The 126,094-nt window shown below is 48.4% G+C and overlaps 6 protein-coding genes and 9 non-coding genes across 23 annotated transcripts; 12 read left to right on the plus strand and 3 right to left on the minus strand.

Moving 5' to 3' along the window:
* Nucleotides 1-8,005: 8,005 nt before the first annotated feature.
* On the plus strand, nt 8,006-17,900 carry TRIM52 (tripartite motif containing 52). 2 transcript variants are annotated; one of them, XM_008158683.3, is made up of 2 exons: nt 8,006-8,873; nt 17,725-17,900. In XM_008158683.3, the coding sequence occupies exons 1-2, from the start codon at nt 8,073-8,075 to the stop codon at nt 17,770-17,772; spliced, it is 849 nt and encodes a 282-aa protein (XP_008156905.2). In that variant the 5' UTR covers nt 8,006-8,072; the 3' UTR covers nt 17,773-17,900. The 2 variants fall into 2 exon arrangements, with proteins under 2 accessions (XP_008156905.2, XP_054573067.1); XM_054717092.1 differs by lacking the exon at nt 17,725-17,900 and adding an exon at nt 12,251-12,283 and having other exon boundaries at nt 8,048-8,873.
* A 4,867-nt stretch (nt 17,901-22,767) lies between these two features.
* On the plus strand, nt 22,768-27,174 carry RACK1 (receptor for activated C kinase 1). Its single transcript, XM_008158657.3, has 8 exons — nt 22,768-22,995; nt 23,961-24,132; nt 24,584-24,731; nt 24,938-25,033; nt 25,403-25,513; nt 25,941-26,081; nt 26,646-26,756; nt 27,059-27,174. Exons 1-8 carry the CDS (start codon nt 22,887-22,889, stop codon nt 27,122-27,124), a joined length of 954 nt encoding a protein of 317 aa, XP_008156879.2. The 5' UTR covers nt 22,768-22,886; the 3' UTR covers nt 27,125-27,174.
* Nucleotides 23,256-23,323, plus strand: LOC114228742 (small nucleolar RNA SNORD95). Its single transcript, XR_003614871.1, has one exon. It is a non-coding gene; the product is annotated as a small nucleolar RNA SNORD95 (small nucleolar RNA).
* Nucleotides 27,175-28,575: 1,401 nt separating the features above from the next.
* On the minus strand, nt 28,576-38,238 carry TRIM41 (tripartite motif containing 41). Of its 5 annotated transcripts, none has more exons than XM_054717088.1 (7): nt 37,262-38,238; nt 36,394-36,450; nt 33,268-33,363; nt 31,312-31,542; nt 30,763-30,785; nt 30,493-30,620; nt 28,576-30,088 (listed from the first exon to the last, which is right to left on the minus strand). In XM_054717088.1, the coding sequence occupies exons 1-7, from the start codon at nt 38,108-38,110 to the stop codon at nt 29,484-29,486; spliced, it is 1,989 nt and encodes a 662-aa protein (XP_054573063.1). In that variant the 5' UTR covers nt 38,111-38,238; the 3' UTR covers nt 28,576-29,483. The 5 variants fall into 5 exon arrangements, with proteins under 5 accessions (XP_054573063.1, XP_054573062.1, XP_008156881.1 ...); XM_054717087.1 differs by having other exon boundaries at nt 31,312-31,575; XM_008158659.3 differs by lacking the exon at nt 36,394-36,450.
* Nucleotides 38,239-40,467: 2,229 nt separating this feature from the next.
* Nucleotides 40,468-40,540, plus strand: TRNAV-CAC (transfer RNA valine (anticodon CAC)). Its single transcript has one exon. It is a non-coding gene; the product is annotated as a tRNA-Val (tRNA).
* A 4,487-nt stretch (nt 40,541-45,027) lies between these two features.
* TRNAV-AAC (transfer RNA valine (anticodon AAC)) lies at nt 45,028-45,100 on the plus strand. The gene has a single exon. It is a non-coding gene; the product is annotated as a tRNA-Val (tRNA).
* Nucleotides 45,101-47,802: 2,702 nt separating this feature from the next.
* LOC103299473 (40S ribosomal protein SA-like) lies at nt 47,803-48,825 on the plus strand. Its single transcript, XM_054717091.1, has one exon. The coding sequence runs from the start codon at nt 47,870-47,872 to the stop codon at nt 48,755-48,757; it is 888 nt and encodes a 295-aa protein (XP_054573066.1). The 5' UTR covers nt 47,803-47,869; the 3' UTR covers nt 48,758-48,825.
* A 5,386-nt stretch (nt 48,826-54,211) lies between these two features.
* Nucleotides 54,212-54,284, minus strand: TRNAK-CUU (transfer RNA lysine (anticodon CUU)). Its single transcript has one exon. It is a non-coding gene; the product is annotated as a tRNA-Lys (tRNA).
* A 670-nt stretch (nt 54,285-54,954) lies between these two features.
* Nucleotides 54,955-55,026, minus strand: TRNAA-UGC (transfer RNA alanine (anticodon UGC)). Its single transcript has one exon. It is a non-coding gene; the product is annotated as a tRNA-Ala (tRNA).
* A 2,125-nt stretch (nt 55,027-57,151) lies between these two features.
* Nucleotides 57,152-69,975, plus strand: TRIM7 (tripartite motif containing 7). 4 transcript variants are annotated; one of them, XM_028135439.2, is made up of 8 exons: nt 57,158-57,855; nt 58,652-58,747; nt 63,881-64,111; nt 65,632-65,654; nt 65,914-66,029; nt 66,439-66,474; nt 66,774-66,848; nt 68,439-69,473. In XM_028135439.2, exons 1-8 carry the CDS (start codon nt 57,364-57,366, stop codon nt 68,948-68,950), a joined length of 1,581 nt encoding a protein of 526 aa, XP_027991240.2. In that variant the 5' UTR covers nt 57,158-57,363; the 3' UTR covers nt 68,951-69,473. The 4 variants fall into 4 exon arrangements, 3 of the variants coding, with proteins under 3 accessions (XP_054573064.1, XP_027991240.2, XP_008156882.2); XM_054717089.1 differs by lacking the exon at nt 66,774-66,848 and having other exon boundaries at nt 57,156-57,855; nt 69,385-69,975; XM_008158660.3 differs by lacking the exon at nt 66,774-66,848 and having other exon boundaries at nt 57,160-57,855.
* On the plus strand, nt 61,695-62,225 carry LOC103301652 (thioredoxin-like). Its single transcript, XM_054717093.1, has one exon. The coding sequence runs from the start codon at nt 61,762-61,764 to the stop codon at nt 62,077-62,079; it is 318 nt and encodes a 105-aa protein (XP_054573068.1). The 5' UTR covers nt 61,695-61,761; the 3' UTR covers nt 62,080-62,225.
* LOC114228741 (U1 spliceosomal RNA) lies at nt 64,446-64,611 on the plus strand. Its single transcript, XR_003614870.2, has one exon. It is a non-coding gene; the product is annotated as a U1 spliceosomal RNA (small nuclear RNA).
* A 2,072-nt stretch (nt 69,976-72,047) lies between the features above and the next one.
* Nucleotides 72,048-72,120, plus strand: TRNAT-UGU (transfer RNA threonine (anticodon UGU)). Its single transcript has one exon. It is a non-coding gene; the product is annotated as a tRNA-Thr (tRNA).
* Nucleotides 72,121-74,429: 2,309 nt separating this feature from the next.
* On the plus strand, nt 74,430-74,501 carry TRNAP-UGG (transfer RNA proline (anticodon UGG)). Its single transcript has one exon. It is a non-coding gene; the product is annotated as a tRNA-Pro (tRNA).
* A 297-nt stretch (nt 74,502-74,798) lies between these two features.
* Nucleotides 74,799-74,871, plus strand: TRNAV-AAC (transfer RNA valine (anticodon AAC)). The gene has a single exon. It is a non-coding gene; the product is annotated as a tRNA-Val (tRNA).
* Nucleotides 74,872-126,094: the final 51,223 nt, after the last annotated feature.

A 126,094-nucleotide genomic window follows, 5' to 3' on the forward strand; every position in this document is an offset into this window, starting at 1 on the left:
GGTCACGCTCCAGAATTCAAGTCGCCCCAGGGAAGCCCCCTGGACATCTCTGCTCTGAGGTCTCAAAGCGCCCACACCCGGTCTGCAGGATGGCCCGGTGACTATCGCAGGGCGTGCCCAGGCGGCCAGGGGCTGGCCTCGGGGTCAGCGACAACGCTGGCAGGAAGGCCCTTCCCTGGGCTCATCTTTTTGTCACTTCTAACTTCTTGGAGAAGCTCACAGGGTGGAAGCAGAAGAGTGACTGAGGGCACAGGCTGCTGTGCGGGTATCTTTTTAGCCTCTCCTTGCCCCGGAACTGCCCCATAATGGAATAGGAAGATCAGAATGCAGACACACAGCCTCACCTCAAGGCAAACAGCGGGAGGAGGGAGCCAGCCTGCCAGTGCTCATGGCAAAGGCTGACCCTCACTCAGGCCCCTCCAGGCTTCCTTGCTGCAGTGACCAGGGAGCCAGAGCCGTCTCGTTACTGCTGGGCTGAGTTAAGGGAGTGAGGCTGTGCTGAAATCCCTCTTCCCCTAGCAGTGGCTGGGGGCAGGGACGCAGGGGTGACCTGCAGGCGCCCAGGTGGGTAGCCTGGCCCCTGTCTGACCCTGAGTCCGATGAGGCTGAGGAGGGGCTCTCTAGGGGCTCTCCAGTAGTTCTTAAGCACGCGGCCTCCCTGCTCTTCCCTGCTATGCACCGGGGGAGAGGATGCAGGAGGAACGTCCTGGCTCCCTGGTGCTCCATCCAGCCCCCATCCCGATCAAGAGATGAGGTGCCTGGCACTCAGCATCTTCAACAGCTAGGCAGGTGACTGAAGAGAAAGCCCATTGAGACAATGGGTCAGGGCATAGGCAGAGCTGAGGTCTCCCTAAAATCCCTGATGGCCAGAATACCCCACTTCTGAGCTCTCTAAGTTTATGTGCTTCTGAGGACTGGTGGGATGTGCCAGGCTGGCCTGGCCTGGACTGCTCTGGGGAGGTATCTGGCAAGGAGAGACCTGAGGGTGTACTCCAGCATTTCTTTTTTTCTTTTAATATATTTTTAAAATATATTTTATTGATTTTTTTACAGAGAGGAAGGGAGAGGGATAGAGAGTTAGAAACATCGGAGAGAGAAACATCGATCAGCTGCCTCCTGGGAAACTGGGTAAAAGGAGTGAAAAGATGAAGAAGTACAGATTGGCAGTTACAAAATAGTCACAAGGATATAAAGTACAGCATAGAGAATACAGACAATAATCTATACTTATAATAGGGTAATATGCAAATTAGTCAGGACCTCATCACGTAACAACCAATCAGCAGGAGGGTGGGGCAGCGAGCTATGAGCAGAGGAGAGGTACAGGAGGGCGGGGCAGTGAGCTACGAGCAGCAGTGGGCGGGACAGCTGCAAGATATCCACCTCAAAATGAAAGATACAGATAGACTACAAGTAAAGGGCTGGGAAAAGATATTTCATACAAACAGATATGAAAAAAAAATCTGGGGTAGCAATACTTATATCTGATGAAATAGACTTTATATATTTTATTGATTTTTCACAGAGAGGAAGGTAAGGAATAGAGAGCCAGAAACATCGATGAGAGAGAGACATCGACCAGCTGCCTCCTGCACATCCCCCACCAGGAGATGTGCCCGCAACCAATGTACATGCCCTTGACCGGAATCAAACCTGGGACCTTCCAGTCCGCAGACCGACGCTCTATCCACCGAGCCAAACCGGTTTCGGCTGATGAAATAGACTTTAAAACAAAGGCTATATATAGTAAGAGACAAAAACACAACATACTGATAAAGGGAGCAATTCAACAAGAGAATGTAATTTTTGTAAACATTTATGCACCTAACATAGCACCTAAATATGTAAAGCAAATCTTGATGGACATAAAGGGAGAGACTGCAGTAATACAGTCACAGTAGGGGATTTTAACACCCCATTGTAATAAATGGATAGATTTTTCAGACAGAAAATTGACAAGGAAATGGTGGCCTTAAATGATACACTACAGCCCTGACTGGTTTGGCTCAGTGGATAGAGTGTCGGCCTGTGGACTGAAAGGTCCCAGGTTCGATTCCAGTCAAGAGCATGTACCTTGGTTGTGGGCACATCCCCAGTAGGGGGTGTACAGGAGGCAGCTGATCAATGTTTCTCTCTCATCGATGTTTCTAACTCTCTATCCCTCTCCCTTCTTCTCTGTAAAAATTAATAATATATATTTTTTTTAAATGACACACTATATCAAATGGATATCTTCAGAGCATTTCACCCCGAAGCAGCAGAATATATGTATTCAAGTGCCCATGTAATATTTTCTAGTGTTAACATAAAAACATTCAAACCTATAAAGATTTTTTGTGAGTTTATTTGAGCCAAACTGTCAACAATTGCCAGGAAGCAGAACCTCAATGGATTGAGATAATGCTCTGGAGAATGCCAGTTACTTCTATATTTATACATTGCAATCAAAGGAAGGGAGTAGGTGGGTTACATGAAATCCATTGGTGATAGACTAGAGAGGCATGAGAAAGCAAATCAGGGAAACCCCTGGGATTGGATAAAAAGTAAAATGATGGACACATACTTAGGTGGGTGCAGGAACAATAAACATGATAACATTGAAGGAATTTGTGGTCTCTGTCCTGGCGCCCAGGCACATTATGTTGTGCCCCAGGGGTCCAGAAAAAGGGAAGTTACAAGTTACCCAGACATTTCAAGGGTATGTTAGCATAGATGCGAAAAGACAGATGGGCTCAGTTAAGGTAAAGGTTGACCTTGTCAGTGAAGATACCAGGCCCACCACAACTGCTTTTAGTTAAAGTTTAATTTCAGACCATCTTTTGTGGTGACTTTAGGTCTCTGAGTTTGCAAGACCACCATGCAGGCCTCCCCTGAGCTTGTCAGGTTAGCATGTAGCCCCTTTCATCTACACTAGGATAGACCATGTGTTACAACACAAGTTTCAATAAATTTAAAAAGAATGAAATAATGTCAAGCATCTTCTCTGACTATATGCCATGAAACTAGAAATCAATCACAAAAAGGAAGCTGAAAATCAAAGACATGGAGGCTAAATAACATTACTAAACAATGAATGGGTCAACAATGACATCAAGGAAGAAATTAAAAGATACCTTGAAACAAAAGAAAATGAGAACAGAGATTTCAAGATGGCTGCAGAGTAGGTGAAGGCTGCTCCCACCTGCTCAGCCCCAAACCAGATTTACAGCTAAATTATAGAGCCATCAATCTGACCAAGTGAAGGCTACCTAAACCAAAACATTATAACCAAGGACTACATAGTGCTGGAAGTCCTAGCCACAACAATCAGACAAGAAGAAATAAAAGGCATCCAAATTGGAAAGCAGGAAGTAAACTGTCATTATTTGCAGAGGACATGATATTGTACATAGAAAATCCTAATACTCCAACAAGAAACTACTAGATCTAATAAATGAATTTGGCAAAGAAAGAAAAAAAGTTAATATTCAGAAATCAGTGGCTTTTTGTACAATAACTAGAGGCCCGGTGCACGAATTCGTGCATGGGTGAGGTTTAGCCGATCTGCCCCTGATCAGGGTGGAGGTGCCAATCAGGGGTGGAAGCACTTTTACACAGCAAAGGAAACCATCATCAAAATAAAGACAACCTACTGAATGGGAGAACATATTCGCCAATGATACATCTGATAAGGGGTTAATATTCAAAATGTATAAAGAACTTATAAAACTCAACACCAAAAAACAAATAATCCAATTTAAAAATGGACAAAGGACATAAAGATAGCCAATAGACATATGAAATTGTTCAATGTCACTAGTCATCAGAGAAATGCAAATTTTAACCACAGTAAGATATAACCTCACACCTGTCAAAATAGCTACTATCAATATATCAACAAACAAGTGTTGTCAAGGATGTGGAGAAAAATGGAATCCTCGTGTTGGTGGGAATCCAAATTGGTACAGCCACTGTAAAAAGCAGTATGGAGTTGCCTCAAAAAATTAAAAATGGAACATGACCCAGCAATTCTACTTCTGGGAATATATCCAAAGAAACCCAAAACACTAATCTGAAAGAATATATGCACCCCTATGTTCATTGCAGCATTATTTACAACTAGAGGCCCAATGCACGAAACTCGTGCAAAAGTAGGCCTTCGCAGCTGCAGCTGCCTTGATCCTCCCTCACAGCTGCGGTGGCTACAGCCCCGGCTTCATCCTGGAAGGACGTCCGGGAGGACAGCTGGTCTAATTAGCATATTACACTTTTATTATTATAGATAGCCAAAATTTAGAGGCAACCCAAGTGCCCATCAGATGATTGGATAAAAAAGCTGTGGTACATTAAACAATGAAATACTATGCAGCCTTAAAAAAGGGGGGATCTTACCTTTTGCTACAATATGGATGAACCTGGAGAGTATTGTGCTCAGCGAAAGAAGTCAGTCAGAGAAAGGCAAGTACCATAATATTTCACTTGTATGTGGAATCTAATGAATAAAATAAACTAACAAACGAAGTGGAGACAAAGTCATGGATACAGAGAACAGACTGACAGCTGTCAGAGGGGGTTGGGGGCTAGGAGAGAAGGGCAAAGCAATTAACCCTTTGCACTCGCTTGCTTTTTTCTCGAGCTGCTACCGATGCTAACCGTGTGGAGTCACACTCGACATCCGAGTGCAAAAGGTTAAAAAAAAAAAAAAAAGACTCATGAACACAGACAACTGTATGGTGATTGCTAGAGTAAGGAGGGTGGGGGGAGAGAGAAAAAGTGGAGATAAATGGTGATGGAAGGAGACTTGACTTGGGGTGGTAAACCCACAATACAATATAGAGATGATATATTGTAGAATTACATACTTGAAACCTGTATAAATTTATTAACCAATGTTACCCCAATAAATTTAATAAAAAAGTAAAGTAAAATAAAACAGAAGTCAGGATAGTGGTTACCTGAGGGTGGGAAATGAGTGGAGGTAGACCCAGGATTTCTGGGGGTGCTCAGATTTCCCCACCTACCCACAGCCCCCTTGCCCCCATGGTTCCTTGGGTTCTACCATGACCTCCAAGAAGGCTCCCAGATTGCATACTGAGAATCTACTTGTTAGTTCCCTAACAAATAACACCAAGGATAGGTGTCCTGGCTTAGACAGCTCAGGCCTGGCTTTCAACTCCCACCCTCTCCAGACATAAGGCTCTCAGAACCATTAGGATGACACGTGATGGGCTATTTTTCACCACAGGGTCCCAATTACTTGACTCTATTCAAAGTGGAAGAAAATAGAAGATGGGGGAAGAGTTTCTTCCAAGGCACATCTAGTAGTACATGACAGGAATATAGTCGAAGGTGATGAGAATCCTATATAATAAAAGGCTAATATGCAAATTGCCTGTGGAATGACAAGTTGCTATGACACGCACTGACCACAAGGGGGCAGATGCTCAACGCAGGAGCTGCCCCCTGGTGGTCAGTGCGCTCCCACAGGGGGAGTGCTGCTTAGCCAGAAACCCGGCTCATGGCTGGCGAGCGAAGCAGAGGTGGCAGGAGCCTTTCCTGCCTCCGAAGCAGCGCTAAGGACCACTCGGGGGTCCCGGCCTGCAAGAGGGCACAGGCTGGGCTGAGGGACCCGCCACCCCTCCCCCCCCGCCAGTGCACAAATGTCATGTACCAGGCCTCTAGTATAAAGATAACTTCAATGGGCACTGTTCCAATCACTTTACAGATGTCAACTAATCCAACTTCACAACAACCCATGACTTGTGTGCTACTATCATCTTTATTTTGCAGATAGGAAACTGCTGCACAAAGATGTTGAGAAACTAATCCAAGTGGGTGCTTGAATTATCAGGGGATCACTTTGTAAATTATATAATTGTCTAACCACTATGTTGTATGCCTGAAACTAATATAAAGTAATATTGAATATCAACTGTAATAAAATTAAAAAATACTAATCCAAGGCCACACAAAGTAAGTGGCAGAGCTGGATCCTAACACAGCCTGGTGCCAGCCTTGGGGAAGAATCTCCCTCAGGAGAGCATGCCTGGCAGAGACCTGGAGGATAATGAGGAATTATAGCAGATAAAGCCCTGAGACAAGAACTCTAGGTGAGCCGAAACCGGTTTGGCTCAGTGGTTTCGGTCTGCGGACTGAAAGGTCCCAGGTTCGATTCCAGTTGAGGGCATGTACATTGGTTGCGGGCACATCCCCAGTGGGGGGTGTGCAGGAGGCAGCTGGAGGCAGCTGGTCGATGTATCTCTCTCATTGATGTTTCTAGCTCTCTATCCCTCTCCCTTCCTCTCTGTGAAAAATCAATAAAATATATTTTAAAAAAAGAACTCTAGGTGAGAGAGAGAACAACATGTCCACAGACATAGAGGCAACAGCCTGGTGTGAGTATATCAGACTCCCATTCCTGAATGGTTCTGGCGGTTGCAGGATGGACTGAATTGAGGGCAAGGGATCCTTTAGGAAACTTTGATCATCGGAAGATGATGGGGTCAGATCTAGAATGGCAGAAACAGGGAAGAAGAAAGCCTAAGTCTGAGAAGATAAAAATCAGCGGGACTTGATTCATTTATGTACTCAGCATATATGTAGGGAGCACTGGGTGTATGTTCCCCACTAGGATAGAAAACTATGTGTGTGTGTGTGGGGGGGGGGGGGGGGGGGATTCCAGGGTGTGTTGAAGGTTCCAGGTTCCATTAGGGCAGGTGATGTTCCTCAAACCAAACAGTGACCAAGTACTGAGGGGTGGAATCACTTCGGTGGATCTTGAACAGCATTTACTGACGCAAAATAGAACACATCAAGCTGCCTTGAATGCCATAAGAATAATTTCCAGAAACTTTGTTTCTGTTACAGATGTGCAAGTGTGTACTGGATCAATATATGCAATACACTTTTTACTGAGGGTCAAGTAAAAATAGTTTTAAAAAAACAAACACGTTAGAGAACCTTCAGTGAACGGTAACCACGCGCCTAAACTCTGTACTCCTTGAGGAGGCTAATTATGTCTTACTCGTTTTTTGTTATTGTTGTTCCTATAACGTGGATAGATCAAAGTGGATGGATACATGAATGGATTATGCAGGCATGAGATGACTGGGTGGCTAGATGGAAGAATGAAAAATGCATGGATGGGCGAGTGGATGGTGAATGGAAGGATGAAGAATGGAAGGAGGGAAAGGGTATACAGAAGCTGGTGAGGGCACGCTGAGTCTGAGGTACCCGAGTGGAGCTGAACACAGAAGTGAAGGTCGTGGGAGAAGTCAGGGTGGGGAAGCAGAGGCTCTGCAGACAGCAAGAAGGGTGCACTGGTTTGAAAAGTTAAGGTGGAGGCACACAAATCCCAAAGACAGATACTTTGACCTTGCGGCCCCTCCACGCTACCGCCAGCTCCATCCCACGTGGCTCCTCCGCCCCGCACCCCGAGCGCGGCCGCTGCGAAGCGGGAGTCCTCCGGCCACGAAGGACCGCGGGCTGGGAGCGCCGAGGCGCCGGGCACTTGAGCTGGTTGCGCACGCAGCGTCCTCTAGGTCGGTCTGGGTGCCGGCTCCCGAGCGGCTGCGGGACCCTGTGTCTGCGTCCTCACCCGCTCAACAGCTCAGCTTGCTCCTCGGCCTCCACGCGCTCCCCGCAGGCAGTGCCCTCCCGCCGCCAACCCGGCTCCCGGCGGCGCGGCCCCGCGCACCATAGAGACGAGGTCCGCCGTCGGCCCAGACCGCCCTCCTGCGGGTTAGAGCGCCCTCCTCGCCGTCACTTTTGGTCGCCGGGAGCCGTTAGGTGAGGAAGCCGGCGGCTGAGGCGGACGCCGATTGGGCAAACTCCGAGGGAGGGAAAAGCGTGCCGGGACCAGCGTTTGCTCGCTGAGCCTCGAAGGGGAGTGGGCCCGCGGCCCGGTCAACCCCGCTGCCCGCGGAGCGCGGCCGTGAACCTGGGCCGGGGCCTTCGGCCTCGGGCTGGGAAGAGCCCGAGAGGGAGCCAGGCTTCTCTGCGGCCTGAGGTGGAGGAGGCGGGGGAGGAGGGGGAGTGCGGAGTCGGTCTCATCCCCGCTCCTCGACGCCAACACCTGCCGACAGCGCGTTGAGATGGCCGACCATCCCACTACTCCCAACCCCGTGCAGACCCTGCAGGAGGAGGCGGTGTGCGCCATCTGCCTCGATTACTTCACGGACCCCGTGTCCATCGGCTGCGGCCACAACTTCTGCCGAGGGTGTGTGACCCAGCTGTGGGGCAAGGAAGACGAGGACAGGGACGAAGAGGAAGGTGAATGGGAGGAGGACGACGGCGGCCAGGCCGTGGGGGCCGTCGGTGGATGGGACAGCTCCATTCGAGAGGTCTTGTACCAGGAGAGTGCTGACGAGTTGTTCCAGGACCCAGAGGAGGACGAACCCTGGGTCGGAGACAGTGGCATAAGGAACTGGGACCACGTGGACTACGTGTGGGACCCGGAAGAAGAGGAGGAAGACGGGGGCTATTACCTGGAGGACCTGGGAATTGACATCTACGAAGAGGAGGAGGTACTGGAAGAATATGAGGAGGAAGAAGAGCTGTATCCTGACACCCACCAGCCTCCTCCCCCGGCCCCTCCGGCCCCTCCGGCCCCTCCGCGGCAGTTCACCTGCCCCCAGTGCCGAAAGAGCTTTACAAGTCGCAGCTTTCGCCCCAACTTGCAGCTGGCCAACATGGTCCAGGTGATTCGCCATATGTGCCCCACTCCGTACTCAGCGAGCCTGGGGAATGATGAGGGTATCTGCTCCAAACACCAAAAAGCCCTGAAGCTCTTCTGTGAGGTGGACAACGAGGCCATCTGTGTGGTGTGCCTGGAGTCCAAGAGCCACCAGCAGCACAGCGTGGTGCCATTGGAGGAGGTGGCGCAGGAGTACGCGGTGAGAGGCTTAAATTAGGGAATATGGAAGTTCGGACAGGAGTTGGGAGGGATGGGTGCTTGTTTAATTTTTTTGTTTGTTTGTTAGAGATTGAGGGTGGGGGTTACAGAGGAGAAAGATGAAAACATGTGGACAAAGGAAGCTGAGCAAAAACATGACAGAAGCTGACCATTGTTGTCATTCCCTTTCAGTAAACCTACCCCAGTGGTCGGCAAACTCATTAGTCAACAGAGCCAAATATCAATAGTACAACGATTGAAATTTCCTTTGAGAGCCAAATTTTTTAAACTGAAACTTCTTCTAACGCCACTTCTTCAAAATAGACTCGCCCAGGCCGTGGTATTTTGTGGAAGAGCCACACTCAAGGGGCCAAAGAGCCGCATGTGGCTCACGAGCCGCGGTTTGCCGACCACTGACCTAGGTATAAGGGATAGAGGTAACAGATCCCTAGTACTTAATTTCTGTCTGATGTGAGTTGAGTTTATCCCTAACCAAGATTCCAGGACTCTTAACACATAGGAATGGAAAGCTGTAGTACTTGAAGATAATAGACTTCTAAGCACAAGCAGTATCAAAACATAACTGGACTACTAAGAGCAGCTGGCCATGCCCCATTACCAACTGGCCATGTCCTGGTCACTGTTTCCCTAGTATGATGTAGAGTGAAGGACTTAGGATCAGATGACCTGTCTCATCTTAGGCAGGTTTCAACCTGTTAGCATTACTTTTTCCCTAGGCTTGTCACAATTAAGAGATCACGTGTGCCCTGGCCAGTGTGGTTCAGTTGGTCGAGTGTCGTCCTGTGCACAGAAAGGTCGCCAGTTCAATTACCGGTCAGGGCATATGCCAAGGTTGTGGGCTCAATCCCCAGTCAGGGTGCATGCAGGAGGCAGGCGATTGATGTTTCTCTCTCCCCCATCCCTTCTTCTCTCTAATATATAGATAGATAGATAGATAGATAGATAGATAGATATAGAGATATAGATATATATAGATATAGATATATAGAGAGAGATCATGTGTTAAAATATTTTATAAACCATAAGGCACTGTTTACTTTTATATTTTACTTTCTTCTTTGTCTTCCCTTCTTTGGATTTTGACTTGGTTAATGCCTTGCTTTCTAGTTCTCATCTGAGTATTAGAAAGTTGACGCAATGACAAGTCAGTGTGAATACTATCTTCCTTACCAGAACCTAGGTGATGTGGCCCCTTGCAGTACCCAAGGAAGAAGAGGTTGTCTTCAGGCCCATAAAAGCCTTAACCTGGAGGATATTTAGTAGCAGCTGCTCACATCTCAGTAGTGCTTTACAATTTATAAAATGTATTTCCTCATGTTCTCCTACAGCAGTGATTTTCAAACTGTGGGTTTTCACCAGTTAGTGGGTCTTAAAATAAATGAGTCATGCCCAGCATTATTTAAAAACTAAATAGAAAAAAAAAAAACTAAATAGAAAATATCAGAGTGCATGGAGCAAAGGAAGGGTATCTATAAAAACTGTTTCAACCGGTCGCTATGACATGCACTGACCACCAGGGGGCAGACACTCAACACAGGAGCTGCCCCCCCTAGTGGTCAGTGTGCTCCCACACCCAACCTCCCTCAGTCCCTCTCCCAGACCCCTCCCACTCCCAGCTGGCCAGCCTGGGACTGGGCTCCAATCCCCAGCCAGGCCGAGGACCCCACCCGTGCATGAATTCGTGCACCAGACCTCTAGTTGTTTTATAAAACTTGTAAATTATATATACACATGTGTATACTTGGTCCAGAGTAAAAGGTATTGCCTACTCTGAGTTGCAGTCAAAACACAAGCAGAACATCATATATTAGACATTATCCCCACACACACACTCATTTTACAGTAGCTATTGGTAACTACACAGTTAAGATAAATCTTTACAAATCACTGCTAATTCCATATTAAGGTGACTTTAAGGACAAACCCAAGCACCCACTTTCCACCAGGGTAATAATTAAATTTGCCTACAAACGGAACTATGTTCTGTACACATCGGGATTTTAGTACACTGAAGCTGAGGAAAAGTAACCTTACATTCCTCTGTTAGAATTTTTCTGGAAAGGATTTGAAACTGGAATTTTAAAAGCCAGTTTAAACAAGAGAAAAGAGGTGGTCTCTTCAACTGGGAAGGTGAGATAACACTCATTTGAAACCTGAAAATTACTTATAAACAAATTCAGTTAAAGAAATTGGGGATAATCCCTTTTGAAATATAGAATATTTAAAATAAAACCTTTACTCTTTTTTTTAAATGTTTTTATTGATTTTTAGAGATAGAGGAAAGACAAAGGATAGATAGAAACATCAATGATGAGAGAAAAATCATCAATCGGCTGCCTCCTGCATGCCCCCTACTGGGGATCAAGCCCACAACCCGGGAATATGCCCTGACTAGGAATTGAAACAGCAACTTCTTGGTTCCGGGTTTGACGATCAACTGCTGAGCCACACTGGCCGGGCTTACTTTGAAATACACACCAGAACTTAGATATCACTGCCAAACATAGGAATTACAATGAAAAGGTAAAAATCTTTTGTTTTATGTAAGTTATGTGTAAATTGATAGTAATTGGCATATTCTTTCATTCTTTATACAGTTCAGTTTTGTAACTTGCTTTCAATGGTGAATGCACATTATTTAGAATTTTACTAAACAAAAGTCTTATAATAGTTAACATTGTATAAAGAACTATTTTTGTACAATAGCTTATTTAACATACATTATCCATCTCACAGTTCTGGTTACATGAATTCTCTCGTCAGCTACTAATTCAATACAAGTTTTTTATCTACTTTGGAGTGGTCAGGCTTTTTAGATTTAGGCGTTATGAATAGAGTTGTTACTTATCAATGATTTTCAGGAATAGGAGAGAAAGGCATTCCCCGCCCCACCCCTCCACAACTTATATCAGCATTGCAGGGTATGGGGAGTTATAGTGGGTAGAGCAAGCAGCATTCAGATGAGGCCTATACTACTTAATGAGGTATTTAACAGGCTAGGTAGCCACAGAGTTCATTTATACTATTGCATATCCAGGATAGTTATATTGTTTTGAGTTATAATGTTCTTTTTTTTTAATTTTTTTATCCTATTGTTCAAAGTATTACAGATATCACCTACCCCCTCCCCATGATCCCCCTTCTCCCCTGCATGTGCCTCCTCCACCTTCACCCCACTATTGTCTATGTCCATGGGTTATGCATATATGCATATAAGTTCTTTGGTTAATCTCTTCCCACCCCCACCCCCCAAAGTCAATGTTCTTTTAAAGTTTAAGGTTTAATTTTGTATAAAAAGAGGCTTTTTAGCTCTGAAAACTTATTTACATCTTCCTTTTTGTCCATCCCATGAGTTAGAGTTCATCTTGACTCTTCAAGCTAGAATCAGAGGATTATGAAGTAAGATCATTTAGATTTGACCAAGGGCACCGTTAAATGGTGTCAGGTTTTAGGCGGCAGATGGGTGTATAAAAAGAAAATGAACAAAGAATTTCACCTACGGGGGCTCGGGCATAGCTGGATGCCTGTATCGCCCTGCCACCCAGCTGCCGCCTATAGTCATTCATCGCTCTGCAAGAGGGACCAGATGCTTCCATCATCAATACTCCTAGTTTATGTTTTTTCCTTTGACATAGCTAAAGATGACAGCCAATTTTTTTTGAGGTTTTTATCAAGCATATATTCACGTTATGATGTAGAAGATAGGGTCTACTTCTCCAGTTGAGTTATTTGAGTGTTGGGCAGTGACACCATGACAAACACTGTTAAATTTATGCCATTAAAAACAGTGTTCTGCAAAGCACAATTCTCTTCAGCTTTAAGATTGGACTGTATTGGAATATTAACAGGAATCTTCAAAGGCCATGAAAACTTAATGTTAAATAGCCCTTTTAATTGCAAAGGAGAAACTTGTGAAACCTTACATTCCAAGTACTGTCACAACTTTAAGAGGAAATTGAGGAATCCCAGAATTTCTTCATTTACTTCTGCAATTTTAACAACAAATTGATGACTGAGCATATCACTCTTCAGGTTTTAAAAAACATCAGCTCATCTTTCTTTGCTATTAGTTGAGATGAATCTACTGACAAAGGAAATTGTGCTTTGCTTATTATCACAGTTAGGCTTAAAAAACCATGGATGTGCTGTTTTCATAAGCCTCGTACTTGACCCCTAAAGACAACTTATTTTTGAAACTGTATCAAGTAAACTGAGTTTGTTGAAACGTTATAGTATTTATTGATGGTGCTACAGCAATGGCATGTTTTAGATCTGTTTGTTTCGTTTTGGGGGGCAAAAATTGAAGAAAATCAGTATTCAAGATGTTCTGCAATAGTCAATGCCAACCATAGACTTCCATCTATCTGCCCACAATCTACTGGAAATCTTCAGCCTTGCTGTCAGCATCATTGTTTGAAAAACGTTACATTTGATCCCAGTTTGCCTTGGGTTTTGAAGATCTGAATGCTGTTCAGAGTGTTTTCTGTTGTATACTGAGGTTCCTTGGTCATTAAAGAACTGAATTCAGCTGAATTTATGGTCAGAACAACAGAATTTGGAATACCAATGACAGAACAACCCTGATTTTAGAACACCAACAACAAGAACCTGTACTTTAAAAATTAAAACTTTCAGAATGTAACACATTGAAGTTTAAAATACATTGACCCTGAAATGTCCAGGAGCAAACACCAGCACTGCTCATTATTAAATACTTTAAGCAAAATTTGCCAAAAATCCAGCTACAGACAGCAAACTCATGCTAACAATGTCTAATTTTCTTGGTCAGTCTTTTGAGGACCAGATTCATGAATGTTATTTCAAGAAAAAAAGTGAAATATACAGAACTATTTTGGGGTGATGTATTCTTTGGTAGCTTTTGGGAAGAATGTGTTTCACACTGATATTTAGTTTTCACTGGAAGAACTTCAGAAGGATTTTATGGAACTCAAAAGTCCGACTGTTTATACCAGACAACTTCCAGATACTCTAGAGAAATTTAGATGTCAAACGACTAAACAGAATACTTCATTCCATTTTTTCCTTGTATCGTAAAAGCTTTTTTTCTTTCTTTTTTTTTTTTTTTTTTTGCTATATCTAGCTGTGGGGAGAAAACAGTGAAAGAATGTTGTTAAACGGGGTAGGTTTTGTTGCATCTTCTACACTGCCCAGGAAAAAAAGTTAAGGTATAACTGTTACATGGTTATCACATCATCTGAATAAAGTTTTGCCTTCCAAGATTACCATTTTTTTAATTGATTTTAGTTGTGATACTTAATTTTGAAAATTTAAATATCACTGGAAGGAAAATGTAAGATTTTTAGGTATATGAGTAGAGGTGTGCGTTACAAAAATGTTGAGCAAAACTGATGTATCCATATCCACCAGATGCTCATCTGTTTATTGCATGTCTTCCCTACTAGGTTTAGCTACTGACCACTGTATCAAAGTCAGACTGTTTAAACTTGCTCCTCTCTACTCCTGTGGCTGTTCCCGGGACCTCATTTTCACACAGACTTGCTACATACCTGAAATCCTCAACTCCAATTGCACTATGATCTTAGCTCTTAGCTTTCTGGTGCAGTTAAAAACACTCATTACACTAGCTAACGTTCCACCAACTTCTAATTGTTTTCCTTCCCAATTTATTAGATACTTGGCCAGCCTTACTTACTATCCTACTGAGCCTGGACCTTGTGATTGGTCTTAGCATGAAGAACTGGTTCATGTTATGGTCTAGACCAGGGCTTCTCAACCTTGGCACTGTTGACACATTTTGAGTGAGCTAATTTTTTGGTGATGGGGAGAGGGTTGTGCATTGTAGGATACTTAAGAATCTCTGGACTCTACCTACTAGATGTAAGTAGCACCACTCCACCAGTTGTGACAACAGACGTCTCCAGACATTGCAGGATGAGATGTCAGGGAAGTAAGGGTACACAATCATCCCTAGCTGATAACTACTGTTGTAGATGCAAGGAAACTGGTCATATCCACAGACTAGCCTCACTTAGGCCCTATAGCCAGTGCCTGGCATAGTTGTTCAAGTGTTCAGTGGAAGAATAGCCTTACCTAGCTGGACCCTTACTAAATGTAGTCTTAACATCAGTAGGTTAATTGATAGGACCCAGACTTCTCCCAGCTCTTGGCTTGCAGATGGCAGGGTCAGCAAGCCTTTTATAAACATTACGCTGCCTGTGTCACTGACATTTGGGAGAACAGGACAGTGACAGAGCAGTATATGAAATCAAGATCTAGAAATTATTAGTAAAAAGCAATCACTTTAGTTACTGTTTCAGCAAGGCCACAGGGCAGTCTTTTGTTTTTTAAGTATTACGCAAAACTAATACAGGAAACCAGAGCCTATCTACTCTTGTCAGAGTGTGGGTTGCCCTGCATTGGTACATATGAATATCAGCCCCTAAAGTACTTCCTTAAAAGCTAAGACTCCCCTGCCATTGGTCATCAACCTCTGGCCACTATGCCATGCCTCCTGAAACTTTTATAGGACCTATAATTTCCTTGCTATTTCCCACCCCAATCCCTGAGCCCCTCTGAAAGTTATCCTGTAACAGTGAAGTTATTACAAATATGTATTGACTAATAAAATAAGACTAGAGGCCCAGTGACCAAATTCGTGCGTGGGGCGGCGGGGGGGTTGGGAGGGGGTCCCTCAGCCCGGCCTGCACCGTCTCCAATCCAGGACCCCTCCAGGGATGTCTGATTGCCTCTCGAAATCCAGAACCGCTGGCTCCTAACCACTCACCTGCCTGCCCGATTGCCCCTAACTGCCTCTGCCTCGCCCCGTACCCAGGACCCAGGACCCCCTCCCTCTGGCCAGCCGCAGGCACACAGGACCCAAGCTGGCTTCACCCGGGCAGGCCGCTTCACCTGGGACCACAGAACGGGCAGCTTGTCCCTCTCCTGGGCCACAGCCACAGGTGCTGGCGCCCAGGATTGCGGGGCAGGCGACTTGTCCCTCTCCCGGACCGCAGTCTGGTTGGTCCATTCCTCTCTTGCGAGCTCATTTGTGCCTGGCTGGTCCCCATTCCTCTCTCCCCAGTGTTGAGTGTCTGAGCTATGATGGCATGACAACCATTTGCATATTAGCTCTTTATTATATAGAATTACAAAGAGGGCGAGGCAGGCTTACTAGTCCTATACTAGATCTAATAGGACTTTCTACACTGATGGATGTGTTCTAAATCTATGCTGTCCAATACAGCAGGTACCACTGGCTATGTATGACTTTTGAGCTCTTGAAATGTGGCTAGTGCAACTCAGGAACTGAATTTTCAATTGTGTTTAATTTTAATTGATTTTAAATAGTTATACTTGGCTGATGGCTAAAGTACGTTGAATTCTCCTTCCTAGGGCCCTAAAGAGTAATAGCAAGTCCAAAGGAAAGATGAAAATAAGCCAAAAAACAAGTGCAATTTCTTTACCCAATCAGGAGAGAAAAGCTGTAAAGTGATTATTTTTAGGCATATAAGGAGAACATATTTAAAAGGCTTTCTTGTATTTTTTAAAAAATATATTTTATTGATTTTTTACAGAGAGGAAAGGAGAGGGATAGAGAGGTAGAAACATTGATGAGAGAGAAACAACAATCAGCTGCCTCCTACACACCCCCTACTGGAGATGTGCCCACAACCAAGGTACATGCCCTTGACCGGACTCGAACCTGGGACCTTTCAGTCCGCAGGCCGACACTCTATCCACTGAGCCAAACCGGTTAGGGCTTTCTTGTATTTTTTAAAAATGTAACCAAAACGGCCTTGAGCCAGTTTCACTTATAGGGGATTTGACAGGGTTTTAATAGAAATTTAGCTTTTTAAAAAAAAATTGTATTAACCCCTTCACAAAAAAAGCTGGGAGACTGGGTCCTCAAAACAGGAAAAGTATAAATGAGGTTTTATTTGGTACATGATGTAGGGCAAAACCTAGTATTAAGCAGGTAAGTGAATTCTTCCCTTTATCATTTCACAGCAAATCCTGACAGGATGGTGAGGAGGACTTGGAGTCCTAGAAGGGAAAGCAGTTTGTGTTGACAGTATTAATGAGGAAATTGAGAGATGTAGGAAGAACAGGGCTAAAAAGGAGACCATGAGAGGTAATGGTGGTGATATATTACATTTTTAATGACAGTTTTGGCCCACAAACCAGAGAGTCCTCAGAGGTACAGTATGAGAATTCTGTGCTTGGGGAAATGGCTCATTTCTGCATGTGAGAAATACAGGAGAAGCAACAAGGCTCCTGTTATCAGGAGACCTGCAAAGAGGAAGTAAATGGCCTCTAAGTTAGTACTTTTCTCCCCCTTCCAAAGGGGGGAATGGACATCTCAGAGATTTGTATTAAAGAATAGGAAGGCTTGCACAGCCTGCATGGCTCAGCAGTTGAGCATCCACCTATGAACCAGGAGGTCACAGTTCGATTCCCGGTCAGGGCACATGCCCAGGTTGTGGGCTTAATCCCAAGTTGGGGGCATGCAGGAGGCAGCCGATCAATGATTTTCTCTCATCACTGATGTTTCTCTCTCGCCCTCTCCCTTCCTCTCTGAAATCAATAAAAATATATTAAACATACACCGGAACTCTCATTCCTCCATAGCTATTTGATGTTCAAACTTAGGCCTTCCTGACTTCTTCATCCTAATGTACTTGGATCCAGAGTTGGTCTGAGGCTTCTGGTTGACAATTCCATTTGGCACCAAGATGGGCCCAGAAATACAAAGGGGGATCCATGTGGCCTAGAAGAGGCTCCCTGAAGGTCACATAACCCTTTTTCGTCTGCCATTTCCTAGGCACCCATAATCCCCTCTTCCCCTACAGCAAAGGATGGAATTTCTCAGCAGACCTGGCTTCATAACCCAAGTGTGAGCAGGAAATACTGTCTCCTCTTCAGCCCTCTTATCTTGTGGTAAGCTAACCAGCTTCAAGGTTCCATCTCAATACATTCTCCTGACCCTGGTTCATATGAAATCCTCTTCCTGGTAATAAACTCAGAAAAGGCACCTTGGGTCACAACTTTTATTTCTCCCCTACCACCTAATGCTGCTTTAAATCCTTTAATAAAGCCAAAAGCTTGCCTTCTCCCTTCATTTCTTATAGTCCTGCCTGGACCAGGCCTACTTCCCCAGCTTCTGACTCTGCACATCAGGTAAAGCACCCAAGGCCTAGGGGGTCCCACAGTCCCTCTCCCAGGGAAGACCCAACAGAATGCCTTAGGACCTGCTTCCTGGGGGACTGTTAGATCTCAGATTTCTGCCTAAGATGAACACCGAGTCTTTATCAAGAGGGGAAAAAAGGCATGTGATTTCTTGTAAGTACTGTTCCCAGTATTGATGTAATGCCACATCCCCACTTCTTACTAGGAGGAATGGACAGAACCTATCATTATACCCCCATGTTTCCTTGTCAGCAATCTTTTTAAGCTAATTCTATAGGCCTCAGTCATTAAATATTTTTTATACACATTCCAATACTAAACTCTGGGGTGAAGGTAGCGTAGGGAGAAGAGAGATGAGTTGGAAGAGAGATTCAACTCCTCACAAGGCCTTTGGGAAGTCATCAGTCCCTCCCTTCATAGGTCTCATGATCCTCCTAGAGACTCTCCCGTCCAGCTTCAGAACTCCTTGTTTCTAGTCTTACTTCAACCTAGCCTACAATGTGGTAACCAATACCTTCTAGCAAACTCAAGTCTAGGCAGGAGAGGGATGAGAATCCTAAAAAGAAGTCCTTTGATTTCAGGACAAATTCCAATTTCCTTAGCACCACCTCTGGTTTCATCCTCTTCTCCCTTTCCTCTTGAAACCATCTCTCCCAAGCTTGCATGCATACCACTTGTACGCCTCTTCCCTGTGCAGATCCTGTTTCCTGAACATCCTCCCTCGCATTAGTCACTTGCCCTTTAAGTCTGAGGCTGGCCACCAAGATTAGACTCTTCCACATGCCAAACTCTCTAGCTTGTGCTGGGAATGCAACATGTGAGCAGAAACAGACCAGTCCCTGTCCTCAGAGTACTCAGAAGAGAGCCCCAAGGGGTTCAACAGCAAATTGAGCTAAGTGTTATGAAGGCCCAGCACACTATGAGGGCATGAAACAAAGGAGCCTGGCTGAGAACTGAAGTCACAGAGCACTTTCCTGACGTGGCAACCTGAGCTGAGACCTTAAAGAAGCTTAGATTTAACTAAGAAATGTGAGGTGGGATATGGTGGGCCTTCGTTTCCCTCAGCTTCGCAACTACCACCTACAACAGCACTCACCTGAGCCTTCAAGGGAAAACCTATTTCACCTGAGTGCTGGCAGAAAGGGAATGAAGGTCTCTGCTCCTTGGAGAAGGAATCATGGGCCTCTGGCAAGAAGTCCAAGGGGCTCTTTCCAGTTATGCAGGTCTTGTGGGCCCTCCAGAAAAGGAATGTTGAGACAGAGTTCCTTAGAAGAACCTCTCCAGTCTCCTCTTGGGATCCTTACCTTGTGTGGAATGGAGAAGATGCCTATAGGGACATGAGAGAGGGGGAAGCCCAGGGGTTCTAACAAGAAGTGGGTGAGTTGCCGAAACCGGTTTGGCTCAGTGGATAGAGCGTCGGCCTGCGGACTCAAAGGTCCCGGGTTCGATTCCGGTCAAGGGCATGTACCTTGGTTGCGGGCACATCCCCAGTAGGGGGTGTGCAGGAGGCAGCTGGTCGATGTTTCTCTCTCATCGATGTTTCTAACTCTCTATCCCTCTCTCTTCCTCTCTGTAAAAAATCAATAAAATATATTTTTTTAAAAAAAAGAAGTGGGTGAGACCCAGTTGAATTCCCAGCTAGGATTGGTGGGGCTGAGCCCAGCCCAAAAGAGTTCTGCCTAAAAGAGCGTTTAGGGGTGGGGGAGGCTCTGAATACAGTTGGAATTTTCCCCAAAGGCCAGGTAGGTCCTCCAGCGGGCTTCCACCTCTTAAGAGGCTAGAGAAAAGATGTTCTGGATAAGACTCGCTGGAGGCACAGCTGATTTTCAGATACATCCCACAGCTGAGGGACGTCACCCCAATGGAAGGAGCTCAGCTCTCGGCTCTCTTTGAGGACGACCAGTGAATCTAGATTCCTGGTTGAGAGGAGTGAGAAGTCCAGGTGAGCCCTTGAGCTGGGCCAGATGGGGGCCCTGTATACCTAGCAGTGAGCCACAGAGCCCCTGAGGGAAGCAGGTGTGGATGGGGTTTAACTCCAGCTGATCTGAGTTGGAAAGGATGCCCCACCCCTGTCTCCACTCCTAGCTTTACCCAGAGTGGTCTCCAGGGTTGGGGAGACACCTCCCTTGGTTCAAGATTGTCCCTCAGGGGCATGGTGGCCTGCATCTCCTCCAAGGGAGGAGAGGCTGGGCAGTGGTTGGAGGAAAACACCAAAGTGGGAAGCCCAAACCCTGCAGGCTCTAGTTGTCTGCAAAGTCCACTATATTCCATTTCTCCCTCTCCTCCACTGGCATCGCCAGCTTGGACTGTGTGCTCCAGGGCAAAGTCCAAATCCCCTCTGAGACCCACAAGAGGGGACACTGCCAGAATCATCTCACAGAGTAAGGGACCCATGCGGGAAGAGGCCCGTAGACCTGCGGGAGGTGAAAGGCTTCTATTGTGGTCACAGTCTAGCTCTGGGAAGCAATGCGGGAAAGACTTCCTGTAGGGACTAGCCTGAGAACTGCCTGCCTCGGAAAGGGGCCTGGCGGTGCAGAAAGGTCCCGCCCTTGAGCATGAGTGGGGGACTTGGGAGGCTCGTTTCAAACCTGGGCTCCGGGCCCTACCTCAGGGATGCTGATTCCCAGGGGCTCCCTGGGCTAAGTTCAAAAACCAAATGAGTTTTCTCAAGGGGGAAAATATCATGTGACTATTGATGTCTTTGGGAAGTGGAGGTAGGAGGTGGAGGAGCAAAGAGGAAATCCTCTGCGTATAAAGACCAACAGCCAGGGAAGCCCTTGCGCAGCGAGCATCTACTCACCCAGATACATGGAGTCCCTGGCCTGACCAGTCATAAGCGGCGAGCTGATATTGGGGTGGGTAAAGGCAGGGGTTTGGGGTGTAGTGCAGTGTTAGAAAAGTTAAAGGTTGGGGTGCAGGTGGCTACCTGGATGAATCATCAAGCTGTGGAAGTGCAGTCAGGACAGAGCCCTGAGGAAGGAGGGGAGTCTGCAGGCCACCAGAGGGTCAGGCGCTCTCAAGGGAGGGATCATGGCCCTTCTCCGCACGCCTGAGCAGCCACAGCCCATGGCAGCTTTGTCACTGCCCCTCACCTAACTTCTGCCCTCCTTCCCCAAGGCCATCCGGCAGTTGCCAAGGTCCTTCCCTGAGGCTGTGTGGCCCCCACACCTCCATTTCATTTTCAGTCTCAGCTTCTCCAACATTCCAGCTCTTTCCAACAGACACATTTCCTCCCATATACTTTCCCTCCAAGTGGAACATTAATTTCCCCCTATATCCACTGGGATCTGTCCCACATCTCGTCTTTGCTCCCTGCCCACAATATCCCTTCCCCCAGCTCCATCTAGCCCCCCAAAATGGGTCCCGCCTCCCCAAGACCTAAAACAGGGCCTGGTCCCCAAGAGGTGCTCACTAAGTAAGGGGTGCATTACTCTGCCAGGCATTCCTCCGGGCGCTTTACCTGTCTGAGTTCACTTACCCTCCACACCACCATGTGAGGTGGGTACTGTAACTTCCCATCTCATTCCACAGGCCTGAAACTAAAGTCAATACACAGAAAAGTAGGTACTTGTGCACAATTCTCTCTTTATTTTGCCTAGATGATATAGCTGCCATCATCCTGATCTGTGCCCCGCCCTTTAAAAAAGCATTTGAGCCCCGGCCGGGCGATTCACCGAAAGGCCGAGTTCAATTCCCGGTCAGCCCACCAGGTCCCCGGTCGGCCGTGTAAAGGGAGGCAACCATGGATATAGATATCTCGATCTCTCTCTCTCTCCTTTCCTCCCTCTCTCCCTGCCTGCCTGTCTTGCTCCCCCTCCCCCCTTCCTCTCTAAAAACCAATAAACATATCCTCAGGTGAGGATTTAAAAAATAAGCATTTGAGGGGGCGCTGCCAGCATTCTCTCATCAGGGATGTGCAGCAGTGGGAGGCACCCGCGCCCGCAAGCCGAGCGGCTCAAAGGGAGGCCGGCAGGCAGCCAGGAGATCCTATTAAACTGCTTACCTGTCCAGGCCTGTCCCTCCGGGCCTTTCTGTGAGGTCGTTAGGCCCGGAGCCGGCTTTCGACCGAGTCCCCGGAGATGGGAACCCGGAGGCCTTCCTCTCTGACCCGCTCCGTTTCTGCCCCCGCGATCCGCGCTCGCACCCCGGCTTCCCGCTCTGGAACTCGTCCTTGCCTTAGTCCGGGGGGCACTGAATCCTTCCGGACACGGCATGTCTCACCCAAAACCATCAGGACGTAAACCTCTTGAGGGAAGAGCCGCCACTGCGCGTGGAAATCGTTTAGGGTTTACTAGTCCTGGGCACCGTTTATATTAAAAACATAATGCCGTGGTTTTCGTACTGCCCACAGTTACAACTGCGACCTGGACATTAAGATCCCCCAGCGCGGCCACCCGGGCCGCGGAGCGCGGAGGACAGGCTCGCGCCGCGGCGCGCAGGGACCCGGAAGTCTCTGCAGCCCTCATGGAGATTTGCCTGCACGTCCCTCTTCCGCTTCTCAGACTTCACGTCCCAATCAGCATTCGAGGAGCATTTTGGAACATGGTGGTCTTGGTTTCAGAATATTTATACACGTTACCAAATTACGCTGTATGGAGCGTTGTCATTTCACCTCGCTCTATACTCTACGTGGCGCCGCCATCTTGCGCGGAATTGAATCATGGGGGCCGCCATTTTGCGAAAGAGGGCGGGTATTTCCGGTTCCGGCGGGGGATGTTCTCTCTTTTCCTCGCAGGGCTGCGGCGGTGGTGGTTGTGCTGCTGCTCTCTCTGAAGTATCCAGGCCCATCCTCGTCGCTGCGGCGACACGCACACCCGCCGCCGCCATGACTGAGCAGATGACCCTTCGTGGCACCCTCAAGGGCCACAATGGATGGGTGACCCAGATCGCTACCACTCCCCAGTTCCCGGACATGATACTGTCCGCCTCTCGAGGTACGAGCTGAGGTGCGGGGCGGAGGATTGGAGGATAGGAGAGGTTATACCTGTCGCGTGGCTGGGCCAGTGGCACGCGGCCGGGAAAACGGGGTGGAAGGGGTGTGCGGACCTGTGCCCCGGCCTCAGCCGGGATGCAGACTTGGAGACATAAGTCAGCCAGTGGCTGCCGGGAGGGTTGCAGGATTGGGGGCTTTTTTTTATTTCTTGCCTGCCTCCCCGCCGGTGTGTTCAAGTGCTCGGGAGCCTACGGGTCGTGCGGGGCGGTGATGACACCAACATGCCATCTGAGTGCTCGTGCTGAAAACCAGAGGCTGTTTCTGAGCTGCCGCCCGGCCCGCTGCCCGATGGGAAGTGGGTGGACACCGAGGGGGCCGCGCGGAACTAGTCCCCGGCCGGCCCGAGCCTGCCCTCTGTCTTCGGTTTTCTTCTCATCTGCACCTGACTGCGTTCGGAAGCTTCTTGTGCCTTCCGTTTGCGCCCACACTTAGAGCTGAAAGATGACCTGACCTGATCGTGTCTGGTGCTTAATCGGAAAGCTTCCGTGAACAGGTCTCAGTGAAAGCATCCACCCTGGAGCGAGTGCAGCGATATGACTGGCTGCACACTGCTGGCAGCCCACAGCTAGTCTTCCCACACCCGAGCTGCTGTGTTTGCATTAGACGTCAGATAAGACATGTTGAATTGGCCTGGGTCAGGAAAGAGCGTCCCTAACTCCGGTGAAGTTAGGCACACCTGAGTTAAATTCATGGTATTGCTTAGCCCCACTTGGTCCTTGAATAGTGAGTCACTTGGCCTTGGCTGGTTATGTGTTCAGGGCCTGCAGTTTCCCTCCCTACCTGTCCTTCCTTTGTTAGATTGCAGACCCACCGAGGACCTTGAGGCATCCTGGATTGTCCAGTAGGTGAGCAAGTGGCCTGTGAGGTTACTCACTGGGCTTCCTTTCCTGTTTTACTTACCCGTAGACAAGACCATCATCATGTGGAAGCTGACCAGGGATGAGACCAACTACGGCATCCCACAGCGTGCTCTTCGGGGTCACTCCCATTTCGTTAGTGACGTGGTCATCTCCTCCGATGGCCAGTTTGCCCTCTCTGGCTCCTGGGACGGAACCCTTCGCCTCTGGGATCTCACAACGCAAGTAGCTGCTCTGTTATCTCTGGGGGGAGGTAGGTTCCCATGGGCTTTCCCGTCCCTTGTGGGAACTGTAAGTCCAGAGAGCACCTCAGAGAGGGTACTTGGGGTGCTTGCTCTCTCTCCTTGTTGCTTTCCTTTTTTATACAAAAGTGCCGAGGAGTGGTCTGGTTGGGTAGTCTTACCAGATATTGCCATTGAGGCGGCAAGAGTTTGAACAGGTTCTACCTTGGGAACATAATGGAGGATCCTGGTGATGACAGGCGACATTGTCAGCCAACCCCGTGTGGGAGTGAGGACATGTCCTGCAATTCTGAAGAGAATCCTCTGGCGTATTCTTAACCAAGGGTCTGCTGTGTGCAGATCCGTGTCCGGGGTTGTATGAGGAAATGCAGCTTCACTGGAAGAACGCTTGCAAAGTGTGTCTAGGCAGTGACCAAGTCCTTCCTCTCAGGGGCACCACCACGCGCCGATTCGTGGGCCATACCAAGGACGTGCTGAGTGTGGCCTTCTCCTCTGACAACCGGCAGATTGTCTCTGGCTCCCGAGATAAAACCATCAAGTTATGGAATACTCTGGGTGTATGCAAATATACTGTCCAGGTAAAGTGAAGACACATGTTACGGTGCTCTCCCACCCTCTGAACCTGGGCCTTATGTGGTGATCTCAGGCTTCATCTGATGAAAGTTTCATTGATCTTGAAGGTTTGGGTTTGGAGGTGTGAACACAGATTGTCGTTATAACTGAGGGGTGGGGTCAAGAGTTTCATGGACGGGATGGTTTTTCCTAATTTCATTTTCATCTGTAGGATGAGAGCCACTCAGAGTGGGTATCTTGTGTCCGTTTCTCGCCCAACAGCAGCAATCCCATCATCGTGTCCTGTGGCTGGGACAAGCTGGTCAAGGTGAGCTTGGAGCCAGGGTGTAGGGTCTTTGCCAGCTGGAATGTATTCCCACTCTCTCCCAGATGGTCATACACTTCGAAAGATTTGTCCCTCAGTTTACTTTTTTTCTTCCTAATTGATCTAAAGTAGCCAATTGATGGGCCTAAGTCCCTTATGAGGCAACAGAGCATTTGTTACCTGTTTTAATCCTAATTGTCCACAAGTGGCAAGACCTTTTTTTGGTTACTGATTGAATGAAAAATGACCACCAGATCAAGGAATGCTTTTAAACGAGCTTTAAAGGCCCTTTCTGTTTGGCTTGAGCTCTTCTGACTCTGACAGCTCCAGAGCCAAGTTCTTCATCTATGACTGCCACCACCCCAAATTTAGGTATGGAACCTGGCAAACTGCAAGCTGAAGACCAATCACATCGGCCACACAGGATACCTGAACACTGTGACTGTCTCTCCAGATGGATCCCTTTGTGCTTCTGGAGGCAAGGTACTTGGGCCAGGAGTCTCCTACACGATGGGTACAGTGTCTTAGAAAGAATACTTGACAATAAGATAGTAATCTAAGAAAAAATATTTCCGGAGATTGTTTTCTGAAAGTGACATCTTGAAGGAATACTATATTGTTCAAAAGAAACCGATTGTCTTCTATAAATCTGTTTTCTTTTGAAGTTATTGATGACATTAGAATTTCATTTAACAAACAGTGGTTTGATTTAGATCACAGACTCTTGGTAGGTTTGGTGAGTGAGGTGGTGCATTAAAGGAAAGGTATAGAGGTAAATATTGCTACTTCAATCATTCGTTTTTGGGAAGTTTGGGGTACGGGGGTGGGGTAGTTAAGATAATCTTGAGACAGCTGGGATTAACATCTGGAAGAGGTCACATTACCCTGACTCAACTTTGCTCTCTCCCAGGATGGCCAGGCCATGCTGTGGGACCTCAACGAAGGCAAGCATCTGTATACACTTGATGGTGGGGACATCATCAACGCCCTGTGTTTCAGCCCCAATCGCTACTGGCTCTGTGCTGCCACTGGCCCCAGCATCAAGATCTGGGTGAGTAGGGGCTGCGTTGAGGACAGGTACCTAGCTATACTCTAAGCCATGGCATCATTGTGGTGGTTTCTTGAACAACTGCTGTCAGGGTGTCAGTGGAGGCCCAGCAAAAGCTAGTTAAAACTTCCTGGGTTTGGGGTTTGCAATGATTAGGTCTTCGCCTTCTTAAAGGAGTGGCCAAATAGAGCAGCTTATTCAACCGCAGCACAGTTGGCATTTTCGTCTGAATGTTTGCCGGAGGGGGTGGAGTAGTCCTGTGTATTTCAGGATGTTTAGCAGCAAACCTGGTCTTTACTCACCAGTAAGTGCTTATAGCAGACTCCCTTAGTGACAACCAAAAATGTCTCTAGGCATTGCCAAGTGTGAGTGGCAAAAATATTCTGTTGAGATTATTGAGGTATAAAGGGACTTTTGAGAGGGGGCTTCTGTTTTCTGTTTGGTTTTTTTGGTGGGGGGGGGGTTGGGTTGTTGGGTTTGTTTTGTTTTGGGGTTTTGTTGGTGTATTTTAGTATCAGTGGCATTAAAATGCAAAGTTGCCTCACCTCCATTTTGCTCCTTCCCCAGGACTTGGAAGGCAAGATCATTGTAGATGAATTGAAGCAAGAAGTTATCAGTACCAGCAGCAAGGCAGAGCCACCCCAGTGTACCTCTCTGGCCTGGTCTGCTGATGGCCAGGTAAGTGGGTGTACCATCTGGAGGGAAGATTGTGGTCTAGAGCAGCAGTTACCAACGAGTGGTCTGTGCGTGAGGTCCCGAAAGGTTAGCAACCGCTGGCCTGGAGGGTAGTGATTACCTGCTTTCAGTTCAGTTTAATTTGACCAATTTACAGGCATATTGGTCCTTATTTACCAGCTGCTGCTTCCTCTAGGAATAATCACCCATAATCATGTAGTGAGAAGAGTGGGGATCTTAAGGGCCATCTTCACTAATGGGACTAGAGTTTCATGACCCTGACATCACTCATTTCTCCTTTGCAGACTCTCTTTGCTGGCTACACAGACAACCTGGTGCGAGTGTGGCAGGTGACCATCGGCACCCGCTAGAGATATATGGCAGAGCTTTAGTAATAAAATGGTTTTCTGGCTTGTAGAAAGCGTCTTTCTCTGATTAGGGAAAAAAGCTGCGTCCTATTCTGGAGGCACAGGCCAGGTAAAGGCTTTGGGAAGAGGGAGAAGTCAGACTATGTTGGTACCTCGTTCATAATGTCCTATTTCAGATAGATCCTCAATGTTTTTATGGATTTCAGGGAGAAACACCCATCTGCTGCCTCCCGAATGCCCCCTACTTGGGGTTAAGCCTGGGCATATACCCTGATTGGGAATTGAATCTGCAACCTCTGGGTGCATGAGATAAGGCTCAACCGACTGAGCCGCTACACCAGCCAGGACCAGGTCCAGCTCTCTTAACACACACACAAAAAGAGGTACATTTTGTTATTCTTCCAAAGGGAAGATTAAAAAACTTTCTGAAACTTAAGGCTAACATAGTCTACATCATATTGGGTCTTTTAAGATGGAGACTTACTAAAAAAAAAAAAAAGATGGAGACTTACTTTTTAATAAAGGCAAGTCAACTCACCAAAAGAACTACCTAAATCCTTTTCACTCCTCCCATACGGGAGATTTAAAATTATATGCAGTGGTCTAGAATTACTCATAATCACAGAACTGGCTAAATTACAAACAGCTATTGAAGCAGCCCATATATATGTACATAGACACACTGGAGGCCTGATGCACGAATTATGCATGGGTGGGGTCCCTCAGGGTAGCCTGCTGGGATCAAGCTGAAGCCTACAGCTCCTTCCTGCTGTTCCTGGCCCCACTGCAGCAGTACTCACCAGCCCTGCATCTGGAGCCCTCCGGCATTGGGCCAAAACTGGCTTGCCAACATCCCCCAGGGGTCCCAGATTGTGAGGATGCAGGCCAGGCTGAGGCACCCTACTGGACCCAGGAACATGTTTGGGGTCAGTGTGTGTCCTGCCTATCTTGCCCAGTCCAGATTTCACAACCCCAGCAGCAAGCTAACCTACCACTCATAGCGTCTACTCTGGTGGTCAGTGCACATCAAAGTGAGTGGTTGAGCGTCTTTAGCATGTCATTAGCATATTAGGCTTTTGTTGAACAGTTGACCAGACACTTCACATATTAGGCTTTTATTACATAGGATACTCTCCATTTCCTCTTCAGCTAATAGTAATGGGGCATCTCTAGCTTTATCTCCAACTTCATGGGATTTCTAGATAATAGTCACCTATACTTTGAAAATGGGCCTGAGCCAGGAGTGTGGAGACTCAGAAACAGTCCTAAAGCATCAAAGCAGTTGGAGAGAGCAATCAGCAAATGATCTTCAAGTAGTCTGAAGAGGATGCCAATAAAGTACGTAGGTCATACAAATGGGAGGAAGGATAGGGTTTATATTCCAATCTCTTTAAACAGGATCTCATGCCTAGTAGCGTTTCTGCTCATCTAAAGGAATGGACTCCACAAAAGAAGCAAATAAAGCTTTTTTCCTTTTTATTTCCACAACCCAACTTCCCTTTCCCCCAGGAACATAATTGACCTGGGCCATCAAAGCACAGGACAAAAGCTGATAAGTGACACAAGGCAAAGGGTTACTAGAAAAATATATTATACCCAAGGCTCTCCTAGGGACCTAAACCCTGCTCCCCATCAGAGCTCATCAAATGAAACTGAAGACATGAGAGGATGGAAATCTGAACCTCTGCTGAACAAAGGGGAAAGGAGTCTGGCAGTGAAAAGGGCAGGGTGTGGTTTGCTGGGGAAGGGTGAGGAAATAATTTACTGGGGGTGGGGGGGGTATAATGGTATGTGGTTTCAATCATGTCTACCACTCTGGATCTCACTGAAACTAAATTCTGGCCAGTCTATGGAGGTAGAAATTGGGATAGAAGTTTAGAATCCTTCCTTTCCCAGAGGAGATGGTTCTTTATTACCCAGCTCTACCTTTTGCCCAGCCTGCCTCCCCTCAAAACTCCAAATTCCATAGTTAAACTTCCATTAGAAAATGGAATTGGAATGGGGATAGTCGTGTCTTGCCCAAATCCTCCAGCCTGGGAACTGGTATGAAGATTGAAAAGCAGGGATGGGTAAAGAGAAGTTAATAAAGTTAAATATTCCCTCCCCTACTCAAACTTGGTCCCTGGGTGGACAGGTAGGGAAGACTAGGCAGCTGATATCAGGGACCCATGCAGGTGAGTGAGGCAGAGCTGGAGGCCAGAAAGGTTCCTTAGGCTCCTACAGGGAAAAGGGGGGGTCAAGGAAGAGCAGGAAGCAATGCAGAAAACTTAGGGAGCCTTTTAGCCCCAAAACTTGGGCCACCCTCCACCACCACCCGCCCCACCAGTGCTGACCAGAGGGGCCCCAGCGGGTGGTAGGCTGATCAAGGGCACAGCTTAATTCGGGTACCCTTGGAGAACACCCGGAAGAAAGGGAAGACACGCTCGCCCAGAAAGGCAGCCGAGAAGGTGTGCACGTGGGCCAGAGTCTCTGCATTGTAGAAGCCCAGGCGCCCAGCCTCATAGTCCAGGTACACGCCGAAGCGCCGTGGTTTCTCACTTGGGCTCAGCAGTGTCTGCTCCGTCGAGCTCTGTGCCTGGTAACGTTTGCCATTGGTGCCCACACACCACACTTCCCTCTGGAGCAGGGGCTGCTGGGGTAGGTGGAGGCGGCGGCGGCGGTGGTGATGGCGTGAGGAAGAACTGGCATCCCCGATGCCCACAGAGGAACCCCCAGAGCCCACCTTTTCCTTATGATGGGTTGATTCTCGGGCAGCACCCACAGCCCAGCCCCGCCGCCCACCCACCTCTACCTCCCAGTAGTGCCGGCCAGAGCGGAAGCCCTGGGCCCCCAGTACGCAGCAGTCAGCTGAGAAGCACTTGGAATGGTCAGCAACCTTCTGCCGCCGTTCTGCCAGGCGGACCCCCCGGCGATCAGGAGACAGCATCAGGGCCGGGTGAGCCGTGTCGGGGTCCAGTGTCAGGTCCACTTGTGGGAAGAGGACAAATTCACCAGGGATGGGCCCACTGTTGCCCCTCAGCAGCCAACTCCAAGGTTCAGCCTTTCCTAATGCCCTCCCCCCATTCACCTTCTGGACCCCAGCAGTCCTTAGTGTCCCACCCCTTCCTAAAGCCAGGATCAGGTTCCTATGGGTTCTAACACTTTCCCTATTCTTGTTTCCAGGACACTGGACAGGTCTTCCCTCTGGCCCTGGCTCTTCTTGCCAGCACTCACCCCCAACACCTACCTGAGCTAGGACAGCAGTCTTGGCTTGAAGCCCCAGATGGCCTACCTGTAGCCTGCTCCATCTCAGCCCCCAATCTTCCCTCAGAACCTAATCTCAGGTCTGTGAAGGTAAAGGCAAAGGAAGGTCGCACAGGTGACCTCCCTACCTCGAGCAGCCTGACAGAACATCCGGCTCATTTTCCTCACGATGGCGTCTGTCAGGAAGTCATGGCTATGGGGTTGACACGGGTCAGGGGACCAGATCTCTGGGGGCTGCAGCTGTATCTCTTCACACCTGGAGGAAGGGGACCAGGCAGGGGGTGGGACCATGATATTCCCAGGGGAAGGAGAGGAGGAGAGGGGCAGGAGAGCCAAAAGAGGCAGGGATGGGGAACCAGATGCCACTAGGTTACAAAGGACAAAGGGTGAGAACACACCTATTGAAAGTCTCCTTGATGTCCTGGGAATAACAGAAACACAAAGAAGGAGAGGGAGAAAGACAAAGAGAGAGTCAGCTGTGCAGGGATGGCGCCTTTCTCCCTGCCTGGTTCTAGCCATAAAGACTGACCATAAACAGGGAGTGAGAAAAAGCACTTCAAGGCCTCCACTAAACATGCATCCACCTCAGTCATCCTGTGCCTCAGCACACCTAACCCATCTCATCCTGCTGTGAGCCTAGGAATAGAATTTTCAACCCCAGTAAACTAATTTTCACAATATGACTTGGTTATCTTTTTCAGGATGTCACTGCCAAAAACTCTTTCCTCAACTCTCATTTAAAACCCTCCTCCACAACTGAAACTCCTTTATTTTCATTAGGTATAATCACACACCACATTTTACAGTAACTCTGGTCTTCAGCCTCAGAAGACCTTTAGGTCTTCAGCAGAAATCCCTGTGGATTCATCCCAGTAAAAAAAGGCTGCTATGGGCAGGTGTTAAACACAGGGTGCTGGGGAGCAGACAGGGAAGTGGACCCTGCTCACCTGGAGCAGCCGCAGGCCCCCCTGCTGGCTCCGTTCCTGGGCCTCGTTCAGCAGGCGGCTCAGCTGGGCAGCCTGCTCAGCCAGAAGACTGGCCGCTGCTCCCGCCCGGCCCAGCTGGGCTTCGTGCATCTCTCGAAGGCGCCGCTCCAGCCCTGCCTGCTCTTCAGCCAGAAACCTTGTCAGCCGTCCAAACTCTGAGGCCACAGCTGCCAGTTCTGACTTCATCTGGCTCTGGGATGATGCAAAGGGGATGGTGGATACCACCTCAACACACAGAAACATAAACCTCCAATTTGGCAACTGCTGCCCCTCGATCCAAGGCAAAGGAGCCCTATATCCCAAATGGAAAGAGGCATCTGTCCCCTTTCCCTCTCCCAGCCTTACCAGGCATCACTCGCCGCACCCTGGTCCGAAACTCACTCGCCTTTGCCTGCAATACTTCTCTCCACCTTGGCTGCCCAACTTAACTCATTTTAGGTCTAAGTTTTACTATTTCCTAAGAGAAGCCTTCCCTCCCCTCCATATCTAAATCAGGACCACCCCCATAAATATCAGTCTCTCCTCATGGCATAGCTCTCAATTAGAAATGTTATGTTTACATTGGAGTACCCTTTAACATCCTTTCTCACTACACCATAAACTCTGTTTGCTACAGGATCCTTGGACCCTGGCATAGTGCCAACCATGGAATAGGTGCTTGGTAAGAACTTATGAAATGAGTAAATAAAAAATCAGTAATCAAGATATCAAGTTAGGGTCCTGGATATATCACTAGTGACCTTGGGAAAGTCACTCAATTCTAGATCAGAAATAGGCAAACTTTCTGTAAAGGGCCAGATAATATTTTATACTTTAAAGACTGAGGCAAAATCAAGGATATTAATATGTAGGTACTTCTATTATAACAAGAGAAAATGTCTGTCCACTCCCACCCATTTGCTGAGCTGGGCAATCCCAGATGGTGGACAGGCTTTTTGCCCGTGTATCATCAGCTAGAGACGTTCTTGGGACAAAGAGTGACAGGCCAGATGGGGAGGAGAGTCCTGACTGGCCAAGTGGGTGAAGTGAACAGTTAGTTTCTCTGTGTCCAGTGACACTCAGATTCTTACACCTTCTCTGCACACCAGGAGCCCAAGAGTCTCAATTTGAGCAACAAGTTGGAGGCAAGACCAACTCCCAGACCCAGATTCCACCACTCGGTGCAAGGCAGCCACCAGCAGCAGAGTCCCTAAATCTGGGAGAGTGTATAAAGTGCAGGTGGGAAGGGGCAGGCAGAGAAGAGATGGGGGAAGAGGTCCGACAGGAGGGATGTCCCAGGCTTGGTATCTGAAGCTCAGCATCAGGCCATTCCAGTGCCTGGTGGCCTTACAAAAACAGACGGGACAAGGGGTGGGAATTGGGGGGAAAATATCTAAAATACTCCTTGGGGAGAGGTGAGAACTGATGAAAAAAGGCTGAGAAACTGGACTAGAGGATATTGGGTCTCTGCAATCCTAACATTCACTAATACATCCCCTCCACTGGCCCCCTCTCATGCTCAGGGCTGCTCTGCCTACCCCCGGCCGCCTATCCTGGGACCTGGGGCTTCTGATGGCTGCTTTATGGATTTTGGCTTGCCTCCTTCTGCCCTCTGCTATCCAGTGTGCTGGGCACAGCATGGTGGGACAATGGCTCTGGAGTTAAATGTCCTGAGTGGTAAGCCTGCTCTGCGGCCTTGAGCCAGACACCCAATCTCTCCAAGCCAGGCCTCTCTCGCCATTTTGGAATCTGGGAATGTATATAACTCCTCACCCTCTAAGGCCCCTCTCTCCTCAGGACCCTGGGAGGGTGTCTACCTCTCCCCCAGGCCTTGGCTGCCCCTCTTCAGGAGATCTAGTCACCACTTGTGCGAGCGGGCAGCCCATCCTCCCTGCCCTGACCACAGAGCCAGTCAGCCTGTCAAGGACATTCACCCACCTTCAGCTCTGTCACCCGCCTCTCCTCCTTGGCTTTCATCTTCTGCACAGCCTCCAGGTGCTTCCTCAGAGGTTCCACATGCCCCTGCAGTTTGGCCTGAGGGAACAGGAAGAGGAAGGCTAATGGCCTGGGCTGGAGAAGCACCTGCTCTTCCCCATCCTCCCTGCAGTGGGTTGGGTCTCAAAGCCTGATCCCCATCACAGTTATCAAATGAGCATCATACTCCCATCCTCCTCTTCCTTCTCTTGAGATGATGGCAAAGGCTCCAACCCTCCACCTGCACTCATGTCCACAGCCCTGGATGCGTTTTCTAAAGGTGGGACCCTGACTAGAGAGCCCCACACTCGGGTGGAGTGTGCCTGGTTGAGCACCTCACCACACAAAGTCCTCCCATATGAATGTTCCTGCCTGTGGTCCCGGCCCCTCATAGCAATCTTCCTCATTACTTTCATCTCTAAGTACTTTTCTGATTATTTTCATGTGATAAAAATCCATCAGTCGTTCACCACCACTCGCAAAGTATGAGACTAACTGCCCCTACATTTCTAGCCTACCCCTTCCACAGTCTTAGTTTGAGCCATATCTTGTCTTTTTCTGGCTTCATAATACTTCCCAGGTACTGTAATCATTATAAGTTTACCTGCCTTTCCCAGGACAGGGGCTCTTGGGGACAGGGTCGCCACTTTAATTTCTGTATTTCTCCCTGTCCATCTGCTTTCTCTCCCACTCAATCACTTGCTGAATGAAAAACAAAAACTCTCTCCTCCTAAATACTTAACCTTCACAACAAATATGCACTTAAGCTCTGTGTTCCAATTATTTGTAGCAGTCTTTTTCTTTAAAGGACTCTATAGAGAGACCAAAATGGGTGAGATTAACCCAAACTATTTATTTCCTTTTTTATGTCTTCTGCATTTATCCCTCCTTTTCCTTGAGGGGTAACACAGGGCAGAAAAGCTCAAGCCTAGACTCCAATCTGATCCTAAATGCAGCCAAGTGTCCTGAAGCAAGCCATGATTCCAGTTTCCTCATCTTAAAATGGGAATTGGGAATACTAGAACCTACCCCTTGGGTAGTATGCTTAGCACAGTGTCTGGTACATAGCAACAGATCAGTAAATGTTACCTAGTGTTCCCTACCTAGGCCTTAAGCTGCCAATGAAAACCTGACAATGACCCTTGAACTACAGACATTACTGACTCAGGGTACAAAAGGCCATTGTTGTTGTTGTCTTTTTTAATATATTTTTATTGATTTCAGAGAGGAAGGGAGAGGGAGACAGAGAGAGAAACATCAATGATGAGAGAGAATCATTGATCAGCTGCCTCCTGCACACCCCACTGGGGATAGGAGCCTGCAACCTGGGCATGTGCCCTAACCAGGAATCAAACTGTGACCTCCTACTTCACAGGTCAACACTCAACCACTGAGCCATGCCAGCGAGGCCAAAAGGCCATAGTTGCACAGATAAGTGGTTGCAGACAAAAATCATAGTAATAATAAGATTACAACCGATCCATAACATGAAAACAGCATAAACTACACAGAATTTTGCCTTTTGATATCACTTTCCACTTACGTCCAGTAGTGTCAATAATTTCAACTCTATTAATACAGAATTTACAATGCTTAAATTTTCCACTTAATATTTTTCCTAAATTGTTGACTAAAAATTCATAAGCAGAAATCCAGAGTACTATGTAAGAAAAATTTTCAAGGACCTTTAACTTTTCTGGAGCTTTATTTATAAAGCATTTGTATGTTACTACCTACTCAATAAAGAAATATTTCTACAACACAGTGCCAAGCTAGTGCTAGTCAGTGTACGTATCTAAACAAAACAAACTACCTGTCTGTAAAATAGCCTATAACTTAGAAAGAGAATCACTCAAATTAGTTCTATATAATAAAACTTACGTATTGACATTTGCTGATCAGTTACTGTCAGATTATTTGTGTCTATGTGACCTCCCCAAATTGCAGAGCCTACTGGAGTGGAATTGAATAGATGTGGTTAACACAAATTAAAATCCAGTTTCAGAAACTCTTCATAAGTCCTGCCAGCGGAGCGTGAAAAAGGGGTGGAATGCTCATTGATATTCCACCCTGGGATCCAGTTAACAAAGTTGGCTACACATTGTTTGATGGGTAGAATTAACTAGGAACTGAGGGGATATAAAAAAGAACAAAAGGAGCTGGCAACTTCCCCTAATATTGCATGGCCTAAAAGGCAGGTGAGCCCTCAGTGGATAGAGCGTCAGCCTTCGGACTGAAAGGTCCCAGGTTCGATTCCAGTCAAGGGCATGTATCTTGGTTTGCGGGCACATCCCCAGTAGGAGGTGTGCAAGAGGCAGCTGATGGATGTTTCTCTCTCATCGATGTTTCTAACTCTCTATCCCTCTTCTTTCCTCTCTGTAAAAAAATCAATAAAATATTAAAAAAAAAAAAATGCAGTGAGTCCCATCACAGGCTGGGCTTCCTAAAGATACTCTCCCATCACTGATTCAGAATCTCTAGTGGTAAGGTCCACTCTACTTTTGAAAACACTCACTAGTAATTTGGCCAATCAGCCAGGTTTGACAATCACTGTTTGGAAGGAATAGTTAACCCGTCATGAAGGGATGTTGGTTTGTCTTAGCTGTACGACTTATAGCTGAGAAGTTCTAGACTCATTATTCTAAAATCAGGGCAATGATAATACCTAAATGGGGTTACCATAGGAATCAGGAGATACGAAAACACAAGTCATAAAACAAAAAAGTTCTGGGCCAATCACATAGAAACTACCTTCTCCTCTTCCCGGTCCCACTGCTTCGAACACATCCAGGCCTTCTCTAAGGAGTGATATTTGTGCTGGCTGTCTCACAGCCAAATCTCCGTTACCAATGTTCAAAAAGAAAAGAAAAAAAAAAGAAAAGAACAAAAAAAAAAAAAATGCAAAAAGAGGGTCAAAAGTAGGGGGCAAGATATTAAGCAAAACAGACTCAAACTCCAAGATGAAGTTGTATGTCAGAAAAGTCAAACAAACAGACATCCAAATAGTAGTGACCTTGTTAACAGTATAGACCAGGGTGGGGGGATGGGGAAGGGGTAGGGGAGTAGGTCATAACCAAGTCCATCACTTACTAGCAGCTGTGTGGCCCTGTGTATATTACTTAAATCTCTCTGACTCTGTTTCCCGATCTGTAAAATGGGAATAGAAACCATATCAAACTCACAGGGTTGTTTTGAGTTTTAAATGAGACAGTCCATGAAAAGTGCTTAGTATAGTATATACTGGAGTACACAGTATATGTTCAATACATATTAACTTTTAATCCTGAAGAAAATAAAGTTCAAAGACATTCAGAAACTTAAAAGTCTCTCCCTTTTTTCTGAATTCCCAGGAAAGGTAAGAAGTTCTGGCCAGTACATCACAATGCTGCAGTTGAAGCCAAAGTCCTCAGGGGGAGAACCAAGCCATATCATGGGATGGGCGGAGAACCCATTAGAAGGCCATTTCAGAGCCTCTGGGTCTGATGCTAGGAGTTATTATGCGCCTACTCCTCAGAGCCCTTCTTGTTCCTCCAGGCCCCATCTCCAGGGGTCTCAGTCAAGGACAGACGTAAGACCACCCAAAGGAACATGAGACTGGTGGTAAGGCCCTAGGGGCCTGTCACCTGCACTCCTACCCTTAGGGACAGTGAAAGTGTGAAAGAGCAGTGGTCCCCCTTCCCCCGCCCCTCCCCCCCGCCCCCAGACACAACCCAGTGATATGGCATCACCAGCTTTGCCCAATTTCCTTTGAGAAAGCCAGTTCTCCTGGTCTTCACTATGTCTGCGTTGTCTGTGCAGAGGATCCTTCTCCCTCTAACCCTGGTGCCAAAGGTGTTTACAAGGAGAATCACCTCGCCATTACAGGTTCTTGGCGGGAGGTGCGGGGGAGACATTTCCTTTTCCCAGCTCCTTACTTCCTGTCCTCCCCCTCTAAACTCCCATCTTCTACTTCTCTCACCTTGTACTCCTGCACCACCTCCTCCAATGGCACCACGCTGTGCTGCTTGTGGCTCCTGGATTCTCGGCACACCACACAGATGGCCTCTTCGTCCACTTCACAGAAGAGCTTCAGGGCCTCTTGGTGTTTGGGGCAAATGCCCTGCTCGTTCCCACGGCTCCCCCGACCAGGTGCTGGATGCATCTGCCGGATCACCTGGACCATGTTGGCCAGCTGCAGGTTGGGGCGGAAGCTTCTCCTGGGAAAGCTCTTTCTGCATTGGGGGCAGGTGAAGCACCTCCGAGGGGCTGGAGGCGGGGGAAGTGAAGTGACAGGGTCTAGCTCCTCCTCCTCCTCCTCCAGCACTTCTTCTTCGTCCTCCTCCATCTCCAAGTAGTAGTCCGGGTCTTCCTCCTCCATGTCAAAGTAGTAGTCCTGGTCCTCCTCCTCCTCCATGTCCAAGTAGTAGTCCGGGTCCTCCTCCTCCTCCTCCTCCCACACGTTGTCCATGTTATCCCTGTTGGACCCGCCCATGCCACCGGTCCAGAACACACCTTCCTCTTCCTCCTCGACCTCCTCCTCCAAGTCGCCCTCATAGTCTTCATCCCTCATGGGGGTGTCCCAGCCCCCACCGGCCCCCACAGCCTCCACTTCCTCCTCCCCTCCTCCATTCTCCTCCTCCTCCTCCCGGTCTAACTCGTCCCTGTCCTCCTCATCCTCCCCTCCCCACAGCTGGGTTACACACACTCGGCAGAAGTTGTGCCCGCAGCCGATGGACACGGGGTCCGTGAAGTAATCCAGGCAGATGGCGCACACCGCCTCCTCCTGAAGGGTCTGCACGGGGTTGGGTGCCATGGCAACGGCAGCCATCTTAGTGTCCACTCAGCCAGTGTAAAAGGTAGGGGGCCGAGGGAGGTCTTCCCTCTCAGACGCCCTGACGACCCGGCCCCACCCCCAGCCCTGTCTCTCCACACCTTGCCTCAAGCGCAGGTAGAGAAATGTCCTCCCGACAACCCACCCTCCACACAGTCCCCTTCTCCCAGGCTACAAGCGTGTCTCTGCCACGGGAGACAACACAGCTGAGCGCCGCCGCCAAGTCCCTCAGGCAGCCCTGAGTGCAAATCTGCCCCCAACGCTCTCCGGGCCTCCTCATAAACCCCCGCCCCTCCTCACTTCCTGGCTCCGCCCCCACACTTCCGTTCTCCCTCCCAACACTTCCGGTACCGCCAAGCCACCCTAGCTAGCGAGTTCCTTCCGCGATCGCGCAACGCTCCCTTCCCGCCCCGACGCGGACGACAGGAAGCGATGAGACGCTCTAGCATCCACTCGGGAAGAGGGCGGGAGGGCTAGGACGATGGAGGTCCACATCTCTGTGGTGCGGGGGAGTGAGCAACACAGACGAAACAGAAAGACCGGCCACTCCCAGCCCCCGCCACCGGGGATAAATTTCGGGAGACGATGGAACCCTCTGTGGCCGTCCGCTGTCGGTGCTCTGACCGCGTCGGCCGGGCGCCATCCTACCGGCCGGGCACCAAAGACTGCAGCAAGCACTCCTCACAGCTGATGCCGGAAGCAGAGGGGCGGGCCCCGGTGAGCGTCCTGAAGTATTTCCGGCCCTTCTAGGCAGAGGACTTGGGTGTCGGAGGACTCGGGGCGTCCCTCGGTGACCTCACGGGGCGGGGTCTGAGGAAGTGTGGTGGGGGCACCAGAGCCTCTTCCCCTGCTCTGCACTGCAGGGCATTTCCACCCCCGTTTAGAAACTGCCGTCGGGTCGCTCCGCATTGTTAGAGGAACTTTCCTAACCGCACATCAGTAAAGGGATAGTGAGTGGCAGGTCATTGCATGCACATTCACAGGATGGAGCACTTGAACTGTAAAAAGGCGTGCTCGTCAAGCCGGTTTTTTTTTGTTGTTGTTTTTTTTGTTTTTTTTTTTGAGAGAGAGAAAGTACGTCTATTAAAGCTGGGACAGTGAAACAAGGAAGGGCTAAAGTTAGAAGCAACAAGTGAACAAGTGCTCTGCTTTGGCTTTCTAGAAATGTTGTGGGAAATGAGTGAGCCAAGGCGGGGATGCTGTCAGCTCACTGGAGAGGCAAAGGAAAGGGGGCCTTGGGGCAGGTTCAGGCGGTGAGCTCGGCGCCCATTGCTCCCCGACTTCAAGTCTGGCCTGGTAAGGACCCACAGGGTGTACGGGGTGCACGCCGCGGGAGAAGCGGAGAAGGAAACGGCGCGGGCGAGCTCCGGCGGGGAGCGTGCACTTCAATACGGATAAAGTGAAAAAAGCAAGGCACCCAACTGTGTAGAGTGTACTGCCGTCTAAAAAAGGGAGAGGGGGGAAATGTTAAATGTGTTTGATATTTTATAGTCCTGTGTTTACTCATGAAATAAGGATAATGTTCCTATCTTAGAGGGTTTTGTTTTGTGCAACCAGAGTTAATGTCATGCAAAGCGATGGAATGCTGCTTAGCACACAGTGAGATAATAAGATTTAGCTACCGGTATTACCCTCGTCGTCGGCTGTCTCTGGAAGAATACCCGTGGCAGGTATTCTCTGGGAATGCCAAGGGTCCGGGACGGGAAGGATACGGTACTTTTTTCATGTATGTCGTTCTGTATCTTTTGAATTTCGAACCAAATAAATGTATTACCTTAAAGAAAAAAATAAAACTTTTTCTAAGTGCCATCGATTCGGTCAGCTGTGCACCACTCTTGCTCCGCGAGCTCCAAAATACCTCGAGATCTGCTTTCATGGGGTCCCAGTCTCAGAGCAGGGGCTCCGAATGGGTTTGTGGTGTTGATTTTACTTGAGAAAATCGTATCCAGGTTGTAGCACTGTATTAGATGTCGCTGTTAGCATCTCTGTCAGATAGATTATTTGTGCGAGAAAAATACTGTGATACTTGAAGCTTTTTTTAAATGTGTCGTTTAATTTAAAAAAAAAAAAAAGACTGCGTGGAGTACAGAATCCCCAGCGAGTGCCGGCGCTCCGGGGTGCGGGAGGGGAAGCTCCAGGTGGACCTGTGCTTCCTAAGGGGGTGGGGCCCAGACCGCGAACCCTGGTGGGTGGGCTCCCCGAGGCGGCCCGGGGGCGGCGGGCCCTGCTGTGGCAGAAAACGGCGGCGGGGTGCGGGGAACTCACTGTCCACCGGGAGCTCGGCTTGCTTTTACCCCGCCATGCCCGGCCACGGGTAGATTCAGGGCTGTGTCAGGCCAGCCCCAAGAGCAGCGGTTTCCGTAGTGTAGTGGTTATCACGTTCGCCTCACACGCGAAAGGTCCCCGGTTCGAAACCGGGCGGAAACAACGACCTCTTTTTGGTCTAGTTTTTACCTCTACAATCCCTTCCCCACCCGACAGGTGGCACTCACATGGGGGGGAAGGGCGTGTGTATCTGTATCGCTGTTTTGGGGAGTCGGGGGCTGAAGCGGAACCACAGCAGGCCCTCCACGGTGCTCGCAGTGTAAATTCAGGTCTTGAACCTCAGCCGTTCTTTTGATCTTCCCCTCGGAAGCCGGCTGGGCCATCTCTCCCACGTGGAGGGATGGAGCTGGGCGCAGGTGGGCGCCCCATAGTGCTTGTACCGTTGGTTCTTAAAGTGTATCCCCATCCCTGCATCTGAGTCTTGGTCTCCTGAGCCAGAACGAAGCGTGTTAGCTGTTGCCCAGCTAGTTCACACAGCAGAGTATGAGGCTCTTAATGTCCGTGTTGTGGGTTTGAGTCCCACAGTGGGCGTGTTCTCTTTTGCAGACGGTGAGGGCCTTCAGGCCACCATTCCACTGGCTGAAACCCGCCTGCCTGCCTTCAACACGGACCAGGTGCCTCTGTTACTGGAAGACCAAGGAAGGGCCAGTAGCTTTCCGAAGCTGCAGTGGGACCCCAGTCCTCGCCCTGGACGTTCGTCAGTGCAAACCTTAGCCCTGAGCGGTGCTAGGTGATGGAGAAGTCGGGATTCCCGCTCTCAGCGCCGCCCCCGATGTCCAGGTCCAGTCAGGAAAGAGAGGAGGTGCCTTTGGTTGTCTGAGACCCTCACCTTCAGTACAGTCTCTTTACCCTCGATTTTAAGCGTTGCTCTTTTGTGAAACGTTGTCCCACACATTCCAGCCTCTACATTCCCCCCACACATAAAGGAACGTAAACATATCCTTTATTTTGGAACACCCTGCCTCACATGCACATCCTCCGTTTACTGGTCTTGTCACAGAAGTTTTCCTTAACTGCAGTTGCAATGCATTTCTTTCGTTGACTGTTTCCTTAGCCCATTTTCTATTTCCCAGGTGGGGAAGTCTCCCCACATACACAGCAGACCACAAGAGCAGCCTGATGATCATGTAACGCTGGTTTATTAACCTTGCTAAGCGAAGTATTTCGCCCAACTTGGGGAGAAGTGGTAGCATGATGCCCCGTGAGGGCAGTCTGCACAGGAATGGATCGGAGTTTGTAAAATAGGCAGAGTTGCCAGTTCAGTCCTTGTTCATGAGCCCCTAGGGAGTTGCTGTCATTGTGGTCTTACCTTGCAACATGCGAATCTGAACAACGTGGTGTTGGAAGAGTGTGAACTTTGATATTTTGTCTTGCACAGAGGCTGTGGATTCCAATGCAAATTGTGGTTAGACCTACTGTGTGCCTCAGTGCTTGAGCGTCCACCTATGAGCAACCAGGTCAGGGTTAGATTCTGGTCAGGGCACATGGCTGCGTTGGGGGCTCCATCCCCAGTGGGGGAGCGTGCAGGAGGCAGCCAGTCGATAATTCTCTCTCAGCATTGATGTTTCTCTCTCTCTCTCTCTCACCCTTCCTCTCTGAAATCAATAAAAATACATGTTTAAAAAATAAGCATTTTTTAATTTGTAGTTTCAGGGTCTTTTTTTTTTTATCACCTTTGCTGAGACTGGAAAACATTCCTTTTAAAATGCTGGCTTTTTAATTAAAGGGAAAACATGGTGGATAGACTTCTCGTCCCTGTCTCCCAATATACGGAGGGCTCCCTGGAGCTTTTTACTACAATTCCTGCTTTTCTCTCCTGTCCACTCCTTCCACCGCAGCCCCTCCGGCCAGGCCCAGTTTGAAATTCCCCTCTGAGTAGTGACCCACACTACTCTTGGCACCAAGGAGTCAAGTTCATCAGTTCAGCAAAAGCTTGGTAGGATCTTTGGTCTTTATCCTGAGTGGTGATGATAGGCGCAGAGGTGGAGGGACTCACTCAGATTGACATTTCAGAGTGATCCTTCAGAAATGATGAGCAGCGGGTGTGAGGGGAGTGTGGCTGCCTCGGGGAGGGGGCTGGAAGGACAGCTGTCGTCCAGACCAAAGGAGGCTGAGGAAGGGCCAGGGCAGCAGGTGAAGGAGCTCGGTGCCTGGTTGAACCCGGGCAGGAGAGAAGCTCCCCGGTTCCTGCTGTAGATGGTTTAATAACCAAGATCAGAGACTGAGTACTGGGAGTGGGGAGGGACAGAGGTGTAGGAATCCCTTTCCACGTCCCACGTGGTCCAGGGTTCGAGTTCTGGAGAAGGGCCACACACAAATGAAAAGAGACTTGAAGAAATTCAATTTGGCGAAATGGGGGGCCAGGCGGTAGTCCACCTCTAGTGGGAGAACTACTGACTGCTCTGGCTCTGCCATCCCCTTTATTGAGGCTTTGGGGAAAACAAGATAAATAGAAACTTACATGTAGCCCTTAGGCAGGAAATAACAGAAACTTACATGGGACAAACGAAGGTGGAAGCTGCTTCAACTAACAATATCTCAACTAAAGGGTGAGTGGTTAGAGCAGTTAAGGTTGTTGACCAGCCTTCCTGGCTTCCTGTCAACATCTCTCTTTTAGTGAAACTGATTTGTTTCCCGCACAGAGGAGAGAGAAGTACAGTAATCCCCCTTATCAGCAGTTTCACTGTCCCTGGCTTCAGTTATTCCGGGTCAACCATGATCCCAAAGTATTAAATGGAAAATTCCAGAAATAAACATACGTTTTAAATTGTTCGCCATTCCGAGTAGCAAGATGAAATCTCATGCCATGTCAATCCCTCTGGCCCAGGACGTGAATCATCCCTTGACCACGGTCTCCAAGCTATACATGCCCCGCCCCCGGTCAGTCAGCTAGTAGCCATCTGGGTTATCAGATCGAATGTTAGGGTGTTGAAGTGCGTGTGTTCAAGTCACCCTTATCTTACTTAATAACGGCCCTAAGGTGCACGAGTACTAGTGCTGGCGATTCGGATATGCCGCATGTATTTCCTACACAGTCCTATGTACACACAGGAAAAAGCATAGTTCTGGTCTCTGACGTCGACTGGGGGTTCTGTCACGTACCCCTGAAACAAGCGGGTACTACTGTAATGAGTGCAACCTTGAACAGGCTGGGAGAAGCCTAAGAGGACATTTCCAAGACGCGTGGGTCTGAAGCTTGGGGAAAGCGGTCATTGCCGGAGCCACAGATGTGGGGATAAAGGTTGGGTCAAGCTGTGAGGGGGAATCTGACTGTCCAGGGAGATGGCCTCTGGTAGAAGGTGGAGGAGTTGGAAGAGGAGAAAAGGCAGCAGGTAAGCTTCCACCAAGGCCAAGGGAGTCGAAATGGGCAAAAAGGGGTGGGGGGCAGGTCTGTAGAATCAAATGATGGTCTCGTAAAGGAAAGCGGTGAAGCATCCGTGGATTGGGACACCTGCAGGTTCCTGGCGACTTGACTGAGGCTGGAGAAGAGGTCCCCCCGCCTGTGTGCTGGTGGAGAAGGGCTTCCGGGTCACAGACACATCAAGGATTCTTACTCCGAAGAGCTCAGCCTCTGTTCCCATTCCTGATTCCACAGGAATAAGCACAATAGACAGGAAAATAGTTTGCAATATTAAGCCATCATTACTACTTTGGAATTTGCTTATATGTAGATCTACGTATAACATACATTAAAACGCATCCCAATTCTGTACACTAAATGCTAGGATTGATGAGTTTTATTTTTATAAAATACTTAAAAGATTTCATTAAGTTTTCAAAATTTGATAAAATTTTAGCTTTACTTAAATATCACTGACTTAAAATTTGATATTCATTAATTTCAATCTCCTCTCTTAAAATAGATAATTTTATATAACTTATAAGAAATATATAATTATTTTTAAAGCATGTGTAAAATTAATTTCATTTTTACCTATTTGTATTTATTTTAATTTACATTTCGATGAAGATATACTCAAATCTCATCTACTTTGAGTGCATTTTGTGTTTCTTTAACATATTTTTATTGATTTCAGAGAGGAAGGGAGAAGGCAATAGAAACATCCAAGATGAGAGAATCGTTAACCAACTGCCTCCTGCAGGCTCCTTCACTGGGGGATGGAGCCCCACAACCCGGGAGTATGTCCTGGCCGGAATCTCGGGGTGTAGAGGTCAATGCTCACCCACTAAATCACGCTTAGACAGGCATATTTTTTGTGTTTTAATTCTTTAGATCTTAACTGTCAATAGGGAACAAGTTAAGTGAAAATGTAAACCTTGCAACTAGAACCATAAATACAGTAATGGACAGAGTTAACCAGGCGCAAGTCTTCGAAGCTACATTTTACCTTCCCTTCTGCGAGGCCCGCTGCTTTTGTTCACAATTTTTTTCTTTTTTTAATTACTGGATGTGACTAATTTCCCGATACGTCAATGGGTCAAACTCTACACTTTGACAAAAATCATTACCCAGGGACACCGGAGTGCTTGTATTCCGGGACTCGGACTGGGCGGGGGGGACTGGCAGACCTGGGCGGTGACCATGGCCTACATCTTATAGGACTCAGAGGAGGGGCCCCCTACCGCCGGTTTCCGTAGTGTAGTGGTTATCACGTTCGCCTAACACGCGAAAGGTCCCCGGTTCGAAACCGGGCGGAAACAGTTGTTGGGGTTTGTTTTTTTTCGCCATCTCGAAGAGCTTCTCCCAATTAGTAACTTTGTCCACTCAGTCATTAGTCCTCGGGATGTATGTGTATGTGCACACATTTAGTGTACGCGTTTTATTCGTACTCCTTAAAGGGCTTACAATCCTGGCCTGTGAAAAGGCAACACGAGGCGGGATTGCCACGCAAGGACAAATGAAATATCAGAAAGTGCAGGAAGGAATGAGTCGGGAATGTCCGGTGGCAGTGAGTTGGGGGTAATATTTTTCCAGGATTATAGGGGCGGTCGCACTAGCGTGCACACCATGGGCAGCACCTGGCGCGGTGCACCTGCCTGCGGTGGCGTGTTCCTCAGAGGACCCCAACGGTCCGGTGCACGCGCGAGGCCACTGAGGCTCCCACGCGTCTCCGGGGGAGCGGTGGATGGAGCCAAAGGACGGGTCCGGGAACGAAACAGGGCCCGGGAGAAAGCCGCTCAGCACGGCGGTCCTGCCCGCGACTCCTGGGGATCCCGCCGCTCGCGCCCGCGCCCGCGCCGAGGGCCATCGCGGCCTCCTGTACACGACACACACCCCCGTGAGCGAGTCTAGTTTCTCTGCCCGGAAAGGTTCACTCCCAGCCAGCACCTCCCCTCCACCGGTCCTCAGCGGGGTCACCTGCGATCCCCGCGGCCGGGCCGGGGCAGCCCACGTGGCGTCCACCCCGCGCTCCCGTGCCCGGGCGTCCCCAGGGCGGTGCAAAGCGGTCGAAGGACCGTCAGTTTCCCGGGCAGCCACGCCCTGCACCGACCCTCACTCCTCCGCCGCGGCCCTGGGCTGCGGGACGCCCGCAGGTGTGCTGGGAAGCCGGACCCCGAGGTCCCGGGGAAAGGCGGCGAGAGCCTCAGAGAAGCCGCCCGGCGCGCGCGGAGAAGTCAGCAGACTCGCACCGTGGGGGTCCCTCCGATACAGCCCGAGTCCGCCTGGAAAATGGGTGCACGCTCTTGCACACCTGACGGGGCACCTTTACACCTGTGACAAGCAACTAATTTCCCTGCTGTTCTGCCAAACTTGGAAGTCAAATAAAGAAAACATCCAAGTGGTAAATCAAATTCTCTTCAATGTTTTATATGTCTTAAATGTAGACAAAGTATAGCCAGTAATGGTAAAACTTGAGGCCACCTGCATTCTGTAAACAGTGATTAAACGCAACAACTTTAAAATGGAGCTGGAGCTGCTGTGCCAGAGCAACCGCCGTGCAGCCTGATGCCTGGACCCTTAGGGATGTTAAAACCGGGCAGAATAGCCTTCGGACTGGGCCTAGGCAACCTATGCTTGTAAAAGATCTGTTAGCAAAGAGCTATCATTATGGCTACAGGACTGATGACCACCCCACGGAAAATTAAAAACATTGTTTAGCATCAACATCACTGTGTTATGTCTCGGCACCAATAGAAACGCCTTCCTTCTGTTGATCTAATTGTCCCCCTTCCCCTTCTCATAAAACCCCTTGCCTTTGTCTCCTAATCCCAACACTGTTTGGGCCTCTGCGCGAATCAGTACTCACAAATGGCTGTTTTTATTGATCGCAAAGAAATGTTTGTTGCCTCTCATGTTGAAAGGCCTTTTTACCTTTGGGTTAACAATTCGAATAACGTGTCCACGAAAACCAATGTCGTGCCCATTTCCTCATCATTGCATTGCGCTTTCATACTTGTTTGTAGACCTTCTCAGAATGTATGGATGTGCTCACCCCAGGAGGAGGGCCAGGGCCCAGCCATGATCTTAAAGACTAAAAGGAGTGAAGAGGGAAGAATTCTGAACCCCATTTGGAAGAATTCTCCAAGTTCCCTTGCTGACCCCATTTCTTTCCATCACCACCCCCCTCAAGTTTTACCGACTGATTTGAGAGGAGTCAGTACAGACCCCACCTCAGGCTTTGGACTGCCAGAGTGTCTTCTGAACTGCCACCCGCCTCCCTTCCCCCCCTTCAAGCTGACTTCCTTGGTGGCCCAGGACTCTGGGAGGCCAGAACTGTCACTCAGGCCTGTCACTCTTCTCCAGATGGGTTTTGATCTGTGCTCAGCTAATGTGCCTTCTCATCATCTTCCTTGTGGAGACAGTAAACAAAACCAAAACAACACAACTAACCCCAAAGCACTGGCTGGGCAAAAGCTTGTGTGAAACGTATTTCTTTTGGGTTACGCTTAATGCTATCTTGTCATTATGGCTTTGTGGCTTTCCTAGACTGATCTTGTTTCAATAACACCATTATTTGGGGGGGGGGGGGCTAAAACTGTAGTTGGTTGCCAGTGGAAGGCCCTTTCCACCAACCCCTTTGTCCTTTCAGCATCGTCCCAATAATTCAAAAGCATCCTTGTTTCCTGGTGGCAATCACACCCTGGGCCTAGCTAAATTTTCCTGCCCTCGGATGCAGGGGGATTTCAGGAACTCGGGTTTGTTTGTGTGTTTGTTTGTTTTTCAGTGAAGAGTAAAAGACAAGAGCCAAACCTGGGCGCCAGTACAGTACACAGGGTTAAAGGTCCCTGTCTCCCCACTTCCTGTTACCCTGAATTCCCACTGAGGGGTCTATTTAATTGTAGCTTTGCTACATCTTTACTTTTTTTTTCAAATAAGTATTACTCCACAGCATCATTACTCTACAAAATTTTCTACCTAAATGTTTAACCTCTCATTAAAAAGTAATTGTAGCTTTCCGCGCTACCCAGGGAGGGCTCCATACGGGGTTGTTCTCGGTTCCCACGTAACTTAAAGGGAAACTTTTCACAATGTCCGGAGCCCTTGATGTCCTGCAAATGAAGGAGGAGGATGTCCTCCAATTCCTTGCAGCAGGAACCCACTTAGGTGGCACCAACCTTGACTTCCAAATGGAGCAGTACATCTACAAAAGGAAAAGCGATGGCATCTACATCATCAACCTGAAGAGGACCTGGGAGAAGCTTCTGCTGGCAGCTCGGGCCATTGTTGCCATCGAAAACCCAGCTGACGTCAGTGTCATATCGTCCAGGAACACTGGCCCGCGAGCCGTGCTGAAGTTTGCTGCTGCCACTGGAGCCACTCCTATTGCCGGCCGCTTCACTCCTGGAACCTTCACCAACCAGATCCAGGCAGCTTTCCGGGAGCCAAGACTTCTGGTGGTTACTGACCCCAGGGCTGACCACCAGCCTCTCACAGAGGCGTCTTATGTTAACCTGCCCACCATTGCTCTGTGTAACACAGACTCTCCTCTGCGCTATGTGGACATTGCCATCCCTTGCAACAACAAGGGGGCTCACTCAGTGGGTCTGATGTGGTGGATGCTGGCCCGGGAAGTACTACGCATGCGTGACACCATCTTCTGTGAACACCCGTGGGAAGTCATGCCTGATCTGTACTTCTACAGAGATCCTGAAGAGATTGAAAAGGAAGAGCAGGCCGCCGCTGAAAAGGCTGTGACCAAGGAGGAATTTCAGGGTGAATGGACTGCTCCTGCTCCTGAGTTCACTGCTGCTCAGCCTGAGGTTGCAGACTGGTCTGAAGGCGTGCAGGTGCCCTCTGTACCCATTCAGCAATTTCCTACTGAAGACTGGAGTGCTCAGCCTGCCACTGAAGACTGGTCTGCAGCCCCCACTGCTCAGGCTACCGAATGGGTAGCAACAACCACTGAGTGGTCCTAAGCTGTTCTTCCACAAATTCTTAACAGAACGGAAATAAGGTTGATGGAAAATAAACAGTTTCTAAAAAAAAAAAAAAAAAAAAGTAATTGTAAACCAGTGATCACGGACAACAGGGGGATGGGGGCATGAGTGTGTGTGGGGGTTTGGGATGGGAATGGGGGGGTTGATGACAAATATGTGATACCTTAATCAATAAAGTAATTTAAAAAAAATAAAAAATAAAACAGAAAGATTTTGCAGGTGAGTTGTGCAGGAGGCATTGCAGATTGTCCTTGGGGCTATTTTGAGTTCTTGTAGCCCCGTGATGAGTAATAATGCAGGCAGTGGGTCTTGCATATCTTGTGTGTTATGTTCTACAAAACCACATGTGCAGGGAACTGTTTTAACGATTTGACATGTCTTTTATAAATGTGTTTTAAACTGAAAATAAATAAATAAATAAATAAATAAATAGTAGTTGTAATACTCTTTGTTTTATTTTTAAACCTTTTTATTAGGAAATTTAAAGTAGACAGAATGTTATTGTGAAACCCCAAGGACCCATCTCCCAGCTTCAACAATTTTCTCTTTGCACCATTCCGTTTTACCTCTACCTCCACCACCTCCCATCCCCTTGATCTTTCCTTTCTAGTCCCCAGATTCCACAGACTACCCTTCTGTAGTCACTCTGTTGACCGTCTCCCTTTCCCTCTGGTAGTTCCGGTACTCCCTTCAAAGTTTAGGAAATAACACTAATAGCGACAGATCCCATGAACTGGGCTGTGGTATGGACTAGGCACTTGCAATAAACCTATGGCATGCCACTATTAATAGGAAACTTCTTCTATTTATTTGTTACATTGCAGTACGAAAGGGGCCAGGTCCCTACCCCCCTGTTACCTTCTGATAGGCAAGTAAAATAACAAGCAAGTAAACAGATAAAGAAATAACAAGAGAGCTATTAGGACTGTGAGAAAATTAAAGACGATGATCTGATAAAGTGGCAAGCGAGCAGACAACATTAGAGAGCTAGGCCAGGAAAGGTGACAATGAGGTGATGCATGAGCTACAGAGACAGCCTTCCACAGTCTTAGGGAAGATCCCTGAGTAGGAGGGAGCTTGGTGGGTTCAAGGACAGAGGAAAGACCAGGGGTTTGGAGGATAAGGAGCCACAGTTACACCTCCTTGGCTCTTCATCCTGATGACTCCATCTGCACCATTTGCTGTTTTTCTTTGCAAGTGGATTGAAAAATGAGTGGCGGCCCTAGCTGGCTTGGCTCAGTGGATGGAGCATCAGCCTGCAGACTAAAGGGTCCCGGATTCTATTCCAGTCAAGGGCACACATGCCTGGGTTTTGGGCTCAATCCCCAGTAGGGGGTGGTGCAGGAGGCAGCCTATCAATGATTCTAATCATTGATGTTTCTATCTCTCCCTCTCCTTTCCTCTCTGAAAATCAATAAAAAATAAAGAAAAATGAGTGGAGAACACTGGATATACAGGCCACTGAGGAATACACTGAGTAGGGCCGCAGTGTGGAGTTTTTAAGAGCAGATGAATGAGCACATGGGTTCATTCAGAAGATTGCAAGTGAGCAATAAACCCGGGTTTCTAGGTGCTGTGGGTTGGGAGTTAGAGGAGGGAGTCTGCAGCAACAATTGAGGTTCAGATACCAACTGTGCAACCTAACCAGCGCCTCCTCTTCTCCCACTAAATGAGGGTTCCAATACATAAATCTGTAATTGTCACTTGAAATGTCTATGAGAATACCACCAATGGCTCAGATGTTCAAGATGACACTTAATGAAAGGATCCTTTAAAATATTGCTAGTTTATAAGAAAAACAATAATATTTGTAAGTTGGTTTAAAACCGTTAAGAATAACTAGACTTGAACATTTACAACTGCAATGCATTGAATATTCATCACAAAACAAGTGTGCATTCTTTTCCATATTCAAAAACCTCCCTCCTTGCCCTTAGACACTAAATATCTCAAATAACAACAGAAAGCGTTTCCCAAAATATCCAGTTATTTTAAGCCAGTTGGTCCTGAAACAGAATGGAGGAGCAGGTCACTTGGGGTCATCTTTTTGGCCACTCTTCCTGTTTTCGCAGCAGTCCGCCAGCATTAGGTTGCTCTGGTTGACATTTTGTCTTCCTCCTTACCCAAAAGTCACACTCCCCAGGACACCAGCATGTGATTGAGACCTGTCTTTTATCTGGGGGACTTGTCCCCTTAAACCCATGTGACGTGAAATAAATGGCAGTGAAATAACAGGGTGAGCGTTTGACGTGGGCTGGGCCATTTCTCCCGATACCACACCGATCCTGGGAGAATGACTTGGTGAAGTCCGGTAAAGGGGAACCAGGGACTGTTTAAGAAAGACCTGATACTGGAATATTTTTAGACTCATTAGAAATTGGAGATGATATTTTAAAATGAAAATATTCAAGTGGATGGTTGATTAATAATTTATATATAAATTGCATATAATCATTATTGTAAGACCACTTCACAAACTACATGTATGGGACACCAACCAGTAAAAAAATCATTTACAAACTTAATTTCTTACATCTGGTTGGATTCTTCCTGTCTAAGGAAGAAAACCAGCCGAGTAAAAAATAACTGAGTAGCCCTTTCCGATGCGGCTGTGGCTTTGCAAGAGAAGAAAACATGATGGCCTCTGAAGAAACAGGCCTGAGGAGAGAAGAAAAACTATTGCCCTATAACATTAGATTATGAACCATAAGCCAGAGTGACACTGATCTTCAGAATCTTTTGTCTGAGTATGCTCCTGTGAGAGGCGAAAGGAGAGTTCTTTTCCCTGCCAGGCGGTGCCCTGCAGGCCCTGCCATGGGTATCATCTTGCCAGATAGGCAGTGAGGAGCCCTGGCCATTTTAAGGGTGTGGGGGAGGAGGGAGTCAGATTGGGGGAGGAGGGAGTCAGATGTTTAGATATTTTTTATTTTTTTTTTTTGCTAAAGCAGCCCATTGCTACCACAGCAGTGGAGAAATAGGCAATCTCATTCATGGCTGATGCGAGGGAATATCAGCTGGTAGGATCCACAACTGGGTGATTTGCCTATTTTTATAAATTATAATAGCATATATACATTGACCCAGTAATCTCACTTCTGGGGATTTGCCCTGCAGATATGAATGCAAAAGTGAAAAATGACAATGGCATGTGCTTACTAACTGCAGCATTAATTGTAATAACAAGAGATTGGAAACAACATAAATGTCCATCAGCAGGTGATGTGTTAAATAAACTATGATTCATCTACAGCAGAATAGTATGAGGCTGCAAAAAGAGATTGAGGACATTTTATGTCTTGAGATAGGAAGATCTTCAAGCTATAACAGAGCTGTAATTATATTTTTGTGTAAGTAAAGGGAAATAAAAATATTTTTTTTCATCCAAAAACTGTGGGAAAATATGTACATAGATTGTTACCTAGGGAAGGAGGGTAAAAGTTAGACACTTCTCACTGAATATAGTTATAAATAGTTCATTTTTTCCCATCCCTAACTGCCTAGCCACTCCTAGCTCCTCAATATTTTCACTTGTCTCAGAATTAAGGACAGTTTCTCAGTGTTCATCCCAGACCTCAGGAATGTGGGCTTGATCCTAGTGACTTAGTGACAATGCCATCTTCACTTCTGTGTGCTGAGATCTGGGCCATGGCTTTAAACTGTGTGAGGGAGAGGGCTCTCCACACACTGGGATATAATAGATGAGAGGCAGGGTGGGATTTTGGAGATCTAATTTCGAAAAAAATTAGAACTGGATTTGAGTCCCTAAATAACTAGGTGCCTTAAAGGTCATTCAGCATGCTCACCTGCAGAATGATTATAATTGAACCTCAGAACCAAAACAAAAGGACAATTTAAAGGAAACCACAGAGATTAAAAATGGCAGCGGAGTAAGTGGAAGCTACACAGACATGCTCCCAGGACCAAACTGGAATTACAACTAAAATACAAAAAAAAAAAACAAAAAAAAACAAAAAAAACCCCTGAATAATCCACTGGTCTCCTTTTGAGGCTTGGGCTTCTCAGAGCATGGCCAGTGGGTTCTGAGGAGAAGTGTCTCAAGAGTGACCAAGGTAGTGCATTCCGAGTGGGGCGTGTGCAGGAGGCAGCTGATCGATGTTTCTCTCTCATCGATGTTTCTAGCTCTCTATCCCTCTCCCTTCCTCTCTGTAAAAAATCAATAAAATATTAAAAAAAAAAAAAAAAAAGAAAGAAAGAAAGAAAGAAGAGGCCGAAACCGGTTTGGCTCAGTGGATAGAGCGTCGGCCTGCGGACTCAAGGATCCCAGGTTCGATTCCGGTCAAGGGCATGTACCTTGGCTGCGGGCACATCCCCAGTAGGGGGTGTGCAAGAGGCAGCTGATCGATGATTCTCTCTCATCGATGTTTCTGTCTATCCCTCTCTCTTCCTCTCTGTAAAAAAATCAATAAAATAAAAAAAAAAAGAGTGACCAAGGTAGACTTAGCCTTCAAAATCCCAGAACTCCCAGCTGCCATATTCAGTTGGTTAAGCAAGTCACATAGCCAGTCCAGGTTCAAGGGGAGGGGAAATAGACTTTCCTCTGGATGGTGGGGAGAGATTACATTGCAGAAGAGCAGACACTATAGCTGTCAGGGGGGGACTATAACCTGATAGATAGAGCACCTGAATTGATCTGAAAAGGAATCATATTATTTTTAAAATCTTAGAATAGATATACTTATGTGAATAGGGAGTTGAGTTTCTCATATGTCCACTTCTGGTATATACCCAAAATAAGTGAAAGCAGGAATTCAAATGGATATTTGTACACCTGAGTTCATAGCAGCATTATTCACAAGCCAAAAGATGGAACCAGCTCACTTGTCTATTGAAAGATGAGTGGGTAAACAAAATGTATTATATACATACAATGGATTATTTTTCAGCCTTAAAAGAAAGGAAATTTTGACACATGCTACAACATGAATGAAACTTGAAGACATTATGCTAAGTGAAATAATCCAGTCACAAGTGGACAAATATTGTATGATTTTTCTTATATGAGATATCTAGAGTAGTCGAACTCATAGGAACAAAAAGTAGAATACCGGAGCTGGGGGGAAGGAGAAAGTGGGACGTAATTGTTTACTGGGTTCAGAGATTCAGTTAGGGAAGATGTAAAAGTTCTGGAGATGGATTGTGGGGATGGTTACACAACAACGTGAATGTGTTTAAAGCTGCAGAATTGTACACTTAAAAATGGTTAAAATGGCAAATTTTGTTATGCATATTTTACACAATTTTTTAAGAACTAATTTTGTTCACATAAACAGGCTAGATTAATGATCAAGAGTGCAGCCATAAAAAGCCTAAATAAATATTGCACACAGGAAATGTTCATTACAGGATTTCTTTGGTTTTCCGAAGTGTCAGTCAGGCAAGGTATGAAGGTTTGAAAACAAAAGTTAACCCGTTCGCCCAACGTGGGGCTCGAACCCACGACCCTGAGATTAAGAGTCTCATGCTCTACCGACTGAGCTAGCCGGGCGCGGTGGAAACACAGGTCAATATCTCCAGTCAACAATTATTACCTCATCGTGGGATTAGGTCTGCATCTAGCTGAAGGTTTGAAGTTGGGTTCAGTCGGAGAATGATCCGGCCTTTAAAAGGCTCTGGGCAGCTCGGAAACTCAAACTCGGAGGATCGTGCCCGACCGTCCCTCCTACTTCCGTCAGTTTTCTGCTTGTCCTTTGCCAGGGACCGGCCGTTTTCCATCCCCGTGAAGCTCACGGTGCGAAGGGAATACGTGCGCAGGACGATGCCACTGGCCCGATCACCCTGTGATTTTTAAATCTGGAGTTAAAAGGCAGCGTCAGGGGATGGGAGTGGTGAGGGCCGCAGCCGACACCTCCAACGTGGGTAAAACGCCCCGATCGGGGCTGGGGGGGGGGGGGGGGGGGCGAGTGGCCAGGACAGTGAACACACCATAGAATATACATGTGATATAGTATAGAATTGTACACCTAAAACCTATATAATTTTATTAACCAGTGTCACCCCAATAAATTCAATTAAAAAAATAGAAAACAACAGTATCTGAGATTTTCCCTGGGGCTGGGAATACATCGCATTTTTTTTTTTTTCTTTTTTCTTTTTTTTTTACATCGCATTTTTTAATTTGGGAGACCCAAAGTGAAAAAAAAAACGTGAGCCCACGCTGGAGATGCCGGGGATCGAACCCGGGGCCTCATACATGCAAAGCATGCGCTCTACCGCTGAGCTACATCCCCCACTTGCTAGAACCTTCCCTGCTATTCTACCTTAGCAGTTTCTTCGTGCAGGGCATGTGTACAGGAATGGTCTCTGGAGAGCGCGATACCCCAGAAGTTGCAAACCCCAGCGGGCAGCGTTGCGAGGGTTTCCAGGGCTCTCTACTAAATGACTACGGGGGCGCAGACCTAGACGGAAGGACGCCCGGGGAGGTCAGGGCTGGGATAAACACCTGGAGGCAGCGGTGGAAAAAGAAGGGGAAGTCATTTGATGCGATGCCCCAACTGAACTGTGAAACGAAAAAGAAAAGAAGACTGTGTGCAGAATGCTGTGTTTATAAAAAAGAAAAACAAAAAAAAAAAAAACAGGGAGGAGTGTAGTAAATATAATATTTGTATAAAATAATTCAGAATTGCTTGGGATGGGGAGGGAATTGGGGTCTAGGTGATAGACAGACTTTTCAGTAGAATCCGCTCTGTTTTTTAATCACGTCCAAATTAATTCAACCCAAGAAAAGTTAACGGAGCGCCTACTAGGTACCAAGAATTGCGCTAGAAAACTGGTGGTCCGGTGGCCTGAAACTCACATAGTCCATCCCTCTAACAGCTCGCATTCCAGAGGAAGTGGAGTGCTGGATTGAAAATGGTAAGGTGTGACTGTAAACAGGCTTCATTGAGAAAGGTAACTTTTTTTTTTTTTTTTTTTTAGAAAGGTAACTTTTTGAAACAGGGCTAGCAGCTTGGAAGTGAGCCAAGCACGTGTCTGGGAGAAGAGAGGTCTGTCACGAGCCAGTTCAAAGGCCGTGAGGTAGGGTCTTTGTCGTGTTGCGGGAACAGCCAGGAGGTGCGTGTGGCCGGAGGGGAGTCCACAGGAGAGGGGTAAGAGATGAGGGTACAGAGGAGGCCCAGTGCGAGGAGGGGGAGGAAGACTGGGGGAGGGTTTGAGCAGAGAAGGGCCATGATTTGATTTAAAAGTAACATTTTAACAGGATTGTCCTCACAGCTGGGTGAAGATAGGGCGGCAGAGTGGGACAGAAGGGGAGAGATGTGTTGCTCATTGGAGATGGTGCAATGGAGGGAGAGACTGAGGACACGGGGTGAGGTGGGCACAAGTTTTTCCTCTTGGAGTCACAGCGGGCTCCCTGGTGTTGTCCTGAGCACCTGGAGGGCTGGAGTTCCTGTTAAAGGGGTGAGGTGGGGGAGGCTGTGGGAGAAGCACGTGGTGGTGCCGATCAGTACAGTCGTGGACACGTGAGCGTGGGACGCCCCTTAGGTGGAGGTGGAGAGGCTACGCTGGAGCTGAATGTGGAAGCCAGGCCTCCTAGGCGTCCCGGGCGAGGCCGGTGTGCTGTGGTGTCCTCAGGGATAGGGGCGTCTAGGCCCGTCAAGTGTCAGAGATCAGAAGGGACTGAGTACAGACAGGGCACCAAGGACTGAGCGGGGCAGGGAGGAGGGATGAAGGTAGCAGGCCATAGAGCCGGGGAAGCGTCTGGAAGGGGCCGGGAGAGTGTCAGGACGGAGGAAGCATGAGAGGAGAGGGCAGGTGAGGCCCGAGAAAGGGTCTTTGCCTTTGGGTTAGGATCGCTGAGGTCACTGGTGACTCTAACAAGAGCGATTTCTGAGGAGGGTGAGGGCGAAAGCTGGACCCCAGTGGTCTCTGGGGGGCAGGAGAGGGCTGCAAACAACGCTCTGGAGGGGGCTGCGGAGATAACATCGAGTAAACTGGGGAAATTTATTGAAAGTGTGTTGTTTATGAAAATAATTAACGCATAAACAACGGGGGAGGGGACTTGGCAGGAAAGGCAGCTAGCTAAGAGGTGGATACAAGGCCACGCTTGGGGGTGGGGGCTGAGCGCCAGGTTCCAGACTCCAGACTCCAAATTTAGCTCCCGCAGCGCCGGGCCCAGCCTGCCCCCGGGAACCCGACACGCGCCTGGCGCCAGGCCCCGGCGCCCGCCGTGCGGAGCCGGCCGCGAGCAGCCGGGAGCGGCGCCCAGCGGGGCCGGTGCGCCCACCTGTCCCGGCCCGTTTCCCGGCGGCCTGGGTCAGGCGGGGGCGGCCGGGACCAGCCCGCGGCGGGGGGTGGGGGGCACGGGGAGAGGGCGCCGCGGGACCGAGGAGCCAGGGCCGGGACCGAGGGGTCCAGGCGCGGGGCGTTGCCCTCACTGGGAGCCCCTCAAAGCGCCCCTTCCGGGCGGGTTTTGGGGGGGGGGGGAGCGCCCCCTGTGCGGGTCTCCGTCCGCCGGTGGCAGCCACGCCCTTCCTCCCAGAGGCCCGCCCCGGCCCCGGGATCCCCGGCGCAGCCATTGGCTCCCCGGCCTCGCCAGCGCCGCCCGACTCGGGGCGCGGAGGGCGTGCATGGCGGCGGTGGGGCCGCGCGCGGGTCCCGGCTCCGGGGCCGAGGCCCTGGCTCTGGCGGCGGAGCTGCAGGGCGAGGCGACGTGCTCCATCTGCCTGGAGCTCTTCCGAGAGCCGGTGTCCGTCGAGTGCGGCCACAGCTTCTGCCGCTCGTGCATCGCGCGCTGCTGGGAGCGCCCGGGCGCGAGCTCCGCCGCCGCCCGCCTGCCCTGCCCGCTGCCCTGCCCGCAGTGCCGCGAGCCCGCGCGCCCGAGCCAGCTGCGGCCCAACCGGCAGCTGGCCGCCGTGGCCACCCTGCTGCGGCGCTTCAGCCTGCCCGCCGCCCCGGGCGAGCGCGGGCCCCCGGACGCGGCGGGGTGCGCACAGCACGGCGAGCCGCTCAAGCTCTACTGCCAGGACGACGGGCGCGCCATCTGCGTGGTGTGCGACCGCGCCCGCGAGCACCGCGCTCACGCCGTGATCCCGCTCGACGAGGCTGTGCAGGAGGCCAAGGTGAGCGCCCGCCGGACCCCTGCGGGTCCCCGCGACCCCGCCCTGCCTCCCGCTCACGCAGTGCCGCCGGGCCGGCCGCAGACGGGGGCTCCGGTGAGCCCCTGCCTCTTTCTCCTGCTCCGCACGGGCTCCGGGGGTGAGCGTGGCGGCCCCTGTCACCCCCGCAGCACCAGTGCCCCGGAGCCGCCTGGACGATGTCCCACAGACTTGGCGAGTTTCTTTCTTTCCTTCGCCGACCTCTAGCGGCGACTGGGGCTTATCCACACATCCGCTGCCCCCACTCTCAGCCCTTCCCCCGGGTGGGAGACCTTCCCAAGGGGGGTGGTCCAGGGTTGAGCAGAGCAAGGAGCGAGCCGCCTGGGCTGTGTCAAAGCTGTTGATTCTGGGCTCCTTTCTTTCCTGCCTCCTCGCCGGGGCCTCAGTTGGGGTGTGTGTGGCGGCCTCGGGCCCACAGCCCGTCTTTCTTTGCTCCCCACGCTGCCCCCACCCTTCCCCAGAGGGACTTCTGATGGTGGGGACTCGAGCAGAGGAGACCAGTGGGCTGGGCTGCTGGGGGTGGGAGCGGCTTGTGTTTCAGCCTGAACGTGTGCACTGATGGTCTGGGGAAGTGAGACCCTGGGGCTTTCGGCGTCACCCTAAAGGTGCCCTGTCCCCCTTGGTGAAGTCAGGCAGTGTCCACCCCGGTCTCCTCCTCAATGAGCAGGGCCTTCCCTTTCTCCCGGGCGGCTCCAGGAAGGCAGGCGGGGCGTTTCCAGAATCCTCTGCCCACAGTGTCTCCCTTCTCACCCTCCCGCAGGAGCTCCTGGAGTCCAGGCTGAAGGTCTTGAAGAGTGACCTGGAGGACTATGAGGTGTTTCGTTCCACCGAAGAGAAGGAGAGCAAGGAGCTCCTGGTGAGGCCCTCCCGGCAGCAGAGGCCGCCCAGCCTGGTAGTTTTGTGTGGTGGTGGAGCATGCGCTGTGGGGCCGCAGACTTAGAAAGATAATAGGGTGCATATCGTGAAAGGTGACCCTATACTTTATCATGTAACCTGAGCTTCTGCAAGCAAAAGGAAGGGCTAAAATAACCCTAGAACAGCTGGCTTCAACTGGAACTGTGCCATGAATCAGGATGTATAGTCATTTTAATACACCCCAGTTAGGGCCTTGGAGTCTCTCCCGATAGAATGCAATAATGTTTCTGCAGAGGAACATGAATATTCAGGTTTATTCAGACTCAATGAAAACATAAATACAGTAAACAGCCTCATGTCAGCCCAGGGCATTTTTTGCCACCACAAGAGTTATGAAAAAAACCCACCTGTTTTTTCATTTTTAGAGCTCTGAGGTTTTGCAGTTAGGCTAAGTGGAAGGGGGCTCCCGGGGTCAGAGCCGCTGAGGGTGGGAAGGCTGACGACCAGTTTCCAGTAGCTCCAGCTGCACAGCCCAGTGTGCCCATCACCCTGGTGGGCAGGAATTATATTTTGTCTTCTTTACAGTGGAACAGGAAAGTGAAACGGGGCTCCTTTTGAGGAAGGGGAGCTGTGTGTGGGTCACGGACTGTCATTTTCTACCTCGAAAATTCAGTTCTTAGCCCATAAATTGGTATTAAAAGAGTGAAAGGAATGATAGGGAGGCTGTTAGGAGAGGGCCATCCAGTTCTGAAGCTGGGAATTGGAGGAAGAGGAACTTGAGGACCCTCCTATCCTCAAGGTGGGGACAGGATGGTGTGGGGGGAAGACCTGAGTTCAGACCCTTCCTGACCCTCACCTGCACCTGGTGCACCTGCCTCCACATGCACCCCAGCCTTCCCTTCTGATCACTCACTTCCCTCCCCAAGGAAGAGCTTAACCCTCATTTCCAGACTCCACCCTCCTCTTCTGGAGACAGGAGTAAGCATGTGGCTCTTCCATCTACGACCAAGAGGCCTCCCACATCATGGGCAGCGTCATGGTCTCTGGCCTTACCCACCATGACACTGCTTAGCACCTTCTCTGTCCCCTGCCAACCACCCCTCTGGCCCCGGATTCTTTAGAATTACAAAATACTACCTGCTTAATACAACAGTAGAGGTACAGGTCAGCCCTGGCTGCATGATAACAGAATGAACACTTTTATCTGAAAATGCTCTTTCCATTTAGAGTGCTTCTCAATGGGGGCAGTTTTGGCCCCCAGGGGATATTTGGCAATGTCTGAAGATATTTTAAAAAATAATAATATATATATATATTTATATTTTAAATATATTTTATTGATTTTTTACAGAGAGGAAGGGAGAGGGATAGAGAGTTAGAAACATTGATGAGAGAGAAATATCGATCAGCTGCCTCCTGCACGCCCCCCTACTGGGGATGTGCCCGCAACCAAGGTACATGCCCTTGACCGGAATTGAACCTGGGACCTTTCAGTCCGCAGGCTGACGCTCTACCCACTGAGCCAAACCGGTTTCGGCTTAAAATATATTTTTATTGATTTCAGAGAGGAAGAGAAGAGGGAGAGAGAGAAACATCCATGATGAGAGAGAATCATTGATCTGCTGCCTCCTGTACGCCCTAATGGGGCTCAAGTTTACAACCCAGGCATGTGCCCTTGACCGGAATCAAACCTGGAACCCTTCAGTCCACAGGCCGACACTCTATCCACTGAGCCAAACCAGCCAGGGCTGGAGATATTTCTTGTTGTCAATCCTGGGGCAGGGGTGCTACTGGCCTTTAGTGGTAGAGGCCAGGGTGCTGATTAAGCATCCTGCAACGCACAGGACAGCCGTCTACAACGAAGAATTATCTGGTTCCGAATGTCAATAGCGCAGAGGCTGGTAAACCCTGATTTAGAGTATGTTGGCTGATATTGTCCCACTTGTGTTGCTTCCTCGGGAGGCCGTATGATATAGTTGCAAGAAATGCAGATTCTTGGGTCAGACTCCCTGGGGTGGAGCCCTGGCGACCCACTTGCGGTGACAGACGTGCTTCTGTCTCTCTCCTCATTTGTAAAATGGGATGAAAGTGTACCCACATCATTGGGTTGTTGTCAGCGTTGAGTGAGTTCACAGCTGTAAAGGGCCCCATACCCAACGTCCTGAAGGCGCTGGTGGGGTGGGGCGGGGGTGGGAGGGAAGAGCCATGGCCTGAACCTAGGTCTCTTGAATTCAAAACCCACTCATGGACTCCTCTTCCAGCCTTTTAAAAAAATCTTAGTGATTTCAGAGAGGAAGGGAGAGGGAGAGAGAGAGAAAAACATCAATGATGAGAGAAAACCATGGATCAGCTGCCTCCTGCACGCCCCACACCAGGGATCCAGCCCAGGCTGGGAATTGAACCGTGACAATGTGACCTCCTGGTTCATAGGTCCACACTCAACCACAGCCACGCCGGCCCGGCTCCGTTAGGGTTTTAAAGAAGAGGGACTGTGGCGGTTGAGCTTGTCCTGGAGGAATGGAATCCTCACTTCTCACTAGTCCTTGCTTGTTATGTCATGTGCAGTTCTTTCCACATGTTCATGTAAAGCAGGCGTCCTCACACTACGACCCGCGGGCCACATGCGGGTGATTTTGCCTTTTGTTTTTTCACTTCAAAATAAGATATGTGCAGTGTGCATAGGAATTTGTTCATAGTTTTTTTTTTAAACAATAGTCCGGCCCTCCAACGGTCTGAGGGACAGTGAACTGGCCCCCTGTTTAAAAAGTTTGAGGACCCCTGGTGTAAAGAATCCAGGGGATCAGTAGCATGAGCCTGTGTCTGAAAACACAGGAGTAAAACTCCAGTGGACAGTGGTAATGGAAAGAATAGAATATGAAGCCTGGCCCAGCTCCCCGGTGACTAACTATAAAGGGAAGGCGGTCTGCGCGCCGCCTCTGCGTCTCTGCTCGGTCTGAGGCTTTTCATCCACTTGCATCGCCTCCTACGGTCGCTAGTCAGACTTCAGCCGCCAAAATGGTGAAGCAGATCGAGAGCAAGTATGCTTTTCAGGAAGCCTTGAACAGTGCAGGAGATAAGCTGGTAGTGGTTGACTTCTCCGCCACGTGGTGTGGGCCTTGCAAAATGATCAAGCCCTCCTTTCATTCCCCCTCTGAGAAGTATTCCAGTGTGGCGGTCCTTGAAGTAGATGTGGATGACTGTCAGGGTGTTGCTGCAGAGTGCGAAGTGAAATGCATGCAACCCTTCCAGTTTTTTAAAAAGGGACAAAAGGTGGGTGAGTTTTCTGGAGCTAATAAGGAAAAACTCGAAGCCACCATCAATGAATTCATTTAATCATGTTAACCAGCTACTGGCTCTTGTAATTTTTTTTATTTACAAAAAAAAAAAAGAAGAAGAAGAAGAAGATAGATCAAGTATAGAGACTATAGACTCAACTACCATCTGATTATAAATGACCATAAAATATTAATTCTACCCTTTTTAAAACTGGTGTCTTGACTAGCTTTCACAATAAATGAAAAGTGGCCAATTAAAAAAAAAAAAAAGAATATGAAGCCTGCACACAGCAGCCTATCCTCACGTGGGTCATGTAGGAGTGCTGCTACCTCTGGTCACTGGCATTGATTTTCCTTCCTTCTTCCTTTTCTGCAACTCCCAGATTGTATTCTGAACATATGTTACCTTCATAATTGCTAAACAGAAATGGTGTCTTTAAAATGCAGTGAAGGCCAAGGCTGTGGGTTTATCCCCGGCAGGGCACGTACAAGAATCAACCAGGCCTGGCCAGAGAGGCTCAGTGGTTGAGTGTTAACCTATGAACCAAGAGGTCATGGTTAGATTCCCGGTCACGGCATATACCTGGGTTGCTGGCTGGATCCCAGTGCGGGATGTGCAGGATGCAGCATGTCAATGATTTTCTCTCATCATCGATGTTTCTATCTCTCTTTCCCTCTCACTTCCTCTCTGAAATCACTAAAAATATGTCTTAAGGAAAAAAAAAATAAGCGGAACAACAAATCGATGTTTCTCTCCCTTCTCCCTCTTTAAAGTCAATTTTTAAAAAACAACAACTTTAAAATGAAATAAAGTGAGGAGTGAAACGTGGAAGGTTGGTGAATGTTAAAAAACAAAATTCAACTGCGTATATTTTAAAGATATTACTGGCTTTATTCAGTGATTGATGAATTGGGCAGCATCTAATCTAACAGATAGAAAGGAACCCCAAAGAGCTGTATTAGGGAAGAGATTTTATAAGCAGAGGTGGCAAGAACAAAGAATTTCTTTTCTTTTTTTAAAATATATTTTATTGACTTTTTACTGAGAGGAAGAGAGAGGGATAGAGAGTTAGAAACATGGATGAGAGAGAAACATCGATCAGCTGCCTCCTGCACACTCCCCACGGGATGTGCCCACAACCAAGGTACATGCCCTTGACCAGAATTGAACCTGGGACTTTTCAGTCCACAGGCCGACGCTCTATCCACTGAGCCAAACCAGTTAGGGCAAGAACAAGGAATTTCTACAGGCAAAAAAGCCGCTTGGTTATTGCAAGGCTATTTCCCAATAGGGGATGGCAGGTTATGAACAAAGGCAATTCCTGATTAGCTGGTTTAAGATTCCATTTCTGGGATAGCCGAAACTATAATGAAGTCTGTTTAGTGAGGTGGGGCTTAGCATAAGCCACTCCATATTGGCCCTGTTTTCTTGTATGTGACACATAATAAAAGTTTGGGGAAGAGAGTGGCCTCAGTTTAATATTTAGAGTGGCCCCGGAGGCACTGATTTATCCTTCCCACTTTTCACACAGGAAACTGCAGCCTTTAGTAGTTCTTAAGTGAGTTTGAAGGTGCCCTGTGTTTGAGGGAGAGCCCAGGTACAGAGACACATGGGCACATCTGTGAGGGGAAGCGAGAGCGTGTGTTGAAGCTGCTGTGCCCTTAGCGTTGGGATATTTAAATTAGAGGCTGCGCAGGGTGTGCATGTGTGGGTGAGCCTCTGACCCCTGAAAAGCGAGGTGGGCCCAGTTTCCCACATTTGATGTAACCCTGCCCTGTGGGGTGGCTCAACGCTCCTGTCCAAATGCCAAGTCTTGATGCTCATGTCCCTCACCTCTGCACCTTCTCTCCCGAGACAGAAGCAGATGGCAGCGGAGCGAGAGAAGGTGGGGGCAGAGTTTCAGGCCCTGCGGGCCTTCCTGGTGGAGCAGGAGGGCCGGCTCCTGGGCCGCCTGGAGGAGCTTACCCGGGAGGTGACACAAAAGCAGAATGAGAACCTGGCCCAGCTCGGGGGCGAGATCGCCCAGCTATCCAAGCTCACCAGCCAGATCCAGGAGACAGCTAGCAAGCCCAACCTTGACTTTCTCCAGGTGAGTGGCTCCCCAGGGCTTTGAGCCCTTTATCCTGAGGCATTTCGAAGGCAGCGAGCAGCGAGAACAGAGTCGGGACTTGTGAGCTTAGTAGACTCACACAATCTGGAGCCAAGGGGGACTGGAGTGGGGTGCCTTGATTTTCCTGGGGTTACAGTCAGGTCTAAAGGGATATGATAGAACTTTCCTGACCGTGAAGAACAAGGATATGTCTTACATCATCTTCCAGCATGCACACACTTGAGACAAGTCCCAGGAAATAACACCTTTACTAATGGGCATCACTTAGATGTTTTCTATCCGATTTCGTTAAAAAAACAGTCACAGTCTACTCATGCTTACCTGGCAGGGGAGGTACCTTGATCACGAAGGTGGTTTTCCCAGGACAATGGTTGTCCATTGCACTCTGGATGTGCTGACCCCTGTGATTTCCTGTGGAAAATGTGGGAAACTGGTCTGCATCATTTGCAGTAGTGGGGGACTGTTCGCGCCCTCCCCTGAAAAAAATAAAAAATAAATAGTGACAATACCCTACCTAATAATAGAGTAATATGCAAATTGACCGTACCTTCGCTATGCCCACGATTGGCCAGGAGGCGCGGGGAGGCGGGACTTGGGGTGGCCGAGGTGGCTGATTGGGCCAGCGGGATGCTGAGCTTGCGTCACCAGTGGTGGCACGAGCTCAGCATCTGTGCCATGGCTGTGCTGCAGCACAGAAGGGGCCTCTGGGGCAGCGAGCCCACATCCCACTGCAGACCATCAAAAGCAGGGAGCTGGGTGTCCGCTCTGGCACCAGCGGACAGACACCCAGCTCCCCCACGATTGAAAGCGAAAGCGGGGGAGCTGGGTGTCTGTCCGCTCAGGCACCAGGCCAAAAGCCTCCGCCAGAGGCTTTTGAAAGGCCTGGTGCACCAGCGGATACCCAGCCCCCCCGCGATCGAAAGCGGGGAGCTGTGTGTCCGCTCCGGCACCAGCGGACCCCCTGCCATCAAAAGCGGGGAGCAGGCTGCCAGCAGTGTCCGTGGAGCATGCTAGGCTTTGCGGGGCAGTGGATATGGCCTGGATGGCAGGTTAGGCCTAGGGGACCCTACATGTGCATGATTTGATCATGCACTGGGCCTCTAGTACTAAATAAACCTCACAAGACACAAATGGATCAAAAACAGTCATTTAAAGGACACTGGTCGGAACGAGCAGTCGCTGCATAAAGGCTCTGACTTGTCTTGGGGGCGTGAGAGCAGAGGCCACGCTGGGCCCCAGCTCATGGCTCCGGTGACGATTCTGTAATGACGGGGCGTTTCAGAGCTGTGGGCAGTGTCCAGGGACCCACCATGCTGACGAGGTGCCCAGCTCCAGGCACAGAGGGGAGCCCTTGGCACCCGGGCCCATGCAGGCAGGGGGTGTGGTACCCCTGAGGATTGCCTCCTCCTCTGGAAGCGGGGCAGGGACAGTTTTATTTTTCCAAAGGTGAACGGAGGTCACCTGATGTTGGTTTTGTTTTCTTCCATCTTTCTTTCCAGGAATTTAAAAACACTCTGAGCAGGTGAGTGGACCTCACAGTTCCTCGGGCCCCTCCTAGCTGGTTCTTCCCCACCACGGAGCCTCTGTTCCCCACCCCCAGCTTCTCACCTCCCACGTCCCCACTGCCTTACCTGGTACCTTCTGAACGGGCGTCCCTGTGCCTGGTGTGGGGATGGGCATGAGACCAGGCTCGCCTTTTCCTACGTCTCCCCACCGAGGGGACCTCACTGTCCTAATTGTGGGAGTGGGCCAGTGTTCGGGGCCTCCCCCTTGTCCTGCAGGTGCAGCAATGTGCCGGCCCCCAAGCCCAGCACAGTCTCTTCCGAGATGAAGAATAAAGTCTGGAATGTTTCCCTCAAGACCTTTGTCTTAAAGGGGCTGCTCAAGAAGTTCAAAGGTAGGGCCCAGGGGTGGGGCTGGGCCACGAGGTGCCAGGGGCAGTGGTGTGGTTTTGGGGGTTTGGGGTAAAGATGTGCCTTCCCAGAAGCTGTGTGAGAAAAGCGGAGCTGGGGTACGTGATAACTGATTTACTCAGGCCCCCTCTGCTTCCCCTGGGGACCGACAGGATAGAGGGTCGTTGGGGGCGGAAGGGGATGGGGAAGGAGATCGCAGCTCTGACCAGCTCCGGGCAAAAGAGGGGAAGCTGGACAGGAAAAGCCAGAACACTGCCTCTCCCCGCACCTGCGCTGGCCCGGTGCCTCGGGCCTGTCGGGAGGAAGTGGGGCCATCCATGTCAGAGGAGGTGCCGTCACTGTCCTTGTGACAATCTGGTGTCATTCACACACACCTGCTTGGTTTCTCCTCAGAGGACCTGCGTGGAGAGCTGGAGAAAGAGGAGAAAGGTACAGTAATGGTGACAGGGAGTGCCTGTTACTGCCTGCCGGCGTCTGTCCCCCTGGGCTCTGTGCGGGGGTGGGGGGGGGGGGGTCCCTCTGCCCGCCATCTACTCCCTTTCCCTGTCCATACCTCACAGTGCTGACTCCCGCAGGCCACAGCGGGGCTGTAGGCTTGTGGTCCAGAGCAGGAGTGCCCTGCCCCTCAGGATGCTTAGGTTGGGGAAGGCTTGTCAGTCACCTACACAAGCCCCTCTCTCCCCTGTCCCCACTCCCAAACTTACTGAGACCTCTTCTGGGGACCGGAGTTGTGTGCAGGGGTGAGGGGAAGCAGGAAGAAACGGAGGACAAGGGAGGTGGTTCTTACTCCTGCAGAAATCTGGGTGAGTGGGACCCAACCCCACAGGGAGGGGAGGGGGGCCAAGCCAGACTTCACCTGGAAAGAATCCGAACCAGCTGAGTCAGACTAGGCCCATTCTGTGCACAGAGCCCTGCACAGGCCCCTCTCACTCAGCACAGGCTGCAGCTCTCCCAGCGACCCTCAGGCTGCACTCACGCTCTGCCCCATGCACTCCTGTTCTCCGTGGGAGCTGGAATGCACCAGCTCACACTTCCCTGGGCCTGGAACATGCTTCACCAGACAGCCGCCTATCTGGTTGCTTCACCTTCTCTATGTCTTTGCCTAAATGTACCTTTAAAAAAAAAAAAGATCTTATTGATTTTTACAGAGAGGAAGGGAGAGTTAGAAACATCAATGATATGAGAGAGAAACATTGATTAGTTGCCTCCTGCACGCCCCCTACTGGGGATGTGCCACAACCAAGGTATATGCCCTTGACCAGAATCGAATCTGGGACCCTTCAGTCCGTAGGCTGACACTCTATCCACTGAGCCAAACCGGTCAGGGCTAAATGTACCTTTTCAGTGAGGCTGTCCTTGGCCCCTCTAGTTGAAATCACAGTTGCCACAGTTGCTGTCCTGATCCCTCTTCTGTATTTTTAAAATCATTTATTGTCTCTCCTTCCCTCCCCGAAGAAAGGAAGCTACATGAGGGCTGGGATTCCCAGGGCCTGCACATAGGAGGCCTGGAACACTTACAAGTGTGCATATTTGAGCTTTTTCTTTTTTTTCATTATATATATATATATATATATATATATACACACACACGTATATGTATATGTATGTGTGTGTGTGTGTGTGTGTGTGTATATATATATATATATATTTCAGAGAGGAAGGGAGAATGAGAGATACAAACATCAATGATGAGAGAGGATCATTGATCAGCTGCCTCCTGCACACCTCACAATGGGGATCAAGCTCTCAACCCCAGGCATGTGCCCTAACCGGGAATCAAACCGTGACCTCTTGGTTCATAGGTCGATGCTTAGCCACTGAGCCATGCTGGCCAGGCTCGAGCTTTTTCTTATGGAAAATTTCAAACATATGCTAAAGTGGAGAGATGAGCATAACAAATATTACATGCTCATCATACACCCTCAGCAGTTATCACTAACACCCCTGCTTATTTCTTCCTACTCGATTATTTTGAAGCAAATCACAGATAATATATTTTCCATAAATATTTCAGTATTTGATCTCTAAAGAGAGACTTTTAAAAATACATATATGTTTATATTGATTTGAGAGAGAGAGAGAGGAAGGTGCAGGGGCAGGGGAGAGAAACATTTCCATCGGCTGCCTCCTGAGGGGCCTGCAACCCGGGCATGTGCCCTGATCGGGGACGCTCAACCAACTGAGTCACAGCGGCCAGGGTTAAAGAGATAAAAAACAACCACAAAACCATCACCATAATTAGAAAAATTTATTCTTTCCAGCATCTACGTTGTACAACTTGATTTCAGATGTACTTGTTGGGGGTGTAGGGGTAGTGTGTGGGGTGGGCAGGAATGGGGCAGGGGCTGTGCAGGAGGCCTGCAAGGGCCATCTCTCCCTGACTCCCCCTGCAGTGGAGCTGACCTTGGACCCGGACACGGCCAACCCCCGCCTCATCCTCTCTCTGGATCTTAAGAGCGTGCGCCTGGGACAGCGGGCCCAGGACCTGCCCAACCACCCGCGTCGCTTTGACACCAACACACGCGTCCTGGCGTCCTGCGGCTTCTCCGCTGGGCGGCACCACTGGGAGGTGGAGGTGGGCTCCCAGGACGGCTGGGCCTTCGGCGTGGCCCGTGAGAGTGTGCGCCGCAAGGGCCTCACGCCCTTCACTCCCGAGGAGGGCGTCTGGGCGCTGCAGCTCAACGGTGGGCAGTACTGGGCCGTGACCAGCCCTGAGCGGACGCCCCTCAGCTGCGGCCACCTGTCCCGCGTGAGGGTGGCGCTGGACCTGGAGGTGGGGGCCGTGTCCTTCTACGCCGTGGAGGACATGCGCCACCTCTACACCTTCCGTGTCAACTTCCAAGAGCGTGTGTTCCCCCTTTTCTCCATCTGCTCCACAGGCACCTACTTGCGAATCTGGCCTTGAGACATTGCCCGGCCCCCAGAGGCAGGGGGCCCGTCCAGAGTGAAGCCTTCTGGCTGCCAGGGGGAGGGATGGGAGCTCCGTCGGGGCTTCCTGCTCACTTTGGGTCTGCCCTTCACCCCTCCTGCCCCCGGCTGCCTTAGAGAGGCTTCAGGAGGCCAAGCGGCCGAGGCAGAAAGGCCCCAGGGCCTGTCCCCTACCGGGCATGTGGATTTGGTACCAGCTGCTGGGGTGGGGGAGGTGGGGGGAGAGGACAGGAGCCCAGCTGTTGACAGGGCTGCTTCCTGTTCCTGGGCCTCACTGCTCAGCCTCAGCAGCACCTCTGGCTCCCTGGAGCGACACCAAGCCCCGGGCCTGTGTTGTCCTCAGTTGCAAGGGGCACATTTGGGGCCAGGCCAGCCAGGTTCATGATCACTTCTGTTTTGCCTTCTTGTCAGCTGCCAGCTGCCTTCAGAGACCTGAATCCAGCTGGCCTAACCAAATCGTCCTCTCAGGGAGGAGCACTGTGCTCCCGGCTCAAAGGACAGTCTGGGCCAGAACTGGAAGCAGAGCCTTGACCTGTGCCCTGTGCCCTGTACCCTGTACGTGAGCGAAAGCCCCAGGCAACAATATGTAGGCGTGGCTGCCCTCTCACAACCAGAAACTGATGATCGGAGTGATATGTACATCCTCCGCCCCTGCAACGGCCACGTGTCCTCACAGATGCCTAAACCCCTCTCAAGTGCCAAAGTACAGTCTCCCTGGGTGAGGAGACAAAAGGTTCTGGAATTTCAAAATACCGGGAAGCACCTACAGTTTTACAGATGCAACTCACACCAGCGTGGAAATGCAGAGCAGAAGCATGCCCCCAACAGATTCTTTCTGGAACTTGCCAAGTGTGTGCCACCAGCAGAGGACCCTGGTGGCTGTTACCGCCCTAGCTAATGGCTCCCCAGCTTCTGTAAGGCTGGGCTTCTGGGAGGGGGCGGTGGGGTGTTCCTTGCTTAGTGCTCATAGAGATGGAAATACAGACTATGAGTTCGTTTCTACAGTGGCTTAGCTCATTCTTGACTTACCGTGCCTGCGTGCGAGAGCACACGTGTGAGCAAGGATTTCTGCCAGGTGAGGTGAGCATGTGTGCTGTGTGAGAACGGTGCACAGGTGTTATCAGATCGCAGGACAGAGGGGCGTGTGGATCTTGGAGCGGGTATGTATGAACAGTGCACAGGGTTTAGGTGTTGAAATGGAGGTCAGGTAGGTCAGACCCTATTATTGACTTCTTGTTAAATATTAGCCACCCCATATTTAGTTGATGGCCATAGGTTTCCAGCCCCACCAGATCCCTGGCTAGATGAAAGCTATTGCTGACCTAATTCTGTGTACCCGGGTTCACACAGATGCAGGAACGGTGACAGTCAAGTAGTTGGTCTGCAGGAGTCTTGGAGCTCCTGAACTCTGTCCTTGGAGATGCTTCAAGCACACTTTGTGTTCAGGTCCTTGTTAGGACAGACATGACCCTGTTTGAGAGGCCAGCCCAGTGCACACAGCAACAGGCAATCAGAATCCAGTGTCCAACAGGCGGGGACAGGACCATTTAATGAGTCTAGCCTCCAGCAGCATTCCAGAGGTGAATCCTATGCCCTCTTCATACACAGAGGAGCTCTAGGACACTGTAGCCATCCAATGTGTTTGAATATCACTGATTTCCACAACGAAAACCTGTGGCGTTTGAACTGAGAACCACAATTACCCCTTATGTCATCTAGCAACTATGCCGAAGTATTGCAACCCATGTTGCAGGTCACAGAAGATAGGGTGACTGGTGGAGGCCCTGTAGGGCCAAGTCTAGGGACTGCAGGGGTGGCTGTCTGTGTGTATTCTCAGCTTTTGTGTTTGTGTGTCTATAGAGTTTATAGAATAACTGCATAGATATCTATACATCTGAAGCGATGTTAACAATTACACATAATAACTGCACGTGGAGGGCGAGAGAGATGGTCAGTGCTGGTGTGAGAGGATGTGTGCATTTTTCTCTTCCATCCTTTGGGCATCATAAGATCTCAGATTTTTGAGCCTCTGAGAGCAGTGACTGGCCTAACTTGGGCTCTTCTGACCCCAACTATATTAGTCCCAGATCCTTGCGAGCTGCAGAGCTGTGAGAACCCAGGTCCTTGCCCCCAGACTCTCACACAGCTCCTCACGGCTGGACGTCACCTAGGGGCCTGCTTTCGGCCTGGCCATCCAGAGAGCTAAGTCATCCGGCCTGCAGGGACCGGCCATAGGGCAGGTTGGGCAACCAGGCCAAGGTCCACCACCTACCTACAGCCGCCACTTTGTGGCCATTGCCAGGCGAGGGCTCCTGTCGCTCACCTGGGCTCTCACCCTCCCCTGCCCTCAACTCCGTGTGCCCTTTTGGGGCTCTGACAGAACCTGCTCCCCAAGAGTCCAAAGGGGGGCCCTAAGGGTTGTCTCTTCCTAATTTGCCTAAAGGTGCCGTAGGGGCTCGGGACCCCGGGCCCTGCCTCAGTCCTTGGCCTGCCACTTCCTCACACTCAGACATTCTGATTTCTCCATCACTATCAGCCTCTGATTCCTTCCTGATACCCTCCCCCCTCCCTCACGTGCTACCTACCAGCCCCCTGGACCTCGATCCCCCCCAGGACAGACCTATTAACAGCCTTCCCCTAACTTCTTCCTCCCAGCCCTGACCTAGCACCCGATCTGCGTACACAACCCTGCCCTCCAAGGGTCCTCGGCGCTGACCCCGCAGAAGCTGGACGACCTGAGACCTCTCCACAGCCCCCCCCCCCCCCCCCCCCCCCCCCCCCCGGCTCAGCGGGCGCGCGAACCTCGGGCCTCTGCGGGCGGCTCTCCCAGGATTTGCGGCCCCGCCCTCGGCACCAACACCCGCCGACGCCGCCGGCTCAGCTGCGCGGCCCAGCGGGGCCCTCGGCCCTCGGGACGCTGGCCCCACCTCCCGTCGGTTCTCCGTGTGAATTGTCTGCGGCTCCGTGTAAATCATCCTCCCGTCGCCGTGTAACGCCTCTGTGTGAATTGTCTGCGGCTGCGCGGAGGAGGCTGCGGCATCAACCAGTCGCAGGCAGAGTGTAGCTACGCACTGGGCCCTATAGCTCAGGGGTTAGAGCACTGGTCTTGTAAACCAGGGGTCGCGAGTTCAAATCTCGCTGGGGCCTAGCCTGGGTTTCTTCCCCTTTTTTATAACCGACCGGTGGAAACGCATTAAGGTGCGCAGGCACCCCCAATCCCGCCTTTCTGGGAGGCTGCTCCGGTGAAGTTCCCAGGTCCCGGCCCCGCTGGTGTCAGCCGCCCTCGGCCCTCCCTTAGGGCGCACACCTCTGGCAACCACACCTGGCGTCGGCCTTGTGGTCACACATCCCGGCGGCCCCGCTCCCGTACCCCCACCCCCCCCCCCGCGGCCCCTCGCTCTCGTTCTTTCACCTTCGTTGCTGGAGACCACCTGCCAGCGCCCCCGGGAGCCTCCTGTTTCAGTTGGGAGGGCGACTGAGAATGCGGGCAGAACTCGCCGTTGGCCCTCGCAATATGGCTTCTGTAGTGAACTGGCCTGGCGGTGCGGCAGGCACGTGGGGCCCGCCAATCCCGGGGGCCGAAGTCGGGGGGAGCGGGTGCCCCTCCACGCACCCCGCCTGCTCCATTCACGGCCTCCTCCGGCATCTCCCCAGGTTTCCGCGAGCGGTTCTCTCCGCTGGTGCACCCGCCAGGTTCTGTTTTCTCTCTTTTAAAAATCCTCACCTGAGGATATTAAATCAACATGTATGCAGAAGGTCAGCATATATTAGTTGTATTTTTGTTGATTTTAAAGAGAGAGAGAGGAAGGAGGAGAGGGGGAAGGAAGAGAGAGAGAGAAACACTGATGGGTGGCCTCCCGCGCCCGCCCCGGCGGAGCCCCCGCAGCGGCGCTGAGCGCAGCCCGGGGTCAGCGGTGTCCCCGCGCGGGGCCGCGACCGGCTCAGGCCCTTCGGAGGGTCCGCTCTGCGGGGAGGGCTGCGGCTGGGGGTGCAGCCGGGCCTGTCGCCTCTGCCAAGGCCTCCGGGGGTCGTGCCCGCCCAGGCGACGGGAGGGCGCCCGAGACCCCCAGCGGCCCGACCCGGCCACGGGCAGCAGCGCCCCTTCCATTGCTCACTGGGGGTTTAGGCTCATGTGTTCCTTGGCTTCGTTAACAGCATAAACTAATACATCCAAGTCAGAAGGTCAGCATGTATTAGTTGTGTGGGGTTTTTGTTTGTTTAAAGGAAAAACCTGAATGGTTAAAAAAAAAGACTGGAAGCGAATATGACAAATTTGCAGACTTTGGGTCCGGGTGTGGCGGATGTGGACGCTGGTTTGCGCGCTCTTTAAGTAATTCCACAGAGAAGAGAAGCAAGTGCTCCCACCACGGAGGCCGCGGTCGCCGAGAGCGGAGGGGCGCCCACCGGCTCCTCTCAAGAGCGGGAGGGCGCGGGCCGCGCGGGTGGGCGGGCGCGGGCGCCTCGGTCCCGGCAGAGGCCGCGAGGGAGCCGTCCGCTCCCGGCGCCGAGCCGGAGCGCCGACAGCGGCGATGGAAGAAATCAGCACCGTTTTCCTCGGAGCAGGTCAACCACCTCGCGGCTCCCTCACTTTGGTAACAGCCCGCTGGTGGCACACAAACATTTGGGCCAGCTTTGCGTTAATGTTGTGACATTTCCAGCAGGGAATCAGAATCACTGTCACTCCCAAACAACCAGTCCAGTCCAAGTCCGTTGGGAAGAGCAGGTCCGAGAGGAGCGAGGAGAGCGCCGCCCAGCCGCTGGTTCCCCGGGTGCGGGTGGCGGCTCCCTCCCGGGCAGTCCCGGGGGGCCGAGCGCCAGGCACCCGCATGGGCGCCGCGGGTGCGCGCGGGCTGGTGCCAGCCTTGGGGAGCAAGGTTCCCGGCCATCTCATTTCTGCCTTACACTTCCCTATAGTTCCTGAACACGTTGCAAATAACTATGTGTTGTTTTTAAAATATTTTCATAAAACGATACCAGGCAGCCCACATGAAGAGACTACCCCCGATTTCATTTCTCCTGTCGCGGCTGATGACCCCAGTCCCCCCGCACCTCCTCCGAGCCCGGCGCCCGGTTCTCTCCAGGAGACCTCCGGCTCTCTCGGCCTCTGCGTCCCGCCCCTGGGCCTCCAGACTTGCACCTTATTTGGGCTTCCTTGGGAGGGGGCTCCAGTCCCCCAAAGCGAAAGGATGCCCTTTTCTGCTGCCTGAGTGGCTACAGCAATTCGGATTCCAGGACATCTCAGAGGGGCCGAGCGGGACGCGGCGCTTGCACTGCGCGAGCCGGTGCCGCTGAGTTAACCGTGGAAGCAGAGACGGCTGAAAGGGATGGGGTGAGCGTGGGAGACTCCGAAATCCGAGTGGTTTCAATATGCCAGAAGTGAAAGCCCGTTTCCTGGTGATGCAACGACGCCACAGAGAATCAGACTAAGGCCTGAACGGCGAAGCTGAGCAGCAGCCGGCTCGTTGGTCTAGGGGTATGATTCTCGCTTTGGGTGCGAGAGGTCCCGGGTTCAAATCCCGGACGAGCCCAGTTTTATGCTTTTTACAAAACAACATTTCTTGTTATCCGGCCAGCTTGGGTTCTAGACTGGCGGTGGGAATCGTCGAGTTCCGGGAGAGCTGGGTCTCCGGAAGGAAAGCGTGTGGAAGAGTGGCGGAGCCGCCTGGGATCTAGAGTAGCCGGGAGAGGTTGAGTGCAGCACCTGCTGCTTGGGATTCAGTTCATTGTGGGGCCGGTCCTTTGGCGCTTATCAAGTTGCAGGAACATCGCGTCCCGAATAGGCTTTGGTAGCAGTCAATAGAGGAACTGGGGGCCGCCCCTATCAGGTTTCCGTAGTGTAGTGGTTATCACGTTCGCCTAACACGCGAAAGGTCCCCGGTTCGAAACCGGGCGGAAACAGGCATTGCTAATGCCTTGTTTTTCTCCTCGTCATTAGAAACTTCTAGTATTGCATTACATTTGGAACCCTAGGAGACAATGCAGGACATCACGTCATCATCTCCACCTGGTTACAGAGGTGGACGGTCTTCCAGAGAGATCGCATCACACCCCTGGGTTCCCGCTTCAGCCACCTGCCCCGGTGAAGACCTGGCGCCTCCCCACTTTTGGTCAAGAGCACCCCTGCGCAGTAGACCGCGCCCAGCCCGGCCCCTGCAGCCGCTCGCCTACACCGGGTTCTACACGAATAAGGGCGGAACTTCCCGCTGGAGTTCAATCTCGTATCACCCCTCTTTTGTGACCCAAAGGAAAAAAACTGCTTAGAGGATAGAAGATGCTGCAAAAGTTTGGCGGCACTCCAACCCACACCTCCAGAGAGCCTGAAGCCTTAACGCAGCACCTTAGACCTCTGGGTGACAAGGTCAATTTGGTGCCTCTGCACTGTTGATAGCGCCCCCAGCAGCCTCAGGAAAACGCTTCGTACGAAATTTTAAACCAAGAGCAACAGGCCAAGGAGGTGGTGCAGCGTAGCCTTTAAGAAATGAAACGGGGGTGGGGGTGGGGGTGGGGTGGGGGATAAAATTAAACTGAAGAAGCTCATATAAACATACTCTTGGGTAGCTGTCCACAGCACCTTCTAAGAAATCCCAGATGACTTTAGAAGAGCCTTTGACGTTTACCCAGAGACAGCCAGTCTAAGTAATTACAGCAACCATTTAAAACGAAGGGCTAAACAAAAAGAACAACAACAACAAAACAAAAAAAAACAAAAAAAGGGAAAAATGAAACGAAGGGCTGTGCTCCGTGGATAGAGCATTGGCCTGAGGACTGAAGGGCCCCGGTTCAATTCTGGTCAAGGGCACGAACCTCGGTTGCAGGCTCCATCCGGGTCCCTGATGGGGCACATGAGGCAACCAATCCAAGTATCCCTCTCATCACTGATGTTTCTCTCTCTCTCCCTCCCCCTTCCTCTCTGAAACCAATAAAAATATATTTTAAAAAAGAAAAGAAAACTCTAAAAATAAATAAATAAAATGAGGGACTGTGTGAAGGAGACTCACTTGTTGAGATTGCCCATGAGTGTGACAGAGACCAATCAACTGGCTGATTTTCTTGAATAAAGGCGGGAAAAGAAGAGAAACCTCACAGCTAATCTTGAAACAGTCTTTTTTCTCCTGGGAATGCTGTTTGGCTGGGTGGTCTGTCACAAACGTAGCTCTGGGGTCTGCCCTTGATGGGCTACTCAGCCCACCAGCAAATGATTCAGTTATTTCATTTCTCAAAAATAAACAAACACCCAAACAAATACACAACAGACAAAAAACATACCACCAATGAGCAGTCCGCTGGGAGTCATGCTGTCATTGTAGTACCTGCAAAATTCGCTTGTCAGCAGTTTTCTGCATCACAATTCTTCAGAAATTACACAATACTTTTTGTTTTTCACTCAAGTCAACCATAAAGCAATGGAACGATGTGAATGAAAAGGGGGCTAATGCACTCAACCCGACAAGCTCAGGGGGCTACATGGCAAGCTTAGTGCCCAAAAGCAACCACACAGGATGGTCTGATCACAAATTTCCAACTGGGTAGGCCATGGCGGGTGATCACGTCCCAGGCCCGTAGCTTCCCTAACCACTGTTCTTATGCATCCAGGATAGCATCCCTTTGAAATGTCAGAGTAATTTCCTTTTCCTGCCCCTGGAAGGCACAACGGCCCCACCAGAGGCCAAGACCACCACGCAGGAGACCACAGAGCCCCTCCTTGCTATCTTGTTGCCCACATACCATCTCTCTGTGCTGTGAGTATTCAATGTTGACTAGCCTTTACCCACCAATGTAAAAGAAGTATTGGTCCTCTGCTTTGACATTTATCCAATCCTGGGCAATTCCACCCCCCACGTCTGCTTTCTCCTGCCCCCTTCATCTATCACCAATGGACTTCATGCACCTTTCTTATCACCCCTCCTTTGATTTTAATGTATAAAATAAGCTGCGACACTGCCATTCTCCGGCGCATGTGAGACCTTGCACCCCAACATATGTCATCAGTTTGGCTCAAATAAACTCATAAAAATTCTCTACAGGTTTGGATGTTTCTTATGTCAACAACAGAAGTCAGCAGTTTCTTTTATTTTTTCATGTGCCCTGATCAGGAATCGAACCCATGACCTCTTGGTTCCTGGATCAACGCTCCGGCCAGGCAGTTTCTTTTATTTTTAAAAAACAAAACCATTTCCAATTGTTAGGCTACCGTATAGAGAACTACTGTATAGAGATACAATTTATTTTTAGCATATTGATTTTGTATCTCACACCCTTACTAAACTCACTTATCATGTCTAGCAGTTTATTTTGTAGATTCCATTGGATTTTCCCCAGATATCCTATCGTCATAAATAATGAGAATTTTATTTCTTGCTTGCTTTTCTCACCTTGTTGCACTGGCCAGAATCTTTATGACAATATTGACTAGAAGTGGTGAGAGTGGACTTGATCAGTAGCTGAAATCATCTGAGTCACTTGGTCTCAGAAAATTATTCACCTTATAACTGAAAGTTTGAACGCTTTGACTAACCTCTCTCCATTTAGCCCACTTCCAGCACCTGCAACCACCATTCTACTCTCTACTCACACAAAGATTTTCCATTGATTTTTAGAGAGAGTGGGGAGGAGGTGGGGAGAGAGAGAAACATCGATGAGAGAGACACATCGATTGGGTGCCTTCCACATGCGGCCAGGCTGGAGATGGAATCTGTAACCCAGGTACATGCCCTTGTCTGGGAATCGAACCCAAGACTTTCAGTCCGCAGGCCGATACTGTATCCACTGAGTCACATGGACCAGGGATATGAATTAGCTTTTTTGAATTCTACATATAAGTGAGATCATACAGCATTTGTCTTCTGTGTGGCTTATTTCAGTTAACATGATGTCCTTCAGGTTTATCTCTGTTGTCACAAATGGCAAGATTTTCTTACTATTATTTTTTAAAATATATTTTTCTTGATTTCAGAGAGGAAGGTAAAGGGGGAGAGAGATAGAAAATTCAACAATGAGAGAGAATCATTGATTTACTTCCTTCTTCATGCCCCTCACTGGGCATCAAGCCTGCAACCCGGGCATGTGCCCTGACCGGGAATCAAACCGTGACCACTAGATGTGTCATCGCATCCTGCATACATAGATCAACACTCAACCACTGAGCCATGCCGGCCGGGCAAGATTTGCTTATTTTTACAGGCGGAATAATATCCACATATATAATCTCACATTTTCTTTATCCGTTCACCTGTTGATGGGCACTTAGGTCGTTTACATAGCTTGGCTATTGTGCATAACGCTGCGATGGACTTGGGGTTGCAGATATCTCTTTGAGATATCGATCATGTTTCTTTGGGAATATACTAGATGTGAGATTGTTGGATCATATCGTTGGAGCATCACTGTTGGCTATTGAGTGAATTGCCCAACTCAGATCTCTGTGGTTGCCAGCAACTTCCTGTGGTTGAAGCAGTGAACACTTTTCAGTCCCCATGTTCCTCTGAAGCATCGACATACTCGACCTGAACTCTGCTACACATCGGATTTCCTCCCACCTCCGGAGCCTCCTCCTCTTGCGCCATCTGCCGCGAATGTCGGTTTCTCCAGGGCCTTTGCCTGGGTCTCTGCTCTTGGCGTGCCCACTCTCTCCCCAGGTGACTCCACCCTCTGCCATAGCTGTGACAAGACAGTGCCAGAGGCCGAGAGAAAGAGACAGAGCGGTTCGCCTTTAAGTTAGGAGCCAGCTGATGGAGGACTGTCCACATTCCTGACTGTGTGTTGGAGCTTTGAATCGACCTCCAGGCGTCTGCTAGGCGACCACTAGATGGGCCATCGCATCCTGCATACATGAACTTTCCGAACCCTCGCCTGTAACAATCAACGTTAGTAACTATATCTGACGTATGGCCTCTGTCCCTGCTGCACCTCACCCTGCCCCCCCCCCCCCCCGTAGCCAATGTAAATCCTTCCCCAGGAACTGACCCCTTTCTCCCCCTGCTGAGGTATAAAGGGACCCTTTAACTCAGGACTTTCTCCAGCCGGTGCTGCTGCCCTGGGACCTAGCCTTTCTGGTCCAGAAAACCCTTTCTTCTAAAAAGGCCTTAGCCATGGAGGTTGTTTTTGTTTTAGCAGTCACACATACGGTCAATGCCTCTGCGTTTTTTCTCCAGCCCAAATCTCCACCTGGATTCTTCTCTCCTTTCCACTCCAAGGGTTTGGGGGCCCACAGGCTCCAGCTCTACTACCCCCAAGTCATGCCCAGCTCCCCAGCACACCCCGCCTCTCAGGAAATGGTGCCAGCCTGCTCCTGGCTGTTCAACTCACATGCCCACTGGGCAGCTGCAGACACCAGCACTGCAGCATCACCGCCCCCAGGAGAGCGGCCGCACCCTCTGCTCAGGACCCCCAGGTCCCCTCCACCCAGCCTGGCGGGAAGAAGTCCATTTCTTCTGTGCTCCCTCCGTTAACAACGCTCAAAAGGATGTGTGGACAACGCCCGGAATTTGCAGTGAGAATAAAACAGAAGAGGCAGTTGTGTCGGTGCTAGGCATTAAGGGGAAACCAGAAGGTAATAGGTGAGCTTCTGATAAATTCATACTTAAACGTACTTTTTAGATTGAAAGTAACATTGGTTGATTCTGTGGACGAAAGGGGCCACATGCTAGCCTGACAAGCTCAGAAAGGCCTTCGTGATGGCCTTGCAAACTCAGAGACCTAATGACCCCAAGGATGGTCTGAAATGAAAACTTTTAAAATTAAAAAGCAGTTGATAGAGGGTAGTTGTGCCCACAGCCGGTATCTTCCCTGACAAAGGTCAACTTTGATCTTAGCCTGTTGTGTATTGCATCTAAGATAACATATCTTTGGAATGTCAAGGTAACTTGTAACTTCCCTTTTTTCAGACCCTCAGGGCAAACCACAAATGCCCACATTGTTATTGTTATCATCTCAATTGTTGACTTAACTATCCTGCACCCACCTATGTAAAACAAGCAGGTGTCTACCATTTTACTTCTGATCCAATCCCAGAGGTTTCCCCTATTTGCTTTCTCCCACCTCCCTAGTCTATCACCAGTGGATTTCATGGAACCCACTTCCTTCCTTTGATGGTAATTAAAACAAACAAACAAACAAACAAACAAAAAACAGGTGAAAAAAAACGCCATTCGCCAGATTCTCCCAGAACATCATCTCAATACCTTGAGATTCTGCTTCCTGCCAATTGTCTCAAATAAACTCACAAAAATCTTTGCAGGTTTGAATGTTCCTTATGTTAACGTTACTATTCTCAATGTCACCTCTGGATGTCCTGAGAGATTTCTTTGTTGCCAAAGCTACCTGGCCATGCGCACCACAGTCACAGCACCTGGGAGCGAACTGAGACGCTCAACCCTGAAAGTAAAGGTCGCTGTTGGGCTTTCTCCACCTTTCCCCTGCGCCCCATATGCCCCAGGCTCTCACCCTCCCGGTGGTCCAGGAAGCCACCTCACCCAGCTTTCAGTGGACTGCCTACACCCGGCCTCCTGCCCACCGGTTACTCTGACCTTCACAGGAGAGAGAGATATCCCCCATCCCCTACTTGGCCCATTGGCGGCATTTTGGGGCTCAGCCCACCTGGTTTCCACTTGACCTAATGAAATCATATTTATATATATATATTTTTTACCACTTTTGGCCTCGTGCAATCCTCCTTTGGCCACCCTAACATTTGGTGCTGAAACCTGGGAAGGTTCCACAGAGAAGGGGAGCCATCGCCCCATCTTGGGTTACTGAGTCTGTTACTAGGAGAGCAGTAGGCAGCAGCAGCTCATCCTGGTTTTACCTCTGAATTCTACTCAAGTGACATGATCACCGGCCTCAATCAGGCCTCCCTCCCTTATGGGCCCTCCTGAACCAGCCAAGGAGGATGCCGGATGGAGAACCTCTCCTTCCCATTGCTGACCCCACACTCAACACTGGCTCATTTCATCTCCAGTAAGTAACAATTGGATCACCCATCAGGATTTCTTTTCTTTCTTTCATTTTTTTTTCAAAGTAATCTGAAATTGATTTTTTATTTTATTTTTTAGGTAATCCTCACCTGAGGATATTTTTCCATTGATTTTTAGGGAGAGTGTGAGAGAGGGGGAAAGACAGAGAGAAACATCGATGTGAGAGAAACATTGATTGGTTGCTTCCTGCACCAGCCCTGACCAGGGGAGGAGCCTGCAACGAAGGTACATGCCCTTGACCGGAATCAAACCCGGGACCCTTTGATCTGCAGGCCGACGCTCTATCCACTGAGCCAAACCGGCTAGGGCAGGGTTTCTGATTTGCTGTTTTCTGTCTCAGACAAAGACCTCTCCAGTCTGGCCTCACCCTGGGACCAGGTCCCACAGTCTTCCTCATCGTGGGGACACCCACCACTCAGATCAGACTGTCTTTCTCTCTCCCACGCCTGACCAATGGTGGGGACGCCCTCTCTCTAATCTAGCTTCCTGGGTATCCCTTTGTTGCTTACCTCCTCTTCCTAAGTAACTCCATGGGGAATTCTTTTTCTGCCCCCCCCCCCAAACACACACACACACACACACACACACACACACACACACACACACACTCCTTTGAGATGTCTCCCCCATAATCTAAATACACTCGGCCTTTCCATGGAGGTCGGGCCAAAGCACCTTACTTTCTACTGTAATACTGCCTGGCCACAGTGTGATTTAGACAATGACTCCCATTGGCCTGAGAATGGAACTTTCGATGTTAACATTCTCCGGAACTTAGACAATGTCTGTCACGGCAATGGAAATGGTCCAAGATCCCTTACGTCCAGGCCTTCTTCACATACTGTAATCGTCCTTCTCTCTGCCAAACCTGCTCTATCTAACAAATCCTACTTCTCCACTCAAATCCTCTTCTGCCCACCCTGGACCTTTCCACCCCAAGGCTCCTGATCCATCCCTCCCCGACCTGCCAGGTTCCTCAGACCCTCCCTTCGACCCTTCTGATCACTCGATTCTCCATTTCCCTCCAGGTCCCCCGAACCCACCTCCTTAAGTCCCTCCTCCAACTGCCCCCTGTCTTTGGACTCCACCTCTTCATCCACCCCCTCAACCTTCTTACCAAGACCCACTCTTACTCGTTCCTGGACAGCCCAGCCTCCATCCCCTATCCTTCCCCTCCGAGAGGAGGCCGGGCCTGAGGGTATTGTCTGGGGGGTCACATCCCATTTTCCATGTCCAACCTCACACAGATTGAGAGGCGTCTTGGGTCTTTTACCACTGACCTGACCTCCTTTACTAAGGGATTTGGGTACCTTACCCAGTCCTATGACCTGACCTGGCATGACAGCTATGTCATCCTGTCCTCCTCCCTAAGCCCAGAGGAGAAGGAGTGCATCTGGCTAGCAGCTCAGGACCATGGCAGTGCCCTCCAGAGAGAGGATGTGGCAGCCAACCCCAGATGATCTGGGGTGCGACTAGCAGGTTACTTCTCCAGGGCGCCGGCTCCGTAGCCATATGACCACCTGTCTCATTGCCGGACTCAAAAAGGTTGCCCATACAGCCGTCCACTATGACAAACTTAATGAATCACTCAGGGTCCTGACAGAAACCCAGCTCTCTTCCTCTCACGCCTCAAAGAGGCCTTACGGAAATTACCACCTTAGACCCCACCTCTCCAGAGGGAACCCTTCTGAACACCCATTTTATATCCCAGTCAGCCCCCCACATACGCCGCAAACTTCAAACAATAGACACAGGGCCACAAACCCCTCAAAAAGACCTCATTAACCTGGCCTTTAAGGCCTTTAATAATAGAGACTAGGAGACCCAAATCCAAAAACAAAAGAGATCAGGCCAAGGCTGAGGCCCAGATGGAGGCCTATCAGCTCCTGGCCACTGATCTCACGAACCCCAAGCAAAGTGCCGGTCATCCAACCCAGGGTAAGTCAGGGGCTCTGCTTCACATGCAGCAAGGAAGTGCTGTAGACAGTTAGACAGACATGAGCGGAGCAGGACGATGGGCCAGGCACAGGCCACCAGGGTGGAACCCCCTGACACCCAGTGAGGAGAAAGAACTGGTGGAGCAGATGCTGGAGATATTCAAGGCCTTGCCCCTAGGACCTCTCCACCCTAGAGGGCCTCTGGCCATGCAGGCGGGATTTTCCTGACTTTTCTCCTCTGGCACGTGGTTAGTCATGTGGGAGACCCCCACCCTTAGCAGAGAACAGTGGTTGGGGGGGGGGGGGGCTGGAGGAAAGCCCCATCTACCTTCCGTGCAAGGACAGATGACAGGACAGGCCCCAGGGGTCAGTGTGAAGAGGAAAGCAGCTACTTCCCCTTGGAGGGTTTAAAAGGGGTCCTAGCCCACTCCCCAGGCAGCTCAATTTCTCTTCAAGTGTCTTTTCTCTTTGCTTGCTCAACTACACTTCCTTTAGCGAATTTGGGTCTTGGCTCTGAATTATTTTCTTACCAGAATTCAAGTACCAAGGTTGCTGAACCCAGGTTTGGTCTAACCCCACCGGTCAGACACCTGTGCCTACAACAAGACACTGGGCCAAGTCCTGCCCAACCCCCAGACCCCCGCCTGGGCCCTGCCCCAGGTGTGGAAGGGAAGGCCACTGGTGTAGAGAGCGCCTGGGAAGGCACAAGGGCATTTCTTTAATTATTGTCAGCTGAATCCAGGGGCGTTGGCAAAGCCACACCCTGGAAACACACTTTGCCAAAAGGCAGGAGTGTTGTCGGCTTGACCTTCAGCCCAGGCGCCAGGGGGTGGGTTTTGTTATTTAAATCCAGCCAAGCACCAGGAATGAATACGACTGGGGCCCACCCAAGAATGCACCTAATCTCCTTTGCCTTGACTTTTGGTAAAACTTCCTGTTTTTCTCATTGTATAAAATAAACACGCTGTATGGGCTCGGAGTCACTGTTCCTGTCCCTGTCCATGTCAGAGGACAGTGGTCCCACCTGGCCCCAGCTTTTTCCTTCTATCTCTCTGTCTGTCTCTTTCTTTCATTTTCTCAATCCCCAGACCCCCTACTCAGGAACTGGACCGCTCTCTAGCCATGCTGGATGCGGAAAAAAGAGAAATATTTACACACTGGTAATTAGACTGTAGTCTGGACCCTCCAGGTCCTCAGCCAGTCCAGCAAGGACACTCTGGATCCGGTTTGGAGTTCCCAGACCTCTTGGAGCTGGCCAAGGAAGACTGAAGCTGCCCAGGCCCTGACAGGGTCCCCACTTACATCACCACGACAGAGCCTCAGGTAACAATTGTGGTGGCTTTTTTAAAAAGTTGTTAATTGATCTTTAGAGAGGAAGGGAGAGGGAGAGAAATAGAAACATCAGTGATGAGAGGGAATCACTGATCAGCTGCCTCCTGCATGCCCCCCACTGGGGATCGAGTCTGAAGCCCAGCACGTGCCCTTAACTGAAATTGAACCCGGGACCCTTCAGTCCTCAGGCCGACACTCTATCCACTGAGCCAAACCAGTTAGGGCAGTGGTCGGCAAACTCATTAGTCAACAGAGCCAAATATCAACAGTACAATGATTGAAATTTCTTTTGAGAGACAAATTTTTTAGTTTTTAAAATATATTTTATTGACTTTTTACAGGGAGGGAGAGAGATAGAAAGCTAGAAACATCGATCAGCTGCCTCCTGCACACCCCACACTGGGGAATGTGCTCGAAACCAAGGCACAGGCCCTTGACCAGAATCGAACCCGAGACCCTTCAGTCTGCAGGCTGACGCTCCATCCACTGAGCCAAAGCAGTTTCGGCGAGAGCCAAATTTTTTAAACTTAAACTTCTTCTAACGCCACTTCTTCAAAATAGACTCGCCCAGGCCGTGGTATTTTGTGGAGAAGCCACACTCAAGGGGCCAAAGAGCCACATGTGGCTCGAGAGCCGCAGTTTGCTGACCACGGAGTTAGGGCAACCAACTGCCTTTTTAATTGACATTGGGGACACTTATTCTGCCCTCAAATTTGTCCCCTCCTCAGTCTCTATTAGAGGGTTCACAGATTAGTCTCATAGCTGTAGCTACATCACCTCTACACTGTCTTACTAGATACCCCTTTGGGATGCATTCTCACCAACTGGGAGAAATTTGACCCTGAATCCCTCAAGAAAAAGAGACTCATCTTCCGCAACATGGCCTGGCCCCAATACAAATTGGCAATGGAGAGGTTGGCCGGTTAATGGCACCATTAAGTTTAATACTCTCCCGCCTGCAGCTAAACCCGGTTTTCCATTCCCAGGGAAGTGAATGGAGAATGAGCTCTCAGGTTAATGTGTCTTTTCCGTAGATGCAAGCCATTATCACTCTCAGAAATGACCCTCAGCTATGTGCTTCCTGTAAACTAGATCTCTCTGTAATTGCTACAGAGTTTGAAAGAAAACTTCAAAACTTCAAACACCCAAATGGAAAGAAATCTTTCAAAAATGGGTGAATGAATTTGTTAGCCCTTTGTCAACATGTGCCAGTCCTCAAGGTATCAAAACCGACTGTCCTTGCTTACAAACAGTCTTTACAAGGCCAGAGGTGTGGCTCCAGAGACAGTTCAAGCCACCAAATCCTTTTACCTTCCCCCAAACCCACCCTGTTCAGCTCAAATGCTTATAGATAATTGACTTTATGAAGCTAAAGTCCTTGAACCTTGGAAATATAAATATCTGGTAAAAAACTCTTATCTAGCACATCTTTTCAAATGCAAGTTTTTAGGAGGTAACCCTTATTGAAAGGGGAATAAAAAAACACACCTTAGCCTTGTGAGCTTATCAAGTTAACTCATTTCAGCTGTTAAAGCATTGATTGCTAGATAAATCTTGAGTTTACCTACTTAATACAAGAGACCAAATGACTGGAATCAAACCCAGGACCTTTTGGTCCACAGGCCAAGGTTCTATCCACTGATCCAAACCAGCTAGGGCAAAGGTGTTGAAAGGTTTGCGACGCAGGAAACAAGACACAGAGTCCAGGCGATGGAAAGCAGGGGGGAGGTTTTAATCTTGCGCTCCCGGGCGAAACTCACCGGTCCGAGAGTGGGCCAGGGGAGTTCGCGCCAAAACAGGGGCTTAGGTACTTCCTTTATACAGCCGTTTGGTGAGGGGAGGGTGGAGAGCATGAGAGATGTGGAATTCCTGCCTCGGGCAGGGGTCTGGGAAGGCTAGCAAGGTTCTGGGAAGAGGCCAGTTATCTGCCAGTTATCTTCATCACCATCTACCTTGCGGGTGCTTGCATGGCTGTGGTCTTTCCCCCCTGCCTCCACCTAACAGGTGTGTTTCTTTTTTTTTATTACAGAGAGGAAGGGAGAGGGATAGAGAGCTAGAGGAAGGGAGAGGGATAGAGAGCTAGAAACATCGATGAGAGAAAAACATCGATCAGCTGCCTCCTGCACACTCCCTACTGGGGATGTGCCCGCAACTAAGGTACATGCCCTTGACCGGAATCGAACCTGGGACCCTTCAGTCCGAAGGCCGACGCTCCATCCACTGAGCCAAACCGGTTAGGACAAAGGTGTGTTTCTTGAAACTGAGTATGTTTAAATAAAAACCAAGGTTTCTAAGAATTAAGAATTCTAATTAAACTGGAAAGAAATTGTATGGTTTTGATACTAAAAGATATGAGGCATGGAAATATATACATATATTTTTTTCTTGATTTTATTTTATTATTTTTTTTACATGAAATAAACATTAATATTTCAAGAAAAACAATTTTAAATATAATAATATTACCAAAACTATACTAACATAATATCACAAAAGTTGTAGGAAATATTAAAAACCTGCAAATAACAGGATTACTTCTATTATATTCTAAAATATTTTTTTTCCTCTGGCTCTATTTTGGTTCATCAGTTTATTTTGTTCATTATATTCCACACATGTGATATTTATCTTTCTCCGACTGGCTTATTTCGCTTAGCATAATGCTCTCCAGGTCCATCCATGCTGTTGCAAATGGTAAGAGTTCCTTCTTTTTTACAGCAGCATAGTATTCCATTGTGTAGATGTACCACAGTTTTTTAATCCACTCATCTGCTGATGGGCACTTAGGCTGTTTCCAAATCTTAGCTATTGTAAATTGTGCTGCTATGACCATAGGGGTGCATATATCCTTTCTGATTGGTGTTTCTGGTTTCTTGGGATGTATTCCTAGAAGTGGGATTACTGGCTCAAATGGGAGTTCCATTTTTAGTTTTTTGAGGAAGCTCCATACTGTCTTCCACAGTGGCTGCACCAGTCTGCATCCCCACCAGCAGTACAAGAGGGTTCCTTTTTCTCCACATCCTTGCCAGCACTTGTCGTTTGTGGAAATATATTTTGAAGAAAAAAGAAAGTAAATTATCTAAAACTGGTTGTTTGTGAGTGAGTAAGAACATTTTGTAAAAGTTATAGAAGGCTCTAAAACAATAATAATAGGAAGTGATACAAATGACACAGGCCAGTAAGCCAGGATAAGCGGGATGGGGAAACTGAGACAAATAGTTAAACAGCAGTTTGCAGCCATCTAATAAATTCTATCTTCCCTAAACCAAGGACACTTAAGAGTAAATGATTTGCATTTTTCCTCCCCACCCAGAGGGTAAACAGCTTAAACCACCCTACTCAGGGAGACAGCAGAAATCCAATTAGTGCCATTTGCCAACTATAGCCAAGGACAAATGAAGAGAATAAACTTCATTTTGGTATCTATAATAATAAAAGCATAATATGCTAATTAGACTGGACGTCCTTCTGGACGAGGCCGGGCTTCGAGGGAAGCCAGGGTCCTCAGTGCCTGCTGGCCGCCAGAAGGAAGCCCAGGTCCTCAGTGCCTGTGGCTGCCAGAGGGAAGCCAGTGCCAGCAGGGAGAAGGAAGGCCTACTCTTGCATGAATTTTGTGCATCGGGCCTCTAATAAAGCATAAAGCTGATGAATAATATTGAGATCTTCTTGGTCTTTATTTTTATTTGTTTATTTAAATATATTTTTTATTGATTTCAGAGAGGAACAAAGAGGGAGAGAGAAACATCAACGATGAGAATCATTGATAGGCTGCCTCCTGCATGCCCCCTACTGGGGATGAGCCCTCAACCCAGGCATGTGCCCTTGACTGGAATTGAACTGCAACCTTTCACTCCCCAGGCTGACACTCTGTCCACTGAGCCAAACCAGCTAGGGCTTCTCAGTCTTTAAAATCCCCTGCCTAGCATGTACTCTCCTGAATAATAAATTTAATGAAATAAATTAAAAAATAAAAATAAGCTAATAGAGTTAAAATTTGGTTCTTTTCTACACTGTTAAAAGGATAAGGATTTTACTCTTGCTTTTCAAATATAAGAAGACATTTTTAAAGCAATTTGGTAAATGATATATATTTCTTCCTACCTCATCCCTCCAGAATTTGGCAATTTTTTTCTTTTTTTTTGAATTTGGCAATTCTTACTGACTGAGTCATGGCAATATTTCTATCCATGAATTCAATAAGACCAGCTTTCAACTATAGTTTTATTAATCAAGACTTTGGCTGGCATGTTATGTCTCAAAGAGATATGCCTGACTCTGGATGTCGCCAGAAGCCTCAAGAAATGAAAACTGACTTTGAAGCCAATGAGAGCCCCTTGGAGAAAGCCTGGTACTTTGCTTGGTCACCTAGTTCATGGCAATCTTTCCAGATAAGGAACGAAGGTTGCTTTCCTGAAAGATGGCAAGGAAGGAACCTCAAGACATTTTGGGAACCTCAAGAACTTGAGGAATTCACCCAAGTCTGTAGGTATTGACGGAAAACCTGATGGCAACTAGGTGCCTCAGCTTCTCTGCCTTGAGGGGCTAATTAAAGCTCAACCAGGAGATTCCAGCAAAGGAAAAATTTTTTAAAGCTTATACAATTAACTGCTATACTTATTGTGTTTATGCTAATAACCAGGCCAAATTGAAACTAAACTTAATACAGTAAATAAATTGGTCTTAATGTGGCTCTAATAACATTGAGGGTTTTTAGGGGGAAAATTGTGTTTCAAAGGACTCTAATACACAGTTGTTGATATTAGACTCTAATTCAATTGTCTCCAAAGTTTTATTTTTCACCTATAAATTAAACTGGATCCTAAAGTTATCTAGTTTTCTTAAATATTTGGCTACAGTCCTCCAAACTAATGTATCCTTCCACCAGACCATTTGTCATAATTCTTTTTTTAATTTATATTTTATTGATTTTTTACAGAGGAAGGGAGAGGGATAGAGAGTTAGAAACATTGATGGGAGAGAAACATCAATCAGCTGCCTCTTGCACATCTCCTACTGGGGATATGCCCACAACCAAGGTACATGCCCTTGACTGGGATCGAACCTGGGACCTTTCAGTCCACAGGCTGATGCTCTATCCACTGAGCCAAACCAGTTAGGGCTGTCATAATTCTTATTGTTGTAGCTTTTGTCCCAGTAATAAAACACTTTGTCTCCACCAGATAACAAGTCCTACTTGTACCCAGGAAATACCACCCCAAGACACCATCACCAACTCTTTTTGTGCCCAGGCCTCATCATCCCTCAGACAAGAGCAAGGATTTTTGGTCTGAAGGAAAATGCTGCCCCCTTTCAGCAGGAAGCAGCTATAGAGGAGACCCAATGCCCCTTTTTTCTCTAAAAGAATTCAGTGTCAAAAATCCTTGAGGAGGGAAATGTTAGACCCCCAGATTCTTAGCAGTGGGGGGCGGGGGCGGGAGGCTGGAACGTTAGGCACATTCTCTGCCTTTCCCCTGCACTCCATTATGCCCTGCTTGGGGCTCTCTCCTCCCTGCAGTTTTACTATTATTCTCATTACAGCCGGTGAAAGACATGATTAATGGCTTTCAGTTTCCAGTAAACCACCTCACCTAGCTTTCAGTGGACCGCTTACACGGCGACCCTAGCAGTAACTCTCATAGAGACAGAGGGGGAGGGATCAGAAAGGAGAGGAAGGAGGAGAAACTAACAATGGACCAAGAGAGGAAGGGAGACATAAAAGGAGGAATGAGAAAATGTCAAGGAAAAGGAGACAAGATGAAGAAATGTAATACGATGGAGTAATCCATCCATCTATGGTGGCCATGAGGATAAAATAGGATAATATATTCCCACTCTAGTGCCTGGCACATAAATCTATAGTGGTACCTATGATGATGTCCATAACCTCCTTTACTTATGCTCCGACAAGGTGCTGGCAGTAGGAATGTAAAGGAGGGGATTTTTGTTTTTATTACTCACTAGTACTTTATTATCTCTAAATTGTCAGATCATTTCTGTTATCCAAATATTTAGATGTTTGTATAGTATTTTTTTTAGGTCTGTGTGAATTAATTATACACATTGGATTCATTATAAAAGCATGATAACATCAATCAAACTTGGCATTACTCCCTTCTCATTACATTTAGGATGGCTTATTTCCCCCATTTTGTTTTGTTTTTTAATTGTTGATAATATCACAGATATCCCCAACTTCCCCCTCTGTCCCCCTCTGTCCCCCTCTCCCATCCATGCCTCTCCCCAGGCCTTCCCCACACTGTTGTCTGTGTTCATGGACTATGCATATCCTAAATAATAAAAGGCTAATATGCAAATCGACTGAATGGCGGAACGACCGGTTGCTATGATGTGCACTGACCACCAGGGGGCAGACACTTAACGCAGGAGCTGCCCTCTGGTGGTCAGTGTGCTCCCACAAGGGGAGCGCCACTCAGCCAGAAGCCAGGCTCACGGTTGATGAGTGTAGTAGCGGTGGTGGGAGCCTCTCTGGCCTCTGTGGCAGTCGGACATCCCCGGAGGGCTCCTGGACTGCGAGAGGGCGTAGGCCAGGCTGAGGGACCTCCCCCCTGAGTGCACAAATTTCGTGCACTGGGCCTCTAGTATGGATATAAGTTCTTTGGTTAATCTTTTTCAGTACCCCATACTCCTCCCTTCTGATATCTGTCTGTTCCATGAATCCATAATCTCTGGTCCTATTTTGTCAGATTATCTGGGGTGCATATATTCTTTCTGACTGGTGTTTTGGGTTTCTTAGGATATATTTCTAGAAGTGGGATCACTGGGTAAATGCCAGTCCCATTATTATTTTTTTGAGGAGACTCCATACTGTTCTCCACAGTGGCTGCACCAGTCTGCATTCCCACCAGCAGTTTCCTTTTTTCCACTTCCTCGCCGGCACTTGTTTGTTGATTTATTGATGGTAGCTGTTGTGGTAGGTGTGAGGTGATACCACATTGTAGTTTTTTTATTTATTTATCTTTATTGTTTTTATAAAATATATGTTTTTTTATTGATTTCAGAGAGGAAAGGAAAAGGAGAGATAGAAACATCAATGATGAGAGCGAATCATTGATCTGCTGCCTCCTGCACGCCCCCTACTGGGGATGAGCCCACAACCCAGGCATGTGCCCTGACTAGGAATCGAACCTAGGAGCCTTCAGTCCGCAGGCCGACGCTCTATTCACTGAGCCAAACTGGCTAGGGCCCAGTTGCTTTTTGATGGAGTACATTTGGAGGTTCTGATGTAGTGCATCAGGCGTGGGCTCAGGAAGTCACTTTCCCAGAAGCCTCTGGGAAGAGAGCGGAGCAGGTGAGCCCAGTGATGACAGCAGTTGCCTCCAACAGCTTTCTGCCGCCTTGGGGTGCAGGGTGGGGCACGTGGAGAAAGAAAAGGTACCAACTCCTGAGGGAAGAGCCGCATTCACGGCCCTTTAATTTTAGTAAAAGCTAAGGAAGGTACAAAACCAAATTCTCCATCCTCCATCCCCCTAGCCAGCGCCCCTCCAACCCCCCCAGCAGCTTCTGGTGCGCAGCCTCCAGCCCTCCCAGCTCCTGCACTCTGACTGCCTCCCTCCACTGCCCCATGATGCTCTCCCGTCTCCGGCCCTCCCTGGACCCGGCCTGTCTTTCTGCAGCAGCACAGGCCTCCTCCCGCAGACCCTGTCCACGCCGACCTTGGGTCTTCGGCCTTTCTCTCACCTTCCACCTGCTGAGCATCTCCCCCAACTATTTTTCTCAGAAAAATCATCAATGGAGGGGGAGTCAGTCCGTCCTGGAGTGTGACACCGGCAAGTTCCGGACCTCATCTGGCCGTGGTGGCTCCTTGGAGATCTTCCTGCTCCTTGTCCTGAAACTCTCCGTGCAGGTTAGAAAAAGAAAAAATCAAGCCCTGAGCCCTAACCCCCAAGGGCCATCTTCTGCCTGTCCTTGTGGCTCAAAGAGCCGCAGCTGGCAGGGCTCAGGCTAAGGCGGGGCTGACTTAGGAAGTCAGAGCCGAGTGGGGGTGAGGGCTGAGAACTGGGCCCCCAGACGGACGGCCAGGTCCCGGGAAGGACGTGAAGGAAGAATGAATCTGCCCTAGAGAAGTGGTCAGGGGTCAGGTGTCACTCGCTGAGTCCCTAGAAGGTGCACAGACCCTTCACCCCGAGAACATCTAGGACAGCGTCTCCTTTACACTCGCCTTGGGACCTCTGTCAGCAGGCTGCCCTCGGGTCTCACTTGGTTGTCCCCACCTACACTCCTCGCACCCCCACCCCCAGCGCCCCCGCACCCCAATGCTGGGAGGTGTCCTGGGGCTCCAGGCCTTCCCAGGGAGCGGTAATGACCATCAGCCGATTGCTCCCCTACCCCACCCCCCCGCAGTGACTCTCCAGGCCTCCAAAACAGGCCCACCTGAATCGGCACCACCCGGACCCTTCCGGATCCGGGGCTCCACTTCGGACCACCTGCATCAGAACATCTAGAGGGGGGCGTGCCTTTCTGACAAGCTCTCAGCTGGTCCCGAAGCCTGCCCTACAGGGTGGAGACCAGGCTCCAGGGCTGCCTCCTGTGGGGGCTTCCCCAGCTCCCCGCCCCCCTGCCCCCGCCCTGCTGTCCCCTGGCTTCATCTGTCCTCGCCTCAGCTGTGCGCTGTGATTGTCTCCAGCTGTCTCTCCAGCTGTCTCTCTCTCCAGCTCTCTCTCCAGCTTGGCCGTCTCTCTGTCTCTGCTTCCTTGGAAGCAGCCTTTACCTTTGATCCCAGTGCCTGGCACTTAGTGGGTTCTGATCAGGGCTCCCCGTGCAGCCCGCCAACCGCAAATCCCCCATAACAAATCCCCCTTAACGTCTCGGTGGAGGCTGGTGGAGGGGGTGCCGAGGGGGCTGGGAGGAAAGCAGGCTGTTGCCTTGGTGACTGGTTGATTGACAGAGATTCAGGACTCCTCTGCAGTGAGCTCTCCAGTAGCCTCATCCAATGCCCGAGTCTGGCGGAGACGCTGAGTCTACAAATACCACATGTGAGTGAGCAGAATGGGGATCCCCAGTGAAAGTGGTTCAAGGTGGAGATGGATGCGATGGGGTTCAGTCGGAGGGTCCACATGACCCTAGAACTACACAAACATCTGCAGGGAGGTGGGGGAGGGTGTGTGTGTGACCAAATATTAGCCAGGGTGAGGCCGGCTACAAACTCCAATGAAGCTGAGTGACAAGCTTCGCTTTCCTCAGACCAAGCAACCAAGGCCCCGTGTAAATATGGCCTCGCCTACCAGGGCCCGTTCGGAATTGTGGTGGAATGGAGTGATGGTGAGCCTACTCTCCGCTCCAGGCTGCAGGGGAGGGCGGCAGCAGGCTGAGCACCTGTCCCAGGCCCTGAGGGGCAGCTGGTCCCAGTGGATTTGGCCTGAGGCAGGGAGGCCGGGGGAGCTGCTGCTCCCTCCACAGCGATCGTGGTGTCTAAGAGGCCCAATTCTGGGCTTGTTTGGAAGGTAACACTGACAGAATTTGCTGACAGTCTAGGTTGGGATGTGAGAAGGAGGAATGAGGGATGGCACCAAGGCTGTGTTTTGAGGGCAGGAGGGATGGAGTGGTGGTGGGAGTAGGCTGCTGTGGGAGGGGGGGATGGGCTCACTGTGTTCAGGTTACGTTGGCAGTACCTCGTAGACAGTTCATCGTGCCACCCTCCAAGACACCATCCCTTTTGCTGAGACCTGAGAAACGACCTGTCTCCCTACACACGCCATATCCAGATAGTGGATTTTCTAACTTCTGCATCCTGAACGAGTACTTAAAAGTGAAAACCTGATTTGAATTGTGGGTTTGACTCATTCTCCATGGTTTCCTGTTGCCGCTTGGGTAACACCTGCTCCCTTCACACAGCCCCCAGAAATGGAATTGCTGGGTCACCAGGTTGTTCTATTCTTAATTTTTTGAGGAATCTTCACACGGATTTCCATAATGGCTGCACCAAGTTGCAGTTCCACCAACAGTGCATGGGGATTTCCTTTCCTCCACTTCTTGTCAAGTCATGTTATTTGTTGACTTTGATAATAGTCATTCTGATAGGTGTGAGGTGATGTCTCATTGTGCTTTTAAAATATATTTTTATTGATTTCAGAGAGGAAAGGAGAGAGAGAGATAGGAACATCAATGATGAGAATCATTGATAGGCTGCCTCCTGCACGCCCCCACTGGGGATCGAGCCCGCAACCTGGGCATGTATCCTTGACCAGAATTGAACCTGGGACTCTTCAGTCTGCGGCCGATGCTCTATCCACTGAGCCACACCAGCTAGGGCTTGAGCATCTTTTTAGATGTGTGTTGGCCATCTGTGTGTCCTCCTTAGAGAAATGTCTCTTCATTCCTCTGCTCTTCTTTTTATCGCATTGTTTATTTTTTATTTTTTTTGTTACTGAGTTGTAGGAGTTCCTTATGTTGGATATTAATATCTTATGGGTTATATCATTTGCAATAATCTCCTTCTGTTCAGTAAATTGTCTTTTCATTTTTTTAGTGGTTTACTGTGCAGAGGCTTTTTAGTTTGATATATTTCCATTTATTTATTTTTGCTTTTGTTGCCTTTGCCCAAGGAGATATATAAAAAAGTGTTGTTAAGAGTGATGTCAAAGAGTTTACTTTCTATGTTTTATTTAGGACTTTTATGGTTTCATGTCTTACATTTAAGTATTTTAAATTTATTTTTGTATATGTTGTAAGAGAATGGTTCACTTTCACCTTTTTCATTTATCTGTCCAGTTTTTCAGTACCACTTGTTGAAGAGACTCATTTCTCCATTGTACATTCTTGCCTCCTTTGTCAGAGATTAATTGGCCATGTAAGTGAGAGTTTATTTCTGGGCTCTCTATTCCATTCCATTGATCTATGTGTCTGTTTTGTGCCCGTGCCATACTACTTTAATTATCATAGTTTTGCAATGTAGTTTAAAACCAGGGAGTGTGACACCTATAAATTTGTTCTTTCTCAAGATTGCTTTGGATATTCTGGGTCTTTTGTGGTTCCACATAAATTTTAGGATTATTTGTTGTGGATTAAGAATTCTTGGTCGGTGGTTTTGTCTTCCCATACTAAATATTTCGCCTCACTCAGTTCTTGCATGGTTTATGACAGGAACTCTGATGTAATTCTTATCTTTATTCCTCCATAAGTAAGATGTTTTCCCTCTGACTTCTTTCAAGATTTTCCTTTTTGTCTTTGGTTTTTCAACAATTTGAACATGATAAGACTAGGTGTGGATTTTTATTTTATTTTTTAAAGGTATATTTTTATTATTGACTAGAGGCCCGGTGAACAAAATTCATGCACTCGGGGGCGAGGGAGGGTCCCTCAGCCTGGCCTGCGTCCTCTCGCATTCTGGAGCCACCAGACATCCTTAGTGCTGCTGTGGAGGCGGGAGAGTCTCCTGCCACCACCTCTGCGCTTGCCAGCAGTGAGCCTGGCTCAGGGCTTCTGGCTGTGTTGAGCGTCTGCCCCCTGGTGGTCAGTGTGCATCATAGCAACCAGTTGTTCCGCCATTTGGTCGATTTGCATTTAGCCTTTTATTATATAGGATTTGGGAGAGGAAGAGATAGAAATATCAATTATGAAAGAGAATCATTGATGGGCTGCCTTCTGCCCCCACCCCTCACCCCCCACCCCCAAACTGGGATAGAGCCCGCAACCTGGGCATGTGCCCTGATTGGGAATCAAACCATGACCTCCTGTTTCATAGGTCAACACTCAACCACTGAGCCATGCCAGCTGGGCCCTAGGTATAGATTTTTAGTTTTTTTATCTTACGTGGTGTTCTCTGAGCTTCCTGGATTTGTAGTTTGCTGTTATTAATGTGGGTAACATTTCAGCCATTATTACTTCAAATATTTCTTTTGTTCCCTTCTCTTTTTCTCCTCCTTTTGGTATTTTTTAAAATAACTTTTTATTTTTCAATTACAGTTGACATACAATATTATGTTAGTTTCAGGTGTAAACATAGTGATTGGACACTTATGTAACTTATGAAGTGATCCCCCAATAAGTCTAGTGTCCACCTAGGACCATACATAGTTGTTATAATATTATTCACTATATTCTCATGCTGTACTTTACATCCCTGAGACAGTTTTTATTTGCACATCTTAATCCCTTCACCGTTTTTACCCATGCCCCCAATCCCTCTCCCCTCTGGCAACCATCAAAATGTTCTCGCCATCTATGAGGGTTTTTTTTTGCTGTTTTGTTTGTTCATTTATTTTTTCTTTAGGATCCACATACAAGTAAAACCATATGGTATTTGTCTTTCTCTGTCTGACTTATTTCACTTAACATAATACTCCTTTTGGTGTTCTTATATGCATATGTTATACCTCTTGTATTTGTCCTGCAGTTCTTGGGTATTCTGTTCTGTTTTAGTTTTCCTTCACTTTTTTTCTATTTGTATTTCAGTTTGGGAAGTTCCTATCCACATAGTCTCAAGCTTGGAGGCATTTCCTCAGCCCTGTCCAGACAAGTGAGCCCATCAAAGGCATTCTGCATTTCTGTCATCGTGGTGGCTTTTTTTTCTAGCATTTTAAAAATTCTTTCTCAGAGTTACTTGTTCTTGCAATGTTGCCCACTTTTTTCCATGACAATCCTTAGCATATTAATCATTGTGTGTGTGTGTGTGTGTGTGTGTGTGTGTGTTTATTGATTTCAGAGAAGAAGGGAGAGGGAGAGAGAGATAGAAACATCAATGATGAGAGAGAGAATCACTGATGGGCTGCCTCCTGCACACCCCCTATTGGGGACTGAGCCTGCAACCTGGGCATGTGCCCTTGACTGGAATCAAAACTGGGACCCTTCAGTCTGCAGGCCAACGCTCTAGCCACTGAGCCAAACCAGCTAGGGCTTAACCTTTTGCACTCGGATGTCGAGTGTGACTCGACACGGTTAGCATCGGTAGCAGGAATCGAGAAAAAAACAAGCGAGTGCAAAGGGTTAATCATTGTTTTAAATTCCTGGACTGATCATTCCCAAACCATTGTTATGTCTGAGTTTGGTTGTGTTGCTTTCTTTTCCTTTTCAGACTGTTTTTGCTTCCTCTTTAGTATGCCTTGTAATTGTTGTTGGAAACCAGGCAGGGTATATTGAGTCATAGGAACCGAGGCGGCTGGCTTTGTGTGCTGGTGTGTGCTGACCTGCCAGGAGCGACACTCTGCCACAGCTGTGGTTGTTTGAGACTTCAGTTTCCACTCATGTCCCCGTTTTTGTCTCCCCTAGAAAGTCCTTCTGAAACAGTCTGAGCTTTGCCGTTTTTTTCAGCTACAATCCTCTGTTATTGTGCAGGGCCCTGTTGTGGAGGCGGTAGGTGTTGGGGAGGGGGACATTCTATGGTACTCTGATGAGGTCTCAGTCTCTTTTGGGGCCTGAGCCCCTGGGATCTGGCCTTCACAAGTGTTTCTCATCCCCTCCCCCCCCCCCCCCCGATGTATGACAGGAGGGCTAAAGGGGGCTGGAGTTGCCTATCTACTCTTTCCAGGTCGGATGCAGCAGTTTCCCCTGAGTGCTGGCTTTTGTTCCAGAGGGAGAGCAAAGTGCCCTGTATTACAAAGGGCTGCTTTTTCCCTCTCCTCCCACTGGGAGCAGAGGGCGTTCCTTCCCATCTACACGGCGAGAACCTGATTGAGCTCTTGTAGGTAAAACCCAAGAAAGCATGGGGACCCACTAAACGGTCCACTGGAGTTTTGAACTTGCAAGTTAGTCCATTCCGGGTCTCCAGCAGTTGGTCAAGTCTAGCTTATGTTCCTGCAGGTACTGGCTCCACCAGCAGGTGTCTCCTCTGGGCTTCTGCTCCTGTAAGCTGATTCTCTATCCACCTCTGTGTCCAGTTTTCTTTTCTTTTTTTAAATATTTTTATTGATTTCAGAGAGGAAGGGAGAAGGGAGAGAGATAGAAACATCAATGATGAGAGAGAATCACTGATTGGCTGCCTCCTGCACACACTCCTACTGGGGATGGAGCCTGCAACCCCAGCCCTTGACTGGAATCGAACTTTGGACCCTTCAGTCCGCAGGCTGATGCTCTAGCCACTGAGCCAAACCAGCCAGGGCCTGTCTCTGGTTTTCAAGGCAACAGTTTGCCCTGTGACCCCAAATCTCGGATGGGTCTAAGCAGAGTCATTGTTTTAGTTTATCCAGCTGTTTCCTTGTCGTAAGGACGAGCGTGATGCTTCCCCCTCTGCATCGAAGAGCAGAGCCTGAAGTGTCGCTGCACCTCAGGTTCCCGCCCGAAATGCCCACAGAGGGACCTGCCTCCACGGACACACCGTTTCCTTGCATTGGCCTTGCTTCGCTTAACGCTATTGGTTCCTTCTCTTGCTTCTTAGACCTACTGAAAGCACCTTGTTCAGCAAGACGGTGACAACTTACAAAGTTTAAAAAGCAGGTAAGTAAGTGCCTGGCCTTCCAATGAGGCTTGAGCTCCCAGGTTAGAAGGCAGACGAGAGCGGGTCCCCCACTTGTCTGTGTTCACCCTTCTGAACCTAGCTTCAGGCCCCTGAGGACCCCAGCCACCCCCTCACGCCCTCCCCCTCTCCTCCCCCCCCCTTCCCCGCATGCTGCTCAGCTCACCTGCTGCTTCTCTGTCTCCCAGTCTCAGGGTCTCCCAGGTCTCTCGCTGACCAGCTCTTCTCCAAGGACACCCTCCGGGGGAGGCTGGAGACTACCCCAGGGAGGCAGCGGCAGTGACAGACACAATGACATGTTTCTGGGCCTTTATCTCCAAAATCTCCAAATTGTTGCTGGGAAAGACAAAGACGGTAAACGTTCCTCGGCCCGATGTGGATTGTGGCAGCCGGTATGCAGGGGTCCGCTGGCTGGAGGAGGAGCCCCCCAAGTCTCGTCACTATGGGGGCGTTCCTGAGCCTTGGCCCCTGTGGGACGGGGTTCCAGGCCAGGACTTTGGAAGCAGGTGCCGCCACAGCCCGAATGCTGCCTGGAGCCAGCGGGGAGCTGCCCGTGGAGCCGGAAGGAGCAGGCGGAGGTGGGAGTGGCGGTGAAGGCCTGGCCCGAGCCTCGGCAGCAAAACCAGACGTGACGGCCGGAGTGAGGCTGGGAGGGCACCGCAGGATTAAGTTTGTAATAATTCTTTTAAATTCTTCCTGGAAATAACTGCTTTAACCTTTAGGAATCAGAATAACAATAGTTGCGATGTGAAAAACATTTTAGAGACGAATTTGGTTCGCATGTCCACACAGTGGTGGCCGAGGCATTCTCGTGTCTGCCGTGGCCGTGGCCGTGGCCGTGGCCGTGAAGAGGAAAGCAAGCACGCGGCCCTCGGAAGCGCCGGCTGGGTCTCCTGCTGCCGTGTGTGCCTCCGAACCTGCTTTTATGCCTTTTGCATAATAATGCTTTAATTTTTTAATGATGTTTCACTTTATGGAGTTGATTGGCATTGACCATAAGCTATAAATAAAAGAAAGAAATATGTGAAATAAGTGGCAACAAAGGAACTGATTTCCCTTTCGGAGTGGGGGATGGGAGGAGACTGGAGTCTGTTGGAGGCCTGGGGTGGTGGAACATTCCAGAGGCAATTTCCTGCCCTCCACACGGAGGGAGTACTTGCCACTACCTGAGCCGACCCTAAAAGAATCGGATGTAACTTTGGGGGATGCCTGGTTGGGGAAGATCAGGTCTTGTGATTCACAAACTGGCTGCAAGCTGCTCAAACCGGCCTTGTTTAATGTTCTTGTCTGTTTCTCCATTCCACTTGCCGGGGAATTTTCCTGGCTTCTTACTATCCTGCCATAAGAGCCCATCCAACCTTAAGGTTGGGTTTCCTGTTACTGAAAATGCCCTGATAGAATGATTGGTTATTTAAAAATAACGTAATGTGCCCCAGCCCATTTGGCAAAGTGGACGGAGCATCAGCCCACGGACTGAAGGGTCCTGGGTTTGATTCTGGTCAAGGTCATGTACCTCGGTTGCAGGCTCCATCCCTGGCCCAGGTTGGGTTGGGGTGCATCTGGGAGGCAACCAATCAATGTCTCTCTCTCACATTGATGTTCCTCTCTCTCTCTCCCTCTCTCCCCTGCCCTTCCACTCTCTCTAAAAATATATATAATAATAATCTTAAAGAAATAGATAATGGTTGCATACAGTCAAGTGATAGATCCTCCCTTCCCCCAACTGATGGATGGAGTATGACTTAAACTCCACCTGCAGCCGGACATTCCTGAACACCTTATATGGACTGTACATTGAACCACCAATCAGCACCTGCCATATACCCTAAACCCCCAATTCCTAAATCCCTAGGCCCCTAACCATGTACCTTACATGAAACCACCAATCAGCATGTGCTGAGTGCCCTAAGCCCTGTCCCCTCTTTTCCTCCCCTTAAAAGGCATTCTCACCCCGGCTCTCTCTCTCTCTCTCCCCCTCCCTCCCTCCCTCCCTCCCTCCCTCCCTCCCTCCCTCCCTCCCTTTCCCCCTTGGAAGGCGCTGGCAGGGTGATCGCCAATAAAGCCTGTGTCCTGGTATCCCATGGTCTCCGGCCCTCTGTTTCATCTTTCATCATGGTGCTGAACCTGGGTGAGCATGGACTATCCTCGAACCTAGCCCCGAGCTTCTGACTCCTGCTCTGGCTCTGCTCGGCGGCATGGTTCTGAGTCGATTGGCCTGCTCAGGACACTCCTCAAACCCTGCCGTACCAGGACACGTGGGAATCTCGTCGCTTCCTTCTAACCGGTAGGCTTCAGGGATTTTCCCAACACCCCCCCCCCCCCCCCCCACACACACCCTGGTTCCCTTGACCTGGAAGGGCCTCAGAGTTTTCCCGTACGTACGCGGCTACACGTTCTACGTTCTACTTTCTACGAAAGCCCAGGTACCTGGCCGGGAAAACTCTGCTCTACTCCACGGGAAAGGTTCAGGGTGACGACCTTGCAACCTTCTCCTGTCCTTTTTCTACAGGTTGGCAGAGGGAGAAGAAGGACGCTTCTTATTCCTTCCCCAACTTCTCGGTGGCCCTTTCCCTCCGGTCATGGGAACCCCTCAATCCAAACCCTCTCGTAACCTCAAAGAAGCTCTACCTGGCCACAATATAAACTCGACAATGTCTCTCTGTGGCCTGAAAATTCCAATATCCTCCGAGATCTAGATGATTTTGCCACCGGATTGGAAAGCGTTCGAGATTCCTACGAACAGGTTTTCCCCTCCCCACCCACCCTCCCGCTCTCCCCACTTGCTTTACTCGGGTTGCCCCCATCAGACCCTCCTCTGGAAGCCCTCTTTGTCCTCTCAAACCCCTTTCTCTGTCTTCTGACTCTTTCAACCCAGCGGATCGTTTCTCTCCACGTGTCTCAATCTCGCCACCTCCTTACAATCCTAAACCTGTCCCTCTCTGACTAAGCACTCTTTTTCCCAGGTCAACGCCGGAGTGCAGGAGTCCTTAGAGGACTCCGGGAGTAGTTTTGACCATTTTTTTTTCCTTTACACTCACTGGTCCCGCCCACTGACCAGCGGCAGCGGCTGCATTTACAGGCCCTTCCTCTCCCTCAGGGTGTTCGCTTCCTGAGTCTCCATGCAAAGCCCCTCCTGGTCCCGCCCTCATTTTGGGAGGTAGGGTGGGGCATTTCTACCTCTGAGAATTCTAACCCCCCCCCCCTGCCCCCTGCGCCTTCCCCTGTGCTCTCCGCCTTATCTCCACTCCTGTGGCCTCCAGCAAACAAATTCACAGGTGGCTGGCCATTTCCCTTCTCACTCTCTGACCTTTCTCAAATTGAAAAACGCCTAGACTCTTTCTCTTCAGACCCTCTTAACCAGCAGCCGCCTTCTCCCCAGACCCGGAGCCCAAATCCTGAGAACCTGAGCTCCAAAACAGCCTTTCCATCTAACACTCATTCTCAGGCCCAAAGACTGCCTTCCTCAACAGCTTCTTCGACTCTCGCGTCCACTCTACCCCCGAGAGAGGCAGCAGGAACTGAGGGCATAGTCTGAGTCCACGTCCCATTCTCTATGTCCAGCCTCACAGATTGAGAGGCATCTCAGGTTTCTTTTCCCACTGACCTGACCACCTGTACTCCCCGACATACACTGCAACTGCAGGTCCACAAGCCCCTCAAAAAGACCTCGTTAACCTACCTTTAAGGTCTTTAATAATAGAGACAAGGAGACCCAAATCCAAAATCAAAGACGAGATCAGGCCAAGGCGGAGGCCCATTTGGAGGCCTTCCAGCTCCTAGCCACCGCTCTCACGAACCCCAAACGGAGTGCCGGTCCTCCAACCGCGGGTAAGTCAGGGCTAAGCCTCCTCCGGGCCCTCTCAAATGCAGCAAGGAAGGACACTGAGCCAAGTCCTGCTCCAACCCGAGACCCCCGCCTGGGCCCTGCCCAAGGTGCGGAGGGAAGGCCACTGGAAATCAGACTGTAGTCTGGCTCCTCCAGGTCTGGCCTCAGCCAGTCCAGCATGGCCGCCCTCTGGATCCGGTTTGGAGCTCCCAGACCTCCTGGGACTGGCCACCGAAGAAGCTGCCCAGGCCCTGACAGGGCCCCACAGACTTCCATCACCAGGACAGAGCCTCGGGTAACGACTGTGGTGGCAGGTAAGCCGATCTCCTTTTTAATTGACACTAGAGCCACTTATTCTGCCCTCTGAATTCGCTGGGACCCTTGTTCCCTCCTCAGTCTCTATTCTGGGGGTTGATGGATTAGTCTCACAGCCATTAGCCACCTCACGTCTACACTGCATCTTACTAAATTCCCCCATTCACTCTTTTCTCATTCTACCTCGGTGCCCGGCCAGGGCTACCATGCATCCCCTCTTATGTCAGGTCCAGCCTGACGATTGAACCGGGCTGAGGTAGGGAGGTGGGAATTGAGAAATAAAAGAATAAGAGAAATAAAAGCAAGAGAAACAACAGCGGGGTCAGGAGGTCCAGAACTCTCGAGAAGCTCTGGCAACTTTTATTAGTAACACAGTGCTTTTTATACAGAAGACACTAAGCAGGGAATCACAAGGAAAACATTCTTTGTTTCTCTAAAATCACTACTGGAGGGATAAGTTGAAGGACAGGTTTCTTGTTATAATAAATCTCACTAGTTGGATACATATTTCTTGGTAAACCATGAAAGTAGCTCTTATCCTATTGATAGCAGTCATATAAACAAACCCTGGGAAAGCTCTGTAGACAGGGCCTGCTCTCGTTATACTGATTAGTTGCCATCCAAACAGGCCTGGGAAATCTGTGTGGGTAGGGTGCCAGCCTTGCTAGCCCCTACAGGTGCAAGGACCGTGTCATCTTACAGCCCGTTCCCCACAGATCCCCCTTCTCTGTCTTTTAAGAGAAGTTCATGTAGTCCTATTTGTAGGGACCGGATGCTGGATCCAATGGTTCGGAAGCAGACTGGAATTAAACAGAGAATAACGAGAGCAAGGATAGCAATAATCAACAGAGACCAGATAAATGACTGCAATCCATGAAAAGACATAAGGCTTAGGATTCTATCAAAAATATTCTGTGCCACTTCGCTAGGAGGCAACAGAGCAGAACCTGTATCATTAATAGCTTGAATCTTTCCATGTAATCTACTGATGTCTGTTTTTTAGGCTACTAATAATAGAAGTAAATTTTAAATATCAATAACAAAGCTCTAATATTAAAACAATGCCAATGCAAAATTAAATTATATACATGTTATCATTTTTAAAACTTGAATGTTAAGAGCAGAACTATGGCTATTAAATAATAATAAAACAAGACAGAAATCAAAACTGTGGACATATTAACATTTTTAGCTACTAAATGAAAGTCTCTTTTGCTGCTGGTGTTCCTGTTGTATATTTACTTAGAGTCTTTTGTTTGCCTGCGTAAAACTTTGCAGAAGACTGGCAGCTAATAGATGCTAGCATGAGCAGGAACATGGTTGAAGAAGTAGCTTCAACTTCTTGCTTTTCCATAATTTGCTGTACTTCAGTTGTTAACTTCTTCAGATGACTCTATGTTGGCACCTCAGTCCCTTGCATAGCTTTCAGTTTTTCTTCTTCCTCTGCTTTGCTGTCATTAGGGTAGTACTTAGTCCTTTCGAGTGAAGGGACGCAGGAGCTTGTCTGAGTCCGTTTCGGTGACACACGTGACTCTCTGGCACCCGAATTGGCTGCATTGCTCCTTCTGGAAAGATATAAAACACAACCTCTTCCCCTTTTTTGTTTTTTAGTAAATGATTGTAAGAGTATGAATGGTTCTTTCTACAATTGAGTGACATTCTTCTGCTAGATATGATTAGGTTTAAGTCCTTGGGGATTTACCCCTAAAGTTGGTATAGGAAGGTGGATAATATACTGAGAACATTGCTTCTAATAAAATATGGAAATTGTTATTGTTAAATAATATTTTAAAGGCTGAAAATTAAATGAAAAATTCTTGTAAATTAGTGTGCCTTATAGTAGCTGTTTTAATAATTTTTGCTATACTTACTATATAAGTACTATTACTATATGTTGATGGGCTTCGTAGTAAAATCTGTTAAGGTATAAATAAGAGCTTGTATTTCTACTGAAATATAAGGGGTTTGAAGGACCTTTGTTTTCTGCTCTGTGTTTTCTGCTGTAGTTTGAAGGTTGAGCCTATAGGCGACTAGCTAACTATATTATAAGTACTTTTATAGTAAGGCTGACTACTAATTTACTTTTAAATTTAATATTTTAATAACAATCTTAGTTTACCCTGTAAATATTAATGGAAAGGATTATTTGTATCCCTGAGAAAGCCCTGAGCATTCCTGGTGTTAGGCTGGATTTAGATATAGGGCAGCTGCTATTAGCCATGTCTCTGTTATCTGGGTCCCAATCTGAGCTGGGCCAAGTCTCTGTCTGTTACCTGGGTCCAGATCCGGGCTGGGTATGAGAAGTGTGAAGCAGCCATGGGGCAGGAGACCTCCCTCAGAAGGGGCTAGAGTTCAGGCCCCTGTAATGTTGGGGGGGTGAGGTTCTGTGCCCCACCTCTGTTGACCCCCAAGTTCTCTCCTAATGGCCCCTCTGCGACTGTGCCTGTCTTAGGTTGTTCCTCCCCTGAGGAATCTTACCCGTCATTGACTAACCAGCCATCCTCGGGGGCCAAGCAGGGTGACGTGAGGTTTAGTTCTGTCTCCTTGGTAGCCTATGCCCCTGTGGCCTCCACGCCTAGCACCTGCCTTGGGATCCCCTCGCCTGCTGGCGGGGCCCCGGCATTGATCACATATCTTGGGGAACCCAGGTTTCTTCTCCAGAGAGGGCCCAGCTCACGCCATTGGGAAAGAGACAGATCTATGGTACCAGCCACTATGAGGCTTCAACCTCAGCATGAACAGAGAGCTCAGGCAACAGCTGCAGGCAATTACATTGTGAGAAGAGGGTCCCTCTTGGTAAAAAGAGCAAGAAGGGCCAATATAGAATGCTCAGGTGCCTTCCCAGAGGGACCTCCACATAGTGGAAGGGATTAAATCCTTTTATGTCCTTTTAAATTGCTGCCAAACATTCAAAAAATTAGTTTGTAAATTTGTTTGGGATAAATGTATAATATGCTGTTGTAAAATATTAAAAAATTATAATGACATTGTAGAATAATATTATGTAAGGACATACTTTGTTCTAGGTATGGTAATTTAATTTTAAACTGGCCGTTAATTTCTTTTTGTATAGACAAGGCCTTAGTAACTTTCTTAGAATATTTAATTAAATTGCTTACAAAGACATTGGCTTTTCTTTAAGCTGAAACCCTTGATTATAATTTAATAAGCTAATATATTTAAGTAATTAAAGTAGGTATCTTTATTTAAAATAAAGAAACTTATTTAGTAAAACTAATAGGTTTGATACTTTATTGGTCTGATCTAAAAGTATGGCTATATTTAAGAAATATATTGTTTTTGCCCTTCTTACAGGCGAAAACCTTTATAACATTTAATATATATGTATAAGTAAAATATATTAATTTATATTTGATAAAGCTTTCTATGTGACTTCAAGTATCAATTGGCTTAATTAAATAAAAAAAAATTTTCTTTTAAGAGAGAACAGACTTTTGAACATATCGGGGCCCTATGAGATGCTCAAAAGTCACTCTCAGTCTTGAAATAACTTGGAAAGATTAAACACATATATGTATATATTTATATATATGCTTTAAAAATTATATACCTAAATTATCTTAAAGAATATCAATTATATTTAAACTGGATTATAGAATTAATCCTCTTTTTAAAATCAGACCAATAACTAATATATTTTAAATTCTTAATTATTAGAGAAACAGCATTTTATTTTCTCAAAAATATATTTTTATATATTAGGTAATATAATTACTATATTTATAATTTCTCCTAATTTAATCTGTACTTTGAACTTTTAGAGCTTGTAAATCAAATATTTTTAGTAGTTCTTAGATTGACACTTTTATATTTCTAAGAGAAATACAAGACATAATCAATTAATGGCTTTAATGCTTCTAAAAATTGTTCTAACACTAACTTCCATGTCACTACCCTCTTTAGTTCTAGCAGAAAAATAATCTTCCTCCTCTTTTGCCTGAACAACACCTGTATCATCATCATGACAAAGAGCAGTAGCTTCCTCAAGATCCTCCTCATCTTGAGGATTTAATTTGTCTTTAAAATTTACATTACTCTTTTTTAATATGCTGTCTTTTTCAGACCCCTTTTTTGTGCCAGTACACTGCTTCTCTTTCTTTCCTGGCTTAAGAGATGGTTGATTATGTTCATGCCTGGGATCTAAACAGTCCCGTATTGAACTCCATAAAGAAAATGCATCAGTCGGGGTCTTATTTGGCCCAAAGGCTTTATAATGATTGCGCATTTGTTCTCCAACTTTCTGCCACGTTTGTAAGTTAACGGTTCCTTCCTCAGGAAACCAAGGGCAGACTTCTTGAATGAATTTTAAAAAATTTTCTACTTGCTTGTCAGTAACTTTAGTTCCTTTACTGTTGAGCATAGACTTTAACATTTGCCCATAAAGGGCATTGTCTCTAGATTCTAACTGCCCCATTTTACTCCCGATTACCAAAAAGATGCTCCTCCCTTACCTTTACGAGTGCACTCTTTTTTCCGGAGGAGTTCCTCACCTTCTGTGTCCCAAGTCCTCAGTCCCTGTTCGGGCGCCAATTGTCAGGTCCAGCCTGACGATTGAACCGGGCTGAGGTAGGGAGGTGGGAATTGAGAAATAAAAGAATAAGAGAAATAAAAGCAAGAGAAACAACAGCGGGGTCAGGAGGTCCAGAACTCTCGAGAAGCTCTGGCAACTTTTATTAGTAACACAGTGCTTTTTATACATAAGACACTAAGCAGGGAATCACAAGGAAAACATTCTTTGTTTCTCTAAAATCACTACTGGAGGGATAAGTTGAAGGACAGGTTTCTTGTTATAATAAATCTCACTAGTTGGATACATATTTCTTGGTAAACCATGAAAGTAGCTCTTATCCTATTGATAGCAGTCATATAAACAAACCCTGGGAAAGCTCTGTAGACAGGGCCTGCTCTCGTTATACTAATTAGTTGCCATCCAAACAGGCCTGGGAAATCTGTGTGGGTAGGGTGCCAGCCTTGCTAGCCCCTACAGGTGCAAGGACCGTGTCATCTTACAGCCCGTTCCCCACACTCTTAAAACCCAGTTGTCCCAAACCACAGTCACTACCTCAGTTTCACTCTCTTACCCCAAAAGGCCAAGCCATTCCTGGGATTGTAAACGCCTTATCTCCTTATCTCCTCCATGATCATTATCTATAGGAAGAATGTGGCCATTTGGGACTCAAGCGGCTAGAAGTCTGGGAACAGGCTTCGGAGCCTGCTCCCTCCCCCGCCCCCTGCCTTTTAGAAATACTTAATAGAGGGTCTGAGGCATGGTTATGCATTTTTGAAGGACATAGAAGGAAGGTTTGAAGGCTAATTTGAAATTGTGAAGGTTTTTGTAAAGGTTGTGCATGTGATGAGATGGAGAAGAGAAAGAAAGATAAAAAGAAAGAAAGAAGTTACTCTGAGCAAGAAAGTGAGGCTTCAGTCTCCAAGCCTGGCAGGACAAGGTTGCTGGATACTTCTTAAGCTAAACCAGAATATTCAGTGTCTGACCTCTTATCCAACCATCCAGGTCCCTGGCTCTCACTACTCCTTTCCTTCCCTTTCCCTCCCACTTTCACTGCAACACAATCTCAATCACTCATCTGTCACCCCTTATTGGTAGCGCCATGGTGACCACCCTCAAAAAGGAATCTCATACCCTTTAGTCCACCTCTTCTCCTTACACCTTTCAGCTTGTCTCCATGATAGGGATTTTTCTTCCTCTGTGGGGAAAAACACATACATCTGTCTCCCCATCAGCTGGACAGGAACCTGTACTCTCACCTATCTCTATGCAGCCCCCAATAATCAGTCTTTACCTGTCACCGTAACCCATCATATCTGACACAAAAGAGGAGTCCAGATCATCCCTCTCCTCCTAACCCTCAGCATCACAGCAGGAGTCGGAACTGCCACAGGGAGCTTAACCACTGCTCTACCCATACTTTGAAACCCTGTCTCAGGACCTACAAGAAATATGTGGATGCCCAGCAAGGGGCAAAACTGGGAAAGCAAGGACCTCACCCCCAGGGTAACCTATTCTCCCCTTTCATATCTGTAGAGGGCCGCCTGGGAGGCACCTGGCATTTCCTTAATTATCATCAGCTGAACTCAGGGCATAGGCCGAGTCACACCCGGGAACATGCTTCCCCAATCATAGCAGCCCAGGTGTAGGCAGGGGTGGGACTAGATATGTAAATCTAGGCCTTTAAAATAAACGTGCTGCGTGGCTTGGGCGCGACATGCTGCCTCTCCATCAGAGAGGATGGCGGCCCACCCAGCTCCCAGCTTCATGAATCTATTTCTGCCTCTTGGTCTCTTTCTTTCTTTAATTTCTTAGTCCCCAGCTCCTCCACTCAGCAACCGGACCAGAACCTTTTCCGCAATGGCGCGGAAAAGAGAAATACCACTACATATGGCGCCCAACGTCAGGGGCTGAGTACGGAGGGAAGGAAGAAGCTAGGGGAACACTCCCATAAGCGTGTGCACACAGATTTAAAGGAATAAGGTAAGGGGAGTGAATTGTTGTGAATTGATATGAATTAGCCGGGTGTAAAACGTGGGTAATCCTCAAAAATGCTTTAACTATGCTCAGATCTCAAAGATTTTCCGTTAAGCGTAGTCAAATTCTTGATTTCTTAAGTTTTGTTGATGAAACCTGGGAATAGGTTAGAAAGCAGTTGTGTGACCAAAAGTCCAGAGAAAATTCCTATTTTAATTGGTGATGGCCTTGATTCAGCACAGGAGAGTTTAAGAATGTCTAAGTGGGGTACAGCCATGGCCTTACAGCCTGCAGTGGAAGGGTGCAAGTCTCTCAGAATACCATCCGCACCTCTTCTGCCTCCACGTGTAAACTACTTGTAACCAAGTAGAAAAGGATTCAAGGAACTTCTCACCAACTGCCAATAATTCTTTATCTTAAAAGTCTTTTCTTTCCTTAAAAATAAAAATAAATAAAAATTGAAAAAAGTAAATAAAATAAAAATAGTAGATGCCAGACCATTACTGAATCTTCCCCCTAAGAAACTAGGAGGTGGGGGAAGGGAGACACGTGGCGATCCAATATGGACGTCACTCCCCAAGAAAGCCACTTTGAAAGGCCTCATCTTCGCCATCTTTATTTTCCAGCTAATGACTTAAAGCTTTTACAAATTCATAAATGCATCCGGGACTTCTGTGCACATGCAAAGGGAAAAGGCCAGTTTAAAAACGAGTGTGCATAGTAAAAGAACTTGGAAGTTTACTAAATCAAATGATAAATTTAAATTATCTAAATGTATTGAAATTAATAATACTGAAATGTTGATCTGAGTATGCCTAGCATGAAGTCTAGATGATAGAAGTTAATCTATTAATTGAATATGCCTTATATTTTATGTGAAATGTATCCTTAAAAATGTAAAAGTATTATTGATTTGAGAAATGCTAAGTATTTAATTTTGCTAAGATTTAAAGCTCTGAAAGTTTAAGGTCTCTTTTCTCTCCATGAAAAGGTTTTAAAGCTACACCCTTTTTTATGGAGGGAGGGATGGACACGCCCTTCCCCTAGCGTGCAGGTAGGCTGGTTCCCGCCAGCGGCCATTTTTAAAGAATGTTTATTTGCATTTCAATGGCTACACCTTTTGCTAGCTGACCTTCCCAGAAAAGGTCAAGTGGTTTTTCCTGAAAAGGTGGCTCATTTAAAATCAGCTTTCCACCAGTAGTCATTTTTTAATACTTATAAGTTTGCTTCTCAGTTTCCCTAGGCAGAAATAACATGGTTTAAAGTTGACTATTAGATTTTAAAATTTATTCTTAAAGCTATAAAGGTGTTATTAATCTAAGAACTGCAAATATTTGACTTGCAAGCTCTGAAAGTTTAAGATTCAGATTGAATTGTGAGAAATTATAGAATTGTGGTAACTAAATGCCTAGAGTATTGCAACTTAATTTTTGAGAAAATAAAATGTGTTTTTTTCTTAAATAATTAGGAATTCAAATATGTTGCTTCTTGGTCTGATTTAAAAAGGAGGATTAATTCTGTGATACAGTTTAATTTAATTGATATTCTTTAAGATAATTCAAGTATATAATCTTTAAATCATATATATAAATATATATTATATGTTTGATCTTTCCAAGTGTATTTCAAGGTTTTGAGAGTAGCTTTTGAACATTTCATTGGGCCCCGAAATGTTACAAAAGTCTATTCTCTAGAAGAAATATATTTTTTTAATTAAACCGATTGGTACTTGAAATCACATGGAAAGCTTTATCAAATAAAAATTAATTAATGTATTTTACTTATGTACATATATATAAATGTTATGAAAGTTTTTGCCTGTTAGAAGGGCAAAAACAATATATTTCTTAAATATAGTCAAAATTTTCAACAGCAGTAGAATTTCAAGAAAGACAAAAGCTGTGCTTTTAGATCAGACCAATAAAGTATCAAACCTATAAGTTTACTGAATAAGTTTCTTTGCCTTTTTTTTAAAGATACCTACTTAAGTTGCTTTATAAATTAGCCTTTAAAAAAAATAATCAATGTCTCATATAAATTAAGTTACATGATGAGCCAATGTTTAAATAATTGAATTTAAGAACAGATTGGAAGCCACCATTGTAGCCGCCTGCATTCTTAATTAAGCTAGAGGTTGGGCAACATTTGCCGCTTGTGAGAGCCGCCATCTTGCCTGCCCCTCTGGCCACGTGGTTACTGTCCGCCATCTTGAAATAACAAAGGCCATCCCCTTCCTTAAAAAAAAAAAGCCAATGTCCTTATAAGCAATTTAAATAAGTCTTCTAAGAAAGTTACTGAAGGCTTCCCATGATCCCTTTGTATATTCAAATTAGCTAACGGGAATACTCTTAAAAAATAAATTTCTAGCTTAATAAATAAATTTGAAAATTTTGAAATCTCTTTCACTGGTATTACAGGATAAACTGAGGATTGTTATTAAAATATTAAATCTAGTCCATACTAGTGGTCACCATACCCTTAAGAGAAATTGTTTCACGTGACAAAGATTTTTAAATAAAACTCTGTAGCCTGAAAATTACTTTGGAAGGAAATAAAGAGAGGTTTCCTTCAAATATCGTAGGGATTGTAATTGATAACCAATGCATTAGGCCTCAGAAGGTGGAAATAAGAAAAGATTGTCTTAAAACTAAGTGACTTTCAGATATTATTAGGGGATGTTAACTGATTAAGACCTTGACTATACAAAAAGAAATTGACAGCCAGTTTGAAATTGAATTGCCATGGCCTAGAACAGAGAATATCTTTACATGATATTCTACAATTTCATTATAATTTTTGATATTTTACAACAGCATATTGTACAATTATCCCAAACTTACAAACTAATTCTTTGAATGTTTGGCAGCAATTTAAAAAGGACATGAAAGGATTTAATCCCTTCCACTGTGTGGAAGGCCCCCTGGGAAAGCATTTGAGCATTCTATATTGGCCCTTCTTGCTCTTTTTGCCAAGAGGGACCGTCTTCTCACAATCCAATTTCCCACAGCTGTTGCCTGAGTTTTCTGTTCATGCTGAGGTTGAAGCCTCATGGTGGCTGGTACCATGAATCTGTCTCTGGCACAATGGCGTGAGCTGAGCCCTCCATGGAAAAACCTGGGTTCCCCAAGCAGTGCCGGGGCCCTGCCAGCCAGCGAGGGGATCCCAAGGCAGGTGCTGGGCATGGAGGCCATAGGGGCATAGGCTACCAAGGAGACAGAACTGAACCTCACATCACCCTGCTTGGCCCTGGAGGATGGCTGGTTAGTCAATGACGGGTAAGATTCCTCAGGGGAGGAACAACCTAAGACAGGCACAGTCGCAGAGGGGCCATCAGGAGAGAATTTGGGGGTCAACAGAGGTGGGGCACAGAACCTCACCCCCCCAACATTACAGGGGCTTGAACACTCGCCCCTTCTGAAGGAGGTCTCCTGCCCCATGGCTGCTTCGTGCTTCCCATGCCAGCTCAAATTGGGACCCAGGCAACATAAAGAGACTTGGCCCGGCTTGGATTGGGACCCAGGCAACAGAGAGTTGGCTGATGGCAGCTGCCCTATATCTAAATCCAGGAATGCTCAGGACTTTCTCAAGGATGCAAAATAATCCTTTCCATTAATATTTACAGGGTAAACTAAGATTGTTGTTAGAGTATTAAATCTTGACTAAAATAGTCAAGTTTTCAGATTAATTTAAATTGGCTAAATGAAATAAGTGAATATTCAAGAAAATCTAATTGTACAAAAAGCTGTTCATAAAGTATTAACCAAAATTTCTTTCTTTTTTTTAAATATATTTTATTGATTTTTTACAGGGAGGAAGGGAGAGGGATAGAGAGCTAGAAACGTCAATGAGAGAGAAACATCAACCAGCTGCCTCCTGCACAACCCCTACTGGGGATGTGCCCGCAACCAAGGTACATGCCCTTGACCGGAATCGAACCTGGGACCTTCCAGTCCGCAGGCCGACGCTCTATCCACTGAGCCAAACCGGTTTCGGCCAAAATTTCTATTGATAGTTCATTTCATGGTAAAATTACTTAACATGCAATGAACCTAAAGCAGTCATATTTTTGTGCAAAAAATTAGTTATCAAGACTGCATTATAAAAATTTTCCAAAAGCCTCCTAATAATTAAATAAAAATAAGGGGGGATAGTGAGTGGAGTAATATTCTGTAAGGAAAAATATCCTAAAAGTAAATTACATCTAGAAATTTTTTACTTTGTTTTTTTTTTTTAATTTCTTTATTGATTAAGGTGTCACATATTTGTCCTCATCCCCTCATTCCCATCCCACACCCCTCCCCACGGATGCCCCAACCCCCTGTTGAACTTAACCATTGGATAGGCTCATATGCATGCACACAAGTCCTTTGGTTGATCTCTCACCTCTATCCTCCCCTATCCTCCCCTATCCTCCCTCTGAGTCCCGATAGTCCAATCGATGCCTCCTTGTTTCTGGTTCTGTTCTTGTTCATCAGTCTATGTTGTTCATCATTTCCCCTAGATGAGCGAGATCATGTGTCACTAGACTTATAAGAACTGAATGTGAGACGAGCAATAATAGTTATGCTGACAGGCAAATGAATCAGTCTGTAGTGAGTTTCTTTCTGGACCAACAGTTCTTTTGAGACCCAATTTTAATGTCCACCAGTTCCTTATGTGTACATGAAAGCACTGACCCCTCAGCTCTGGATGGTGGACAAATGGTGGTAATGGAGGTCCGACTCCCTCTGGTTTGGTCTCGGCCGGACCCAGGGGCACGGCTTCACCCGGACTCAGGGGCACGTGGCCTCACCCAGACCCAGGGGGTGCGTGGCCTCACCCGGGCCCGGGACCCAGCCTCACCCAGACCCAGGGGCGCGTGGCCTCACCCGGGCCCAGGGACCCAGCTTCACCCGGGTCCAGGGGTGCGTGGCCTCACCCGGACCCAGGGGCGCGTGGCCTCACTCGGACCTAGGTGCGCGAGGCCTCACCCGGATCCAGGGACACATGGCCTCACCTGGACCCGGGGGCGCATGGCCTCACCCAGACCTAGGTGAGCGAGGCCTCACCGGGACCCAGGACCCAGCCTCACCCGGATCCAGGGACACATGGCCTCACCCGGACCCGGGCTCCAGCTTCACCCAGACCCAGGGGCGCATGGCCTCACCCGGACCCAGGGGTGTGTGGCCTCTCCCGGACCAAGGGGCGCGTGGCCTCTCTCATACCCAGTGGTGCGTGGCCTCTCCAGGACCCAGGGGCGCATGGCCTCACCCGGACCCGGGGACACATGGACTCACCTGGACCCGGGGGCGCGTGGCCTCTCCCAGACCCAGGGGCGCGTGTCCTCACCCGGACCTAGGTGTGCGAGGCCTCACCCGGATCCAGGGACACATGGCCTCACCCGGACCCGGGCTCCAGCTTCACCCAGACCCAGGGGCGCATGGCCTCACCCGGACCCAGGGGCGCGTGGCCTCTCCCGCACCCAGGGGCGCGTGGCCTCACCCGGACCCGGGGACACATGGACTCACCTGCACCCGGGGGCGCGTGGCCTCTCCCAGACCCAGGGGGGCGTGTCCTCACCCGGACCTAGGTGTGCGAGGCCTCACCCGGATCCAGGGACACATGGCCTCACCCGGACCTGGGCTCCAGCTTCACCCGGATCCAGGGGCACGTGGCCTCACCCAGACCCCTGGTCGCGTGGCCTCACCTGGATCCAGGGGCGCACGGCCTCACCCGGACCCAGGGGCGCATGGCCTCACCCGAACCCGGAATCCGACTTCACTTGGACCCAGGGGCACGTGGCCTCACCCAGACCCAGGGGCGTGAGGCCTCACCTAGACCCAAGGGCGTGTGACCACACCCGAGCCCAGAGGCTCGCAGCCTCACCCAGACCCGGGTCTCAGCGGGGTTTCGTCTTCTTGATCCCAATTCCTGTTGGTCAATTCCCTCTCAGCAATTCCTTCGGCCATTTTCTCAGAGCTCCAGGGCGGCTGCTGCAGAACTCGTTGGGCGGCGGGCTCGGCAAAGCTCCGGTGTGCCCGGTGCACGGCGGCGGGCTGGTCCGGTGTCGCTGCGTCGGCCCTTGGGTCTGCAGCGGTGGCCAGTCGCCGAGCGTGCGCACCTGGCTGCTTCCGGGGCGTTGAGATTCTTGAAGGACTCAGAGGTCAGCAAGCGCAGAGTCTCCCACCCCATGTCTCCCAGGGGCTCGTCTGTCCGTGCTCGGCAGCCAGTGGAGCCGTCCCCTCAGCCGGAGACCGCCGGGGGAACTGCGCCGAGCACGTTCCAGGCCGCCATTGTGTCGCCTGAGCCGTAGTTCTTAAAGTGTGGACTTTGGGTCACCGGCGTCAGCATCATCCTGCGTACCCCTCTCTTTTATTCTAGTTGTAGAGCATCTGCTCAGCCAGCCCTCTGGTGGTTCTGGATGGTGTCTGCTCTGCTCTCCTGTCATAGTCTCAAAATTGTTGTGGTAGGCAACAATCAGGCTTCCGCCCTATGCCTCCATCTTGGTCCTCCTTTGTATAGTTAAGTCTTGATTGTTGTTGGGAGGAATTGTCCTCCAGGCCAATTGGCCGTGAGGACCCTCTTTGTCTATGTAGGAAGAGTTGCTGTGCAGGAGACATGTTTATGGGCCGGGTCTTGGTGCAGCAATGCTTTGGCGCTCACTGAGTCTGCCTCTTGAATGTATCCCTCATGCGAGTGGTTGAAATCTGGTGTCATCTCACACCGACCACTAGATGCCCTCCTTTCTGGGTCTCCAATGTAGTGTAGGTCAGCTACTGCCTGAGGCACTCAGCAGGGAGAAGCCTCTGTGCTCAGCTTGGATGGGGCGGAGCTACAGGGTGGAGCCTACAACCTTGGCTTCCTGTCAGCCCCGCCCTATGAGGTTCCTGTGTCTGTGTCCCTCTGTACTCCTTGCAAACACCTCTGAGAGAAACGCGCCCTGGAGTTTCGCCTGCTGCCAAACAGTCTAGTCTCTCCCCTAATGAATCTGGTTTCCCAGATTCTCGCCTGGAACTGGGTTTCAGTGTAGTTGGAACTGGGTCTCAGCGCAGTCTGGCGCTTTTGTCTCCTTCCCAGCAGGGCCATTCAGTGGCACAGGCAACCTTCCTTCCTCTGCGCACCTTCCCGTGCGCGCCTCTGGAGCTCTGCCTTCCGCCGCTCCTCTGTGCCTGCGCCCCACAGCCCAGATTCATTCCCCCAGCGTGCGCCTGGCTTCCCAGGGTTTCTCCCGGAGCTGGTGTTCAGCGCAATCTGGAGCTTTTATCTCCTTCCTGCTAGTGAACGCCGGCCAGGCCGTCAGCCGCCCCTTCCTCTCCAGCTCCGTCCTCCCCGCACGCGCGCGTGCTCGTGTCTCCGCCCGTGTCTCCATACCTCAGGCTTTTACGGCTCCTCTGATTATCCTTGTCGTTTTCTCTTTCCTTCTAGTTGTGGGCATTTCAGTCTGCCAGCTTTCCTGTGGTTCTGGATGATGTCCGTTTTGACTTTTAGTTGTATTTTTGAAATTGTTGTGCCCGGCTGTAGGTTAGGTGTTTAACCTATGCCGCCATCTTGGTTTCCTAGAAATTTTTTACATTGAAAATTAATTTTCATTTGTAATGCAAACAGCAAGACACCCATGAAAAACACACATGGTGTCAAAATAAGCCAAAGGAAAATCATTTGGACAAAAATCAAAAGGATCCCAAGTCTAATTTATAGAAAAGAGTTCTTTATTAACCTTTGGTCGAGAATATGTTTATATTTCCAGAAAACTCCAAAGCTCATATGGATTCCTGCAACAACAGATCCCAGAGAGGACCTGATAGGACTACTGCGCCACAGAATAAGCAGTGACCCACAAGAACAGAGGAGAAATAGTCCAGAAATAAAAATAGTGAAGATGCCTTGCCATGCTAGCAGTCAGCACCTGTGCATTGCTTCAGGTTGACCAGGACCAAGGACAAGGAAGGTTGGTGTGCACACTTACAGACCAAGTGTGCACACCCTTCTGCATAGAAGTCAAAATGTTTGATGTTTTTTGTTTTTTTTCCAATTTTTTTTATTAAGGTATTATATGTGTACATATCTTACCATTGCCACCCCCCATCCCACTCCCATATATGCCCTCACCCCCCAGAGTTTTGCATCCGTTGGTTATGCTTATATGCATGCATACAAGTCCTTTGATTGATCTCTTATCTCCCCCACCTCTCCCTAACTTTCCCCCTGAAATTTGACAGTCTGTTTGATGCTTTACTGTCTCTGTATCTGTCTTTTTGTTCAAGTTTATAATGTTCTTTATTATCCATAAATGAGTGAGATCATGTGGTATTTTTCTTTCATTGACTGGCTTATTTCACTTAACATAATGTTCTCCAATTCCATCCAGGTTGCTGCAAATGATGAGAATTCCTTCTTTTTTATGGCAGCATAGTATTCCATTGTGTAGATGTACCACAGTTTTCTGATCCAGTCATCTGCTGACGGGCACCTAGGCTGTTTCCAAATCTTAGCTATGGTGAATTGTGCTGCTATGAACATAGGGGTGCATATATCCTTTCTGATTGGTGTTTCTAGTTTCTTCAGATATATTCCCAGGAGTGGGATTACTGGGTCAAATGGGAGGTCCATTTTCAGTTTTTTGAGGAAACTCCATACTGTTCTCCACAGTGGCAGCACCAGTCTGCATTCCCACCAGCAGTGCACGAGGGTTCCTTTTTCTCCGCATCCTCGCCAGCACTTGTTTGTTGATTTGTTGATGATAGCCATTCTGACAGGTGTGAGATGGTACCGCATTGTTGTTTTGATTTGCATCTCTCGGATAATTAGTGATGTTGAGCATGTTTTCATGTGTCTCTTGGCCTTCCTTCTGTCTTCTTTTGAAAATATTCTGTTTAGGTCTGTCTCCCATTTTTTTATTGGATCATTTATCTTCCTTTTATTAAGTTGTATAAGCTGCCTGTAGATGTTGGAGATTAAACCATTATCAGTGATGCCATTTGCAAATATGTTCTCCCATGCAGTAGGCCTTCTTGTTGTTTTGTTGATGGTTTCTTTTGCTGTGAAAAAGCTTTTTATTTTGATGTAGTCCCATATGTTAATTTTCTCTTTAGCTTCCATTGCCCTAGGGGCAGTGTCAGTGAAGAATTTCTTTTGGCATATGTCTGAGATTTTGCTGCCTGTGGATTGCTCTAGTATTTTTATGGTTTCCCGTCTTAGTTAAGTCCTGTATCCATTTTGAGTTTATTTTTGTGTATGGCGTAAGTTGGTGATCAAGCTTCATTTTTTTGCATGTATCTGTCCAATTTTCCCAACACCATTTATTGAAGAGACTGTCTTGACTCCATTGTATGTTCATGCCTCCTTTGTCAAATATTAATTGAGCATAGTGGTTTGGGTCAATATCTGGATTCTCTATTCTGTTCCATTGATCTATATGTCTGTTCTTGTGCCAGTACCAGGCTGTTTTGAGAACAGTGGCTTTGTAATACAGCTTGAAATCTGGTATTGAGATCCCTCCTACTTTATTCTTCTTTCTCAGGATTGCTGTGGCTATTCGGGGTCTTTTTTTATTCCAGATGAATTTTTGGAGAGTTCTTTCAAGGTCTGTGAAATATGCCATTGGTATTTTAATGTGGAGTGCATTGAATCTATAGATTGCTTTGGGTAGTATGGACATTTTAATGATGTTGATTCTACCAATCCATGAACATGGTATGTTCTTCCATCTGTTTACGTCTTCCTCTATCTCTTTTTTCAGTGTTCTGTAGTTTAAAATGTTTGATGTTTTGTGTTTTTACCAGGACCCCTGACTTGAGGGTCTTTAGTTCTAACACAGGGAATGGTATTAACTGCCACATTAAAAGAAATATTATACCTCAGGCATTAACCATTTTTACAGATGGATCCAGTTCTGGAAAGGCTGGATCTACTGCAGCAGTAGAGCAAAGATCCTTCAAACCCTTTATATTTCAGTAGAAATACAAGCTCTTATTTATGCCTTAATGGAATTTGCTATGGAGCCCATCAACTTATAGTAATAGTGCTTATGTGGTAAGTATGGCAAAAATTATTGAAACAGCTACTATAGGCCACACTAATTCAGTGGAACTTTTCATTTAATTTTCAGCCTTTAAAATGTTATTAGAGAAGGACAATGTCCATGTTTTATTGGAAGCAGTGTCCTCAGTGTGTTATCCACCTCTGTGCCAACTTTGGAGGTAAATCCCTGAGGACTTAAACCTAATCAAATTGACAAAATGGATGTCACTCAATTGTAGAAAGAGCCAATTGTACTCTTAAAATCATTTATTAAAACAAAAAGGGGAAGACAGGTGTTATGTGTCACCTCTAAAGAGGCTCAGTCATGCTTTTTATACTTAAAAAAAAATTTTTTAATTGTAATGCAAAGGATTGTACAGCAGGTGAAAGGCATCAGGCCTCCTGTACAATAGCCTCCACCGAGTTAGCTAGGTAGAAGGAAGTACAAACCAGACATGAGTTTTATCAGATTCAGTAATAATGTGGGGAAGAGTTTGTTTTTTATATCTTTCCAGAAAGAACAATGTAGCCAATTTGGGTGCCACAGCCTTACGTCCATCACCACAATGGACCCAGAGAAGCTCCTGTGTCCCTTCACTCAAAAGGACTAAGTACTGCCCTGATGTCAGCAAAGTGGAGGAAGAAGAAAACTGAAAGCTACACAAGGGACTGAGTTGCCAATATAGAGTCATCTGAAGAAGTTAACGACTGAAGCGCAGCAGATTGTGGAAAAGCAAGAAGTTGAAGCTACTTCAACCATGTTCCTGCTCATGCTAGCATCTGTTGACTGCCAGTCTTCTGCAAAGTCTTGCGCAGCCAAATTCAAGGACTCTGAGTAAATATACACCAGAAGCAAAAGAGACTTTCATTTAGTAGCTAAAAATGTTAACATGTCCATAGTTCTGATTTCTCTCTTACTATTGTTTTGCATTGGCATTGTTTTGTTATTATTTAATAGCCAGAGTTTTGCTCTTGACATTCAAGTTTTGAAAATGATAACATGTATGTAGTTTAGTTTTGCATTGGCATTGTTTGCAATTGTGTTAATATTAGAGTTTTATTCTTAATGTTTAAATTTTACTTTTATTATAGTAGCTTAAAAACAAAAGAAAGGGTGAGATGTAGAGGGCCGCCTGGGAGGCACCTGGCATTTCCTTAATTATCATCAGCTGAACTCAGGGCATAGGCCGAGTCACACCCTGGGAACATGCTTCCCCAATCACAGCAGCCCAGGTGTAGGCAGGGGCGGGACTAGATATGTAAATCTAGGCCTTTAAAATAAACGTGCTGCGTGGCTTGGGCGCGACATGCTGCCTCTCCATCAGAGAGGATGGCGGCCCACCCAGCTCCCAGCTTCATGAATCTATTTCTGCCTCTTGGTCTCTTTCTTTCTTTAATTTCTTAGTCCCCAGCTCCTCCACTCAGCAACCGGACCAGAACCTTTTCCGCGATGGCGCGGAAAAGAGAGAAATACCACTACACATATCACTAGTGAGGCAACTGAGACCCCTACTCTTTTCCCCCTAAAAATAACATCTAGGTCTCAGTTGTATTTCAGCTCCAGGCCCAGAAAAGCAGCAAAACCAGACAAGTGACTCTGTGGCAGCCTCAGGACCAGCTTTTACCTCCCAAGTGACTCAACAGGATCGCTCTCAAGACTTCACCAACCAGTCTCTTGGGGAAATTATGCTGCTGCACTCCTCGTCCAGCCTCCCATCATTAGGCCAACTGGTGTCTATTTCTTTACCCCCTTTCTCATGTGCTGTGTCACTAGTTTCTCTTGCAGAACAGAATGTTTTTTAATATTAACAAAAGCCTGGAATGATAGATCCTCCCTTCCCCCAACTGATGGACAGAGTATGACGTAAACTCCCCCTGCAGCCGGACATTCCTGAACACCTTATATGGACTGTACATTGAACCACCAATCAGCACCTGCCATATACCCTAAGCCCCCAATTCCTAAATCCCTAGGCCCCTAACCATGTAACTTACATGAAACCACCAATCAGCATGTGCTGAGTGCTCTAAGCCCCGTCCTCTCTTTTCCTCCCCTTAAAAGGCACTCTCACCCTGGCATGCTCTCTCTCTCTCTCTCTCTCTCTCTCTCTCTCTCTCTCTCCTCTCCCTCCCTCCCTTTTCCCCTTTGGAAGGCGTCTGGCAGGGTGATCTCCAATAAATCCTGTATCCTGGTATCCCACGGTCTCCGGCCCTCTGTTTCATCTTTCATCAAGGAATATATATTTAACTAGAGGTCCAGCACATAAGATCTGTGCATGTGTAAGGTCCCTAGGCCTGGCCTGCGATCAGGGCCATCTTCCCCAGCTGCGGGCAGCTGGCCCCGCCACCCACCCCTGGTTTGGGGCGCGGGGACTGAGGTTGGTCGTTCCTGCCCGCTTGCTGGCCCTTCCCCCATGCCGGTCGACCTCTGTGTGTGGGGCGACAGGCAGGGCAGGGACCTTGGTCTGGTGCCGCCTGCAATCACAGCGACCGACGGGTCGTTCTGCTGTCCAGTCGATTTGCATATTACCCCTTTATTGTATAGGATGTTACAAAAACATTTGTGAGTAGGACCCCCAAATATTTGCATGCTCATAAAAGTAATTCTAGAAAATAAAACTTCCCTTGTCTGAATGTTAGAAATGGTATGTTAATAAGGCTAACATCTGATCATCACAGGCGGCTGAGCAGATTTTTATAAGCTCCAGATGCACTTGCTACAGAAACATCACAGTAGCTGGCCAAAGCCCCGTGGGGAGCTGAGGGGAGCAGTGGTGTGCTGGAGCTGGGGCCTCAGCCCATCCTGCACATCTCTCTCCCCAACAACGCCACCCCTGCAGCTTGGAATCCGCCTCCATGAGCATATTTACAACAAGGAAATCAACAAATGCTACAGATTTCCCCCCAGAAAGCTAGTTATTAAACATTTATCAGACACCACTGCATTCCTATATCATTCTATCCTATATAATAAAAGCCTAGTATGCTAAGTGTCTGACCATTTGTTCGACCAGTGGCTATGACATGCACTGACCACCAGAGGGCAGACGCTCCAAGTGGCAGGTTAGTTTGCTGCTGGGGTCCGGCCAATTGGGACTGGGTGAGATGGGCCAGACATGCCCTAGACAAATCTGTGCACTGGGCTGGTTTCGGCCCGATCCCCGCAGGCCAGGCCGAGGATCCCGCTGGTGCACGAATCTGTGCACCGGGCCTCTAGTATCACTATATTTTTCAATGATCCTTTTGAGAATAAGGTACAAACATCATGTCCATTGCCCCTTAATACTTGTGTCTATTTTCTTAAAATAAGGACACTTCTTTTACATCAAAATCAGGAAATTAACATTTATCCAACATCACTATCCAATCTGGAGCCATTTTCAACCGTCTCTTTTTCTCCAGAAAAAATGTATTTTATACACCCAGGATCCCATCCAGAGCCACCTATGGTGTTTAATTTTCATGTCACTTTACTCTCCTTCAATCTGAAACAATTCTTTAGTCCTATCTTTCATAACCTTACGTTTTTAGAGAGTGTGGAAGGGAGGGGGAGAGACAGAGAGAAACATCGATATGAGAGAGACACATCAATTGGTTGCCTCCTACATGAGCCCCGACCTAGGCCAGGCATCGAGCCTGCAACCAAAGTACATGGCTTTGACTGGAATGGAACCCACCATCCTTCAGTCCTCAGGCTGACACTCTATCCGCTGAGCCAAACAGGCTAGGGCACATTAAATTATTTTTAAATGACCAATCATTCCATCAGTGATACAGTTATGTTCTTTTCACTGCATTGATCAGGAGGCATGTGGTTTAAATTTATGTCATATCTGCTAAAGTTAACTTTTGTCACTTGGTTAGGATGGTGTTTGCCAGGCTCCTTCACTATAAAGATGATTGATAAGTGTTTTGTACTTCTAAATTAATTCTGGGGTGGGCAAAAGTAGGTTCACAGGTGTGAGTACATGAAACACAAGAGTTCATTCTTGTGTTATTATTTATTAACTAGAGGCCTGGTGCACGGATTCGTGCACTGGTGGGGTCCCTCGGCCTGGCCTGCAGGGATCAGCTGAAACCGGCAGTCCAACATCCCCCAGGGATGCAGTAGTACTTGAAGTGGCAGGCAGCCAGGGAGGAGCCTGAGCTGGGGCTGGGCACCGCGCTGCTCCCGCTCATCCTGACCCCGCTGCGCCTGCCGCCGCCGCTTTGTAGGCTTGCTGCCGCTCCACTGTGGTCTCCGCACGCCCATCCTAGGGTGATACTGGTGCACCCATGATTGAGAAGCGGCTGTGGGCTCACAACCCAATCAGTCCCTATACTGGTCCCAATCCTGGTCCTGGTCTGGATGGGGGAGGGGCGTGCAGGAGGAGTGTCCGCAGGAGAGGCTCGCCGCAGCAGCTGCGATTGCCAGCCATAAGCCTGGCATCTGGCACCTGTTGGTTAGCTGAGCAGCCCTCCCACTATGGAAGTGCACTGACCACCAGGGGGCAGCACCTGCATTGAGCATCTGCCCCGTGATGGTCAGTGTACATCATAGCTACTGGTCTACCAGTGGAGCGGTCGAGCAGTCAAATGGTCGCTTTGGCTTGTATATATATAGATTTACCATACAAACAACTGTAAATCCAATATTTCTCTGAATACTGTAAGTAGTCAGTATTCTGTGGGGGAGATACTTTGAAATTTCAGTTGTAGGGTATAGCTTTGTCTCCGCCCCCTCTCCCCCCACCATGTATTTATTCATGCATTTATTTACTTACTTATTTATGTTTTATTATTTTTAAATGTGTTTTTATTGATTTCAGAGAGAGGAAGGGAGAGGGAGAGGGAGAGAGAAACATCAATGATTTGAGAGAATCATGATGGGCTACCTCCTGCACACCCCCTACTGGGGATTGTGCCTGGAATCCAGGCATGTGCCCTGATCGAAAATCAAACTGTGACCTCCTGGTTCATGGACCGATGCTTAACCACTGAGCAACACTGGCCAGGCTATTTATGTATTTATTAATATATATCAATGTAGATGTACATACTTTGAGATCTTTATTTTACTCGATCTTTAACTGCCATTAATTACTTTGATATTCAATCTTGGCCAATGGGAGTACCTTCAACCTGACTTTTCTGTACAGTTGACATCTCCCTGTCATTCTCTGAGCACTCCCATTTCACCAAATTATTAACTCAATTCTAATGCTATTTAGTGAGAGTCAGACCCCACAGATTAAGGGCTCAGTCCTACAAGACTGCCCCCTACTTCACACACCAATTACCTGTGTTTCTGACCAGCCAGCTGTAAATCAGAGGTTCCCACAACACCCTACTTGGGTTCGATTAATTTACTAGAGTGAATTACAGAACTCAGGAAAAACAGTTTATTTACTAGATGCAGAAAGCACCTGGGAAGGCACACGGGCATTTCTTTAATTATTGTCAGCTGAATCCAGGGGCGTCGGCAAAGCCACGTCCTGGAAACACGCTTTGCCAAAAGGCAGGAGTGTTGTCGGCTTGACCTTCAGCCCAGGCGCCAGGGGGTGTGTTTTGTTATTTAAATCCAGCCAAGCACCAGGAATGAATACAACTCAGGCCCACCCAAGAATGCGAATAATCTCCTTTGTCTTTATTTTTAGTAAAACTTCCTGGTATTTGGGGTATAAAATAAACACGCTGTATCGGCTCTGGGTCACTGTCTCTCCATCAGAAGAGGGCAGCGGTCCCACCCGGTCCCAGCTTTTCCTTCCATCTCTGTGTCTGTCTCTTTCTTTCATTTTCTCAATCCTCAGCACCCCCTACTCAAAGAACCAGACTACTCTCCAGCCGTGCTGGACTTGGAAAAGAGAGAACCCCCCAACTAGATTCCTAGTTTATTATATGGTTCAGGCATAGCCAGATGAAAAAGATGCAAAGGCAAGGTGTGTGGAAAGGGGTACAGAGCTTCCATGCTCTGAGCACCACTTTCCCTGAATCCCCAAGTGTTCACCAATCTGGAAGCTCTGGAACCCAGTCCTTTGGGATTTTTCTGGAGGCTTTACTTCATTTGCATGATGGATTAAATCATTGGCCACTGGCAATAGAGCTCAATCTCCAGCCCCGCCCTGCAGCGGGATGGGGGCGGGGCCAAGTTACAACTCTGTGGTTCCCCAGGCAGCTAGACCAGACCCTCACCGGCTTTCCAAAAGTCATCGCATTGACCAAAATGAACTCTGGAGTGTCTGAGAGGGGCTTGTTAAAGACATCAAAAGACACCCTTATTACTCTTATCACTTCGGGAATTCCAAGGGTTTTAGGACCTCTGTACCAGAATCTAGGTAAAAAACTATAGATAAATGTATAGTAAATCTCAATGTCACACCTGTCTGTTTTCCCAGACCCAGGGTCCATCATTTCTCCAAGGAGCCTTGTTCTTTTAGTGCAAAATAGTACAAAACAACAAGTTGTGAGTGCCAGATGTGCTCATTGGTACTGGATGTTATTGCTTCTAAGCCCTCAAAGCAGGGCCAGGAACAATATGCATGCTCATACACACATCCCTCCATCTGCCACACGTGTCCCATCCATGCACACACAGTAAAAACCATGGGTTCAGAGGGATTCTTTCACTCTCCTTGCCCCTTTCTGTATTTTTTTGTGTGTGTTTTCTTTCTGAGAAACCTGATTCTCAGCAGGCTTCGTGACATTTATTTGCTCAGCCCCTTGTTGAGCAATTCTTGTCACGATTCGCTCTTGTCAAGATTCTCTTTAATGTTCAAACTGTCCCGCCACCGGCCAGTGGCGCCGCCTCACCCCAGCGCCTGTGCCCTGTGCTGTGCCCCATCCGTTTTC

The sequence above is a fragment of the Eptesicus fuscus genome, chromosome 6 (assembly GCF_027574615.1).
Source record: "Eptesicus fuscus isolate TK198812 chromosome 6, DD_ASM_mEF_20220401, whole genome shotgun sequence".
In the NCBI taxonomy this organism is placed as follows: Eukaryota; Metazoa; Chordata; class Mammalia; order Chiroptera; family Vespertilionidae; genus Eptesicus; species Eptesicus fuscus.

What these genes read in the sequence shown, in the direction of transcription:
- RACK1 (XM_008158657.3), top strand. Translation starts at nt 22,887, where the DNA reads ATGACTGAGCAGATGACCCTTCGTGGCACCCTCAAGGGCCACAATGGA. An exon ending in CGCCTCTGGGATCTCACAAC is followed by an intron (nt 24,133 to 24,583) that starts GCAAGTAGCTGC and finishes CCTTCCTCTCAG; the next exon opens with GGGCACCACCACGCGCCGAT. An exon ending in TATGCAAATATACTGTCCAG is followed by an intron (nt 24,732 to 24,937) that starts GTAAAGTGAAGA and finishes TTTCATCTGTAG; the next exon opens with GATGAGAGCCACTCAGAGTG.
- LOC103301652 (XM_054717093.1), top strand. Translation starts at nt 61,762, where the DNA reads ATGGTGAAGCAGATCGAGAGCAAGTATGCTTTTCAGGAAGCCTTGAAC.
- LOC103299473 (XM_054717091.1), top strand. Translation starts at nt 47,870, where the DNA reads ATGTCCGGAGCCCTTGATGTCCTGCAAATGAAGGAGGAGGATGTCCTC.
- TRIM41 (XM_054717087.1), bottom strand. Translation starts at nt 38,110, where the DNA reads ATGGCTGCCGTTGCCATGGCACCCAACCCCGTGCAGACCCTTCAGGAG. An exon ending in GGCGGGTGACAGAGCTGAAG is followed by an intron (nt 31,576 to 33,267) that starts GTGGGTGAATGT and finishes CTGTGTGTTGAG; the next exon opens with GTGGTATCCACCATCCCCTT. An exon ending in GGGGCCTGCGGCTGCTCCAG is followed by an intron (nt 30,786 to 31,311) that starts GTGAGCAGGGTC and finishes TGTTATTCCCAG; the next exon opens with GACATCAAGGAGACTTTCAA.
- TRIM52 (XM_008158683.3), top strand. Translation starts at nt 8,073, where the DNA reads ATGGCCGACCATCCCACTACTCCCAACCCCGTGCAGACCCTGCAGGAG. An exon ending in AGGTGGCGCAGGAGTACGCG is followed by an intron (nt 8,874 to 17,724) that starts GTGAGAGGCTTA and finishes CTTCCCCTACAG; the next exon opens with CAAAGGATGGAATTTCTCAG.
- TRIM7 (XM_028135439.2), top strand. Translation starts at nt 57,364, where the DNA reads ATGGCGGCGGTGGGGCCGCGCGCGGGTCCCGGCTCCGGGGCCGAGGCC. An exon ending in AGGAGAGCAAGGAGCTCCTG is followed by an intron (nt 58,748 to 63,880) that starts GTGAGGCCCTCC and finishes CTCCCGAGACAG; the next exon opens with AAGCAGATGGCAGCGGAGCG. An exon ending in CCAACCTTGACTTTCTCCAG is followed by an intron (nt 64,112 to 65,631) that starts GTGAGTGGCTCC and finishes CTTTCTTTCCAG; the next exon opens with GAATTTAAAAACACTCTGAG.